This window comes from Triplophysa rosa, linkage group LG1, assembly GCF_024868665.1.
Source record: "Triplophysa rosa linkage group LG1, Trosa_1v2, whole genome shotgun sequence".
In the NCBI taxonomy this organism is placed as follows: domain Eukaryota; kingdom Metazoa; phylum Chordata; class Actinopteri; order Cypriniformes; family Nemacheilidae; genus Triplophysa; species Triplophysa rosa.
In genome coordinates, this window is record NC_079890.1 from 28,031,895 (window position 1) to 28,141,577 (window position 109,683).

The 109,683-nt window shown below is 38.8% G+C and overlaps 5 protein-coding genes across 8 annotated transcripts; 3 read left to right on the forward strand and 2 right to left on the reverse strand.

Annotated features, from left to right (window-relative positions):
- Positions 1 to 201: 201 nt before the first annotated feature.
- rbpms2b (RNA binding protein, mRNA processing factor 2b) lies at positions 202 to 7,077 on the reverse strand. 2 transcript variants are annotated; one of them, XM_057338514.1, is made up of 8 exons: positions 6,618 to 7,077; positions 5,171 to 5,248; positions 4,774 to 4,812; positions 4,158 to 4,220; positions 2,885 to 3,035; positions 2,305 to 2,444; positions 1,298 to 1,370; positions 202 to 1,208 (listed from the first exon to the last, which is right to left on the reverse strand). In XM_057338514.1, the coding sequence occupies exons 1-7, from the start codon at positions 6,669 to 6,671 to the stop codon at positions 1,305 to 1,307; spliced, it is 591 nt and encodes a 196-aa protein (XP_057194497.1). In that variant the 5' UTR covers positions 6,672 to 7,077; the 3' UTR covers positions 202 to 1,208; positions 1,298 to 1,304. The 2 variants fall into 2 exon arrangements, with proteins under 2 accessions (XP_057194497.1, XP_057194488.1); XM_057338505.1 differs by having other exon boundaries at positions 204 to 1,208; positions 2,305 to 2,456; positions 6,618 to 7,074.
- A 7,311-nt stretch (positions 7,078 to 14,388) lies between these two features.
- Positions 14,389 to 24,919, forward strand: slc25a44b (solute carrier family 25 member 44b). The gene is made up of 8 exons (XM_057338491.1): positions 14,389 to 14,580; positions 15,690 to 15,844; positions 15,983 to 16,155; positions 16,639 to 16,724; positions 17,510 to 18,694; positions 21,250 to 21,917; positions 22,086 to 22,213; positions 22,566 to 24,919. The coding sequence occupies exons 6-8, from the start codon at positions 21,290 to 21,292 to the stop codon at positions 22,755 to 22,757; spliced, it is 948 nt and encodes a 315-aa protein (XP_057194474.1). The 5' UTR covers positions 14,389 to 14,580; positions 15,690 to 15,844; positions 15,983 to 16,155; positions 16,639 to 16,724; positions 17,510 to 18,694; positions 21,250 to 21,289; the 3' UTR covers positions 22,758 to 24,919.
- A 2,771-nt stretch (positions 24,920 to 27,690) lies between these two features.
- On the forward strand, positions 27,691 to 35,142 carry crabp1b (cellular retinoic acid binding protein 1b). Its single transcript, XM_057340562.1, has 4 exons — positions 27,691 to 27,893; positions 29,230 to 29,408; positions 30,455 to 30,568; positions 34,821 to 35,142. The coding sequence occupies exons 1-4, from the start codon at positions 27,824 to 27,826 to the stop codon at positions 34,869 to 34,871; spliced, it is 414 nt and encodes a 137-aa protein (XP_057196545.1). The 5' UTR covers positions 27,691 to 27,823; the 3' UTR covers positions 34,872 to 35,142.
- An 845-nt stretch (positions 35,143 to 35,987) lies between these two features.
- On the reverse strand, positions 35,988 to 59,962 carry sin3ab (SIN3 transcription regulator family member Ab). 3 transcript variants are annotated; one of them, XM_057335612.1, is made up of 22 exons: positions 59,754 to 59,962; positions 57,757 to 57,963; positions 56,987 to 57,154; positions 56,780 to 56,886; positions 55,042 to 55,333; positions 54,702 to 54,953; positions 54,436 to 54,588; positions 54,176 to 54,331; positions 53,862 to 53,948; positions 53,640 to 53,758; positions 53,297 to 53,507; positions 53,091 to 53,207; positions 52,741 to 52,979; positions 52,196 to 52,379; positions 50,770 to 51,337; positions 49,827 to 49,996; positions 49,300 to 49,473; positions 42,853 to 42,945; positions 39,327 to 39,421; positions 37,409 to 37,610; positions 37,164 to 37,317; positions 35,988 to 36,948 (listed from the first exon to the last, which is right to left on the reverse strand). In XM_057335612.1, the coding sequence occupies exons 2-22, from the start codon at positions 57,931 to 57,933 to the stop codon at positions 36,914 to 36,916; spliced, it is 3,753 nt and encodes a 1,250-aa protein (XP_057191595.1). In that variant the 5' UTR covers positions 57,934 to 57,963; positions 59,754 to 59,962; the 3' UTR covers positions 35,988 to 36,913. The 3 variants fall into 3 exon arrangements, with proteins under 3 accessions (XP_057191595.1, XP_057191602.1, XP_057191586.1); XM_057335619.1 differs by having other exon boundaries at positions 35,988 to 37,317; positions 49,827 to 49,957; XM_057335603.1 differs by having other exon boundaries at positions 35,988 to 37,317.
- A 17,861-nt stretch (positions 59,963 to 77,823) lies between these two features.
- On the forward strand, positions 77,824 to 91,566 carry lingo1b (leucine rich repeat and Ig domain containing 1b). The gene is made up of 2 exons (XM_057348158.1): positions 77,824 to 78,192; positions 88,047 to 91,566. The coding sequence occupies exons 1-2, from the start codon at positions 78,181 to 78,183 to the stop codon at positions 89,565 to 89,567; spliced, it is 1,533 nt and encodes a 510-aa protein (XP_057204141.1). The 5' UTR covers positions 77,824 to 78,180; the 3' UTR covers positions 89,568 to 91,566.
- Positions 91,567 to 109,683: the final 18,117 nt, after the last annotated feature.

Genomic DNA, 109,683 nt, shown 5'->3' on the forward strand with positions numbered 1-109,683 from the left:
TACACAACTAATGTCAACAACAACAACTTTATTTTGCATCGTGATAGAGACCGAATCACGGTTTTGCTGCGTGTTCGAAACCAAATATTAAAGACTACTGAATAATTTCCTCCAGGGGGCAGCACTGATCTTGGGTTTTGCATTTGACTACTGCTTACGTGCCCAACTCCACGTTAGTGCAGGGAGTATGTTTTAAAGACATTACCTACACTGCAAGTAAAGGAGAACGAAAAAAAAAAAGTATATTTTATGTAGGCAGACAGAAAGACAAGACATTTTAATGCATTCCCATTTAATACCATGTCATACAATAGTATTTTTTTACACCAAACACTTTTTACAAATACATATCTATTGTCTGAATTAACAATTACTATACCCACATTAAAACCATGCACCATTGTATCATTATTTTCAGAGTATTACCTTGAAACAGCAATTTAATAGCAGCCAAATCTGCTGTTCATATTGTTAGTTTTGTGCCACACTGACAGTCAAACCAAAGAAAATTACTACATAATCTCTGAAACTGCTATAAAGGACATTGATACAAAAATCAGAAACACATAATACAAAGAAAGAGTTACAAATAACTTATACAGATTACTTATTTAATTGCACAAACTCTTCTCACCCCACATACTATATCGAGATTGTCTCGTCATATTTTGATACATTGTCAGACCCTCGGTGATGCGCTACAGTGGAAGTGGGGGGGCGTCTGCCTGGAGATTATAATACCCAGCGAAACACAAGTTGGCCACTGTTTTCACATAAGAAAATTCAAAGACCAAGCTACAAAAGACTAACAAGACAAAATAAGGTTACACCCAACAAGGCGGCAGGACATGTACTACGATGCACAGAGCTACACATCATGCCGAAACTGACATGCTCAATGTCTGCATGTCAGCTGATTGTCTTATATCCCTTAGACGCAATTAATGAATAAATGAACAAGGAGGTTTAACTGTCATAATTGAAAAACAAAAGAAATTGATCTAATAAGAATTACCAATGTCTGCTGTAATATCTATAAGTTTCTACTAATGTGTGCAGTTGGAAATGCAAATCAATTTCATCTCTTCATTGCATAATTCCAAAGGAGTAAAGACATCCAAAAACCAAAAGTTCAATTGAACTGTACTCTGTGCTTTTAAACAGAATCTAGAAAGCGCCATTTGAAAAGAGAAATGGTTATTGCACACCTGAAAGGGATAAAAGAAAACAAGTTATTGTAAAACAAACAAGCAAACTGTAATGGAGGAGTGAGCTAAAAACTTGTATAAAGCCTTACTGGAAATTTAGCAGAACTGTCGTGATTTCCATCCAGGTTGGGAAGACTCTGATGTCGAGGGATACCAACGCATCTAAAAAGAAATATATTTTGATTTGTGCTTCCAAAAGTCAAAAATCAACTAGTCTAAATTCAGACAACTAATTGGTTTAAGTCGCAAGACAAATATTTGTGTAACAGTACTTGTCCATTATATTCACCTGACAAATCTATCATCAGTTTGCAATCTAAAGGCCTGACCATAAAACTTCCTTTCAGGAAGGCATGTGACAGAACCAATTCACCAGCAGGAGACCCAAGCAGTCACAGCTGACAGTTTCTTTCTATGAATACTTCACGTTCCAGCATGTCTATTGTCTATTGTGCCAAGCCAATTAGGCATTAATCACTTCTTGCTTTGCTGGACAACTAAATAGTCGCTACTTGAAGATACTGCTTCCACGCCACAAACTTTTAAACTTGTAGTAGTGGATACATTTTGAGCTTTGCATGAAATCATAAAAACAAAGGAAAAAACCCCCACACACACGCATGTTTTTATTTAACCCAGTCAAATTCATCTTCGCGATTTAATTTCTTTTTTAGGCTGCCAACTAGACAAAGGCTAGTGCTTTGTTAGATGAGTTTTGTGCACATTTAGTATAAAATCCTTTTCATACCAAAAGTTGATTAATAGGGCTATTCTATATTTCAGTGATGTAGGATCATCTTGTTGCAATCATTGTGGGCATTCGAGATCAGGTCAACAGTCATTCACATTAGTCAACGCTGTACACTTTACTTTTAACATGTGACTGATTAAAAACTTTTGTTATTAATAACAGTAAAGTTTAAAAGATTTATACATTTTAATTTATTAGACTACCCCTCAGTAGAAAAGACAGAACACACTTATCCAGGAAACCCTGCTCACAGCTCATCAAATACTTTGCCACATTGTGAATCAAGTGCCGATTGAACAAAGAAAAATGCAACATCCTATTCATATTAGAGAAAACTGGTCTCACCTGTGCATGAAGTGCAGCAGCTGCAGCTGCGGCCGCAGCTGGGTATGTGAAAGCAGTGTGGGGCAGGCCGGGGCTGAGCTCCGGCGTGTAGAGAGGATAAGGAGACCAGGCCTCAGGAGATGCCGGGATCAACGCTGCCCCTGTCAAGTCATCTGAGGAGTTATACCAAACCATCACCTCAGTGCCACCTCACCATGTCAAACATACCTGAAATCAACACTTCAGATCGAAGAAACTCAAACACAGAGATAAATCGTTTCAATAAGCTTTTATACTCCTACAGGCTTAAATGGAAACAGGAGTGGCAAGAACAGCGAGTACTGGTACCTTTGTGGTTGCTGATCGTTTCTGTGACTTTTCTTGGAACAGAAGAGACGTTAAATGAGATGAAGTGCTAACGTTGAATTTTAGTGTAATAGAAATAAGAGAACAGAAAAGGCCGTTTGCTAATGATGCATGCATGTGGGGGTGGATTAGTTATTTTCTTGTGTTATCCTAAGTTCTACCTTAAATGCACAGCTACAGTCCGTGTGCGTGTCTGTCTCTGCTGTGTGTGAACTACTGTTGGCCGTAAACTTACATGGGTCCCGTGCTATGAAGTGAGCTCCTAGAGCTGGGTGGATATTTGTGGGATTTGGAGTGCCCATCAGCTTACTCTTTGCCATCTTCGTGTTGGCTTTAGCAAACTCTAACCGGAGGGTCTGCGGGTTTTCAGGGTCAAATCGAACCCCCTGGAGACAAAAGGGGGGAGGATGTAGCAATAGGGATGGGTTGTGCCTGCCTGTCAGACCCTGGTAAACTGTGCAGTGCGTCTTAAACTGGTGCACACATGCAGGTGAACGTTTCTACTAGTGACTGAACAGCAAAGCTAGTGGTTACTTACACTGTAAACCCGAATGTTCAAAGAAATTAAACAGTTTAAGTAGTGTAAACTTAATTTTATATAAATAAATTCCTAACTTAAATGTTTTGAGTTCCTGTAACTAATTCTTACTTTTGAGTTAGTTTAACTTAATTTCAACAAGTTAATTCAAGATGATTTGTTGAGAATGAAATTCAGTTCCCAGCATGCTTTGCGTGAGACTGCATTAGGAAAGTAAATTTTGAAATGAAGTGTTATTTTATGAGTTTTTAAAAAGGAAAAAGCCTTGTTAATGATGAATGTTCAATTATCTTGGATATTTAGAAGAGTTTGTTGTATTTTTGACTTTTGGGGTTACCATCGTTCAGAAGAGTGGTGCTTATGCTTAGGTTGTGGGAGGTGCAATAGCAGTCGTGTGTGCGTGCGCGCGCGTTGCATCACTCTCTGTTAAGGCTGTTTGTTAATTGTTGATGCAGCTGAACTGTTTAGGTTGTCTTAAGACCTTTCATTTATTTAGCTGTAAATAAAAAAAAAAAGTTACTTTGCTAAATGTTCAAAATTAAAAGGAGTCAACAACAGTACAACAAACTCAAAACTGACTAGTTTTGCTTACTTAAAATTGGGAAAACTTTTTTCCCTGGAGTTTTCCCAACTTATTCGGGTTTACAGTGTAGATGTAATAGATAATACACACAAAAGACAAGAGGAAAACACTATGGATAGTCTACTGTACAGTGAGCACTCTTACACATACTTGGACAACTCAGAATTACATTCTACATTTTGCTGAAACACACTCCATAGGCTCAAAATCACAGTCACTATAAATCAAATGGCTCAAAAAGATTACCATTTAAATAAATTTAGTTTTCCTGTACATTTGTGCTATACATATAGAATGCATTTAAAAATCAAATAGAAATTCAGCACAGCATCTCCTGGCAGATTTTCAATAATTCAAGCCATTGCTTACAGATGGCTGGATTCTTACGTTTAATGCGTTTTTTGCCGCTTCTGCGCCGGAACGACTATCAAAGGTTACAAACCCAACAGGCTGGAAAAGAGAAAAATCAATAGACATAAGCACAATAAAATTTTAGCTAAAAGCATCCAAATGTAAATCTTAAGACTGCCAGGGGGAAGAAAACATCTTTTGAAAAGGATTTTACCAAGATAACTGTGTGATTGACCAAAAAGGCTCAAAGGTATTTTGCATAACTAGGGTTCACACAATTATTGAAGAACATTATTTTTAAGCCATATCAGCACTAAAGGCTATTCATGGCAAACTTGGTCATGGTATCACACGGTATTACACCATAAAATCCCAAAAACGCTCATTTCAATTTTAAAATTAAAGATGAAACAGTGAAATAAATAACCTTTATAAACTTTTTCATTGTAATACTTAAAAAAGTCTAATTTAAATGTCCATTAAAGAAAGCTCAATAAAAATGCTGCATAATACTGTAAATTACTGAAGAACAAAAATGCATATAAATAGTCAATAGTGCCATGTTTCATATACTATGTTGCTCTTCAATTCTACAATGTACATGAAAATAAACTGTAAAACAAGCAGGCTGCAATGTCCAACAATGTCTCACCTGCTTTGATGTTAACTTGATTAGTGAACCCTCATAACCCTAAAAAAGGAAATAAATCCAATTAGCAGTCACAGTCACATGCTAGAAGAAATTCCTGCTCCACTCCCAACGAGACTCACACTGTCAGATAAGAGTTCATATTTACAAACGATGCGCTCTAACACACTGCTTTCCTGTGTGAAGTGAGCTGGACCTCTGCTAATAAACCTCCTTAGTTCTTCAATAAAATTGGTCAATATTATAAACCTGATCATTATCCACCTTAAACAGTAAGCAGTTTTTTAATGGTTAACCTACAATTTTGGCTTTAGGGAGCTTAAAAATAATAAATTAGGACCCAAATACTCAAGGTCAATGATGGCAAAGTTAACATTTTACAATTTTGCAATCAGTTTACCTTAAATGGACGAAAAAGCAGGTAGAGTTCCCGAGGTTTGATATCTGTTGGCAGACCACTGACAAACAGAGTTCGTACCTAAATTAAATAAACAACATTTAGTTAGAGGAAGGAAAGGAAGAAAAAAATTCAACACTAATAAATATTAGAGAAACAATATAAAACACTTGACCTCTAATGCAGGCTTTTGTCTGCTCGGATTTATTTATGTGTAGTCAGCTATTGAAAGACTAAGCTATGTTAAAACTTTGATCATAGAAAAGAACAAGAACAGTTTTCCATTTTGTACCACTATTGCTATAACTAAAATCTCACAATTTTTTGAATTTTGAAATCACATTGAATTTTTAATGTCAATTTTTTTCCTCAAACCAGAGATTTACAAAGATTCAAGACTAATTAAATGTTTCTGTATTAAACACATTTAATGGCTATAGAAAAACAAATGCGTGTCCAGTCAGTGTCCACTCGGTGGGAGGTTCAAAACCACAACAGATTGTCAGCGGAACAGCTACAAATAACATAACTGTACTTCCTTCCTCTGACCCACAACAACAGTATAACACAATTCCTTAGCCTTAAACTACAGCCCTTCAACTTATACCGCTTACTATATGGCAGGCATAATACAATATGCTTGATTTGCATATGATATTGAAAGGCTAAGCTTATATAAACAGTGATTTTTTATTGTTATCTGAAACCAATGCAAAGGGCCTAACAAATCCATTTCAATCTATCAATCTTTCTCGAGAGCCTGGCCATTTCCCATTAAAAATTATAAAATGAAAAGCAACAAAATATAACTTTTTACATATTTACATTTTAAAATACATTATAAACACCCTGACTCAAACTTTATTTCCGGTTCTCTGAATTAAGTAGGCCTAATACAAAAGTCATAAATTGACTTGACTTACACAAAATATATAGGCCCATTTCTTTTTTATATATGGAGGCAAAATTTAAAACAATTCCGAGGATTGATTTGCTGGATGTAGTGACATTTTCAGACAATACGTCTATGCGAAGATGCTTGCTACATCTTTTATTATTTTAACAACAGCATAATAATAATAATATTAATAATAACAATAATAATACAATAGTACGCCACCATAGCTAAAAAAAACAACAACATACTTCAAGTTAAATTGCAATATGTAGCAACACCACAATAAAAGGCGCATCACTAATTTTACGAATATAAAAACAGATCGAAGTATAGATAGGCTACGTTTAAATGAACACATTTTAACCCAATACAAAAAGCGAAATAGCCTACCCCTACAAGTAATTACTTTTTCGACAACAAAAACTGAGTTTAGGGAGAGACGCAGAGGCTCCCCCACAAACATTTTAAAAGTTTGTAACAAATTTACTTCGACATCGAAAACCAGACTTCTCTCCACAAATCATAGCTAAAAAAAGCCTTTAAAACTCGTACCTCCTCTTCAATAGAGACATTGTTGTTTGGCTCGGAGTCAGATTTGATACTCATCTTGTGGCTAAACTTGAGACACCCTGAAGGACCGGTAGAAGTTTCGTTTGTCGTGTCGATGTGCGTCCGAGAGTGCGACTGGATACCAGTGGCGATCCGGATGGACTCAACAAAACTTGTGCAAGAACACCAACGTCGTGTCAGAAGTGTCAGGTGAACTGAAGACGCGAAGGTGACTCGGTGAAAGAAGTGCAGCGTGCGGTGGGGGGAGAGAACATAAGAGCCAACGCTGCTCACATTTGCCTTCTTTTAAACATTAAATTTGGAAGAAAGTGGAGAACATGAGTGAAACCTGTTCCATAGTTGACCTGCTCGTCAATTAGGTCATCAAGAGAGATGAGGAAGGGTGAGAGTGGCGTTCGCGGCCAGGAAAGGTTGCAGCTGGTAGATTAGCCAACCCCCCCATTAGTGAATCATCGCCTTCATGGGAAAGTACGGACCAATTGGAACCGGTCCTTATATTATTGGAGACGTATCAACCGAGGGACTGATAGTAAATAAATAAATGTCCTCTTAATTTGTTTACCCAAGAGATATGAGAACTTTGTAAAACTCTCTTTAAAGTTTACTTTTCGAGGGCACCTGTGAAAGGGTCGTGATGGAGACATCATTTATTTGTTTGTTGAAAAACGGAGCTATTCTAAAAATAACCCTGACATTTGAGTGCATGTAATTATGAGAACATCTGTTTAAGAGGAAAGCTACTTGTCTTTTCCTTTGGAGCACTGCAAGACATACACAATACAATGAATAAAGAATTAGAAATACACACCTATACAGTATATGTAACACATTTTTGTGTTTGCACTGTAAATTGGTATTCTGTAGTTTCCTGGCATTGTATAGTAGCACAATCAAGCTCGGTGAAGCAAGCAGGGTGCGGTGGGGGTTAAAACGTGTCCTCTTATGTTCTTATTGACCCAGTGTTGTTTTATACAATCTGTCTAAATATAAACAATTCTTTCTTGCCAAGCTTTTCCGGTTCCATTGTATACTATGAACTGTGAACTATTTATAAATCCTACAGATGTGTATACGCGGACCTTTAGTTATGAGGCCTTGTCTTATAGTGCTTCATTCAGTAAACAAGCTTCTGAAATAAAAGTGTTTAAAGCTTTGAATGTACTTCAAATTGCTTGGCGTTCATATGAAAAGCATTTACCAATAAAAATAAAGATTGACTACGCAGTTCTGATGTCAGTTTTTCCATTAACGCACATTCTAATAGTAACCTATGGCTCTTGTCTTGATCTCAAGGGTTTAAAAATAAGTCAAACAGAGCACAGAGCCAAAGATGATTATACAGTAGACAGACTGATAGACATATCAGTGCCAGGCTCTTAAAGAATGACAAGTGTACAGATTGGCTGAGTGTAGTAGACATACCACAGTCAAAAGGGTGCTGGCATACGCATAACACATATGCTGCAAAATGACGATACAAACATATTTTTTTACTTCATAAAGCTCTTCCGAGCACTTATTGTTAGCATTTTAGGACTCATCATAGCGATATATTATATTGACAGCTATAGCTCATCGTGGGCAAAACCGATGTCCATTTCTCTGTGAATTGTTCGCCTGAGCCCCATTTCGGGTTGTGTGCTTGTTACTGGTGAAGTCCCTGACACAAAGGCTGTACAGTGGGGCCAAAATTCTGTGATGAGGCCTTCATGTTTTATTGGCAAAGAGCAGCCCCATTGTCCCAAAAGCCACCTCGATCCACACTCCTCCTCCTTATGCCTCGCTGGCCCAGTCCCATCACATCAGCGTCACAGAGAACCGCAGCACTTAGCTTGTGTTCCGTGTGTGCTCTGTGCCTCACTGCAGATCCACCATTTCTTCCAGCCTTCCGTCTTTCAGCTCAGAGGTGACTGATTAAACAAATCTCTTTATGGAAAGGTTTTATCACATTATTGATAAATAATTCGTTTTTAGATTACGATTGTAATTTTGAGATTGTTCTGTACATTACCACATTAATGGGCATAATGTGTACATTTCTTGGACAGGCTTCTCCACAGCAGTTTGATCTTCGGTCAGAAATATATCCCGTCTTAAACATCACTGAATCTGTCATCACTCAAAGACTAAATAGCCAGTAGACACAAACAGTGGTCACCAAGTCTCCTCTTTGTAACATTAGCTTAATGCCCAACTGGGATCTGAACAGTTCTCAGTCTCAGGAAACACTCTTTTTCTGCGTCGGAGGTGTTTGTTGTTGTTTCATCAGCCATAAAATGACAGTCACCACAATTCATTGCCTCATGGTCAGGGACATTTTCACCACTATGAAAAGAAACCATTGCCTAATCTCTGAAACACTAACAATAAGTAATGCAATAAGTAAAGCTCTTTTCCTGTTTACCTCTTGTGGCCTCTTTGGGTTCTTGAAGAAATGAGACCCTGTGGCCAAAGGATATTGGTATGTCCCCTTTAGTTTTCTCTCGTATGTGTATTCACTTGAACTGTCAAGACGATGTTGACAGAAAATCCAGTGTTAATCAATGATTTCCTCTATCATTTGTCATTATTAAATAAAACACTAGTGATTTTTAGTTTATGCATCCATATTCCTCACTTTGTTTTCTTTCTACACTCTTTACTGTTGATCGCATTTTAAAGGTCCAGTGTATGAACTTTAGCGAAATGTAGCGGTAAGGTAGCGAATTGCAACCAACGGCTCCCTCCCCCCCTCCCTCCTCCCCTTTGAAGCACTGACACAGTCGTCATGTTTTCGCTTCTTTGCCGAAGGAGATAACATATTTACGTAAGGCACTCTGTAGAGCAGTTTGTCTGTGTAGGGCTACTGTGGAAACAACATGGTGAATTCCATGTAAGGGGACCCGCTATTTCTATCTTTCTGCATGTAGATAGAAATAGCTCATTCTAAGGTAATAAAAACATAACACTTAATTATGTGAGGTCTTTATACATGTCTGAAGACATAGTTATTTATATTATATTGCATTTCTGTCAATAGATCCTCCAAAAAAATTACACATTGGACCTTTAAAAGTCAGATGTTTAATATCTCTATGAATTTAGAGCTAATTAATTGTGTGTCCTCCCTTATATTTTCACAAGTGATCCCTTGTTTCCTGTTTAAATGTGGAAAATGCACATGAAAGGTTATGCTGTTAAAACAAAGGCCAACACATTTCCAGAGAGACAAATTAGGATCTGAACTCTGTGGAGTTTTGACAATGTCTTACATAAACATTCCATGCGTTTAGGCAATAAAATCCCAGCCAAACTGTTGTCTCATAAAAATATAAGGAAAGTCCCATCAAGACCATGTATAGAGTAAAAAACAAGGACTGAAATAGCAAATACTCTGGAAACTGGATGGGAACATAACATTTTGGCTCTGTTCCTTGTGTCTTTACTGGCTGCCAAACAAGACAAATTACAACAAATTCCCAATGAGGCTCTACAACGCTCGATCTCATATAATTGGGCTTCACCCATACTGAAAGAAGACAACATGAGCTACTGATGATCTAAATAGAGACGAATATGAGAAACTTTGAGAAAACTTTAATACTAAACACTTAAATATTATTAATATCAAACAGTGCACCTTAAACTGTTTTGTACATTTTCGGCTCTTATATTACTTCATTAGTGTATGGTGTACAAAATGTTTTTAAAATCAAGCACAAACAGAGATTTTGAGACCTTCTGACGGCGCAATTTTAAACTTTTCGCAAAATAAAACTAAAGAAACACAGAAAAACCAGTCAAGGGGAACTGATCTCATCAAATTTTAAACACAAGTTGGGGGAGTGATTCGGTGATGCATTGGGCTGTTAAAGGGGTGTGGATGATGGAGCTTAAGTGGGCCAGCGTGTATGCATCAACACAATATTGTTGGTAGAAAGAGAAAAACATATTTCAATAAACATATCTGCTCTCCTCAGAATGTTTAACTTTTATCTTTTAATATTACTTATTGTACTGTGTTGTTAAAAAAATCTTTCATTTAAAATGCAACAGGAAGACATTGCATATTCCCTTGAAACTGATAGGATATCCTATCTTCGGCATCTCCTGAACTTTAGTCTATCTCTGTTTAAACAATGTTGTGGTAGATAGGAGACAATCACTTGGAGTCACTAGAAATGTAAATTCCAGTCTGGCAAGAGGACCCGAGCACTACACAGCTGTCCATCACATCTACTAAATTCTGTCTCTAAAACAGATGAATATTTCATAATGACCCTCCCTTTTGCATAGGGCTGTCAGTCCCTGTTTCTTTCCACAACTGCACAACGCTCTCTCTGGACTTTAGAGGACGGCACAGTTTGCATTATTCAGATGCACCATGCTGAGTATACTTTCTGCCACTTTAATAGAAATGAGGTCATATGGGATTATAAAGAAAGAAGCATAACCATACATGCACAAGACGAACAAATGTGATTATTGCTCCATTGTCTGTGCGTGTCTGAAACTGCACTTGTATGAAACTCCATGTTGATTCAGCCGTAGAGTGGGAAGCTGCGAGTGGTAAACTTTCTCAAACACAACCTCACTCACCCTTTGTTGTTTACATAATATGGGACACAGTTATGCCCAGAGAAGTGGACAGATTCAGATTAAGGAACAAAAGGCCTCCTGACATCAAACCTGCACCCAGGAAGACAGCTGCGTGCTCAGGTCATGCAGTAGAAATACAATTTTATTTATAATAATAATAAGTTATAAAATAATTTATAAGTGCACCAGACCAATGAAAATAAAAAATGATAAAAATGATGATAAATTGTAGTAGTGCTGTCCTTATACCACACTAGTATAAATGTTTGTTTCTAAATTGTTTATGGTGTATTATTAAAGGGGTCATATGGCGCGAATACGTGTTTTTCTGTGTCTTTGGTGTGTTATAAGTTGCCCATGCATGTATTAGACACGTAAGATTGCAAAATTAAAGTGTCGGAAACAAAAGACGCATTCTATCTAAAAGCGAATGCTCACCCAGACCTCCTTGAAACACCTCGTGTATCCACACCCTCACAGATATACATCAGTTCGTGGTATGATTTGACTAAGACCGCCCAAATGTATACCCAAGTAAGGTGGGCGTACCTCTCAGTACAATTGCTCTGGAACCTGATGTTCCAAATATGGTAAGAAGCGTTACATTTCTGTCACACGCTTGCAGTATTCGACCAATCACTACGCACTGGTTTACTGGCCAGTCATAGCACACCTTCTGAGCGATGAGCTTTGCAAAAACTCCACACATATCAGAGAGGTGGGGCAAAGAGGAGATATAAACATGCACGGTATGTGGAAAATACAGTGTTTTTGAACCTTAAATCGTATATACACATTGCATTACATCTAAAACAAACAATAATATTCGTTTTAGCCCTGTCATATGACTCCTTTAATACATTCTTCTGAATGCATTTCTAATAATTTGTGATCTTGTCGAAAAGTCTAAAAATCTTTTGATTTTTTGCACTTTTCCTAAATACATGTACAAATATTAGTGTTGTGTTGCTTAAAAGTGAATATGAACATTGAAATATTGTTTTCTTTATAGTATCTGAGGTCTACAGAGCAGAGCGTTTTTCCAGTTTTCATTTTCTGCAAATAAATGCAAATAAAAATCTTATTTTTATTTGAAATTTGGTAAAAATATTGTTAGTAGTTCACAGAAGGAAACACAATTTAAAATCTTACCTAAACACATATCTATAAATAGTACATTTTAAAATCAGAAAAACAGTGTCTGAAATGGTCTCGTAATTTTTTCCACGGCTGTGTAGTTTAGTGTGGCCTTCTAAACTTGTGTTTTACACAATGTTCAACATCACATTTGTGTTTACACTTACATGTTTAGGCAATAAAAAAAGCTGCTTTTGACACCAACACACAAAATCCATGAAGTTATAAATCCATACTCTTCCAAATTTTTGTTTAACTTGTCCTTTTCAAACAAGCCTAATGTATAGATATATACCCTTATCCTCTGCTCTGATCTTGCTCAGCTGGCAGTACATCCCAGTGTTTGGAGGGTAGTGGGGGTAGACGATGTCATCCGTGGGCTGATGTATACCACCTGCCTTGGCCTCAGCCTGACCCTCTGCCGCCCCCAAAGCATTCCACAACCTTCCAGAGTCATGTTTGTACTGAGGAAGATTAGACAACCCTCCCCTTAGACTCATCCGTGCAAATGACCAGCCTCCACTCCATGCCTCTTTATCTAATGAGGCAAAGTGAGGGAGGCCAGCCTGCACTACCAAGAGTCTCATCTCACTGCCACAGTAAGCAGCAGGGTCATGTTTTTCTGTTGAGTCATTTCTGAAGTTGTATCAAATCATTTTGATATATAAGGTTTTGCTCGAATGAAGTAATTTAATCACCAATTTAATGTGCTTATTTGTTTTCATTTCCACACATTTTTTGAGAGAATCCAGCTCCACTAAGCGAAAACGTCAAACTCTCTTCTTTTTCAAACCTGTCCGCTTCATTGCCTGCCCATCGCTAGTGCCATGCTCTAACCACTGAGCCACAGGAAAACACTTGTTTACTTGTTGAGCACTTCCATTTGGAAGATACATGAATTAACAAGGATTTGATTTAAGCAACATTATTATGAAAATAAATATGACGTTTACACCCTCAGAGCTAAGAAAAACACTTGTATTGGGTTGTATTTATGGGCAGTCGGTTCTATTTGAAGGCTATGTGTTGCAGCTGAGTTTGTCAAAATATATCCTTACAAATTATACAAAATTTTAAATACAAAAGTTCATAAAATACCATAAAAACATTTCATACATTTCTCATATATTTTATATGCACTTACTGATGTATCCAACACATTTTGTTTTGCATTGAGGTTTAGCTTCATAGTGAAAATAATTGTGTTGTTTTGGCATTGTAGTTTGAGTTGTTGACTTTAGTGTCTGTACTTGGCTTCTCTTATTTAAATATTAATTAATTGTTAAAATTGAAAGAGTTTCTTTGAAAAACAGATCATGTATTTTACTCAGTTAGCTGTTTTTAAGTTATTATTAGCCTAAAGCAAAACGACTCTGCAGTGATTGATAGGAATGCAAAATCAAAAACATGATTTTTGAAAATGTTAAGAAACTCTTAATTTGTTAAAATAAGGGTTATTTCATAAATATAGCCATTTTGAAGATGCTTTTATCGAAAGCGATGCACAGTGCATTCATATCAATTTGTGCACCCCAGGAATCAATGCCACAAACTTTGTGCTGCTATTGCAATGCCATACAAATTAAGCTTTAGCAACAAAACTTACAGTTAAATATATATAATGACTGTAAATTCATTTAAGACACATTTAAGATGTACGGAATGATACATTACAGATATTAGGAGTATAGCGCCATCTACTGCTGATTTTACGGATTGCCTCTCATTTGAAAGTTAATAGCAGCAAAGTTGTCATGTTTCACTTTATCGCTTATGAGTTTAATTCGTTGTACTTTTATTGAATCATGTGCAATAGCAATTATTCACATTTTAATCATTTCTTTTTTAAAGCAATCCTAGTGACTTAAGCAGATGTTAGTAATGAAGGAAAAGAGGATGATCAATTTTAATACCTTCCCTGTCTTAAGCCCATATTCTAGACTGGCAGTTTTTATTCAGTTGTTTTGAAAAGATTAGTATATTCCAATATTTAAGCGTTGATCCAGATCCAGTTACCTATCAGTAAACGGAAATGAGCACTCAGGCTGTAACTCACTGAAGTGATGAAAAGCCCATTGATTCATTTGAGCGGGCGTAGTCAAGAGGGACGCAGCCACGTTAACGTCTTTCTTTTATAACAGCGACTGGAACAAGCACGGCGCTAAAACATACTTACTTTAAAATCAACACATATATTGACAAGAAACATTATGATCAACACAGAAGCAAGGTGAGTAAACCCCGTAGCTATTGTTCTCCGGGTTAGGCGGCTGCGCTGTTTATTGCATTATATTTGACGTGCGTGGATCGAACATTCTGTTCTAGATAGATCTATAGGACTCGACTATTGACTAATGAGACTTAAAATAAATAAATACAATATTAATACAATATTACAATATAAAACAACACTGAATATTACGATATAATAGATATATGTGCATTAAATAGGTACCTATCCATGTTATATACACTATAATAACCTGTTCCATCTATCCATCAGATAGAGCAACTTCTGTATCTATCCAGCATCTTCCCAATGGTTCAAAACCGTGGAAGATCTTTATTTAGAGTCGTGAAGGTGTTTTTGTGCTAGCAGCTGAGCTGAACACTGTGTTCTTGTTGCACGTACATCACAATCACAGTTCACGCCCTTGACGGCAGATTTGTCCTAGCTGTTCATTTATCTATCATACGGGCTTCTGATCTAAGCATTCGTGATTTTTTTAAAACACAACCATAATTAGATTCAGCAGTGTCGAGCAATCACTCCTTGAGAGGGTATACGCAACGCTCACTGCGTGTCCAACCAAAGGACGAGTCGGAGCGTCTGTCGTGCAATGCAGAATTAAACGTTTTTCTTCTAGCTGGTTTAAAATAAAATGCTTTTATTAACGTGTTTTATACACTTGAAAAGAAAAAGAGAATTAATCTTAACCGAGGGTAATTAAATAATTAAAATTAATGAATCTGTTATTTACCTATTAAATGCATCATAATTATGTTTATAATGTATGTATATAACTGTTTGTAAAAATTACCTGGTGAAGATTATGCAATATGTACAGAAAAACTGTAGCTTATATGTAGACATATTTTAAATAGGCCTAACAGTACATCTGCGTTACATTTTTGCATTTGGCAGACACATACTGTACATAGGCATACATTAGTTTTCATGGGTTTAAGTCACTGGGACTTAAACCCACAACCTTTGTGCTAAATGTTTTTTGTGCTAAATCTTTTGTCAAATCTGCAACCCTATCTACAGTTCAGCAATACACGTTTCTTAGAAAATTGAGTGCTATTATAGCGGCTTGTTTACCTGTATCTCTGCAGTGCTGCACTTCTGGATTCAGCATGTGTGCTCAATTGGGTCAGGCAGGGGGCTCCAGGGCCTCTGTGGTGCTCCTGATACCCCTCGACCACAGAGGACGATCACATCTGGACAAGGGACAGGGAAGGAGGAGACTCAAGATGTAGTCCTTTACAAGGTAAAGCTGGAAAAGGATCACGATGATGATGCCTGCTTACTAGAAAACCCCATACAAGAATGTATTGTTTTGTGAGATTTATGTTGCAAAGATAAACATAGACTCATTTGAACAGTTTTGCTGTATTATTTTATGCAGGGTGGGAAGTTAACTGTGAAACAGGTGACCTCACTGGACAGCAGATCATCTATTCTGCACTTTCAGTATCAGCTAAACAATCAATTGTCATGGAGCATGCGGTCTGTACTCTCTGGCCACAGCCTTTTTGTTGGTATACCAGATGGAGAACTCCTTAAAGGCACCAAAGAAGGGTATGTGATTAATGTAAAATACACTCTTTACAGCACTATTCGATCTAAAGCCAGCGTTGAAGGTATACTGATAAAACATGCTCATGCATGGTAGAAAGTTGATAGACATTCTTTTCCTAAAATTATTTTGACCTGTTGAGTTATCAACAATTGTATCCATCTTACCAATGAGAAGTATTGGGCAAAAAGACCTGATGTTTTGTACAATATTAAATGTAGTTGAATACTATGAAAGTTGGACCAAAGCCGGCTTGAGTCTGCACTGGGTAATTGGATCACTGAGAGGCCCACTTGGGTCACATTACAATAAGTTATGAATGTTTCATAACTTCTCATCCCTGTCCAAAAAGTCTTGCATAACTACAGTTCTTCTCCGTTCTTACTCTTGTCTCAGGGGCAAATTCTTTATAGCCATACATTTTATTTACGGAGATACTGATGGTTTGTGTTCCTGTTTCATTGTGTCTTTTTCACCTACTGAAGACTCACCAGTGTCTTGGAGTTTGCAGAAGAGAAACTGAAGATCAATCACATCTTTGTGTTGTTTGTGAAGAGAAGGCCAGACGCATGTAAGGTCATAGGCACTGTTCAATAGAGCATGTTTAATTAGTTTGTTTGCTTTGATTTGGTATGTTTTGATTCAATTGAATATACACTACCCTTCCAAAAAAAGTCACCACCTGGATTTAACTAAGGAAATAGGTAAGAGCCTCCCATTGGATTGGAGGTCTAGGTTCAGCAACGCCCAAAGAATGAGGTCAGCTGACTACCAGGTTATTCCATTAATGAGTTTTTTCTTCCCTGATGGCACGGGCATATTCCAAGATAACAATGCCAGGATTCATAGGGCTCAAATTGTGAAAGAGTGGTTCAGGGAGCATGAGACATAATTTTCACACACGGATTGGCCACCACAGAGTCCACACCTTAACCCCATTGAGAATGTTTGGGATGTGCTGGAGAAGAATTTGCACAGCGGTCGGACTTTCCCATCATCAATACAAGATCTTGGCAAAAAATGAATGCAACTCTGGACGGGAAAAAAAATAACATTCTGGACATTTCAGAAGCTTATCGAAACGATGCCACAGCAAATGTGTGACGTAATCAAAGCTAAAGGTGGTCCAACGGAATATTAGATTGTGTGTCTTTTTTTGGACGGGCAGTGTATAAAACTCCAAGTTGTATTACTGTATAAAATGATTCACAATAAACATATTGACATTATTATGGTGGCATATTAGCACACAGTAGCATATAAACTTACCATCCTACAAAATGTGACATTTTTGCAGGTTGCCATTTCTTCCAATAACTGTTTTCTCTTCTCCTAACTTCTTTTTTTCTTTTCCAGTCCTCCTTACAAGAACATTCTTCTGTTTGGGATTTGAGCTTGTGAAACCAGATCATCTATTAGCATCCATGGCAGGAGATTTGCGTCTTATGGTCTACACAATACAACAAATTCACTCCTCAGAAGAATAACACACATTTCTATAGACTGTTGTAAAGTACACTTAAAATAAAACTGGCCAAACAGTGTCTTTATTGTGCCAAACTAACCTGCCACTAGAAACATTCAGGGTACAGCCATTTAGTAATAAAAAAACGGAGTCAAATTATAGGTTAATTAATTTAATTAGAACATCACACCCATAAAAACTGTCCATTTAAAACCATATTTTTATTTATGTATGAATTATTTTATAGCAATATAATTGGGTTGTTTATGTGGTATACTGTGGTATATTTCAAAATGTCCTGTCCAGCTACTAAAATTAACAGTCCAACATGACAAGTGATAGCTGACAGCAACACAAGACATATACCAAAATAAATAAAGAAACATACTGTATGGTCTCCCATGTTCACTGGATATGTAATAGAAAGAGCTGCTAGTGGTTTCTTTAAGGTGTTTGTAATGTTACTGTTGATATAACAACAGGAACAAACTGCGGAAAAGATCCTCATATGACAGACTTTTTGGAGCAACAATGAACTGCACTTACCTCTAGAAAATATAGAAATATAAAGTTAAATGAACACAATATTATTATTTGATCTTAAGCTCAGGCTTTGGATAAGTTTGTAATTAGGCTTTAATAATGATTTAGAACAAGTTTTAACATTATCTGTACGACATCTGACGAAATATGTTACACATTTGAAAGAAAGTGCCATGCTTTAAACTTTCTTGCTTTTGAGGTCATTTTATCCTCGTTTCTGGTAACAGCTTTAATTGTGTATTATATGCTAAACATTCAATTAGCAATTTTGGTAAGCTAAGATTCAATCATAAAAATTTAATAAATAACGCACGAAACGCGCCCGATAAACTTTGACCTTTGAAGTTATGTCAGATCAGAGAGCTGTGATTGGTCAGTTCACCAAGGGGACGCTGGTTGCGTCATCACCATCGCTACGATTCGCTACCCCAATGAACAGTAGTAGCTAGCTAATGCTACCATACTATTCTTTACTGGACACACACCAATGTCATCATGAATATGCAGTAAAACTGAAACATCTCTGCTGCACGGTAAGATATTTGTTGGTACTGTTCAAACGTAAGCAGACTGTCATAGACCGTAAAGCACTGCAAGAGTCCTCGTGTCCATTTGCCGTATGAGATCGATACTGTATGCTAGCTAGCCTACAGCATATCTTGCTATTACAGTGAGCAGATTAGACTATTAGATTATTACAGTGGTGTTTTTTAATAAGAGCTGAGGCTTGTTAAAGCGTCGATCTTCACTTTTTATCTGAACATTAGGTGAGAGAGAAGCTTTTGTACAGATGTGTCTGGTATTGACAAGTGGTGGGCAGAGCGAGGCTTCGTGAAACACTGAAACAGTTGAATCAAATGTGCCGTATCGTTTCGATGCTTCGAAACAATCTGACACCCGTCTCCACGGTGACACCTAGTGGTCATGTAGTCGTGTTGCCCTAAAACACCAATGTAACAACGATAGTTTTAGACAATCCTTGACGAATTACTATGGGCTATATGCATGCGTGACTTCCGCGTTTCAAGTTAAGAACCCTCGGTTAAGTTTACGGTTGGGGAGAATTAAAGCAGAGAGAAATGGAAGTCACGCATGCATAGAGCCCATTTGTAATTTCATGAGGGTGCTTGTTTGAATGTTTGAGTGGTTAGTGCTCTTAATGGCGTATTGTCGTCGGAGGTTCAAGTCTTGGTTGAAGCGTTCGTTTTCACGCCAGAGTCATTGAAAAATTAATATTTTTTTATTTTGAGTTTTTAATAGGCTATATGTCTGACAACTGCTTGAGCCTGGTTTTGTAAACTTTAGGCTCTTCATTGTGAATAATATAGGCTATTTTGGCAGTGAAAATTGAGATAAGCCTAAATCAAACCAGGTCTCAAATTTTTACATAAAAACATGTTTATTCAAAAATGTTATTTGCTCTGCTGTTGAAGGACTTAGCCTACTTATTTGTTTACATCAATTCACATATACCATAACCATGTACTTCAGTCATGCATTGTAGGAAATACTTTATGCTGGGTCTTTTTTTACAAATGCCCTGAAGCCCTCATTCTCCAACACTGAAAATGGCTGTAAATGTTTGATCATGTCCACTCAAGCCTCTTCTATGTCCTTTGCACTTAAATAAAAATGAATAATACATTCTGTGCAATTTTTTAGTGTGCTACATAGCTTTTTATACGATTTGAGTGCTTACAATTTCTTACATTTAATTACTGGGCATGAGATGCCCAGATTTTTGTGATTATTCACTATGAAACACATACATACCTTAGGAACACCAGATGTTTTGGCTACACCTATGCCCATCCAATAAATGAATGTGGAGTGCGGTATTTCAACATTGATAAGGTGTTCGTAGTTATGATTTGCCATCAAACACCTTACAAGGCTGTTCTCAAAATGGTCCCATAGGCTACAATTGACCTTTGACTTTTTACTGCACTCACCTTATATATAATGTATGTCAAATACCAAAGTATCCAACATATATCAATAACACAACATATGGCTCTGTTTGTTTAGTAAAATTTGACTATTTCACGTTAAGTGATACTTATCCCGAGATGATCAGTGTCCATAGATCACTACAAACATGATTATTTTTTTATTTCTTGATTTACAGTTAAATCAGTTATAGACACTGGTTTATGAGTTTACTTTCAGATCAACACCCCTAGTGGCGAAATGTCATCGAGTTTTGAAACGTTTCGAAACAGGAATGACATAACGAAGCCTCGTTTGCTAAAAATCACGTGACTTAGCCAGTTTGATATGCGCTTCGAAGCACTGATTCGATTAAAAGATTCCATACAGGTTTCGAAGCTTCATGAAGCCTGTTTCGAATTCGAAAGCGCCCATCAATATTATTGACTCCAGTGTGAGTGTGAACCAGCGTCTAGTAACAAGTTTATGTACATAGAAGTTGTAAAAACACTATTATTTCGTAATAAAAGGCAGTTATTCTTACCTTACTTCTTGACTGACTCTCAAATGATTCGTTCTACTATTCATCTGTCTAATCCCCTCCTTTCCGCTAGCCTAGTCTGACTTGATTGGTCAGATGGTCTAGTCTGCTGTGATTGGTCTACCGCGATTGAGGCTCATGAGCTAGTGTTTGGGGGAGAAGAGTGAAGTTTTCGTGGGCAGTCCTAGCAAAACGTAGGCAGGGACTATATGTAGTGACGAAAATCTGCAGCGGTTTGCAAATCGGTTAGGGACGACTCGTTTGCGTGATTCAGAGTCGACTCTTTTTTTCCCAAGCCAATGACTTTGTTATTCATTCACCTTCGGATTTACAACTTGAAAGACTGCTTACTTTCAAACACGGCAACATTACACACGGCATGAAATATAATTTCCGTGATCTCATGTTATGTACTCTTTAATAAAAAACTGCATTGTACATTCTATTTTCACCTTTTATGTTCATACATTGTTACCATGTGTATTCATATACATGTGCATTGAGCTAGTCTTTTTACATTTGCACTTTGTGTATTATTTGCGGCTGCTATTTCTACTTCTGTCTGAATGCTAACTTGCCCAATGACAATAAAATTGAATCCATTTTCTCATTTCCCAGGGAGCCCTTGGATTGATGCGGGGCACTGCAGGTGGGAAGCATGCAGCAGAAGCGGAACATTCAGATCATAGAATGGGAGGACTTGGACAAACGCAAGTTCTACTCATTTGGGTTATTCATGACCATGGCCATCCGTGCCACAGTCTACCCGGCCACACTCATCCGCACCAGACTGCAGGTTCAGAAAGGGAAATCTCTCTACACTGGGACCTACGATGCCTTCTGTAAGATTCTCAGATCTGAAGGTTTGAGAGGACTCTACAGAGGCTTCATGGTGAACACGTTCACGCTTATATCAGGCCAGGCGTACATAACCACTTACGAACTGGTAAGGAAGTACGTCTCCAACTATTCTAAAGACAATACGCTAAAGTCATTAGTTGCAGGAGGGTCAGCGTCACTGGTGGCCCAGAGCATTACTGTTCCCATAGATGTAATATCACAGCAACTCATGATGCAGGGCCAAGGGGAGCATCTCACCCGCTTTAAAGTTAAACCCAAATCATCAGGAGCAAAACCCTCAATATCTTTTGGCCAGACGAGAGACATTATCGCACAGATATTTGCTGCAGATGGCATCCGTGGGTTCTATCGCGGTTATGTGGCGTCCCTCCTGACCTACATCCCTAATAGTGCGGTGTGGTGGCCATTTTACCACTTTTATGCAGGTAAGAGGTGTAATGCTTTGATTAAGCATTGACATGGTTAATAAGTCACACTGGTTTCATTTACTTGAATTTGAATCCTTAGAATTAGTCTTTACTTATTTATAAAGGGACTGATAAAAAAGTCATACTTTGGTTATCAAACTTGATTTGTTCTTATATGTTCCACAGAACAGTTGTCTAAGATGGCTCCCAGTGACTGCCCTCATCTACTACTGCAGGCTATGGCTGGACCTCTAGCAGCTGCTACTGCTTCCACTGTCACCAACCCTATGGATGTCGTGAGGGCCAGGGTTCAGGTAATGCCTATGCACACACTCTATATGGAAAGACAATAGGCTGGTGTGTAAAAGGCGTACAGGTGTGTCCCAGAGTGCATTTACATGTACTTATTTACATGCAAGTCATTTAGGAGTCAACACAAGAGAATTGCAGTTGTGTCTTTAATAAGCCAGGGCAGCAATAAGGGTGTCTTGAACTGGTTTGTGAGCGATTAAATATCCCTACTCATTGACTTATTAAAGCATGTAACCTAATTTTTCTCAATTTTGGAATTTTTCTCAATATTTTGGAATAGTAATGTTATTTTAAAACAAACATACAAATAAAACTAGATATAGTGACTTATATTCTGACTGTTTGCTTGGGCAGGTGGAAGGACAGACGTCAGTCATTGAGACATTTAACCAGTTGATCAGAGAGGAAGGATTCTGGGGGATGACCAAGGGCCTTTCTGCTCGCATCATCTCCTCCACGCCAACGGCAATAGTCATGGTGGTTGGTTATGAAACTCTTAAAAAACTCAGTCTACGACCAGAGCTGGTTGACTCCCGGCACTGGTAAAGAAAAAAACCTCCATTTGACCCTTTCACTCCATATTATTTTAGCCTTTAAAATGTCCTTCCTTTTTATGATTCAGTGTGACATGGAAGATTTATTTTTTGGTGGTCATGAAAATAATGTTTTAGCTAATGTAACAGTCGGCTTTTAAAGCGGCAACGAGTAACTTTTTGACCTTAAAATAATGTCTCTAAAATTATTTTAGTGGTAGGACAACTTTTAACTGGACGAATTTTACTGTGGTTACTACCCAAGCAGCCTCCTATCGGCTGAAATTGCACTTGTAACTTTGGTGTTCGGGCCGGTACAAGCCCCGCCTATCCCCTGCTTTACGGCATACGTCACGTTTTAGTCGTAGCCTGGGAGAAGTTGGCCAACAGCAGAGCTAACAGTAAGATAAAACTATCCAAAACATCACCATGGCAGAGCCAGCCAAAAAACCAAAGAGGGTTTTGTCGGAGGAAGCAATGAAAAGAAAGCGAGAGAGTGATCGGACACGAGGCCGGTCACGAATCAATATCGGACAGGCTTACACTCGGTGGCGCGAGCAGCAACAGTAAGCAAAAGTTACTCGTTGCCGCACTTTATTCAGTAGGAAACACTGCTCAGGTTTTCAAGTAAAAGTGTAACAGCACAATTATTTTTCTGACACTTTAAAATTATGTGATTGAAAAGATTGAATGTTTAAGAGTATTTTGTGTATAATTTATTCAGAATCATTGTTTAAGCAGTATTTTAAATGTCTTAATTGTGTCACTGTGTTATTTTTTTAAAATACAGATACAGAACATTATTTTTAAATAGATTTCATAAATAACATGCAGTTGTCCCCACAATGTTCTTTTGTCATGAGTCATAATAGTACAGTAAATCAAAATCCACAAGGTGTTGTGTACAAGAAATTCTCATGTGCATCATATTGTTCCCTGTATGTGCTTCTCGTTCTGCTGTGGGGTGTTGATATGTTTAGAGTTGCCAAAGCTAAGCAGATATTCAAGAAGATTGGTGCATTTGTTGTTTAATGATTCAAATTCACTCTAAATATACCAAGTTGTATAAAGTAGGTGTCCTTGAGTTTGATTTTTAAGGTTTTAAGAGACAATGTGAAAGGAAAATTGAGTGAGTGCAAACAAAATTCAGATGTTCCTTACATGTTTTGCTTTTGTAAAACTGAAAGCGTTTTAACCCCATAGATGATGCATTGAAAAAGCAAGCCTATCCAGTCTGTCCTGATGTGAAGGATATGTACAGGCTTGGCACATAGATTTTGTGCTGTGTTATCTATTTGTTTACCACTAGGGGGCAGGCACTTACAAAGGGTTGCCAGACGCCGTACACTAGTTTGGAAAACCCTGTGTTCCTGAATTTACGGATATTTCATTTTGTTTAATTTTAGCCAGTCCAGGGCCACTTTAGAATGACAATACCACACCAGTAAACTAGTAAAATGTAATCAGTGTTTAGCTTTGAGTAAATTAGACTGTACTAGATTATCTGTATGGTCTGTGTGGTTTCTGGACAGTAACCACAACTAGCACTTTATAATGCAGAAAAAGAAAGTATACTCCTTTTAAGCAGTTTACCTTGTTGATACTAAGTAGTTCTGCTGTAATAAAACGATTTTTGATATCCTTTTTACCAATGTCAAGCTGCGTGGGAGAGTGTGTACTGTGCAGTATTATATTTGCAGAGATCACAATTGGCTGTAAATCCACAATAAAGTCAGGCAAGAGCATGATTCACTTTGGTATGTTATAATGTCTTTAAACTTGAAGAAATCAGAGATGAACCAACCTGACTGTGTATGAGAAGGGAAATTTCATTAGTTCAATTTCAGGGCAAGTGCACTGCCCCCTACAGTGTGTTTGTCTTTGGGCTGTACAGTTTCTTTCTTCCCTGATTTAATGATTAGTGCCACAGCAGTGCTTCTGTAAAGCCTGGGGTCGGTGATGAAACACATGTTTCACTGTAGCTATATTTATGTGACTGTTGCTTGAAATCAAACTCAGGGGAAGGGAGGATATTACATGATCAGACGCTTACATTTTCAAGTTGAAATCTCAATGATGTATGATTGCATCAATAAAACATGAGTACTTCTGTGGAAAGATTTAAAAAGTTGATGAATCGGCTCCAGTGTAAGCTGATCTAAATGAAAAAAAAAAACGCACCCAGCAGAAGAATAAATGAGGTTACTGTATGTTCAAAGTTTATCACGCACTACATTGGGATGATTTTTATCATGTGGTGCATAATAGAACAAAACAAGGCCAAAGTAGTAAAAGACCATTAATGTAAAGAAATGACTGGAGCAATATACTAATACTTTACTCATACACATAGATTATGCCATTTCATCAGTTTCATCACCCAAATGCTTATTGTGAATTATGCATCTGTTATACGAGAGAACAATGGCCTGTTATGTGAGTGTTTGTGGCAATATTTTGTAATGGGGTGTAATGTGCAGCTGCGATTAACTGGTGCTGTAATAGGTCCTCAGCCCTTCGGCAAGGAAAGGGCTGCCAATGATCCACGTCTCGGCCAGAATACAATGACACAGACTCCATCACTGGGGCCAAAACCACTATCTTACAGCCTGCAACCGCTATGCGATCCTAAAAAGAGCACCACTGTCCTTCCCACGAAACTCCAGTTCATGAACTGACATAATTAATTTGGGTTTTTGTTACTTATTTGGATTGCGTTTCTTGGGTTTTTTGTGAGACTATATATGAGTAATCCCAAAAGGTTTATTGTGCCCTTAAAATAAATGATGCCAGAAGAACCATTTTGGCTTTATGGTGCCATAAACAACATTTAACAACATTTCTTTTACAAAAAAAGAGTTCTTAAACTATTAAAAGGCAAGTAAGAAATAGTTCTTATATTTTGACTGAATGGTTCTTTGATGGCATCACTATGAGGAGTTTTTTGTAGCACTTTTATTTTTAAGAGTGTTTGTTGTTTAACTTCCTTAAAAGATTCACACAAAAATGAAAATTCTTTCATCATTTACTCACTCTCATGTCATTCAATACCTGTATGACTTTTCTGCAACAACAGAAGGTATTTTGAAGCATGTTTGTTACCCAACAACATTGGCCTGGGTGGGAGCATTTATAATACGTCCGTCTAAGCGGCAAACGCGTCCGTTACGGCCCCATACGTTAGCTGGCCAACGCGTCCGTTCGGGCTCCATACGTTAGCGGCCCACCGGGAAAACACCCGTACGCCAGATGGCCAGTCCGCCCCTGTATGGACACAAAACCTTTGAGAACCTTCTCAAAATATCATACAGGTTTTAAAGGTTGACAGAACTATCACTTTAAGTTTAATTAAAAGAAAAGTTAACTTCCAGACGTCTAAAAAATCATTCAATGATGAGCGTAGGCGATGGGAACCTTGAAATCTGAGGTCTGGTTACTCAATCAGTGATTAGTTTAAGGTCAGCACAGATAAATGATCAAGCGAAGATCAAATGGACTGGAGTATGAAGTACTGGTCCTCACCAAATTAACCCATATAGACAATCTGGAGCAAATAGTCAAAACCTCAGGGCCTTGGGCAGTCCCATTGGGAATAACTTCCATTAGGTACGTTTCACGAATGAAAAATGACATGGAGCATAATAGATGTCCTAACTAGTCTGAGGGTCTTTATATCCGTGATATCAGGGGACAGGGTGTCGTCACACGGGGCCGTGTCTCTTTTGCAGAGCTGAACGTTGATGAATGTCCTCCATTAGTGTACGTCGATTGGTCATTTGTGATTTAATCTGGTATGACCTCAGAACAGTTCCATCTGAGCCCAAGGTATGCAATAAAAAAGCTTTTAAAATCTGCTTGCATGCATTGAAGTACAGAGAATGACAAAGAAGGTATACACATATGAACATAAAATTACTTCAAAGCAACGTTCCATAACGTCGTAACGTAACCCTTAGACATTTTGGAAACTCAAACGAGGCCCGTCCCGTCATGGTCTTGGCATCGAGCGGTCTATTTCTAAAACCTGACATTAGCATATTCACCATGGGCTTATAAAAACAAAGGAGAGACGCACACACTCAACCACAGCAACATCTGAAGGCCCATACCAAATCAATTGATTGATGGGACAAACGGTGGCTGATGAAGGTCTGCAAGGGACTGGATGGGTCCTTTCCTTCTTCTGGACACTTCCTGGAGAAATGACAAAGCGCTCTCTGCCCTCTCTCTACATTAATTATCAACTGCTGTCTCAAAGGCACTTTATCAAAGAGATAAATGAAACAACATCAGGACAGGAACAAATCAGACTGCAGAAGAGGGGAGGGAGGGAGTTCAGCCTGGGGCCCCTCTTTCTCTCCTGGGGCTCCTGTCCTTCTCCTCTTGGGAGGCAGAACCCGGGATGAATGAATGGGTGTTCATGGGAAATCTGATGAGGACATGTTCAGGGGCTTTTTTGTAGAGTGGCAGGTTGTTTAAAAGGAGGAACAATTTGAATTGAGCTTAATCTGTTTTAGGTTCCGAGTGTGTATACGCTCCCAGTTTCATCAACGAAATATATCTTTTAAAGTAACTTTATATTGGGTATGACAGTGGCACTGTTGAATATTTTTCAAAAGTGCGTAGGAAGAAAGAGAAAATCTTTCAACTGATTTTATTTTATTTATTTTATTCATGACCTAACGAAATGCAATAACTCCGAGGAGCAGAAAGTAAAAACTGACTACTTAAGTTCTCCAGAAGCTTCATATGAAAATAAATGTGACGGCTGGGATGTTATTAAAGTGACGAAGAGTGTTAGATGAATGAGAAGCATTAGAGAATGGGTGCTCCTGTAAGCCATTAGATCCATCTGGGGAAAGAGGGAGGGATTTCTGACATACGTCACAGATGCTTGCTATCAATAGTGGTCCAGCAAGCTTAACAGAGAAACAGAAAGAAAGAGAAGGTGACAGTGTGGACAAGTGAGGCTGAGAAAGAAAGGAATCAGATAGGAGTAAATACGTGTTGTTTCTAAATTAAAAGTAAAGCCATTTTTCTTATCAAAGTGCAAGGGTGATAAAAAGGTCCTAGGTAAAGATGCCCAATTTTGCAGGAAACTGGAAGATGAAGAGCAGTGAAAATTTTGAAGAACTTCTCAAAGCGCTTGGTAAGCGATCCTCTCCGTTTGATTATTTTTACCTCCTCAAGTGAGAAGTGGATATGCTTTGTGATCACTAGACTATTTCATCCTGTTGTCTAGGCCACATGAGGGCTGCTCTCTTTTTTCTGCTGTTTCCTCTTCAATAGCATATTCATGGATTAACTAGTGTGAAAAGTAAATCACTATTATTTTCGGGCTGTTAGGCTGCTTATTCAGTCTCTTTTGTTTCTTTGGCAGCATGTGTTGCTGGATTCTTATTTAAATTCTTGAAGCCACAGACAGTGTTTTTGGAAAAGGTTACAAAAATCCACCCACTCTTTGAATATTTTATTTTTTATTCATTTTATTTTAATTTCAAATATTGTTTCTATTTGCAGAAAATGAAAATTGGAGAAACAGGTCACAATAACAAAAAACAAATAAAAAAAAGTTTATATTCACCTTTAAGCAATATAACAGTATTTAAGCAATGTAATATTTGTACAATATTTTGGTATTATAAAATATACATATATATCAGTAGCCAATAAAAGAAGAGTACAGATCCATAGAAAACTGCTCTGCCTTTTCCAGGAATAGAGAGCATTTTTGGGAAATGAGAATTAAATGGATTTATAAAACTGATGAAACATTTACTGACTAATGCAGTAGTTTACAGTCCTGTGCTATAAAGTCCAATACGTTTGTAATTAGCGTTGACCAGCTCTGTGTGTCCAAAAGCCATGAAATTCCTTCCAGTCAACAGCTTGTCATTGTAACTCCTTATTAGTAACATCTGCTGATAGCAATCTGTACTGACTATTTATGACAGAAAATGGCATACCATAGCATTATGAATGCTTGCTTTGCCCCAGTTGTGGCTTGGAGAAAAATGAATGTCTATAATCATTTATTTTTTTAAAGCACACAAATGCAATTAAAATATTTCCTTAGCTCTATTGCAGCAGATGCAAATATGTGATGCAAGTATGGCAGTCTTTGGGAAATTAGAGCATGCTAGAGGATCATTATAGCACAGAAGAACACTTAAGAGATTTCTCGTCATATTATTAAGAACTTGAAATGAACGTTGAGTAAATGTTACAAAGACATAAATACCCACTTGTAGCCTTTATTTTCCCTAATGCTCCTTTTTATTCTGTCATGAGGCAAAGCAACAGTCCATTCAAAGGTATGTTAATCTGTTTGTGCATTCCCTGGGAATTGAACCCATGACCTTGGCGTTGCTTGTGCCGTGCACTACTAATTGAGCTATAAGAGCATAGACTGAATGGCACCGAATACTTCTGCAAAAAATTGAATTGTATTATTTTATGATGAGTTCATGCTTTGTGCAATGTAGGGGTGAATGCTATGTTGAGAAAGGTGGCCTGTGCAGCCGCTTCCAAACCCCACGTGGAGATTTGTCAGAATGGTGAACAGTTCTACATCAAAACATCTACTACTGTGAGGACCACCGAAATCAACTTCCAGATAGGACAGGAGTTCAACGAAGAGACCGTCGATGGCCGAAAATGCAAGGTACAGTCAGACATGAATTTGGTATTTTCTTTTTCATTCATTTCTTAATAACTGAGTAAAACAAAATTACATTTTAATGTTTTGTATAGACAAAAAGTATAATACAATCTACATTGTACTGAGAATTGTCTTTAACACTTGTTATTGGTTGAAGAATAACACAAAAGCAACAGACAGTATGTGATTGTGCAAATCTGACACTTCTCAGCCATGTCGCAGACAGTTTGCTAAATTAGATTATATGTCACCCGAAGCCGTCAAAGCAATACAGCAGGCTTATCTGGACTAGCTAAAGTCAACCTTATGTCTTCCACCTTTAATCTCCTGGATTTGAATGGATCTGAAGGGATTCTGACTCAAACATTTGCACCCATCAGATTTCCAGCACAGGGAAAGATAATGTTTGCATACTAAAGAGTTGACAAGCACTGATATGAGAGGATGTGTTTCATAAGAGCGTAGAGTTTTTATTCTGGGAGCGTCGAGAAGATGCCAACAGGGCAGACCAAATCGTCATGTGACGGAAAGCTGTTTTTACAAGCTGACCTTTATGACCGCTGCCTTTTTATGAGCAAATAAAAAGGTCTGACACAAAAATCTGTTTTTGACTAAATGAACACCGGACTTTTTAGGTATTTTGCTTTTGTCTCAAATACAGAATGAAGGGTATATTTAGTCATTCAATTATACACAGCACAGTTAAGGAGAAGGATGTTAGTCTACATACGGTGAAGAATCTTAGAGGGTCTAGTCAGAGAGGTTATACAGAAGGATAAAATATGACTGTGACTCATCGACATGACCGAGCAGGTCACTCGTGGTGGTCCTCTCTCATCATTACTCTTATGATTCACTCTTTTCAAAGAGCTTTTGATGTGCCAATGAAATGCATTCGGAGACATCGATCTAAATCATTGCTTCTAAACACAGATGGTAACAAAACAATTTCTCTCAGGAAGATTTTTCAACCGCTGAAAGAATCACAAAGTACATACAATTACCATTTATCTTCAAAGGCTTTTTGTGTGCCATTGGTTTGTTCACAGAGCTTGGCCACATGGGAAACAGTTAATAAGATAACCTGCAGACAAACCATGGTGGATGGCAATGGCCCGAAGACCTACTGGACACGAGAACTGATAGGGAACGAACTCATCCTGGTGAGGACTTTCCCATCATTTCATTACTATCATTAATACATCTTTCTTTCTTTCTTTCTTTCTTTCTTTCTTTCTTTCTTTCTTTCTTTCTTTCTTTCTTTCTTTCTTTCTTTCTTTCTTTCTTTCTTTCTTTCTTTCTTTCTTTCTTTCTTTCTTTCTTTCTTTCTTTCTTTGTGAATGTGAATGTGAATGTGTTGAGCACTCACATCCGTCTGGTATCAAAAAGAAACAATAAAGCATTTGTTAAGTTTTTGTATTGGTTTGGGATTCTTACAAATATGCAGCATGGACAAACATCTGGCCTGTTCTGCTTTACAGGCCAGATGGACAACAGTACACCGGCCTTATAACTAAGAAGCTTTATTACTGGCTTTATTCACTGGCCTCTGTTGTAAAAACTTTAAAGCAGATTTTTGAAAGACTTGTAGTGGCCGAAATGCTCATGCTGTGAAATGTTTTTTCACCATTTTACAAATGTGTCACTGAAAATATGTGCTGTAAACAGCACAGCACAAAGGTAACTTGTGTCGAAAAAGTAAACAAGACTTAGACCATGAACAAACTGGTACAACACTAATTTCTAGATTAAATCTTCTGCAACACCTGTAAAATGTTTGAGTTGATCATATTTATAATTTGACTAATTTGTATAAGCTTATAAAGCTTTGGGTGAAAGCTAAAGGGATAGTTAACCCAAATATTATGTCATCATTTACTCACCCTCAAGTTGTTTTAAAACTGTATTAAAATCTGTTCGGTTGACCACAAAAGAAGATATTTTGAAGAATGCGGGAAACTAAACAGTTCTGGGGCACCCTGAACTACCCCCAGATTTGTTTGGTTATTCTTCCAAATATCTGTACTTTTTGTTCAGCAGAAAATTTACACAGGTCTGAAACAACATGAGGGTGACTAAATGATGACAGAATTTTAATTTTCGGGTGAACTGTTCCTATAAGTACACTTTTGAAACGATGGGTTATTTTCAACCCAGCGTTGGGTTGTGTTTAACTTAAAGGGATAGTTCACCCAAAAATTTAAATTCTGTCATCATTTACTCACCTTCGAGTTGTTTCAAATCTGTATAAATGTATTTGTTCTGATGAACACAGGGAAAGATATTTGGAAGAATGCTTAAAGCGTCTGCTAAATGACAAAATGTAAATGTAAATAACCAAACAATTCTTAGACCCCATTGACGACAGGAAAAATTAAGATATTTTGAAGGACGTATAGGACAGCAAACAGTACTGGGGCACTTTTGACTACCATTGCATTTTTTCCTACTATGGTAGTCAATGGACCTTTACCACGGAGGAATTGAACACCGGAAGTGCTCGTCAAAGCAGAGTATCGATTTTTCCAGTTATGTTTATTACAATAGGCTGCAATCGCCTATTTGACTAAATGCCTCTTATAATGAGTGTCCGCAAAATGATTTCAAAATCCAGACATTTTTAGAGACAGGAGACGAGATATTCTGATGATTACTGTGAACAGATTTTTACAAACTCAACCAAATTTTAAGTTTGAATCCAGCAAAGCCTATCTGTGAATGCAGTCATATCGTGTATTTCATCACATGGTGTCAGTCAGTGCTCCAAATTAGTGACCAGTGTGCTGTCTGATGAATAAGATTAGAATGTGCATTTATTTATATTAAATATTTTTTATCCCCTTTTGTGTGTAATTTTTCATTGACAGTCATTTTACTGCATGTAATTCACAAATACGCCAAAATTAATTAATATTCAATGTAGCCGAGCTGTCATCGCGTTACTCTTTTAAGGTTAATTAAGTGTTTAACATCATTACATTTCTTTTAGGCAGTTACAATGCATTCAGCTATTTTAAGGACTAACAACGCACGTAAGGAATACTGCTCTTAAGAAAAATGACCAAGCTCTATAAAATACCATTGGTTTTACTACAAATATATACTACACTTCCACTATAATAAAACACAAAAAAATGTGTAATTTCCATGATGGGTGTTTATCAGTGATGAAAAATGAAATATGACCAGAGAAAACATATGTTAGGAAATAAATATATTTATTATTTAGAATGTGCATTTGGATGGGAAATATATTTATAGGAACATTTCAGCAAGTTAAAGAGATAAACATCCTCAGTTTCGAAGCGCATACTGCACACAAACATACTTCCGCATGTTATTTTAAAAGAAAGGCACTTCATTTCGCAGTATCAATCTCACGCATGCTTTCCTCAATTATTTTGTGTCAAGAAATTGTGAAAACGGAGGTAAGGAGGTGGATGTTCAGCTTTAAAGCAGCCGGGTGCTGCAGTAACACCGCTGGTTAGCAGATTCAGCCATTGGTTTTAACTGTGTTGCTTTACCGGAAAAAGCGACACACTGCTTCGCTGGAATTGTGATAAAGGTCCATGGGGTCCAAGAACTGTTTGGTTCAGTAGCGAACCCTCAGGGCCCTCTGTGATGACCTAAACTATCGTGAAAAATAATATTTCAAAACTTTAAAATATTATTTTCAATAAAAGTCGGCCGATTTTCCTTATATGTATATTGACTTCCTGGATTGATACAGACTCTATCCACGTGAGATTTCCAAGTCTCACGAGAGTAATTCTAGATCACTCAAATCACGTGCGCAGAGGGCCAAGGCTCAAACGTCACGGTTTGCTACTGTTTTGGTTACAAGCATTCATCCAAATATCTTTCTCTGTTCATCCAAACAAAAAAATTTAAACAGGTTTAGAACAACTAGAGAGTGAACAAATAATGACAATTTTTCATTTTTGGGTGAACTATCCCTTTAATGTTGATTCAAATATAAAAAAAAGTCTGGGTTTATTGATTTGTCCCTTTTTGACCCAATTCTAAATTCTTAAAGTGACACAGCATTTGTTAAGTGTACCCTTTTATAAATTTGAAGAATTTATACAACAAAAAACACAACCCCCAATGTAAAAACAAAGGTCCAGTTTGGGTTCTCTCTAAATTTCTATAGCTTTTATTGCTATAAATGACGTCAGCGGGGATTTATACTGTAGCATTAACAATGTTCCACTACATTAATGTGTTCATGGATCTCAACACAGCTGGTGACATGCAAGAAGCAAGACACACTAGAGTCCCATCTGCAACTTATTAACCATAGCAGAAAATGTGATCACAGCACAATGGTGATGCATCTGGCTCACATCAAAGCTCCTCTTAGCTTATGAGGAGGAATATCTTCTGAATATGTGGCGATGGTAATAAATGATGTAAGTCTTTCCCATTCAAGACCAGCTGTTTTGTCATTAGCCAAACAATCACCCCAAAGCATCGGCTAATTCTAAATGATCCCTCTTCACATAATGAATATTAACAACCTTTGTTGTTTGTAGTACTTTTTGTGTAATGAAAATAACGTTTCATTGCATAGTTTAAATAAATATTTTCCAAGCATTTAACATCAGAGCGCTTTTCATCCATTTACATCAACTTTACATCATCCTAACCTGTTTATTTCAGCACATGTGGGACTCCTGGTAAAATGACCACATTACCATGAAGCTGCAGGCATCATACAGCAAGGTTGCTGGCACTGACCCACTGCAGACTGTGCAAATGGGTCTAATTGATCATGTTACATAGGAATGTTGGCAGTGTGTAGGGGCCTGACACTCTTCTCTCTAATGTCTCCTAGGACATTGCTGCACACAGCAGATGGCCCAACACCATTTTTTTTAAAAGTGTACGTGCAGCGGTCCTTCAGTTTTCCCGCTCGGCAGCCCAGATGGCGAGTGGTGTTGTCAGATGCCTCAGTTTTGCTGTGACGTACAAACTTCAGTAAATATTGAAGTCTAGCACAGAGCTGTCAGAAAGGATGAGTTTTTTCCTCTTCCTGACACGAGAGCTTGTCACTCTCAGCATGGGATGTCAAACCTGAAAGCAGAGCTGTCAGAGTCCTTCAGGTCTGCAGGGGCCAGCTACTGATCGATACAATAACAATTCAGTGATGCACATTTCCAACCAACTACATCGTTAGAAAAAAATACACACATATATATATATATATATATATATATATGTTTTACAGAATTTTCAGATGTTTACAGTATGGTAAAAATGCATATATTATGGTAAACATGGTTTCTAGTTAAGTGTCACATGCTGTTTATTTAAGGACACCACAGAATCATACCACGCAAAACAAACTGTTAATGATTCTGTAAAAATAACGGAGTTAATGACATTCTTCTCTTTTTTATTTGTATTGTATAGACCTTTGGAGCAGCCGATGTGGTGTGCACGAGGATTTATGTCCGAGAATGAGAGCAGAGGCAACCGATGGAGTTACAGTCCGGCATATTTCATGATTAACTTGCACTATAGTGTGTTAGTCGATACTTTCTTTTAAAGAACTTGATTGTTTGTCATTGTACATTACAGTACATTAGACATGTTAAAACAGTGCTAGTTCTATTAATGTTTTTATCTGGTAAACAATTTTAGAGCAGTTACAATAGTTGACTGCAGTTCTTCAGTCTAAGTACATTCTTTTAATCTTTATTTTTGTATTTGTTTATCATGAAATAAAAACAAATCCACCTCCAAGTATTACAGATGTGATTGTAAACATTACCGCCAATAAAGTTGACCAGCATCGTTTATTAAAGGTATGAAGCCAAGTGCTGAAGGTGTAGCCTATGACCTTCAAAATCACAATTTAAATCATCTAATTATTCGAGATATTAACACATTCCCAAAAAACAACAACAAAAGGGAACAGCTTGTCTAAACGCCACAAACTTGGCACGGCCCGCAGCTTGCGTGCGGGGTCAAAAGAAAGCTTTGGCATCTGTGAGAAAAGCCCTCATTGGTTTTTATATTTTATGCTTTGCAAGTTATGGCACTGGAGTGCCTTTATGACCCATTTCTCTAGAGAGTGTTTAACTGTACTATGGGGCCAAATCTTAATTAAATCACGGCCCACATCTAACGAGTTAAACACGACTGTGGAGTTTTTATTGCCCTCATTGGTCCTAAACTCAACTGGGCTTATTTTGCAGGAAACTATAAAGGTGTCTTGAGTCTTATTTTACACATATGTAAATAAATAAAAGGAAGCAATAAGTGTTAACTGCATTTCCTAATAGAAAACTGACTCCAGTGAAGTATGAGAACTTGCAGCTTTCGAATAAATAACTACATGCCATGGGATAATATGAACTTGTGTAATGTTTTGTTAAGTCTAAAATCACATTTCTGTAATTAATCACACCTCCCCGAGACATTAACCAAACGCTCCCCCTACTGTCAGTGTGCGAAACTACAGAGCGTGTTGTTCCAGTGCACAATACTTATTCACTCCCATCAAAGTAATTCAGTGTGTGAGAGAGATCCATGCATTATTGTATCATTTCAGCTGGACACACAGCAGGGTGATCTACTACAATTCTGTTTTATTTCAATCTTTAAAACAATAATGAATAATATAAAAGGGCTGTACATGAGAACATAGAAACATGCCATCATTTCCTTCTTTAAATATGTTTGTTTTACATATTTGTCAGCATAAACACCAGCCTTAAGAGCGCACACAGATGCACCCCAAGGCACATATCCAGACTTCTCATGATAAAAGGTCTTCTAAATTCTACTCAGAACACAGGCAGTGATATCACAAATTTGAATAGAGAGCGAGACTTTAAACAAGAACTCCTATCGGTATGAAAAGTGTTTTCTTAAAGATATCAGAATTAGACTCTTTTGCTGATAGCTGATATGGAAGTCTAATAGCTGAACTACGTAACAGTGAAGGTTCTCCGAATATAAACAGTCTGGCATATATACATTGTATTTACATTACAAGAGGTTTTGTGACTTATTCTGATGTTCCTGATTGACACTTTGTGGCTGGTATCTTAGATGTGTATTAAGGAACAGGAATACCTTCATTAATGGTGCTGTACTTAACCTGTGAAGAGATTTTTGTAATAGACCTTAATTACAATGTGAAGACTGTGAACACTATGGAAATTCACATCATAATTCCTGGTTTTATTAAACTGATCAGAAATATTCTGTCATCGGCTGACATTCGTTCTCATTTTTGAGCATACGTGTGGTTAAAATGAACCACAAGAGACATATTGCTAATAAACTACTTCACCTTGAAGAGATGAAAAAATCTAAACATTTACAAATGGGCATAGACTTGACCTGTATTTGTAAACCATCCTGTTCATTAAAAGCCTCACGTCAGACAAAAGGAAATCTTTGTCTTGAGAATCAAAACGAAAGTCAGCTGCAGCATTTGCAAGATTCCTTGAGGATGTTCTTGCCTTCATCATCGAAGGAAACTAACCAACTGGTTATAAAGTCCAGGGGAACAAAAAGAGACACCAATCTAAAAAATTAAAAAAGGTAGAATTAAAAAAAGAAAGTGAGCGATCTCCAAAGAACTTAATGGTCGGGAGATTTTAATATCAGTGTTACTTCAGTCATCGTAAAAACAACGTAAAATGGGGGGAAAATCATCCCCGTCTAGAAAACTTTACAACGTAGTGCTGTAGGAGACTTTATATTTGTTGATGTTCTGGTAGTGAACGATCTTGGGCTCACAGGTGGTTCTGCAGGGCAGCATGCCGTCGTGGCCCTCTCCCATCAGCCACTTGTTAGTGGCGGCAGCCATGTCACTGGTCACGTGATCTTTCCGCCACCTGTCCAGCCACAGCTGAAAGCGCTGGTGCAGACGAGTGCTTACTCGCTGGTGAGACTAAAAATAATCAAAACAGAAAAATCAATCAATCATGCAGCATTGTGAACTAGATCATCTCTGTGGGAACCGGCAACCGATGTCAACATACCTGATGCGCTCTCAGTTGTGCGCTACGCCGGTACATGTAGTCCTCCGACTTGAAGACGTAAACCATCTTGTAAGAGTTGAGCTTAAACATGCACTTCATCTTTGAGTCCTCACCCGCCTCGGAGGATTTCTTGGCGGTTTCTTTGGCGTCTCTCATCTGGACCTCCTGGCCCCTCTGGCACTTTCGGATTCGCCTGAGGTTCCTTCAAAAGAAAACCGTAGCCTTTTAATAATTCGTCTGACACCTGCGTTTCTCAAATTTAGTACAAATGTTTTCAAGTTAAGCATCTGACGGCATAAAGAGAGGAAGACCCCAATCAAAAGAAGATTATGCCCCAATGCAACTGTGTACAGTGCACCTTGGTCTCAATATATATGGTACGACATTGAATCACTCACCATTGAAAACTCATATCCATGGCAATACCATTTTGATCAAGTGTCAAAATCCAGATTATGGGGAAAACAAGGGACAGTAAATTTTCCTGCTTCAATTAAAGACTAAAATTAGAAGTGTACTTACCAAAGGTAACAGATGGGTATAGAAACCATGACTCTTATTTTGAATTCAGGACCTCACTTAAAGAAACTAGCCAATCGTCACAAAAAAAGAAACCAGGTAGGGAATAAGGTTAAATGGCCAGGATATGGGTTAACATTGTGCATTAGGCATTGCATTAGGACCATGCACTACAAATGTTCGCTGCATTACGTTCCTTAGCATAAATAATGGAGCAAAGATAGCGACTTAACCTCACACTGCACATGAAACAAAAAAAGCGAATTATCCATCTCAAATAAATGAACTAATTAAAGCGTGCTTCTCAGTATATGAACATAAAGACATCAGAGGATCTCTTAACCACTGCACATAAAACATGCATGAAAGAAAATGGACACAAGCCAAAAAAATCAAACATCCTCCCATGCTAGAGCTCAAACACCTTTTTGGAAAGAAAAACACGCACATTTGAGGATAAAATTCAGACCAGAATTTTATTGACAAGGCCCTCTCTGAAATACAGCCGTCTGTGTGTCAGACCACGATGAGTTTCAAATAAGTCACAACACCACTTTTAGAACTGACAACCCCGATCAAACTGAAGAAAGAATCAGCAATGGGAGGACAAAGCATCTCTGAGATCTCGGCATACAAGGTCTGCTCAGAAAGTCCTAACACTCATATCTTACAGACTATAAAACACATTTATACACATTGATGAAATCAAGTCACATACAGAAATATATCTGTGAATAGAATTACACAAACAGACCACAACACACTTTGAGAGAGAAAGCAAACAAGTATTTTCTTTTGAAACTCAAGTGTGGACTATTTTAAAAAGATTATGAAAACGTATCATAGGAAAGTACAGATCTGCTTTTTTTGGTGAACAGGCCCATATTATCTAAATGCGCAGATGTCTTCAGCCTCTTCAGTAAGATTCCCTTCAAAAGAACATGATTACCCAACCAGACCCTTTTAAGAGCAGGCACATAAAAACATCTTCATATTCTCAGATATGAGAATGAAAACAAATATTAAAATGAAATGCATTTTCCATCTCATCTCAAAGACAATTTTGCAAAAAATCGGTGCACATAATTCTTTCATTCCCCCAAAACACACCATACTTACAATTCATAAATAAAAGGTAAAATAACCAATAGAACTGTACTGTGGCCACATCTGAGAAGACATAAACAGCTTTCAACAGGTTTCGTTAAATAAAGTCTCAGTAAAGTGCGAATACAAGCAGGCAGACAGCTTGTGTGTGTTCGGGTGATTACAAACAGGCAGTGCTTGTACAGAATGACTCCCGAACGCTTACAAAGACTACCGTAAGCATTCCTGTGATGTTCCTGTCTCGATGGTACATGGGAAGGGGGCAAATTTAAAGGACTTGGCTGAGCCTCACCTGGGCAGAAACACAGGCATCTGAGAGAGGTGCTCACGCAGTTCTGGAGAGGCAGAGTTGGCATTCAGATATCGCTCCACGTAGTCAGGCCAGCGCTGTAAAGCACACAGAGACATTTAAGGTTATAAGAGAAAGAGTCCCCGTCTAAAGGCATTATCGTCTCAAACGGTTTTGCATGACTAATATCGCCGGGATAGGTTCTGCGTGCCAGTTTAACGCGTTGTTCCACGTGACTCATTTCTATTTATGAATCTCATTTATTACGCAAACACTTGCTTTTGAGCTTATGCTTCAAATAAGCTGTTTTTCCAAGAAGTAAAATACACAAACAGTTTTCTGCAAAGATCAGAAAATTAAAATCTAAAGCAAAGTACTACAAGTGAACGTGAAACTAAAATATATTGCAAAGTGACAAGAAGCACATTTGCATAAACAATTTGAAGTACATAAACCCGCAGGGTCAACCATAACTTTTTTAATAACCGAGCATTTGAATAATTTATAACAACATTATTAATTTATACTAAGCATGGTTATAATGTAAATTACAGAAAGTGAAAAGTAAATTGCTTACATCAAACCCATTACATTTTACAATATGTATAATCCTTGCACAGGTCAAACACTACAATTCATTTACTATTCGCCACAGAAGTCACACACTGTTCCTCTGGTGGTTTAGGCTGCACCTTTCCCTGCCAGTACACTGACTGATGTGCTAGAGAATATAGACAGCTCCAGAAAGAACCGGAGGGAACTGATGCAGAAGCACCAGAGCGCTTTGGGAGCTCATGTCTGCCAGCTCCATGATGAGTGTCTCCTAAAATGATGTATGGGTCACGATGGCACTGACTGGAGAGAGTCACAATCTCAGATATCTCTGAAGAGTGCTGGGCTGGTGTAGAATGTGTCAACTAAAAGCTTGCAGTCAGTATCCAACAACTTTTTATCCAAGTGGCAGGAATGACAATTATCTGTATTGAAAGTGGCATACTCTCACAAATAAACACATCCCAAATGCAGACGCAGAGAGAATCTGCCAGGATGTTTGTGGCCACATTTGTGGGTTTATTCTGTCATATGAACTGTTCCCTCTGATGCCTTTTTTCTTTCAAAAACAGTAAGAAATTGAATAAGGAAGTCTTGCAGGCATCTGTAATTTCCTGTTATAGTGGCAAAAACTTCACCTGTGCATGAAGAGTCAGCCTACAAATTGCATGGTACGTCACTTCCAGACACTCGAGTTTAGCGGAGGGTCATATAAGGCTGTTCTGACAAGTCTGAATCCTGTGGTGTTTGAACATCTGGTTCACCTCCATCACGTGACCTCTTTTCTCAGGTACAACCAGACAAGAGCAGTAAGAGACTGACTTCTTTTTGCATCCTGCCTGCACCTCACACAGCAACAGGTTGAATAAGGCAATGCATCTGAACAACAGGCTGTGTGTCAGCTGTAAGCCTGTTACAGTGAACTTGATACACTTGATAAGTAAATAAGATATCTTAAACATCTGTATGCATGCTAATGTTAGATTTACCCACCTCTAAGAGAGCTTTTCCACCTTCGCGCCGAATTGTTCTAAGCACAGTCTGAAACGGTTACAGTTATGTTTCCACGTGAGCCTGGTTCGACACGACACGATTACAAACTGTTCTCAGCTCCGGAATTTTCAGCACTGCTCTATAACCGTGCTGAATCGTGCTGATGAATGCGCGCAGAGCCGTTATAGCTCAGTCTCTTGTGTTTACCAAGGCAGCGCGTGACGCGTTTGTGTTTACATTCTAAACATTTCCGTTATCAGCCCTGCGGTGGAAAATGAAACCATTTACGGTACGTACGGCTGACGGCTGGCATGGATCGGCACGGAGTGGAATGATTAAGCAACGAGAACGTTTCGGCGCGATGGTGGAAAAGTGCTCTAAATGTCACAATAAAAGGAACTAACTGTGATCGGGCACTTTACATCAGTCCGATAACTCTTTGGTGTCACCGTGGGTTCTTGGCATGAGAAAAGATGGTGTGAATGTACAGCCCAATGCCACCAGAGCAGTGCAAGTTAACAGCTTAAAGAGAGTTTACCCCCCCCAAAAATGCACATTTTCATCCTGATGTCATTTAAAACCTGTATGACTTTTGTTCTGCTATGGAACACAAAAGAAGATATTTGAAGAAATGTCGCAGTAGTTTTCTGTCCATACAATGGCATCGGTGTGGTCCAGTGTTGTTTGATTAGAAACAGTCTTTGAAATATCTTTTGTGTTCTGCAGAAGATAGTCAGACAGGTTTGGAATAACAGGGTGAGAAAACTGAAAGAATTTTCATTTTGGGGTGAACTATCCCTTTAAGGCAGGGGTCGGGAACCTTTTTTAACCAAAGAGACATTTTTCTAGTTCTGTTAATTCATTTTTGCAAAAGAGCCATTGCAGAAACTACTATTACGCATGCGCACACACATGTATATATTTCGATGACTTCAATACTAATAACTTGATTTATGTTCACAGATCAGTCTCTCTTATGGTCCCTGTGGGGATCAATTGTTCTTTTCCTTCGATAAAATAACATGTCCACAGACAACGAAACAGTGCATACATCTGGGACTTCAAAAAATGATTTCCATTACTTATAAACAACTAACAGGCCTCCATTCAATTAAACTTCATTATATCCAACATATAACAATTTTAAAAAGTGCACGTTCCTATAGTACTGTTACTCACAAGACTGCATATGTGTCTTCTGACTTTGCATTAGGTATGTTTGACTTCTTGAAATGCTGCAGACCGATCGGCGAATGTCTGACATCAGAGTAACGCGAGAACGTTTCGAAAGCACATTGAGCTCTGCTCTCGCGGCACTTTGAAGTCATACGCTGAACGGTCTGTGCAACACCTCATGAAAGCGAACATAACTAGCGTCTTGCTAATAGCTTTGTAATTCAGTTCATACGTGGTCAAGATATTTACATACCGGCATTGAAACTCCTCTGTCAACCTTGACAGCTGTATGTATGGACTCCATATGGTTCATGTGCGAGAAACGGATATGAGCGCATCCATACTGACGCGTCTCATTTTGCTTCCATCTGCTCACCAGATACTTTGCTGCATGGTGTGTTTTTAAAACTTTTTACATGTGATTATAGCGAGGCAATGATTTCTGTATCATACGCCACAGATAGCCGTAACTTTCAATAAAAGCATGACGCTCGCTCTTCTAAACTCCTCGCGCTCTAGTTAGCTTGAATCTGGGCTGCGGGCTCGAGAGGTTACCATAGAAACGTTTTTTTTGCCATTGATTAGTGTCGTGTCGTTTGTGCATAGCACTGCATGTGGGTATTGGCCAGGACAACCCGAAATATTCATATATTATGATGTTTTTAACAATCAAATGATGGTGAAGGGTAAGACACCTGGCGAGCCACATGATTTTTGAAAAGAGCCACGTGTGGCTCACGAGCCAAAGGTTCCCGACCACTGCTTTAAGGCATAAACACAATGGAGTTTTCAGTTCTCGGTCATGTACCTCAGCTTCAACAGTTTCATCAGAGTTCTCTTCCTCTGTTTCCAACAGCTCCACAGCCAGCTGCACAGTCCCCTTAGACTTCTGGAACAGTAACTGGAAAAAAAATAAAAGTTTAAATACATGCAATGGGTAGAACACAAGAAATACCTTAGGGAAATGCTGCTGTGCAGCACATGAAATACCTTTGGGTTTTACTGTGGTTGTGTGGCAGGCAATACCCACTCTAAAACTATTTTCAACACTTCAATTTTTAATAAAGTCTTGTATAATTATCATGCACACCGTATTTATGAACTGCTACTAACTGAACCTATGGAATGATTCTGCGGACTATATTAAAAAGGAATTGCAAACTGCATTTGCAAATACGTTTTCTATTTGTTCGTGTCAAAATTGTGACATAATTCAAACGCAATTGCAAACCGTTTGCATTTGCATTTACGCGAACGTACGATGTCTGCCAATTTTCAAAAGGAAAAGCAAAGTCTATTTGCAAATGAATTACCTGTGTCTTAAGAGTTATGACCCTGCCAAATTTAAATCGCAATAGCAATTCCCCATATGCTATTTCACTTCCTCTGGCGTCGCGTATTAAGCCTGCCAAAACTCAAATGAAATCGCAAATTCCTTTGCATTTGCATTTCCTCTGACTTGTACAGAAACCTGTCAATCAATGGCAGGGGTGGGCTTATTCAACGGGGTGTGTTTGTATCGGGAAGTGACATCATTCACCGTCGACTAGAACTTAAGTAGATACATACATGTGATACAGCTAAACACATTAGGAGTGAAGTTACAACTGCACTCACAATCGGCGTTGAAAACAGCAGTTTTCCGTTTTTTTTTTTGTTTGGAAATAACTCGCGCTGGAAGTCTGGGCTCAGAGCGGCATCACTTAGCATGTGAAACTTCGATGCGGGATGGGTAATCATCACCTTCTGCAATATTCCTCTAAACATGTTTGTTTATGATATTCGTTTTCACAGTACTCCGAGGACATGACATTTCTTGACAACACTGTGACCGTATTTTGCATCATGATTAATACGTGTTGTAAACCATAACAAAACATGTTCACTTTGTATGAATAAACAGCATCCTGCATTATCATTGTTGTTCATTATGCATATAACAAGTTAATAATAAATTACAAAAGTACGTGAATTCTACATCTCTTTATTTGTGTATACATAGTGAGACAAAGACAAACTTGTGCTCCAGTGTTTTAGTGAGTTTGCTGGACACAGAAGTAGCTGTCATCTACAAATTACTGGATGGAGTTGTTGCTGTATTTAAAATTTAATTTCCAAACAGCCTTTTCAACAACATGTGCTGTAAATGAGCCCATCAGCTGATGCCCCAACCTGAGAAATTCATGTAATTATGATGAATCCACACTGCTTCAATATGACTTTTATTGGTAGCTCATTGAGATCACCAGACCACTGTTTGTGTTCATCTGTTTATCGAGCCCGTTGAATTTCTTTAAATTATACTTGTTAAATTGTGATTCATAGTAAAGATTTTCTCTATATGAAACTTTGCATCTGATCCTCATTTGTTCCATTATTGTTATTTTGGCTTTTAGCTGTAGCTGAATCCCTTTTAGCCACAACCGGTGTCGCCCTGACGGTGTCACCTTAGTGTTGGACTGACTGCCACCACTGCGACGGTGAATGACGTCACTTCCCGATACAAACACGCCCCATTGAATAAGCCCACCCCCACCATTGATTGACAGGTTTCTGTACAAGTCAGAGGAAACGCAAATGCAAAGGGATTTGCGATTTCATTTGAGTTTTGGCAGGCTTAATATGCGACGCCAGAGGAAGTGAAATGGCATATGGGGAATTGCTATTGCGATTTAAATATGGCAGGGTCGTAACTCGTAAGACACAGGTAATTCATTTGCAAATAGACTTTGCTTTTCCTTTTGAAATTTGGCAGACATTGTACGTTCGCGTAAATGCAAATGAAAACGGTTTGCATTTGCGTTTGAATTATGTCACAATTTTGACACGACAAATAGAAAACGTATTTGCAAATGCAGTTTGCAATTCCTTTTTAATATAGTCCGCAGAATAACTCCATATGAACCCATGAAATGTTTGTACTGTAAAAATTCACAGAATGTTGCTAAGAACATCATTTCTGCTTTAGTGAAAAAAGATAACATGGTCGATGTCACATATCTGTAGATAAAACAGGATGACATTAAAACAACAGTTCATTAAAACAAAGTAATCTTGGCTGATAAATTGACAGATGGTCAACTGGTCGATTGAAAAATAGACAAAGATGTCTTATCAGCATTTTCTCTAAAACTGCCAGTAAAATTCATAATACCTCTAGTCACTATCCCCCTATCCTCATGATACCATTTCAACTGTGATTTACAATAAACAAACAGTTATGTCTTAAAGAGTACATAACATAAGATCATGAAAATTACATTTCATGCAGTGTGTAATGTTGCCGTGTTTGAAAGTAAGCAGTCTGCCAAGTAGGGCTGTCATGATTATTAAATAATCGTCTCATCGCGATTGTTTGGCCTCATCGCTATGGTTTCAGATCATCGCAATTATTGCACATCTCTATAGAAGACACTAGGGGGCGCTGTAGTGCATCTGCATATTACATATTTTAGTGTATTTATTGTAACTAAAGCATGGTAATACTTGTAAAATGTACCACAACTAGGGCTGTGCGATTTGGGGAAAATATCTAATTGCGATATTTTTGACAGACATTGCGATTGCGATTTGATTTGCGATTTTAACTTTTCTAATTCAAGCTTCAATTCAATATTGTTGTGTGGAGCACAGTATGGGTATAGTTACCCTGAAAGAAAACAACAAAAATAAAAACATTTAATTGTTTCCATTAAAACCATTACAAAATTAATTTTTGTAGTGTGCTTTGGGCATTATTCAAATAGGGCTTACTGTTGTTCAATTGGTTCCCAACTTCCAGATTACATCACACCAATAGAATCCAAAATACCAGTGTACACTATTATAGTTTCCATTAAAACAAATACAACTCCCATTGTAACCCTTAAATCCATAACATTTTCTATTGTGTTAGTGAATTATTAAAATAGTTCATAGTTTACATAGGCTGATTAATTATAGTTTAAGTATGTGGGATTTTTTAAAACAAGTAAAAAATGTGCTGAATGTTTAATTTCATCCAAGTGAAATTAGCAAAACAGTTAGATAGAATTTACATTTGTTTGAAACGCGGAGCTAGGCGTGAGTTTACACAGGGTGCGCGCGTGCGTCAAGCCTCGTCCATATTGCCAGATGCCAGAGCCGGACTCAAGTACTATAAACGTCATTACGAAACAGGCTGTGTATGCGCGTCAAGTTTAAACGGCTCGTCCGCGAGACGCGCAACGCGGGGCAGAGACGTGCGAGTATGACAGGCTGTGTGTGCGCGTCAAGTTTAAACGGCTCGTCCGCGAGACTCACAACGCGGGGAAGAGTCGCGCGAGTATGACAGGCTGTGTGTGCGGTCTTCTGAATTGGACGGTTCTTTAGTATTTATTTGCCTAATGATCGACCTGACTCTGCAGATGCCATAATAACACACACACTCTCTCTCCTGCCTTCTGTATGTTTGTTTTTTTAATGACGGACGTTTACGCAGTTGGCTGGGGCAGTGCTGATTAGGCATAACGGAGGTGTGCTCACTCAGTTGGTTAGCAAGAATGCCACTCAAAGCGGGCTTGGAACAGACGCGTTTCCTATTTTTCACATCGCTTCCACATCGCAGCCTCTTGCGATTAGCAAATCGCAACATCTCACATCGCGATTGCGATTCGATTTCGATTAATCGTTCAGCCCTAACCACAACACAATAAAAACTAAAGCATTTACCATAAAAATAACCTGCAGTACAATTTAATATTATTTAAGCTAATCTCAGTGTGAAAACCAGTCTACCAACATTTCATTAACATAGAAGTAAACTTTTATTGTAGTCTTGTAAGTGAGAAAAAAACAGACTAGAAGCTTTTCAATGACTGATAGTATTTTAATGGTGGCTTCACTCCTGATCAATTTACAAGTATTTGGCGGTTGTATTATTGACAGGTAAAAGCCTAAACCTTAAATATATGATACACCAATATTTTCCTATGTATTTCCAAGAAAAAAAACATATTTTTTATATTCAGAACAATATGGTCATTTCAAAGCTGAATCAAAAATGTATGAGAATTAAATGTCAAAGCTTTAAAACAGACAATTAATCGCCAAAATCGCAATGATTTACTAGACAATAAATCGTCAGCCAAATTTCATAACCGTGACAGCCCTACTGCCAAGTTTTTAATCCGAAGGTGAATGAATAACAAAGTTATTGGCTTGGAAAAAAGGGAGTCGACTCTGAATCACGCAAACGAGTCATCCCTAACCGATTCGCGAACCGCTGTGGATTTACGTCACTACATATACACTGCGTTCCAAATTATTATGCAAATGATATCTTTCTCTGGTTTTCCTAATTTGTCGATGCAAATGACAGTCAGTATAATTTTCAAGTAAGCAACAGTTAGGGTACATTTGGAATTTTATTGAACAAACCTCCCACTGACAACAGTATTTATTTAAAAAATGAAAAACTCAAAATGCACTGTTCCAAATTATTATGCACAACAGAGTTTGAAAACATTTCATAGGTTGTAAAAAACTGAAAATGGTCATTTGTTGAATTTGCAGCATTAGGAGGTCATATTTACTGAAATCAAAAGCTATTTCAATCAAAAACATCCTAACAGGGCAAGTTACATGTTAACATAGGACCCCTTCTTTGATATCACCTTCACAATTCTTGCATCCATTGAACTTGTGAGTTTTTGGATAGTTTCTGATTGAATTTCTTTGCAGGATGTCAGAATAGCCTCCCAGAGCTGCTGTTTTGATGCTAACTGCCTCCCACCATCATAGATCTTTCGCTTGAGGATGCTCCAAAGGTTCTCAATAGGGTTGAGGTCAGGGGAGGATGGTGGCCACACCATGAGTTTCTCTCCTTTTATGCCCATAGCAGCCAATGACACAGAGGTATTCTTTGCAGCATGAGATGGTGCATTGTCATGCATGAAGATGATTTTGCTACGGAAGGCATGGTTCTTCTTTTTGTACCATGGAAGAAAGTGCTCAGTCAGAAACTCTACATACCTTGCAGAGTTCATTTTCACACCTTCAGGGACCCTAAAGGGGCCCACCAGCTGTCTCCCCATGATTCCAGCCCAAAACATGACTCCGCCACCTCCTTGCTGACGTCGCAGCCTTGTTGGGACATGGTGGCCATCCACCAACCATCCACTACTCCATCCATCTGGACCATCCAGGGTTGCACGGCACTCATCAGTAAACAAGACTGTTTGAAAATTAGTCTTCATGTATGTGTGGGCCCACTGCAACCGTTTCTGCTTGTGAGCATTGGTTAGGGGTGGCCGAATAGTAGGTTTATGCACAACTGCAAGCATCTGGAGGATCCTACACCTTGAGGTTTTCGGGACTCCCGAGGCACCAGCAGCTTCAAATACCTGTTTGCTGCTTTGCAATGGCATTTTTGCAGCTGCTCTCTTAATCCGATGAATTTGTCTGGAAGAAACCTTCCTCATTCTGCCTTTATCTGCACGAACCCTTCTGTGCTCTGAATCAGCCACAAATCTCTTCACAGTACGATGATCTCGCTTAAGTTTTCGTGAAATATCTAATGTTTTCATACCTTGTCCAAGACATTGCACTATTTGACGCTTTTCGGCAGCAGACAGATCCTTTTTCTTTCCCATATTGCTTGAAACCTGTGGCCTGCTTAATAATGTGGAACGTCCTTCTTAAGTAGTTTTCCTTTAATTGGGCTCACCTGGCAAACTACTTATCACAGGTGTCTGAGATTGATTTCAGTGATCCAAAGAGCACTGAGACACAATACCATCCATAAGTTTAATTGAACAATATAAAATTAAATGTTTACGACACTTAAATCCAATTTGCATAATAATTTGGAACGCAGTGTAGTCCTCGCCTACGTTTTGCTAGGACTGCCCGCGAAAACTTCACTCTTCTCCCCCAAACACTGTAGCTCGTGAGCCTCAATCGCGATTGACCAATCACATCAGATTAGACCATCTGACCAATCACATCAGACTAGGCTAGCGGAAAGGAGGGAATTTAACAAATGAATCGCGGAACGAATCATTTGAGAGTCAGTCAAGAAGTAAGGTAAGAATAACTGCCTATTATTACGAAATAATAGTGTTCTTACACCTATGTACATAAACTTGTTTTTGGACACTCCATAAACCAAAGTTGGACCTTAAAAATCCCTAGTTATGTACTCTTTAAATCACATCTACATTGTGACATCAACCCAGACTGATTCCTGTAAATTCTTATAAAAAAAAGAACTTTGTATGTTTGTCTCGTATCGTACCTTAAAGCAGTTCTCATCAGACATCAGCTGCTCGGCTTTGCGCTGGTAGGCCGTCTCGGCACCGGCTCTGGATGCCTGGGTGGACTGGGAGCCACTGGTGGCATTGTTGGCACACTCGCTAAGATAAAGATCAGTCACCTGTACACAGATCTCATCACTGACAATATGCTGCAGCTGTGGGAAAGAGAAACAGAAAGAAAAGGGTAAAATAGTAAAACAGGTTTCTGCATCACTGACAAAACTTATAGAGAAGTAGTCTGTATGCAAATATCCTCAGGCTAAGTCCACAACATAATTCCAAAGGATAACAAGCAAACATTCACACAAACACTGTTGACCCAAAATTTGAAGAAATAGCTAATAACAAAATTATTATCTGAATGTGGAACATCTTCAAAATGTGTTGGCATGCTAAAAATCTAAATAACCCAACAATCTTACAATGCTCTTACGCAAGGTTCTCAGTGCAACATTTGATCACTTCAGATTAGGGTTTACAACAGAATACCATTTCTGAAGTAACTAACCTGTCTGACTATACTCTGAATGAGTTTGTCCATGGTGAAGGCAATGTATGCATGAATGGTAAACATTTCCCTCAGCTGGTCCTCGTATTGAGACGTCTCCATGTTGCCGTCCAGAAGGTTTCGCACCATCTCTAAAAATGCAGAGTAGTAGTCTTCAACATCAATGTCCACTGATAAAAGAGAGAAGACATTTTAATTCATTACGCTTTAGCGACATCATTATAGTCTTAATCTAAGAATCTTCTCTTAATTGTCTAAGCAGTTTCCATGGTGACAGGAGCCCTGTGGTTTGCAAGCAAATCTGACAGAAAGATAATTAGCTCACACATGTGTTAAATCTCCTAAGAGATCCTTGATAAAACATTCACCTGTCTTCACAAATTTAAATGAATAGTTAACCTAAAAATGAAAATTCTGTCATCATTTATTAAGATTTGGAACAACTTGAGGGTGAGTACATTTCTTTGTTCTTATGAACACAGAGAGATATTTGTAAGAATGCTTGTAACCAAACAGTTCTTGGCCACCATTGACTACCATAGTAGGAAAATGTCTCTGTACATTTTTTTGTTCTGTTGAACACAAAAGAAGATATTTTGAAGAATGTAGGAAAGCAAAGAGTTCTGGGGCACTTTTGACTACCATTGTCATTTTTCCTACTATGGTAGTCCATGGTGGCAACTGGCCAAGAACTGTTCGGTAACAAGCATTTTTCCAAATATCATCAGAAGAACAAAGAAATTTACACAAATTTGGAACAACTGGAGGGTGAGTAAATGATGACACAAATTTTTTTTTAATGGGTTTATGGTGTCCCTTTAAGACACCATAAACAAGTTTTCGACCTTCCATCTCAACTACGCCAACACATTGCATGAAAAGGAAGGACAAACAATGACTCGCTGCTAACAGCTGTGTTCTGCTGCATTGAGGCCAGACTTACTTGGTTCTTTTAATCTCAGTTGGATGGCCGGGTTGTCATTCTTCACTCTTTTCAGACCGAGGACGTTTCTTTCCCACTCTCTCTCTCTGCCATCTTCCTCTATCTGTTTTTCTGCCTGTCCGTAGATCCGCAACAGTCGGGAGCACAGGACCTGGTGCAGCCTCAGGAAGATGTACCAGTTATTGTTGACATAGAAGAGGTTGTAGGCATCATCGCAGTTGCTGAGCTTCTGCTGGGAAGCAGCTGTATGGCTGAAGAGGAGCTTAGACTTCGTTGACGTCGTCCCGTTGTGCTTTTTAGTCCCATCTTCATCCGGTTCGGTCTCTTCCTCTTCTTCCTCCTCCACGTCGGAAAGCTCGCCACGTCTGGCAAACACCATGTCGGGGATGAAGTGGTAGATGATCTGTTTGATTTTGTACTTCTCGTCTTTGTGGATGCCAGACTGCCTCTTGACGTGATGGATGATGAGAGCGGCCGCATCCTCTAGTATTTGGCTGTCCTCGTACGTGAGGGTCATGTGGGGGCCTGAGAGCGGGGCGGCATTGTCTTCTGAAGCCTGCTCCTGTCGCTAAGTGGGTGACAAGTTGTTGGTTGTTATAGCAACTGTGATAATGTTCAAGAAAATGTCTTTTGTTTATAGATAAACACACTGACAGAACAAAGTACAGGGACTTTACGTGAACACTGAACAGAGTACAAAATAGGGCCTGGAACAAGTTGGGATGGAAAGAAATAGAAATGAGGAAAAAATACTTGTTTGAACATTTTATATAGCAATGACTTTAAGACCCAGAATAACAAACACGGTCAATATTACAATTATTCCAAATTATGTTACTGCTTGAGAGTCACAATTAAAGAACATATGAAAGTTAAAGGTCCAGTGTAAAAATGATCGGCATCTAGTGGTGAGATTGTGAATTGCAATCAACAGCTAAGTCCAAGTAAGTAGTTGATAGAGAACTGAGTCGTCATGTTTTTTTGCTGAAGGAGGTAACGTGCTTACGAACACCGTTTAGAGCTACTGTAGAAACAACATGGCGAATTCCATGCAAGGGGACCCGCGGTGTATGTAGATAGAAATAGCTCATTCTAAGGTAATAAAAACATAACGCTTCATTATGTAATATTCTTTATACACCTCTGAAGACATAGTTATGTATATTATACTGCACTTCTGTCAATATATCCTCCAAAAAACTACACACTTGACCTTTAAAAATGACTGAATATTAATTTAATGGTTGTATACAGCTAAAATGGCATTTTACGCAATATACATTTTTTGATGCTTTAAACTTGCTAGCTTTTCACGCTAGCTTAATCTTAGACTTCCTCACAGTTAAATCTAACAAGTCTAACAGAAGTCGCAACAAAATCACAGGATTTGAGCCTCTAATGTCCCTACTGTTTGCTTTTTTCTTACCTCATCATACAGAGTCTCGATTTCATTGAGCAGCGTCTTGGAGCGAAACACCTTTGTGTCGTTCTGTTTGAAGTTAATACCCTGGTGATCTAAAGACTTGAGGTAATACTTCTCGTTCTGCTCCCTCCAGATTTTATTGAAGCCACGTTGAGCCTCCCGCCACTCCTCTTCTTTAATTTTCAGCCTGAAAAGGAAAACAAATAATGAATTCTGTGATGAAAACCTGAAACGGTAAATGACAAAGCCCTCTCTTGCTGTCAGCTCTTGAGGGGATTTTTTTATTATTTGAGAACACTGTATTCCAAAAGTACAAAGTCCTCCACGACAAAATCAGAATAATTAATATTACATTATAGTACCACAATAGCATTTCATAAAAACCATGGTGATGCTATTGTACTTTCTAGTTTTGGAAGTTTAAAATACAATCTGTCAAACTCCGACCCCTTTAATAGCTTTTACTGCCCACAATGCGTGACATTTTATAGTTTTATGAATCTGCGACAAAGGATCCAGCTTCAAACTATAAAATGTATGCTGCTGACCTTTTGAGTACAATAGGTACAGAGACCACAGGATTCGTCTTCAGCCCATCTATGATGTCTGGGGCTTTGTCGCCGTATATCCTCTGGATAGCTTTACGATGAACGACCTCGGAGGAGCCCCCGATGGTGTTGTCCAGCCTGAACTTGGCTTGTTCTTCAGCGGACATACGCGAGAGCCTCTTTTGAACAGCCTCCAGGACGCGGATAGTGGCGAGGTTTGTCTCCAAAACCACATCGAGCTGAGTTGCACAAAACATGCTTGATCAAACACTGACCCAAATATCCAGTAACATGCACACGTGGCTAAGTTGCGTTGCTAAGTATGATAACGGAAAAAAGTCTTTCCTCACCTCAAAGCGTTCATCTTCACATCTATATATATGTTCTTCATACTGAGTCTTTTTGGAGCTGACAAAGGTAGAATCCTCAGACCACGATGGAAATGACACCCAAGTATCATTAAGTACCTGTAAAATAAATTTTATCGATTAGTTTATCAGGATAAAGAGCTAATAGATGGAAACAAACTGACATAGCTTTCTAACAGTACACACACCTCTTTGCAGAGCGGGGTCCTGCCCGTGCACCTGGGCTGTTGGAAGCTTTTGGGCAGGGCCCGGTAACTGGAGCCCAGTCTCTTGCAGGACGCATAGTCAATCTCCATAGCAATGCCCTCAGTGGCCCTTTCTTTGGGAAAGCTTTCAATCTGGACACATTCTCTGTAGCCAAGAAAGTTCTTGAACCAGGTAAAAAGCTCAGGGAATTTCCTGGAAAGCAGACAAAGAGAATAACAACAACATTAAATACTGTTTATAACTAAGATAATAGCAATTGTCAAATGCAAGGTAGGTATACACAAGATGCCACATGTCTCAGAGAGGTCATTGAGTTTCACCGACCCTAAAAAGGGTAAGACCAGCTGCACAAGCTCAGCACGTGAGATCACTTCTTGATTGAAGATGACCAGACAGCGCAGAAAATTGTCATACGCCTCTGAACTCCGCAGTGCCTTCCTCACCTGAGAACAGAACATACAGGTCAAATAACTCATTTTATACAATTACAGAATAAACACAATGCAGCTCTTGTCATTGCAGCAACACAATATTAAAAGCTCTTACCTTTTCAAAAAAGAGAGACTCTGCACCAATTCCAAGTTTGCTGGCTTCAGCCATTGGATGGTCTTTTCCCATAAACTTTGGCTTCTTCTGTTAAAAGAAAACCAAATGATAATCAATATTAATACTTATAATATTTTGTAATAAAACAACCATGACGTTACAGACCATTTTGCAATATGTAACAACTTTGGTCAAGAAGCACTTCCTGTTTCAGTTTTTTTTAACACTACACAAGTGTTAAATAAATAAATGTGCTTCAGGAACAGTGTTGTTCACATCTTTCAAAATGGTTTCTATAAAACTCAAAAGTTCACCTTAACAGAGGGTGTAGTGGGGGGTCCCGCGTGTCTGCGGATCTGACAGCCATTCTGGTTGAACCTCTGCTTGTTATTCAGCTGAGGTCTCTTCACTGTGCCTCCATGATCAATTCGTACAGACTCTGCCTTCTCGGCTACGGTCTTGCTCAATAACTGCATAAAAAAAGAAAAGGCTTATAAAAAGGTAAACCTAGTTTAGCTTAAACATTATGAAATGCATGATTACAGGTCATTAAGGTCTTTTTTTTAACAATTACCACTGAATTGTTAGCATCTGGAAGGAACTGGCCAAATTCAGAAAGAAGGTCCTCCTGGTTTTTGAAGAGCTGGGCCACCTGGGCATACACCTCCTGTTCGGTCAGAGCAGGTGTGTAGTTTCCCCCTGCCTCCTTAGCATTACGCTGTTCCTTCTGTTCGATGAACAAACAAATGAATGTGATATTTTTTATTACTGCTGAATAAAATACTCCACAAGCTGTAAAACCGCATCCTGACATTGACAGAATTTTATTGACACTCTCACCTGGTATGTGTGCAGGATCTCCAAGAAGGATTTGTAGACCTCTGGCTGGCCCTGAAAGCGGTTCTTGATTTTGTTCACATAGTTGATGGCGTGGTTGAACTCCACAGGCTGGTTGTTCTGCAGCGGGGTGGTACCGGCAGTACTGCTGCTGATGGGGGTGTGAGACTGGGCCGAGGGCGAGCGAGGAGAGGCGTATGAGGGAATGGACGGATTGGGCTGGCTGGTTGGGGTCAGTGCAGGAGACTGCATTGGCTGAGAAATATAAAAGAGCATGGTATAGAAAAGTTGTAAATGTGCATCCTGTAACCATTAGAATCACGATGCATTACTTGCGTCATACCTTGCTGATCTTGGCAGCGGTTGGCTGGCTGGGGATGACCAATGCAGCGGTGCTGGTGGGGGCTGCTGGTTGGGGCTGTTGCTGCGCTGAATGGGTTATGGGGAGGTTCTGGACAGAGATACCGTGTGGGGTAATGTGGTGGATCTGGCCGGGTGTGGTCACGTTGACCAGGTCATTGGTCTGAACCTCAATTTTGTAACCGGGTGGCAGGAAGGTGTTGAAGCCCATGATGAGATCAGGATGACCTTTGAAAAGCTGAGAGACTCGGCTAATCACACCTGGTGTATCAATGCTGAGGATACAAAAAGAGAACATTAATGGTAAAGTATGAGTGGACAATCTGATGATTTTCAGCGTTTCCCATACAATGCATTTACTTGGGCGGTCCGCCGATATATTAATGGCCCCCCAATTATATTTGGTGGCATTCAGTTGTAAAATACAGTATAATGTGACAGATCAGAAAGTAAAAGATAAACAGATATCAAGTGCTAACACTAACACAACACAAATACGACGTGATGAGGTCACAAATATGCTAATTAGTTTGTGACGTCACCAGCGCCATAAGTCTGTCAAAATCCTGTGTGAAACACTGATTTTGTACTGTGATCTACTTAACAAGCAAAAGTTAGAGATTGCGATCTCTACAATACAGCAGAACAAAATCATTTTACCTTAAAACTGCCCCAAAAAGTACAGAAACAAGTCAGCATATGGTTGTTTACATTGTTTGACATGTTCTTGTTGAAAGAAGCAAGCGTATCTACATTCTTGGGTTAAAGTCAGCTACTCATTCTATTAAAGGGACAGTTCACCCAAAAATAAAACATTTGTCATCATTTACTCACTCTCAGGTTTCTGTTCTGCTGAACACACAAGAAGATATTTGGAAGAATGTCAGCAACCAAACAGATCTCATCCCCCATTTACTGCCATAGTAGGGACAATAAATACTATGCGAGTCAATGAGGGATGAGATCTGTTTGGTTACTGACATTCTTCCAAATATCTTCCTTTGCGTTAAGCAGAACAGAGACATTTTTACAGGTTTGGAACAATCTGAGAATAAGTAAATGATGACAGAATTTTCATTTTTGGGTGAACTATCCCTTTAACAATAAGGCCGGAGAAATATTTAAAAAATCGCTGACACTTTAAAATCTGTTATCCAATAATGATATTATCTGTTAAAAATATATAGCTACATTAACACTGCTGATAAAAAAGGATGCCGAGTGGCACAGCAACTCTGACAGCATTCATTTACCCAGAACGCAACATCTTAAACTTAAGTTTGCCTTAAACTTTAATCCTATTCTTGTGTTATCTTGCAAACACTGCTCTTTCCTTAAGGCAATGCTATTGTTGTATACCTTAAGTAATTACCCAACAGAACATATGGAACCATTATAATTATGCATAATAATGAATTATCCACCGATTACAAAATGAGTATTAGAAGATAATAATGAACATAACACTTCACAGAGGAATGATCATTGGTTTTGCTAAATGAAACAACAATTAGTCTCTTCACTACTTCGCTAATTAGACCAAATAATTCCTCTCATCAGCTAAAAGGACAACAAGAGGAGGTCAGAGCACAAGAGCTACCAGAAAGACAGGTTAAGTGTTTTGCTTAGCCACAGATAAAGCCCTCAGGCTTTCTCAGAAACAAAATCACGCCATGTTTGGTTTGGAACACAACAACCCCAAAGAAAAAAATTCAACTGACCTTTGAGACTTGAACTCCTTCATGATATCCAGAAAGTCATTGTAGACCTGCGGCTGATTGCCAAACTGAAGCTTAACTTGATCCAAATACGAAAGTGCATCTTCAACCTGAAATTACAAACATCTCAGATCACACATATCAATGCTCTCAAGCTCTCTCAGCAACACTTTAATAACTCTTCTAGTATGTTTTCAATGGCTTTCCTACCTTGAGTCTCTGGAACTGCTGTTGGCCCAGTGTTGGGGCCGAAGCCGGAGTAGCATGAGAGTGACCCTGTGCCACAGACTGGACAGCTGGTCCATGGTGATGAGGCCCACTGTGCACAGCTGAATTGCTGGTGTGTCCATGTCCCACAGAGCCTTGGGCCATCGACAACTGTTAGGGTAAAAGCATGAACTGTCAATCATCACTGCTGTTTGTGAGTGAAATGAGTGAGGCATCTATATTTGACACTTGAGCAGGCTATTGTTATACAGTTCTGCTGATGAGTGTACATGCAAATCTTGCAGATTCTATTTTTGTTTTTTGTTTTTATCATTCCTGGTTTGTTTTGTTTGACAGAAAATCTACAGGTAGTGTAGTGCTTTAGTTTTTCTAGTAAGCTTTGAGCTCTCCCCCACAATGGGTCAATCATGTTGAGAGTCACAACGATAAAGGCAGCTAGCAGTTATTGAAGCTCAAGGATGCAATACATGATGTTCAGGACTAAGGGTATATAAACTTAAACTGCACTTAAGTTTGTGTTTTGCAGATGTTTCTGAGTAACCCTATAATAAAAAAAATTGTAAACTTTTTAGAAAGTTTTGAGCATGTTATGTGTATAAACAATATTTATATATGGTAATAAATAAATGAGATGTAAATGGAATTAAACATAGTATAAACGTTGCATTTATTAACATTTACTTAAGTGTTTTCACACACGTAATGAGAAAAGTTTGCGATTTCTTTAAAGTATCCTGATGTATTTTTGGTACCTGGAAGGTCTGAGAAACCGAGTACTGCATGCTGGATGATGGCTGCATGTTATCTGGTGCAGTCTCGAACAGGGAGGAGGAAGAGTTAAGGACGCGGTGCTGAAAGCTGTCCGCACCCCCAGGGAGCCGCCGCTGAGAGCCGATCACTGTTTCCTGATCCTCCAAGCGCCGCTTCATTATGTACTCATGCTCTTCACTGCGGTGGATCTACAACCAAACATCACACTGCCATCAGTCATAAAAGTTTGGACACACTTGAATGAAAGTGTTATTTCAACCACTTAAGAATACAGTTTCTTCTTATTCTTTAATGCTTCACATTAGTTGTACTTGTGATTTTTTATTTGTTTATTTGGATGCATTACACTGGACAGCCAAGGACAAGAAGGCAGCAAGTGCCCAGAAAACATGGGAACTATTTCAAACCTTTTTAAAGTATCATACTGTTAACTGAGAAAATCTGAAGCGTGTAGTGCTGTCATTTAGACAAAGAATGGCTTTTTAAAGATAGAAAAACTTTGTTTAATATTTATCTGCACCACTATTCCCAGTCTTATTTCATGGTTTTAATAATAAACAATGAGTCGGTGTGTCCAAAAAGTAACTTGAAACTTTATAACTAAAGTATAAGTCCAACAATAATAATTAAATGTTTAATAAGGAGTAATAATAATGAGTCTGGTTAAATATATTTAACACAGTTTTAATGTAAAAGCCGAAGGCTTTAAATGAAAACGCTTTCGCCACATTGTCTTGAAAAACGCAACGTGTCAGCAGGCTCCTCTGAGGGTCTCAACTTTACGGCTCGGTATAAAACTGTAAAGATTTTGTCACCTGTCAAATTTACTTAAGTCCCAAATGGCGTTTACTCGATCGCGCTAGCAGTAAAACTACCTCAGTTTACCGCAGTTATGAACTTTTGCCTTAACTGACACAAACACTACCACAAAGGTTAGACGATTAAACTGCGGTACAGCTTCCTATAAAATTAGATGATGGATTTACACAGTGGAAGCAGATGGTGATGTGAAAAGAGGTATGCTAGAGGGAAACGTGCTAGGGCATGTGTGCTGTCCAACTTTTCTTAGAATGGCTAAACTCCCGTTTCACCCATTCGGACAGTTTCTCCTCCTCCGAGTTTTTGTCAGGCCTTGAGAACCACGCAGCAGGCACACACACACACACACACACACACACACACACGCACAAGATGACCTACACACATGCATACTATGTGGACGGTACAACGTAATAGGATACCCATTGTGTAGGTATGCGTGTTTACTACTGCGTTGGTAATGTAAACATGCTCAAGTCAATAAAGCTTCAACGTCTATGAGGCGTTACAGCAGCAGTAACCGCCTCTATCCGATGAGCAAATCCCAACAGAACTCGGAGCTAGACAAATGGATAACTCCATAATAAAAACAATGCGATCATTTTCGCCACCCCAATCGATCGATTAAATCGCCAAGAAAAGGCGAAAAGGAAGCCTGGTTGGCAGTCGATGTTAGCAACTGTTTCTAGCTACAATCAGGAAGTCCTGCCTGATGAATGATCCCTACCGGTGAGAACACAACTGTTCCGAGATCAAACCCGCACCGTTATACAGTAGACCATAACACATTCATACACAATCACCGATAACTGGCAAGTCAAAGGCGGCGAATGATAGCCCGACATTCATGTTGAGCAGCTGACCAACACTATAGAACTTAAAAACCTTATCTAGCCATCCAAGCTAAGCGCGGCTAGCTATAGCGTCTTGATAAATAATCTTATATAATCACAGTTATTGTATGCATCACTACAAAAAAACTTGGTGTAACGTTGCTATCTCACACGTTTTTAGTTTACTGGCCATTTGATTGAGAGCGTGGTAAGTGTCAATAAGTATGAGAGTTAACGTTAGCTGCTCGTCGCCTGGATGAAGCAGTGAGACGAAGACAGCTAGCGAAACTTAGCAAGCGTCCGCTAGCTCACAACAGTCAACTCACCCCGCAACAAACTCTCCGGATCACTTCAGTCTGCTCCGCCGAAAAATCAAAAGCAATGAAGCTCAGTTACAACGCTAAAAAACTGAATCATGTAACGTTAAGGTTAAATGAACAAATTAAAACACACGTAACCATTCAGTCAAGGCGCCAGACCTCAAATTGCATGCTAGGTTGCTAATTGGCTAACATGGGAAAACAACCTCAGCAGGAGGATCCTCGTTCGGGGGCGTGGCTTTGGACAGGGCGGTCTCAGCAAACTCCCACCGAGAAATACGATTGGTGAAAATTCGAACAAATCAGATTTCTACTGGCTTTAGCCGCCTCTTTTGAATAGGGAGGTTATCAACATTGCTGAAATACTACATCTCGCCGGTTCAGTTCAGAATGTTAGCAAAAAACTTTAGAATGTTAGCAGTAAATACGACTTTCTCACTTGAAATTTTGAGGCGAATTAATGGCACGGTATGAATTGTGGCACTAACGTTACACCAGTCTGCGAACTTTATGTTGTAAAGGAAAATGATGCTTCAACCTACATAAATAGGTAAATATTTGTACTGTCTTTATGCGATGCTAACCTTTTTTTGTGTCCGGTGTGTAACACACAGTATGTTACGCATAAGTAGTGTTGTAGTCGAGACCACCAAGACCGAGACCAGAGGGTGTTGAGACCAAGACAAGACCAAGGCAGGCCAAGACCAAGACCAGCACTCCCAAAATTCATTCAAAAGATCCACAAAACACAAGTCATAATAAAATAATAATAGAAGTAACTTGGGTGATTTAATGTGCAGAAATTTATGTGTAGGTCTGTAGGATATTTTATCTTCCATGTTTTATCACCCACCTACTGTAACATATTACAAATTTTGTGCAGGTAAAAATTCCAAAACTAAACATAAAAAAGGTAAATACCCAAGATAAATTTAAGTCTGTGACCTTCAACAAAACAAAACATTCAGTGACTTAATTAGTTTCATTGCTTTTTTATCTAATCAATAGCAAAATAGCTGTGTGTTGCTCAGAAATGCACAAAAATTCAGATTTGCTCTAGATTTGTTTGGGATTAGCCAAAATAGAACAAAAACTTGTTTAATTGTGTCTAAAACTTAAGTCACTTATTAACTCAAGGTTTATTGAATAATTATACAAAATCAATATCACGTCAGATGTTATAAAAAAAAAGATCTCATACAAGTACCTTTTTTGCAATCACATCTCGGATATTGTGGGCATTTGTGTGTATTCATTTTGTTGACAGATTTCTTTAAGACAATCCCCCATTCTTCTCTTACCGGCAGTAAGAGTAACAAAGGTAACAGAAGAATCAAATAAGTAACAAGTGGTGAATGCTTTTAAAGCCAGAAGTTTTACATCCAATCACAGATTCGCTTAATAGGACTAGTTGTTACAATCCCACTATTTCAGCACGGTTGAATTACCCAACAGGACATTTCCCAAGCCTTATGCAGGGGGGGAGCAGTCAAGAATATGAATAGAGGAAAGGAGGTCTGAGGTTTCACTGGTTCGTCGGGAAGGCATCCTCTGTGTTTGGGGGATAAATGATTATAGAAATACATAGCATACTTAACTTTCCTTGCCATTATCAGAGAGACATCTCATGAGTTGTGTGTCCCAATTTCATCACATTATCCTGAGTGAAAGATGCCTTTTGGTGAGGTGCTGCTGATAATGCCCTTTGTATGGTTCCCATCAATGGCGACACATCGTCAGTTGTGCACCTCAGCCTCAATTGGTGTTTCGGCCCTTTATCACAAGACACCCTCAGCCACCGCAGGTTGATCAGACCTGGGTGTGTGTCGCATTGTTACAAGGTCATCTGGCAGAAATAGTGGGCAGCTATCACTGCAGCTCAAAGGCACAACAGTCGTTACCCGCCGGCCCTGAGAATCGAACCGGCAACCTTCTGGTCACGAGTCCGACTCTCTAACCATTAGGTCACAACTACCCAAACCGTCTATGCGTGCTCAGTGCCCCCGGTCCCGTATGGCATACCATTACAACACATTACCAAAATCAACGCAACCATACGCGCCAACATGTTGGCTAAGGCTGTTATAGCCCCACTGGCTCCGTTAATGCAAGCTCAGTGCCCCCGGTCCCGTATGGCATAACAATACAACACCATTTTATTACGTGGTCACTTGGCAGCCCATATTGCGTCCTTCCGTTTCAACCACAGCCAGTGGCTGCTTCTCTAAGCGACAGTGGCAAGTTCTTTGACTACCGTCTGTTGGGCCTGTCCTCTGATCTCCACTTTCTTAAGCAGCCTTGTACTCTGAGACCAAGACAAGGCCGAGACCAAAGACAGTTGAGACCGAGACAAGACCATCAAAAAATGGTCTTGAGACCAGTCTCGAGTACTACAACACTATGCATAAGGCCGCTGCTTGTGTTCTGTAATATATTTAAAGTTAATTAGTGTATGAAATGAAATCCTACGTCAACAAATAGTTTTCTAAAACTAATAATTTTTCAGTTTCACTTTAAAAACTGTCATGATCAACAGGCATGCATGCAGTTCATAAATCAACGTTTAGTATTTTTGTGTGTGTACGTGTTTGTCATGGTTATGTATCTCCATCAGAGTCAACAGTGAAATACTCTTATTATATTGTAGTATATTTATTGACTATTTAATTTGACTAGATATGAGTTTTTCAATTTAGCCTTCTTTTAAATCGCCCACCTTCACTGCTTGATCTGTTTTCTCAGCTTTCTGTCCTTGTGGGGATCGCTTTTAACGTGATTTGTGTGCTTTATTGTAAGTCGCTTTGGTGGGCAACCTGTCTGCTAAGATGATAAATGAGAATGCATTATTGAATTTTTACTGAGCTCTCAAGCTGTGCGGTTTTAAGTTGCTTTTGTTCAATAAAATTCTTCTGTGCAGTGTCTGGTTTGTTGAATGTTGTGAAAGACAGTATTTGTATAGAGGGGTCCATAACAGCAGAGGGAGACAGAGTAATTTCTGTATGGTTGATCTCCCTCCCTTTAAAGCACATTGTAAATAAAATTAGCCTGTTGTTGAATTATGAATAACGGTGGTAGATATGTCCTTTCAATTTTTGAAAAGTGGGCATTTTAACCTAGTTAAATTTTGTATATGTTTAGCACAGAATTTCTAACTATGAAACTTGTAATGTAAACCTTCTTTCCAGGCTTTAGAAGAATCACAGAAAGACGTACTTTGTAATATTTGTAACAATATTTGAATGTACTTTGTTATCCAAGGGGTCATATGGTGCGAATATGTGTTTTTCTGTGTCTTTGGCGTGTTATAAGTTGCCCATGCATGTATTAGACACGTAAAATTGCAAATATTACAGTGTCGGAACAAAAGATGCCTTCTATCTAAAAGCGAATGCTCACCCAGACCTGCCTGAAACGCCTCGTGTAACCACACCCCCACAAATCTACGTCAGTTTGTGGTATGATTTGACTGAGACCACCCAAGTGTATACGCAAGTAAGGTGGGCGTACCTGTCAGTACAATTGCTTTGGAACCTGATGTTCCAAATATGGTAAGAGGCGTTACATTTCTGTCACACGCTTGCAGTATTCGACCAATCACTATGCACTGGTTAACTGGCCAATCATAGCACACCTTGCTTTTCAGAGCGATGAGCTTTGAATAAAATCTGCGTGTTTCGGAGAGGCGGGGTTAAAGAGGAGATACAAACATGCACGGTATGTGGAAAATACAGCGTTCGTTTTTCGTATTCGTTTTAGCCATGTCATATGACCCCTTTAAAATCTGCTTGGGAATTGAACCCATAACCTGTTATTGCAAGCATCAGACTACCAACTGAGCTACAGGAACACATGCTTTATAATACTGACATTTCTAACTGATACTGTCAAGAGGGTGTGTACATAAATGTTATGCCACTGTTCTCCCATTAAATGAGTCATCCACAATTTAGCCTTTCACAGTTACTGCATTGGTCTATGTAAAAATAAATCACCAAGTTTGCTGAATTAGATGATTAAGGAGAACAATGTAAGAGCGACGATCAATGCAGTCTTCAAATGAATCAACAAGACGCTGGATTCCAAACTGAACAATGGATGATTATTATAACCACGTGGCAAACATTGTCCTAATTTCTAAATGTATGTTTTCTAAATGTAATTTTTTAGTTATTACAATATAAAATAACTTGAAATATTGGGTAACACCTTTAGTGTTGGTGTATGTATTGTTAGTATTTAATTTCTATAATGATAACATTAACTACAAGCTACTTCACAAAATAGTTACACAAAAAACACGGCGATATAATTTGTGATCATCCAATATTGTTTTTGTGGAAAAAAACAAATGGGAAGAATACCGGACACCACAGATGTTATACAATAAAACTGCTACTTTGAAAGCTATAAATGGTACTTTTATTTGAAAATTATTTATCTTGTTGCACCCACACATGCATTTATTATGCCCTGTGTATTTTCCTCTTGAGGGTTTATGTAAATGTCTGTTATGTATGTTGTTTCATTAGTTATAAACCCACTGCCACTTATTAAATATTGGTATTAGTCACCATATTATATCTGCTTTTGTTATTTTGCCCAGTGCTTTGTTTTAGGGATACACCGATATGTAAATTTTGGCCGATAACCGATAATTCTTTAACATTGGAAGCCCATAACTGATATGTTGGCCGACAAACAGTAAATATTACTATAAAATTCCCTAAGACTGAAACAAAAGGCAAAAAGTGGACACCTGCTTTTATTCTCTTTTCCCCATGAAAATCATGTACCAAGCCTACTTTACATTATTTAACGATTCTTTAACCTTCAAACTGTTCTGGTATATTTTTTATTTAATGAACAAATTATAGATGTTCTTCCAGAGCAACCCAGAAAAGTGTTCTTAATAGCCACATGTCTAACAGGTCTCAAGACAGAAAGTGTTCAGACAGCAGTCTGATTCAAACAATATGCTTTTGTTCCTATAATTTACACATTCATAAATATCTACATATTGTAACCAGAGGTGGGTAGAGTAGCCAAAATCTTTACTCAAGTAAAAGTACAAGTAACTAGAGAAATTGTTACTCAAGTAAAAGTAAAAGTCACTATTTTAAAAATTACTTGAGTAAAAGTAAAAAAGTATGCAATGAAAAAACTACTCAAGTAGCTAGTTACTTAGTTACTTTGTATCTGATTATATAGGCCTACTACATTAAATTAATATTAACGCCAATATTTTAATATTAAATTTTAATCAATATTTTTAATTATCATAAGCAGATATCTTTGCAATATATAGAGAGACTAAAGAATAGCCAAACACAGAAGAGACAAGCATTTCTGTAAATTTCATCTAGTCCTGATGTCAATGTAGTTTACACAACTTATTTAGAATAACAGACCATGTCAAACTAAAGCATGAACTAAACTCAGAGCATTTCCTAAGATGATCTAGAGCATCTGCAGTGCTCTCTTAAATGAAATACACACTTTTGAACAAAGCTCATGTTTTCTCGGGTTGTGTCACGTGTGTGTTGTGAAACGCTCTTACCTGTAAACAAACAGTAAACAGTTAACGTACAGTGTTAACGTACGGTGTCTGACGAACAGGTCGCGCGGGTGCGCGCAAATGGCAGTCATTTATCATCGCTGGCAAACAATATGACACATTTGCAGTTTTGATTGTATAGATATAGATTAATAGCCACTTCATCCAACGCTCTTTGTGTTCTGCGTGTTTTTAAGTTTAGCGCTACGAGGAGTGAGTAATCCTGCTTCAGATGATTCAGATCGTGCTGCGAACTGAACAAATCATTTGAACTGATTCATTAGCCTATTCAAATGGTTTTGCCCATTGTTCAATTAATGCTTTCAAAAGAATCGACTCAAAAGAATCGATCACTCGGGAATGCCCGTAAAAAGAGACGACAGCCTTGAAATAAACAACGCATTTTATAATGCATATTTTAAAATGAAGGAACGAAGGAACGTCACGCAATGTAAGTTATATAACTAAGTAAAGTACAGATTTTCTATTAGAAATTTACTCAAGTAAGAGTAAAAGTACACACTTTTAATTTTACTTAAAAAGTACATATTCTCCAAAATGTTACTCAAGTAAATGTAACGAAGTAAATGTAGCGCGTTACTACCCACCTCTGATTGTAACGTAACATCAACAATGTTTTACTAATAGCAGTAAGTGAATGAACCTGACAGAAAGATAGTACTGTACTGTATTTTAACTGTGAGCAGCATGCAGCTGAAGAAGTTTAACCAGAGGAAATTATTTATGATTTACGGCAGTTCGTGGCATAGACACAAAATTTGGAATCTATTAATGTGTGTTCATTGACACGAGTATCCCTATTTTTTCGTGTCAGTGAGCACAACCTTTTTTTAATGTCACTCAGCATGACTCAATACACACACTGCATGTGTATTAATATTCATATATTTATAACCTGATATCAAAACAATTCATACATATCACCCCAAACCCTAAAATCACACCAGCAAAGGCTAATTTTGCAAAAAATGCGAGTTTCAAAAAGTCTTGCTGACTGACACGAAAAAGGGGGAAATTCGTGTCAGTAAACACGAATTAATAGATTACAGTTCGTGACAATGTCACGAATTCCCGTGAGACTGTGTTGAATATATCGGCCTAAATTTTATTATTGGCCGATACCGATAACATTAAAATTTACCATTTATCTGCCGATACCGATATGGCCGATAATTTATCATGCATCTGTCATGGTCCTGCCTTCTTGTTCAGGATTTTCTAGTCTTGTGGCAGGATCGTGACAGATCCCTTATGTTTAGTGTGAGAAAGCCATGGGGTGTTTTCTTGTGTCTCGTCATTGGCCCCGCCCCTCTTGTTTCCTGTATTGCTTCCCTGCCGTGTCTTATGTTCCTCACCTGCCCCTCGTTATCTTCCTTTGTTTGTCTCCCTTTAAAATGCCCTCATGTTTCATTGTCCTGTGCTATTGCGTTGTACTGTGTACCCTGTACCCATGCCGTGTACTTGTATAAGTGAAGTCTCCGTGTTTACCCGTGTTCGCGCTTCCCTGCCTTGTCTGTGGATTGTGAGTTTTTGTGTATTACCTTGCCCTGCCTTTGTTTCCCTTCCGTGTTTTTTAAGATGTTGTGTCGTTGTTTTCTAGTTAGGTTTTAGTTGTTCCTGTCTTTACGTTTTTCCCCCACGTGGGAAGTCTTTTGTTTGTATTCTTAGTTTTGTTATCCCCATCGTGGGTGTTTTGTTTTGTACTTTTTGTTCAATAAATCCTCTTGTTAACCCCTTCACCTCTGGCTGCCTGCATTTGGGTTCTCCGCCACGCAGATCGTGACAGCATCCCTACTTTGTTTTATTGGCCTTTCATCTTGCTGTCTTTAAATTTAGAGAACACAAAACAAAATGTAAAGATTCTCAAAATGCAGAGACATATCCAGCCACAGTGCCATAATTATGTCCCAGCTGTTTCTAGACAGCAGCACCAGGCCAGTAGTTTGAGAATGGAAGTGGATTGAAAGCAGAATTTATTTTAATTTGCCTTACACTACTTTTGGCAGTCTGTCTCATCATGGCATGCTATTTTATTTTCACTAATTTTTTAATTACTGTCTAATATATCTTTAAGATATTATTTTAAGATATATTTATAAGGTATTATCTTACCATTGAAGCACATTTATTATTTTACAATTCTATATGCAATCATTTATGTTATGCTATTTTTAGCTTTTTGACAAGGTATCTCATGCTAAAGGTTATAAATAGTACTATCAAATTGTAAAAAAAAGTGCAGTATCAATTAGAAATAATGATAGCAAAGAAAAGTATTTAACATATTCAAATGCCGGAGGCAGATTTAGAAATGACATAATATTCATTATGGATATCAGTTGAAGCGGTTGATACAGTGTTTTTCTCAGATTGAAGGGATACTTCCTCCAAAAAAAAAAAGTGTCATCATTTACTCACCCGCTTGTCATTTTAAACCTATATGACTTTCTTCTGCAGAACACAAAAGAAGATATTTTGAAGAATGCTGGAAATTGAAAACAACGGTGGTACCCATTCATGTCTATTGAACAGACACAAAACCATGCAAGTCAATGGATACAGGTACCGTATACCAAGTCAATGGTATTCGGTTACCAGCATTCTTCAAAATATTTTCTTTTGTGTTCTGCAGAAGAAAGGAAGTCATGACAAGTCTTATAACAACATGAAGTAACAATGAAATAACAAGTCTTGAATATAGTATTGAAATAATTGATGGCTTATTTGTTGTCAGTCATTGAATGATTTGTCAGAGAAGCACACAACATACTGCATTTCTGATGTGTCTTATTGATATAAGAAATATGAGGGTCTTACCAAAGCAAACACGAATCAACTGAATGGTAACTTCACAGAAAACGATTATTCACAACAAAACAACATTAATAATACTAAATACAACTTAAATCTCTTTATACATCTTATTAACAGCTATACATAAATGCCCCACAAGTGCTAATTATAAAAAAAGCATGAATAATCAAACTTTTCAGGTGCAAGGGCTTATGGGTATTCCTCACAGCATTTCTACTGATAATACGTCTGATATATACTACTGATAAGTTCATTGCACTGGAAATGTATGTTATGTTTACTTAATTTTAACTGTAGTTTGCACAACTCAGTTTTTTCTATTCACTTTATACATATTCCTGAGCTTTTCTTGTAATTTATATTTTTGTGTTGCACGAACAAAGGATTTTAAGTTAAGCTAAAAATGTTATAAATAAATTTGTATATTTTTAAGGAGAAGCTACTTAACATAATAAAATATGGTTGTTGAGTGTCCCTTTAAAGCTCCAGTGTGTATATGACCATTTAAAGTGTAACATACGTAAAATGCCTCATTAAGGCATTAGAAAGAGTTCCTGGGCGGCATATCAAACCCAAGGGTCTATCAAGACAGTGCATCCCTTTATGACCTTTTACCTTCTTGGATGAAGTATTTGGCAAATTGTAGTGATACATGGCACATATTTTTGGGGAGCCAAGTCCCTATCCATTATTCTGAGGTTAGTAATGCATGTTTTCATGTTGGAAACAACAAATGAATATTTCTATCTTGGTTATCTGGAGTTATTAAATAGAGCCACAGACTCAACCCTTATTATTGTGTTGCAGACTGCAACTATAATTGAAGAGTTACAGGTTCTTGTGATACTAACTTCATCTGAGAAAGAATTAGTTTTTATTTATTATATTTGACACAAAAAACAACAATGTATGTAACAGTTGTAAGCATTAAACTGCTCTATTGTGTATACAGTTTCAGCATACTGCCAGTGTGATATTGACCAATGTATTGATTGTGGCGTCTTCCTTTTGCTTTCAGAATTTGTTTAGAAGGAGTCGATCATAAAACAAACGTCTATAGCAATAAGCAAACCAAAAAAATAAAAATAAATTAAAATTCCACAGACTATTTTCTTTATTGCCTTTCATGTAGACTCTAGATAGATCTTAAAGTAGGCATGTACACTCCATAAAAATGAAGCATGATAAGGTGCTGGCTTTGAAATTCTTTTGTGACTGCTACATATCAACAGACACAGAGGTGTGTATTGACATCTACACATCGCGGTGTTGATTGACATCTATACATCACAGTTTAGTTCAGGTGCAGACACAAGTGTTACATGTGAAAACCGTATTGATGTAAGGCAGTTCGAAAAGGCACTAATGAGTAAAAATCAATCAAATGCACAAATGAAAAATAAATATGGCAGCATAGATTTACTAGATGATGCATAAATTATGTATGGCCACACAACAGATGGTTTGCAACAGCTCTGTAATTCTAGTCCTCATAGTCATATTTGCCAATGTTGTGACCTCTTTCTTGTAGCACAGAATCTATTTCGCGATTATTCAGTCTTTATTTACAGCAAAATGTAACTGACACATCCACACGACATGATGACAACAGCTTTGAAGTATCTTTGAAGTATTTATTCAATTTCCCTGTTAATGCTGCAATATGAAGGCAATATTCTACATATGGTAATGTGATTTCAGCAGCTCATGCGTTTCTCTGTCTCATTGCGACTTTACCCTCAGCGTGACATCTGCCTGTGGGGGCATCTGAAATTGCAAAATGATCAGAAACGACAGATTAATGCAAATTCGAGTAGTCCTCCCGCTAAATATCCATTTAGAGTCGACACCAAATCGGTGGAGGTCAAATAAGCCCTCAACTGTGCCGATGACCCGTACGTATGCTGTCACATCTTGATCTGCTTTCCAGACTCCTCCAAGACATCTTCGGAAGCTCCATTAACAATCTTGAAAGCTGAGAATTACAAGAAGAAAATGTGAAGCAAAGAAAATTCTGATGCTATCAGAAGTCTGTAATCCTTTAAAAGAAAGATTGAGACTTGTATCGATTTTGATGAGGCAGGAAAAGAAAATAAGCTATCATTAAAGTCGGCAATTAACCAGGAGAACACTTTGTGAGATCAGTTTCAAATTTCCATAAAAAATCGCCAGGACAAGGGCTCCTCAAATTGTTATGGTGTCTCATGGTTGCGACTTGCAATATGTTCAAAGGTGGGAAATTGGTTGGAGGAGATTTTAATTTATTTTGCCCTTTCAATGACAGTCTGTGCCTCGTTCTCCTTTCAAGCTGAGGCTTCCTGTGGTGATTTCCGGCTGCTCCTGTCCACCTGACAAATCAGACTCCCCTTGTGATGTGTCTGTTTTTCACAAAAAAATCTGTTCGATCGGTCATTCGCATAAGAATTCATAACTATTTAAAATTTTTGCAATTTCACATGAATTCGAACTTGATTTTTCCCAAAACATAAGATTTGTACATCGAACGTAACCATAAAGCATACCGAAGATCGTATTCATAACAATTCCCCCCATTTTGCCAAATTGTAATCCATTTGTTCCCGATTTTTGCAAAAGTGTTTTGAATGGCACAGCAAAAATGAGACACTAGTCCAACTAAACAGCAACGGCTTTAAGAAAGCGTCATATCCATGCCCATAACACATGCTTGGCAGGTTATACAGTCCGAGGCCTTTCACCATCATGTCTACTTGAGTCCAAGCATGATACCTCCATTATTATCTCTGGTAATCAGATTTCTGCAGCATCACAGGATTTGACAAATGGTCCTGTACATCAGGCCCGACTCCCCCATTTCCTCTTCTTCAGGCTCTTCCTGTAAATGTGCCCATTCTAAGTGTGATGTATAATGGTTCCCAGCCCTGTCAGACAGCTCTGAATGAGATTGTTGTTGTTTGCTCTATTGTTCCACTGCCTCTGCTGAGGCAGTCAAATCTGGGCATGTACACATCTATTTAGATGCCTAAACAAGCAGAATCTCCTGGAGAACAATCGTTTTGTGGCGGTAGTGTTATAGGCACAAAAAATGATCAGAATTTTCCACAGAAGTACTAATAGATTGTCTGTATGGTTTCAAGCATATGTGATTGTCAGTGGTTTTGTCTTCATAGTGTTAGAAGTAATGTAAAGGTTCATTGAGTTGGTGCACTTCACGTATATTTTACATGTTTTAATAAATAAATAGGTTTGTGTAAAAACAGAAGATTGGTGTAGTAAAGCATGAAAAGAAATGCAACAGGAATATAATAAAACTAATGCAGATGGTATAAATATTCCTAATTTCAAATGTGTTGATTACTAATACACTAATGTCAATTACAGTATCATGAATCTGCAAAAATCCATATCTAGATATTTTCAGACAGAAAGTTTGACATTTACTCACCCTCTTGTCATTTCAAACCTGTATGACTTTCATCTGCAGAACACACAAGAAGATATTTTGAAGAATGTTGGTAACCGATCAACGGGGGTACCCATTTACTTGCATTGGTTTTGTGTCCATACAATAGAAGTGATTGGGTACCACCGTTGTTCGGTTACCAACATTGTTCAAAATATCTTCTTTTGTGTTCTGCAGAAGAAAGAAAGTGATACAGGTTTGAAATGACGTGAGGGTGAGTAAATTGACAGAATGTTCATTTTTGGGTCAACTATGCATTAAATTTTTTTTGTGGACATTTAATACTGAACATAAAGAAACCTGAATTCAATAAAATTAAATTTTCTAAATGCTAATTAACAGTTATATCTAGTATGTCAAATACCGTCAATGCTTCTAAATGAAACTTGTTTTCAGTAAAACAAGGAGGATTAGAGTCGCAATGAACCTCTCATTACAGCCCCAAAACACAAAAGAAAAGAATCCCATTACAGATGGCTATATCTGAATTGTCTGGGTTTATCTTCAGCCTTACATGGTGTCCTAGAATGAAGCACCTCATTTGTTTTGAGTCACTATGCACTGTCTTCCAGCTTGCCATGCTATTTGGCATCATGCTGCGAACTTCTGGAGGAGGGTATGGGTGAGTGGCTGCTACTGCTTGACACATATTAGTCCTTTCCTCCTGAGGTTTACATTGTGATTTGAAGGCTTGCTGTTTTCTCTCGCAGTTTGCAGTGATATAAAATACAAGAGTCAACCAGAGGGTTTAAAGTTGAGCATTTTGCAGTCTAGTGTGGGTCACAATAAATGGCACCCAGCATTTTCTCCAGTTAATCGTGAGAACTTTGTTAGTCAGGCTTTACCTTGTCATGGACCTTATCCATCATGACTGGGGTTAATTTTGTTGCAACTCAGTCAATAAAGTGAAGAAATTTAATTTAGGGGTGAATTTGATTCAGTACTTGAGAAGTCGTATAGAGGGCATTAGTTGTAAATTGCACAGCTCAGTCTATATGGCTAAATGAGGTGAACTGAAATGGATCTGAACTTAACCCTGAACCATAAACCAATAACAAAGCAAAGCATTTCCTTGCCATATAGAGTAGGCAATTATAACAGCCAAATGCTAGTGGATAACGTGTCTGCACTTTAACATAGAAAATATGCAGGCAATACACCATTAAATATTATTTATCCTTCCATCTACGAGAATCTATTCACTCACAGGTTTAATAGTGCCCTAAACACACAACATCTGTTGCAACAGAACTCTTGTTTTTATGTGCCTCTTGGGTCTCACACAAAGCTGCAAACCATCTAGATTCAAAGCATACCAATTGGCCAGTCTTTTCTTTTTTGGCCTGCATTGTGCCCTGACATAAGGCATTTTTTCCTCTATTGATATTGGGCTTAATATCAACATGTCTTACCTAAATATTTTTAGAGTGCTTAAAATGAAAAGTAAGAAAATGACAGTATTGCCTGCGGTAACCCATGTAACATTTAGTATCCAGGCATTATGTGAATATCTTAAAGACAAATATTGCTGATTGCTTTCCTAAATTCTTCAAAACAACTACTTTTGTGTTCAACAGAACAAAAAACATTATACAGTAATTTATCCTACAATGGTGCCCCAGATCTCTCAGTTGCTAACATTCTTCCAAATATCTTTCTTTGTGTTCAGTAGAACAAAGAAATTTATACAGATTTGGAACAACTTGAGTCAATGAAGACAGAATTTTCATTTGAGTATTCCTTAAAAACCTGTATGTTTCTCAAACCCCCATAGTGCATTTAAACATTTAATTGATATTTTTTACATGTTTCTTAACATTTAGCAGTCACCCTGTAGGCTTCTGGGCTTTTGGGGTGCTGTTGGTTTGAAGGGCAGTTGGATGTGGGCCAGAGGAAAACAGTGATATCTAGCAACATTTCATTGAAATGTAAATTTTGCCCATTTAAATGTCCTGTGCTACATTTCCGGCAACAAAAGAGATTTTTAAAATCAAAATAGCCAGAAGCTCCACTTACCTGTATCATCCATAAATTACCTGTGATGTAAGATGTTGGAGGCAACCTTTGTTTGGAGATACTGATATTGCAGTCTGTGTGTAATGAGGTCATTCATCGTCCTTTGATGCAGGAGAGCAGGGCGGTCTGGTAACAAAAGGTGGCTGGCGGCAAACCTGACTCATAATGACAGAACATACTGAGTCGTCTCGGCTAATGGCAGCCTGTCATGAGTATGATGATTTCTACAGCTTTCACCGGTTTTGTCCCTGAGCATTTTGTCTGAATGATGCAGTACTGAATGAATTTCTGATAGATCGAATGTTGTTGTTGTTGTTATTTTTTAGCAACATAATGTGAATTCCATAATTATGTGGAATGCACAAACGTGTTTCGATAAAGTTTTCCATTGAAACCGCTCAACAGGGACTCTTAAAAAGCTCAGTTGAAAGAATGTGCATTGTGGAAAGGGCTATAACAATAAAGTTGACTTGATATTTTGTTCAAAATACAGAATTGAAATGCTTGTTAAAAGGAAAGTTAATCTGAAAGGTTCCTGGCAGTATTAGTACATGGTTTAATTCATAACTATGTTTTGCATTGATTTTCATTTGTTCATATGAAAAATCTAATTCAACCACACAACAAATCAATACCAAAATAATAATAGAACTTGATAAACTTGATGAAAGACAGCCACATGAGATGAATAAATCGAACAAAAAAACTATTTTTAGATAGCTGTTGGGATAATTCCCATCAATGCAAACATCAATAAATCAATACAAGTCTATAAAAACATTTTACCAATAAAGGTGCCCCATTTAAAATAAGGTATGATAATTATTGTTCTCATATAAATTAATCTCATATCAAGTAATTTTGATCAATCTTACCTATGCATCTACCCATGCATTACCCAAGCTATTTCCAGAAGATAATGGGCTATATGCACACGTTACTTCAGCATTTCACGGTCATGTTAAATTTAAATAGTTAAATTTAGCAGATGCTGTACATTGCGGCACACCACAGTGGCATATAGAAGTGGCGTTCTACCGTATTCTAATATTATAACGACATGTAAACATATGAAAGTATCATTTCAAATACGGTAGCACAGCACTTCTACAGTATATACCACTGCGGTGTGCCGCAATGTACAGCATCTGCTAAATTTAACTATTTTCTCAGTTTCACATTTCTCTCTGCTTTAAGTCTCCCCAACTGGAAACTGCCTAGGGTTCTTCCCGTGAAATGCGTAAGTAACACGTGCATATAGCCCATTTTATAGCCTTTTATCTATTTGCATCATTGGATATGTTGACTGCTCACATAAGTGATTTTTGCAATATAAGCAAGCAGAAAGTAGAAACTTTAAATTTCACTTTGACTATTACAAAGTTTGTTTAGATAAAATGAATGATAGTGTGATTGAATGATTAATGGATTGAAAGATTTTTTTTAGTAAAAAGCTATTTCCCATATAAAGCATACATAATCTGTTTTCAATTCAGGCTGTTGAGCAGTAAAACTACCAGCTGGCTCAAAGATCATGCTCGCAGCCCTTCGCAAACTGTCAGGCATATGCTTCACTGACCTAGGACTCAATTGGGTATAACAACTGTTGTCGTGTTTGTCCAGCGGGATATGACGCCTTCACAGAACAGCCCTGTACTGCATACAGCTTCATTATGGTCATAAATGAAGCCTGAAGAACAGTTCCTGTGACTCTCGGACAGTTGGACAAAGGAACAGAATTTGCTGCAGGTGGTGTTTAATAATTCATGTACTTGTGAAACTCACTACACATTGGGAGTGATTTCGCTGCGTGGTAAAATCCATCTGTTTTCATAACCACTCACCATGCCAGGGTGTTAAAACACTAAACACATTGTGCAGAGGCAAACTGTGGGTACAGTATGTGATCTGGCGAAATGTCTAATTTTTTAAATTTCTTTAGAGCTCTTAGATTTTCAGGGCTTTATATCAAACTCCCACATGACATGTTCCATTTGAAAAAAACAGAAGGGAAAAACACTTTATTTACACACTCATTTAGTTGACATGCACTGGAAGGATGTGAGCTTATCTGCCTCAGGTATTGATGTCAAATATACAGATTTGTGTAAGTTATGGGGCTACTGGATGCTTGTTGATAAATCACGGCCTAAAACATGTCTGCATTGTACGGGGTATTGTGTATTCCCTGTTTCTGAACTGTGAAGAGCCAAATATAGGCAAGGTAATGTTTTTATACTTGTCATTTCCTGATGCCGCAGTAGAGTAGAATTGTTTCGTGATGGCGCTGACTATTACATAGAGTGCAAGTGTTATTTTTCAAAATTAGATTGTCGAGAAAAAAACGCACAGAAAATAAGAATTGTTAGGCGCACAAACAACACAGAACCAATACGACCAAAATGAACCCGAAAACATCATAAAATATTTCTAGGAGACTTCAAGAACGGGAGGAATTGATTTCCTTTTCCTCAGCCAAGACTCATTAAAATAAATGGCAGGATCAAAAAGGCAAGTTTGATTAAAGCCACACTTTGAAGTAGTCATTTGCCACCTGTGGTTGTGTGTCCCTACATGAGAGGTTCAGGAGACAATTGAGAGAGAGGCAAGGAAGATGGCTTTTCTCTTTGAAGCACATCTGTACCAACCCCATCCCAAAAGTAAGCCTATTTTCTTCCCTCACTTTCACACAGTCATTGTTAGGAGTGAAGAATGCTTCAGGACAGTTTCATCTGCAGGATTTCTTTGTTCTTATTACCTACTTGTATGGTTTACAGCATTCCAGAAGCTCTCAGGAGAATGAGATTATTACTTAAATGTCAGAAAGTCCTATGTCAAAATGCCCTCTGCTCCACTACAGACGTCCATAGTGCCATTCGTCTGATTTATGTCCAAGATACTATTTAAAAGGTATATTCTTGGAATGCTGCAAACACAGACAAGCAGAAGAATCCAGACATTAAAAATTCATATCACCGAACAGCACCTATCTATCTATCTATCTATCTATCTATCTATCTATCTATCTATCTATCTATCTATCTATCTATCTATCTATCTATCTATCTATCTATCTATCTATCTACCTACCTACCTACCTACCTACCTACCTACCTACCTACCTACCTACCTACCTATCTATCTATCTATCTATCTATCTATCTATCTATCTATCTATCTATCTATCTATCTATCATAACATTTATAGCATTAATTAAATCACAAAAAATCTTGACTTGGTGCCATATACCACCCAACAGCTCATAATAAGTCACACCATTGCCAGCTCTGCGTTGGTGTTGCATGGGAAGATTAGACTGTTAACAAAAAACGTCTAGGACAGATCCACAATGGTTCTCACGCACTTCATCTCCCACATCATGACTTGATCTGGTTTCACTGTGAAGAGATAAGTCCCTCACACACGTAAGGTCGCCTGCACCTCTCTCTTCCTCACCCTCAGAAGAATATCGAGGCGCCTCTTCATTCTGTTTGTGCTGCTTAACACCCCTGTGTCTTATGCTCCACATCACCCTTCCCCTCCATCCTCCATCAAATCTGCATTTGATTATCCCCCTCCGGTAATCTCGCTCCTCTCTCTACCTGCTGCGCACTGCTTCCCGTTTATTGTTTAGTATAATGGTGTGGGGACTTACAAGGATTTACACCTGATTATATCCCACAGGGCGAATCCCCCATAGACTGACCTTGCAGTTCACTACCGCTATTGGCTAAGCAGACTCAGCCAAAATCCTCTCTGTCCTCTCTCTCTCTCTCACTCCCTCTCAATTGGTTGTTGTTTATCCACCCTGCCTGTTTACCTCCATGAGTCATCTGTTTGTCACATTGCAGCTCCTGGTTGCTTTTGACGAAGGCTGCATTTAGCATAAAAGCCTGGCATTAATCACCACGTCCTGACAGAATGACAGCGAGGTGGAGAGAGGTCTCGCAAATGTATACTCAAATTTCTCAAACCTCCGTCACCCCCACGAGTACTGCATGCGAGAACCCCCTGTCCCCTTCTCTTATTCCTCACTGCAGTCACTCTGATGAACAGCAGAATTTCATTTCATTAGTTACATTATCCCTGTTTTGAGCTTTGTGCTGCTCCAATCCCCCTCCCCTCATCGCACCTCCACCGCCCTCCTTATCCCTCTTTGCTGCCTGCCAGTCTTGAGCTTTTTCTCTCTCTGCCTCAGCCTACTCCATCTCTCCATCTCAATGCGCCACAGCTCCTCCCTCCACCTTGCACAGCGCCGACTCCTCCCTCTCCGTCTTTCTTTTGCGCGCTCGCGTTCGCGCTCTGCTGGGTATGGCATGTACGCGAGCGGGTGCGCTCCTGTTTACATGCATGCCTGCATCTGGGACAGACTCTCTTATTTGAGGACCGTAGCCGTTTCTGCTCAATCCTGAGAATTTTCGGGACATCTTGCTCTTGCGATTTGAGGAATTGCGTGCTGTTTTTTTTTTTTTAAATTTAATTTACTCGTTAAATTCTTTAAGGGCCTCCGTTGTGCCACTCTGGAGCGCTTTGGATGTAAACTGCACTCTGGCAGAATGGGATCGCCAAATTTAGACTCCACTGCATGACGTTTCTGGTAAGGGCTGTATGCTTTTTGTGCTAGATGAGAGAACTCTGAGGTGTTGGGAAGGAAGATAATACTTGCGTTTTTGAAGAGGAATGTATTTTGTTAGGAAATGGGACACGCTCGTGCGAGAAAGATGCTGAATAATGGTTCTGGTTACCGGACATTAGATGTGAAATGGCTGTGGACTGTCATTGAACAGGGAGGGGGTCATTCGATATAAATGAACATTTGCCAGTGTGAGGGTTCATACATATTTTTACCTGTATTCTATTCTTAAAAAATCTCACTCACACCATCTCTAGAATACATGTTGTCTAAATTGCAGGCGTGAATGTATGATGTACAAACTGTAGTGTATGGAGTGTCTCATCTTTATTTGTGTCAGGGGTACAAACACAACACAAACAACATTCTGAGTATATTTCTGTCTTTCCATTATGTTGTCGTGGATTATTGCTAAAATTAGGCATCTTCATTTTGTAAAATGCATGAAAGTAACGTATCGCGTTTAGTGCTTTTGAGTGCATTTTTTTTTGTTCACAGCCCTCATTATAGAGCCGGCTGCATTATACTCCCTTCATTTTCTCTGTTCCTCTCACTCATTTTCTATCTCGTTTCTCCCTGTTTGAAAGCTTAGGACAAGCAACTTCCTGCTCCGGTAAAGTGGCATTTAAAGGAATAAAATTACACTTTATTTCTTAATCCTGGCAGACTGCCAGAAATGCATTAAGAGTCTTACTGGATACATCAATGATTCATGCTTTCTCAATGCCCTCATTGGTACATCTTTTACAACTGTCAGATCCATCTATGCATAGCTGTTTATGTAAAGGTGCATTGTCAGTGCGTTTCCATAAAAACCCAAAATCCCTTTTCTAGCCTCTATCATGCAGACCGTTAATGTTCAAAGTACCCTGCTGATGTGCGAACAAATGTCTAGTGGTATTGAGCACATTCTCAGTTTCAAATCCAAGACATAGTGTGCTCTGGTTTTACAGAGCACAGTGTGTCTTTAAAGATAGATTTAAAACAGAGAAGGCGCTCAAACCTGCTTCGGCTGTTTTTTTTCCCCTCTGAACACACAGGGCTATCCATCCAAATGTAATGCATCTGCAATATGCATATAGGTATGTATTGGGTAGGAACGTAAATCAACTGCATGGCAACAGTATCCTAGCCACATCCCGGAGATGCTGTAACTTGGCAGAAGAGAAATCCAGGCCAAAACATAAAGCAGTGACTGACAATCCAACAGTCACTATTACAAATTAGACTCTAGTCTATAGCTACAATGAAATATGTTTTCAATAAGCTGACAATTGTGTTAACAGACAATATCCCCATTGAGCAAATTCTCTGTTGGTGGTAATAGCCATTATGATAATGCTGCCGTCTGATAACAAACACCAGATGAAACAAGATAAGGCAGTGCAACGGGAGAACTGCATCACCTCGCTCATGTGCTGTGTGTTCACACATAAATTAGCGCCTGTGCCTTTCAGCCCTGATGTTTTCACAGCATTTGTGAACGATGCAGCCCAGGCATAAAAAAGGGCCAAATCCCAGAAATCATTACAATACAGATCTTTGCCGATTGCGACCTGTGAATCCTGAGCCCCCCTGCAGCCCTCGCTTTTCCACCTTCCCTGCTCGCTCCCCTATTCATTAACCCCGTCATCTTTTCGACACGCTTTTTTAAGCACTCAGTGAGGGCCTGCTTTCAGCCGCGTTGGCACAGATAGAGAGATGGGGCATGCGTTTGTCCTCATTATGGAGAGATGCAAGAATCAGACGGCATCAGCGAAGTGCCTCTTTTCTGTCACACAAAATGAGGGACTATTAAAATGGGCCGTACATAGCGAGAGAGCCAGCGAGGGGCTGCTGTGAGAGGCGACCGAGTGGCATATCAGACAGCGAGCGCTCACTCCAGCCTCCCACAAATGTATTCAGAAGGTCACAGAGTCGCTTCACTGCAGTAGACTCTCCCATTAAAATTTCATCATAACAGCTTTATGTAAAAAAAAAAACCAGACGGGCATGTGGGAGGGGGACGGGGCCCCATTTTCCATCCCATTTGAGGGGTTATGTGTGAATGAAATTCTGTTTGCATGTCTGCAGCAATGCTATCAATCATTTCAAAGAAGTCGCCACCGTATCTCAAGCGGCCGCGTTGTCTGGACCGCTGTCAATAGGCATGTTTGGGCCCTGTTAAAGCGGGGGAAGATATCGTTGATTGTATCAGTCAGAGTAATAAAAATATTATTATTAGCCTCGGATGGAGTGTTGGTCAGAGGAACAATGCTGGCATAATTCAGAAAGCTTGAGAGTGATTGTTCCGTGGCTAATTTCCTGAGATAAGCTCCTTCCTAATAGTAGCATTGATAAAGAACTCCAAGGAGCTCGGTTTGAGCTAGATTGCTTTCGGGATTACGATCGTCCTATATTCTCTCCACAATTTCTCTCTCCTTTTGTTTCAATTAAACCCAAAACAAAGAGTCCTGTGTTTAAAAGAGAGCGAGCGCTTGGAGTAATTACCAGCTTTGCCTGCTGGTAGCTGTGAATTTAAAGTGAATCTCAAGAGCTTTAATGAGGAAAGAAAAACACTTTATGGAATTATTATTAACCATTGCCAGAAAGTTGAGGGCAGGATTGACATGGAGCCGGGCCCAATTATACTTTGCGCGATGACAAGGAACCTGACAGCATCTCGGGCTTCGCAAATTTAGCCCGACCGTGTGCCGAAATAACCTATAATGTTTCAGCAGGTGGCTGGGTGGGCACATTCTTGATGTCGTTCACAAGGGATGGATGCATTTCATTGTCAAGATTAAGAGAGCAGTGCGAGACGGTGCAGAAATGCGCTACATCTGTTCCATTCGCACCCCTTGATGGATGCTTATTTAAACTGCAACCGTTGCTCCACAGGCAGTTAGTCAGAAGACCAATATTCGTGCGACAGGTCGTAACTAATTTCAATCTCAACCACGCTTGGAGTTAAAACATTCGTGTCATTTACTCAATTTATGAAAGCATGAAACTTCCAGGCCACCATCAGACACAGAGTAGGTTGGTGCATGTGGTCAGAAGAACCTTTTTGATGTAATTTTCCAGTTTCTTGGATTTAGGTGCTGTTTAAGTGTATATATTCCTGTTTACAACTGGGTAGTTGACAAATATGCTGTACATGTGTGGTGGTACAAAGCAAAAATTTAGAAAACAAACTATTAATAATATATTATTTTACATTATCAATATTTATAAGAGAGATTTATCTTCATTCGTTTTGCTGTCACACCATAGGACACATTTAAGGTTTATTTGTCAACAATTCTTACTATTATATAGTTTCTATCTGTATATTATTCTTCTCAAATGCAATAACCTTGTTTTAGTCATATCTTTTGTTTGAAGAGTGAAAAAAATGTTATCGCAGTGCTTGACATTTTTGCATCGATAAGTCTTGAGTTCCAGGTGTTTCGACATCACGGTTCATGTTAGTTTTTTCTTTAGTGGAATGTAGCTTTCCAAACCTTGGGCTTTGATCTAAATCTCACTGTCATCAAAAAACAAGATCAAAAGAGTAAAAAGGAAGCAAACAGTTGGAAGATATGTCTTTGCTTTGAATGCCGCATCCGTAGGCTTAAAACCCGAGCTGATTTGGTATACAAAGTTGTTTGTGCGAGGTAGGAAGAAGACAAATGTATGGGGCAAGCAGGGCTGATTATTGATTTGGCTCAGGTCTTCTGTGATTAAGTGCTGTTGTAAATACAGATAAAGACACCTGCTTATGTCGTGATGAATGGCAGCAACTTGATTTGCCACTCTTAACTCGGGCAGGTATAACACTAATGTAAATGACCTCTCATCCAGAATTATTGGTAAACAAAATTTCGCTATCTCACTGTGCCTTTGCTATTATTTATAAGCCAGTCCGTTTTGGTAGAGGAGCGACACACATGCAGACCAAAACAGTTTCTCTCATGACTGCACAGTAATAATTCAACTGATTTGAGTGATTTGGTTTTAGTCCTAAACAGTTATTGAACTGTATCAATAAAACATTTCTTTGCATACATTTTTCAGGTTATCAGGGTAAAAGTAATCTTGATATTGCATACACAGAGCTATAAGAGAGGAAATGGGGTCACCGGTGCCATTTCACCACTGTAATGCTGCATGAAAACAGACAAACGATTACCACCAATTTAGCAAATAGCTATTTATGCGTTGGGTTTATTTATATAGCTATTGATTGCTTATTCGAGTCCATTGTTTCACCATTCGTGTCAAACTCTGAAATGTGTGCAATGTGATCAGAGCTGCGAAATGAAAGAGAGGGAGAATAGGAGAGAGAGAGGCAGAGAAAGAGAGTGAAGATGGTGAATAAATAGATTGGCAGAAGAAACAGGATGAACCCCCTCAGGCCAGTATAGCCGATTAGTTACAGCATTATATATTTTATATACTTTGAACTCAAAGTAGCTTTCTATTACACTGTTGTACTATTATGAAACATTATGCTTAGTTCTATCATTTGCCAGCTCAAATGAATCATTATTTAATTTTCCTCTAAATGAATCTAATGTAAATCAAAACAAAACGAAACATTTCCCAAATTGTTTCTACTTGTGCCTCACTTTAGAACACCCTGAAGCCAATTCTCCATCGATTCGCTTCTGTTTCTTCTAACATTTGAATTGATGCATAAAAATAACCCCTAAGTTTTTATCTATTTTTTTGTTGTTGTTAAAAATGAGTGTATTGTTTCAAGCCTGAACCCACCCGGACTGTAGCACGTATTTCTTTATGAGGAGTTAGTTTAATATTGGGCACTTAAAAATCAAATCAGAACGCTTTGTCATATGACCTTATACACATGTGTAATGTTGGGTGAAATTTGTAATGTATGTTTTACAAAAACACATTATTCAACTGCACAGGTGCAAAGCAAATACACTGTCTGTGTCAGAGCACACAGTATAGACGGTTTCAAAGCAACAACGTAAACAAACGTTACTGCGCATGCACGCTTTTGTGGCCCAAACTTAACTTCGGGTACACATCCGCAAAGAATACTACAGTCCCTGTAGATGAGTTCTGAAAACAAGCAAAAGAGTAAATTGAATTAGCTAGCAAGTTAAAATATGTCTAGCCAGTGTTATTTTGGGTTGCCAGTAGAAGAACTGTTACTTGGCCAAACCCATTCAACAACTTGACCAATTTTAGTTTATTTAATAAAATTAATATACAATGAAATTCAACAAATAGTTTATTTAATACAACTATTTTACAATGAAAAAATTAAATAACATATAAATTGTTATATTATTAGCCACTAGCCAGATTGATCAACAAACATAGACCCCAGGGCAACTTCAGGCCAGGCACGTGCGTCCGATGAAAGTGAAACCGTCTATACCTAATTCATAATAACAATTCAACACAACACACTACTAATTTGAAAACAGAAAAACTTTGAAAAAAGTCTTAGCTAAACTGTTATTTTTATGGCCCAATTCACAAGTACTGCAATTTAATGTGTTTCTTGTTGTTTATTTCACACTGTGCAAAAGACCTCTGGGTTACACTATAAAACCCAAATAAACAGGATTGAAGGAATCTGCAAGTGGGTTTCTCCTTTGCTTTGCTTATTTGCCTTGCTTAGTCCAGCTGAGGCTCTCCGGCAAGGTCAGGACTAGGATGGTGAACAGGGAGAGAAAAATAGATGTGATATTTTTCTCAAGGTTATCACCAAGATGAAACAGAGGACAGAGGAGAGAGGGAGCAGGAAGATGGACCTTTGGGTTAAATTACATTTGTACATGAGTGGGTGAGACAGAATATCATCCAGTGAGCATTAAAACACACGAGCAGTGTAACGTGAAAATATAAAATCAATTCAACTGATAGCCGCTCTCTGTGGTCTCCTATGACAATGAATTTGGATATCGCTCTGAAGGGTGTGTTTGGTTTTGTCTGCATAATTCGTCTTAGAACTAAACATCCACGAGAAACAGTGTTTCGTCGGCAAAGTTAAATCCTCATATTTGTTAAGTGCTTCAACCTCACACATTTATTTTCTCTCTTAGTTATTGAAGGTCTCTACCTTAAACAGATAAATAGCTTGGGTTTCCAAAGTTGGAGGCAGAATTGATTTTGCCCTCTGGCTTGACAGATGGCCCTGAAAGTAACAAATAGCGAAGAAGAGGACAAATCTCTGAAGCGCAACACTTATTAACTTCATGAGTGTTGGGAAGGTGCAGTAATCTAAGAGATCTAGTCCTCCATTAGCACAGGAAGGAGGCATCGGTCGGCAGACGCTGCGAAAACGAAGCCTCCCTCATTCCTCCCATCTGCCGACAACAGATAATTGAAAACCAAAGCTACAGATATGTCAGTTAATTTGCTTATAACTTCATTGAGCTGGACCGATCGACAATCCTTTAAACTACTTTATCATATATGGCCCGTTCGTACCCCTGCAAGTTAATGTGAGAGCTTAATTGAGTTACTGTAGCCTGTCGAGTTACAGTTAATGTTGCAATGTGGCAAAATAACACATCACATGTGAGATCGGAGACTACCGAGGGTCCCTCTCTCTCAGAGGAGCGCTATGTTAAAATAAACTTGGTCGACACTTTATTTCTTCCGTGGAAGCCAGCGGGCAGGGCTGAATGGGTATGACCTTCCCATGTTACTCAGGGAACAGAATACAGGGAAGAATGTCATTTCCACCACAGAGGTCTTAGTAGAGCAACTTGCTTTAAACAACATGAGGTCTGTCATGCGTGTAAGAGGCTGAAGTGATGCTTGGTGCGAATGTTGGCTAGTAATTATTAAATACAGAGAACGTTTAGTGCTGTGCTAAAATAGGAAAGTCTGCCCTTTTGATGTTGACGCAGGCAGAACATAGCATGCTCTAATCTGTGTTTAGCGTAAACAGTTACATTTCATTTGTTTTGTATTGCACCTTTATGTATATGACAGCAGAGCTTCCCTTGGTGCTAACTGCTTTGGACTTGTTACGGTGCAGGTTCAACTGGCCAGACTCTAAAGATTTTTAGAATAACTCACATTGACTACTGTGTATTTCTTAAAATCAATCAGGCTAAAGGAGCACGTTTCTGTCTCGATGTATTCCGGTACGGCTGGTTAGACTTAAGTGCCCTGAAGATATGCCTTTAAAGACACAATTCTCTACATGGAAACTCATGCGCGGGGGTGTTGACTAATAAGATGAGCTGTTGACCATGTGAGTGAGTTCACTATATTGAGAATTACTCTGTCAATGCAATATTCTGGCAGCGCAACAGTGAGAAGCATTTTTCCTCTACATGCATTATTCATGGTTGCCTGACAGACTTTGATTTGTATGTTTACAGAATAGTGGCTTCCTGAACGATGATTTAATCTTTTAATTGGATAATAAATCCAACACTTTGTGTAGTGGCTTTTCAATTGCCGTCAGTTGACCACCAAGGCTAAATTAGTTTTAAGGCATTTGCATACCTTAGCCTTTGGGCTAAAAGAAAGGTTAGAGTTATTATGAAGCTTACTGAATAAAGATGAATGGTTGTGTGTGGGGGTGTGTTATTGAAACGTAAAACATTTGTCTAATTTTTATTTTTAGTTAAACTACTATAGTTTTCACTTCACCCATTGGCAAGCGATCACAAATTATTGGCCAAGAAATACCAAGACAATTGTTTACAGTTAGCTTTTTATCAGTGTTAAAGCAGGTACACTTTTTCTGTGTATAAGCACAGCTATTATTTCCTACGGGAGTGCAATGTGATACCATAACACACATTTTGAGTTTGGATGCGATGGTCTTGTTTAATTAAGAAAACTGTGATCACACCAAAGAGACCTTCTGTAATTCTATCATGATTTTCCATCTGCTTTTGTTCGTCTGTTGAAAATAACCTGGCGAATTTGTCCATAACCTTAATGAGGCAGCACCTTTGACCTCCCCTCTCCACAGAAAAATCTCCCCAATTATAGTTAAAGGTTAAAGGCGGATGTTTGGCACATATTTGGGAGACATGCAAATTATTGCGATATTTACATAACAGGCGATGTCACGTGTAATAGCTTTAGCAGTTAAAAAATTCTTGTTGTGTCTCTAGAGGCCGGCACCATGATGCCCGCTAAGCCCGGGAAGATCGGTGAAAGATTCCCCATTATTAAAACATCTCAGTCTTGGCAGCTCTGTTTACGTCATGACCTTCACCCTCACACCTCCTTATGCCACACGAGTCTTTTAATCGATGTTGTAATTCTCTCACAGTAGCCGGATCTCTCTCCTTCCCGCCTGCATGCAGATCACACTCGATAGATGAACGAGGGATAAGCACTCTTGACAACAACGGCCCTTTTGATCTATCTGAGGAGCACTAATATGAAATTGTTATCGTTGGAACTACTCACCTCATTTCACGCCGGAACTCGGAGGGGTTTCGCTCGTCTCCGACGCACCTGAAAACACTCGGAAATGAAATCTGCGCATCTCTGCAGTGACGCTGCATTAAGCAGATGGCTGCATGTAGGCTTTTTCTATCACGCTCTTTTTACAGACTGTTTCAGGTGATCAAAACATTTTCTTGCCATTCTCTCGGGTGTGCTTTATTCAGATAATGCACTCTTTCTGCATCTTGTATAGGTTTCTCGAGGGTAAATAATAGAATGAATTTAAACGTCATTAGAAGCCGTGATAATATCTCCCCTGTGAATGTAAATACAAGTTAATATTTGCTATTCATTTATGCAGAAATACTCTGTGGCGTTGAGTAGACACAATGTTATAAGGCCTTTAACTGTTATTCTAAGGTTTTGCCAAAATTAAAGTCTATCCACTGAATTTGCATAGATGTGTTTCAATTAACTGCCACAACGAGTAGTTAATTTCGTATCCCATTCGCTTGCTTTACAAATGGAAGCTACTTAAGGTTTACCTAATCAATTATTAAACTGGCCTGCCTACTTAACATGATTTGTATTTGACTAGTCCAATTAGCAATCCCATGTCTCATGGAATGCAGCTCATGTGTCTTTATGGGCAGTTGCGTGTGCCTTGTGTTCCTTCATGTCAATGCTTCACAAGGCTCCTGAAGGGCCGTGAACCGAGATCTCCATCATTCTAAAGTACATAGTTGAGAGAAGCTATTAGATCGGAATTGAGCTAGCTCGATCAATTTGCAGAGGAAGCAGAGGTGAAAGCCTGAGAAGGCTAAAGCACACTAAAATACAGGCGAGACCAAGTTGAATTAGTTTTGATAACCTCTTGATTTCTCCCTGTTTCAATTCTTCATGCCATGTTTTTATGCAATCTCAAGGTTGCATTCACATTGCAACACTAAGGATGTGTTCAATTTTCTCACTTCTATAATGTTTTACACCCGAAATCATTCATCTGTTTCAGTGGTCCAAGCCATTAGTCATGATGAATTGTATGCTTTAAATGTAAAAGAGATAAAAGCCTCAATTTCTGTTTGCTAGCTGATATTAAAACAATATATGATATGTAATTAAATAGAATACAATTTAAACACGCACTTTGTCTGCGGCTATACTTGTTTATGGCCAGCGTCGTTTATTTCTGTTTTCTATTTCTTATACGGCTTCATCCTTTTATTTTTAATGTCTCTGTTCTATCATAAATCAAAGCTGTGTGTTGCCTTTACGCAGCATGTTCCTGTGCAGTAGTCTGTTCCATTTTTTTTAACATCAGCATTTTCTCTAACGCCATCTTTTGCTATTTTAAGAACTTGAAGATAGTCTCTCAGATGTTGTGCCTTTCTTGTCTTATACTGTGAATTCCGTGTATATGAATTCTGACCTAATTTCTCTCCTCTCTTTCTCAGCAGGTTACCATCAAAATGGTGGCTGGAGAGGCAAATGGGCACAGCTACCTTATGGCATGCTGGCAGCCCATTCTCATCCTGATGCTGGGTACCGTCCTGTCAGGTTCCGCCACCGGCTGCCCCTCTCGCTGCGAATGCAGCGCCCAAGAGCGCTCGGTCGTGTGCCACCGGCGGAAGCTGATCGCCCTCCCCGAGGGAATTCCCATTGAGACGCGGCTGCTGGATCTCAGCAAGAACCGCCTGAAAGCCATGAACCCCGAGGAGTTTCTCAACTACCCACACCTGGAGGAGCTACAGCTTAATGAGAACATCATTGCGGTCATCGAACCGGGGGCTTTCAGCAACCTCCTTGGCTTAAGAACGCTGGGACTGCGCAACAACAAGCTTAAGTTGATCCAGCTGGGTGTTTTCACTGGCCTCAGTAACCTCACTAAGTTAGATATTAGTGAGAATAAGATTGTCATTTTGTTGGACTATATGTTTCAAGACCTTTACAACCTGAAGGAGCTAGAGGTGGGGGATAATGACCTGGTGTTTATCTCTCACCGAGCTTTTCACGGTCTCAGTAGCCTAGAGCAGCTCACAATGGAAAGATGCAACCTGACCTCTGTGCCAACAGAGGCCTTCAGTCATCTTCACAACCTGCTGTCCCTCAGGCTGCGCCATCTCAACATCAACATCATTCGAGACTATTCCTTCAGGAGGCTCTATCGACTCAAAGTCTTAGAGATAGCAAACTGGCCTCTTTTAGAGACCTTGACTGCCAGGTCCCTCCACGGGCTTAACATCACAACCCTGAGTATCACGAACTGCAATCTTACTGCTGTCCCTTACGTGGCCATTCAACACCTGGTTTACCTTCGCTTTTTCAACCTGTCCTTCAATCCGATTGAGGTCGTGGAGGGCAACAAAATGCACAATTTGCTGAGGCTCCAGGCGTTTCACTTGGTAGGGGGACGGCTAGCGAGCATCGAGCCTTATTCTTTCAGAGGACTCAACTACCTTCGGGTTCTCAATGTATCCAGCAATAGTCTAAGCACTTTAGAGGAGTCTGCGTTTCACTCGGTCGGCAACCTGGAGATGCTGGCTCTCCACGACAACCCCCTGGCGTGTGACTGTCGTCTGCTCTGGGTCTTTCGCCGTCGATGGAGACTCAATTTCAACCGCCAGCAGCCATCTTGTGAGACGCCAGAGTTTTTGCAGGGTAAAGAGTTTAAAGACTTCCCGGACGTTCTCCCGGCCAACTATTTCACCTGTGAAAAATCAAAGATACGAGATCACAAAGCCCTTCATCGATACGTGGATGAGGGCACCACAGTTCAATTCCCTTGCCAGGCAGATGGAGACCCAGCACCTGTGATTATGTGGCAGTCTCCCAAAAAGCAATTTATTACTACAAAAAGCATCGGCCGGCTGTCGGTGTCTCCAGACGGCACCCTGGAGGTTAGATACGCCCAAATACAAGACAATGGCACGTACACGTGTTTTGCCGTCAACGCGGGGGGAAACGACACCCGTTAGGCCCACCTGCACGTTCATAGCTATTCTCCTAATTGGCCCCATCAGCCCAATAAGACCTTTGCCTTCATCTCAAACCAGCCCAATGATGGTGGTGCAAATGGGACTGGTGTTACAGATCCCTTTCCCTTTGATATGAAGACTCTCATTATCGCTACAACTATGGGGTTTATCTCGTTCCTTGGAGTGGTGCTGTTCTGTCTGGTGCTCCTGTTCCTCTGGAGTCGAGGAAAAGGCAATGCCAAGCCAAACATCGAGATTGAGTACGTGCCACGAAAAGTAGATGGAGACAGCAGCCCGACGGAGGGATCGCACAAGATCAGTATGAAGATGATTTAACGGACTAATCGCCATTGTGTGTGCATTACGTGAGGTATAGGTGTTCTTGACTTACCTTGATGAATGAGGGCGTGGTTACTTTTGCACCCATTATAGAGATGTGAAAAGAACATTATTCTAACAAAAGCCTTTTGCATTTTTTTTTACAAACTGTATAGAACAATCTCACTTGGATTGTGTCTTCAAAGGGAAAGCAGGCAGGTTTCAAATATCTGTGTATTTGTTTGGGTAAGTGTTGAAATATATAGTCCTTTGTTCAGAAGCCAGAATCCAGAGCACCGGTATGTTTATACCTGTCCTCTTATGTTTTTTCCTGTACATAATTATGTCAATGTACATTGGGCAATACAGTGGTTAAATGCAACTGGGTTGTTGAGCCTACTGGAGTGCATGTGCCATATAGATACATGCAAAGTGTATAGGTCTAATGAAATCACTGTAAATGTCCATTACCAACTCTTTATAAGAGATAAATTTGTTTTAAAAATGATTTATTGATTAGGCTTGACAATCATAATATGTCAAAAGTCAAGTATTAATCATAAAGTATTTTTTGATTTGACGGTGCAATTTCAATGTTGACACTGTACATAGTATCCTAAGCCCGATGTAGCTTTGAATTTAAAGCCATTTTCTCTGAATGAAAATGTGACAAACCTATTGGACCTGTGGTTGTATTCACACTAAACTACTGTATCATCTGACAGATCTTCACGGTTTTATTTACCTACCGATGAGAAGTTTACAGTTTTATTGATTTAGTCATCCAGATGGCATTAATTTGCCATGCTGTAATGCCATTTTCTATCACTCTCATGAGGCAGCAGTTGTTCGGTAGGTAAATGTGTTCTTCAAACCCTTAAAACACTTGATTGACAACACAGTGCTGATTTTGGGACAATGGATGACTGTAAAGCATATTAAAATTACAAGCTTTTGTACGCCAGCGTCTTTGCTCATTTCTGTGGCTCTGTGAATGAAGCGGGTAGATTATTATAGTGACAGTTCACCCCAAAATAAAAATTCTGTCATCATTCACTCACCTTCGAGTACTTCCAAATCTGTACACATGTCTTTGTTCTGATAAACACAGAGAAAGATATTTGGAAGAATGCTTGTAACCAAACAGTTCTTGGACCCCATTGACTATGAAAAATTTATTATAGATTTTTTTGTTCTGTTGAACACAAAACAAGATATTTTGAAGAATGTAGTAATTTCTCTTTTGACCACCATTGTAATTTTTCCTACTATGGTAGTCAGTGGAGTCCAAGATTTTTTGGTTACAAGCATTTGTCCAAATATCTTTCTCTGTGTTCATCAGAACAAAGAAATTACACAGGTTTGAAACTACTAAAAAAGTGAGCAATTCATGACAGAATTTTCATTTTTGGGTGAACTACCCCGTTAAGAAGGTGCTCTAATGTACTGTCCCCCCACCTCTTTTTTACAACTCAACATGTGCTGAAAATGTATTTTTTCTGCAAACAAAAAATATATTTTTGTTCTAGTGGTGAACGCATCATAATGTTAATGAGAATGGATTTGAAGTATTACATCAACCAAGGATTATAGCTTGGAGTTCAGACCCTTCCTGATTCTGCCTAATTGGATTAACTTGAAATGTATCAATTTTGACCCTAATTAAAAAAACGAATTCTCACTTTTTGACAATGTATGATATGTTAGACTTTAAGGATAGACAATGTTTTGTCTATTCAGTCTTTTTAATAAATGTGACTCACAGTCTGTCATTTCCTCTCCAAAACAATCCATGTACCACACTCCCAAATATTCAGAGATGCTGTGGTTTTTGAATGCACATGCTTAGACAAGCTATGAGGCACAAAGTCACTGCACATGTCAGCATAGGACCGACCTGACAAGCCATCATCTCCCACAGCCGTGTAATGAGGAATGCGTCATCTGGGTCTAGGCACAGAGGCCTCATGTTTAAATGGGAAGCGGTGGTTTTGTAAAATCGCCTTTCTGCCTTTTTTTCAGCAAGCTGACTCACAAACAGTTGGCCAACCCGCGCAGTGCTTTAATACTGAGCAAATACAACAGCGAGGTGGGGTGGGTGACATTAATGAGAGAGGAAGTGGAGCATCCATTCGCAAAAGAAAGAATACTGATGTGATTAATATTTAGTGAAGTAAGACCTCTAAGAAGAAAAACAATATCTGGTAATGAAGTCTGTGTTAATCAAAAATGATTTATTCGGGTTAATGCAAAGTTTACACAAATACATTGGAACTGTGAGTAAATATAATCCGTTTCAGTTTTAAAGATGAAGAGGCATCAACTGATTTCCTTTGGAACTGGGGTTTTCATTCGGTTCTGCATCTGGCGTCAATGTCTCAAAGGGTTCACATTCTTTAATGAGGTGGTGTCACATTTGTAATTACTTGCCCATTTGTTTTGAACACCAACATACGTATTTTTCAACAAATTTGCATGTTTGACTCTAGCACATCAAAATGAATCACTCTCTGTAGTTTGTAGATTACTCTTAAGCATCTTTGCAAGGGCTCTTCAGCACCCAAACACAAAACCGTGCCACAGTTTAGCGCTTTGGTAATCCTACAGGCTGTAGAGGATATAATCCAACATTGATTAGCTGTGACATCTGTAAAGTAAGTGTTTCTGCGATATAGAGAATATTTTTTTTGAATGTGACAGATTATGCCACTTCATATATTTGGTGGATTATATGTACCCTGCTTCTTACAAAAACAGAGGATTATGGTTAATTTTGGATCAGTGAAAAACATTGCAATTTTCAAAACATTATGATGTGATTTTATTTTAAAGAGAAACGAGAGCTAGAGACAAGCATTGAGCCTACAGGTATGTATTCTGCAAATCACCTTTCAGTGAAATACAAATAATTGATTGAATTGCTCTTTTCTAGTTGCTTTGAATAAAACACCTGCTAAATGAATAAATCTAAATGTTAATAGCGGGGAAAACACTATGTGGCCCATTCTCAGCAAACTGTGACATTTAAAATCCCGTGACTTACTATACTAACAGTATTGAATTTAACATTATTTGATTCACTCAATGGAACTTTATGGAATTTAATTTATTCAAGTATATGAATATTAAAGAATTTATGACAAGTATTGTAGTACTTTGGAGTTAAGGTTAATGGTAAATTACCATTGGCCCTTTCTAGAAAGATATTTAGTTTCATATTTTGCAGTAACTTTTTTAAATAAAATAATGAAGTATTTTTATGAAAAACTTGAAGTGCCACTTCCTGAGAATGGACAGTTATCATGGTTTAGGTCTGTTTGTGTTCTATTTTAGTTCATGCGTTTCTGTTCTTTTCATTGTTTCATGTGATTCATTCATTATCAGTTCTTCTCATTAGGTTAATTATCAATTATCAGTTCTCATTCTAATTAGCCCCGCCTCTGTTGCCTTGGTCTCTGGTTCCTTCCTGTTTTCTGTGTATTCATACGTCAGTTCTCATTTCTTCCTGTTTGATGGGTTGCACCGATTACTGTTAAGTGGATTTTGGAGTTGAGTGTTTCTTCCTCATGTTGTTGTGTTACATGTGGAAGTTTTTGTCTAGATGTTTCTGTATTATCAGCTGTACAGGCAAAATTTATTTCTTAACTATTTGATACTGAGAGATTCAAGCTGACTTGTAGAAAAATAGACAGAAGATTATGCTATAGTTTTTGTGGAGTTGTGTTTGCTGGTTCTTGGGCAAAATAAACTGCAATGCAGACTGGACCACATGTTATAAGTCAAAGGTCTGGCCAAGCGAGACTACAGTAAATCCGAAGTTAACTTAAAATATGTTGGTCCTGAAAACTAAATGGTCATTTTTTTCTTCGTTGCAGGCTATCGGCAATACGCATTTATCACAGATAGAGGTGTTTGGTCAAGATCGTTTTGAATTATTCGAAAGGCATTTCTTATTTTCCACTCTGCTGAAGTTTAACCGTCGAATTGCAGGCACCCAGCAACAATGCCATAAAACATTGTGGGCTTCCATTAAGTGTTTACTATATCTCAAGAAGTGAGAATGAAATATAGAAGGGATTCTGAGGAACAGCCTTACATCGAACCATTACAATGGCATAATATCAGTTAAAACATATCGATAAGAGACCGTCATCGCAATTTGCTGTCAGTATTCACGTCTCCAAAGAAGCTAACAGAATGATTTAAACTTGCAGAAGTGGACGGATGGGGAGTAAATTATTTTTACATTGTGGTGCTCTTTATGCATAAAGTAGAACGGCTCAGTCGCAAAATGGTTTCATTGTAAAACAGCCGCTCTGGTGGGATCAAGTGGAGCAATTTGTATGTTCACAAACAGCCAGGAGCCGAGTGAGATAAAGGGACAACAGTGTCAAACTTCTTGAGGCCGTAATACCATATAATGGACGCATCTCTGTTTGGCGTCTTTTACAACCGAGCCTCTAGTACAATTTCTCTATGGCTGCTGTGCACTAAAGTGCTGTCTGATCATTTCTTTTCAATTAACTCGGCCGATCAAACTTAGCTCTCAGTTTCGTAATCTGTTAGCCAAGGTGAGGCAGGAAGATGCCCTGCAGCAAAGGGGAGTAATTACAGGCAGATTGGCTACTGCTGAGAGCCAATGTCACAAAGCATCTGTGTGATGAGCTGTATGCAGGACAATGATACTCATCAGGGTCTCGCCACATGAACTCACCATATTCTCTTTACGTAATGCTTTGAAGGCAGGTAAACCCAAGAGTTAGAAGCAGTGGAGTCTTGTTCTTTATTTCTGGTGGGATGAAGTTGAATAGCTGAATCCAATAGAAATGCATTGTTTGATCATTTCATATCGATCAAACATCCATTAAAACGTACATATTAATAAGACCACATCTCATACAACATGAAAAATCAACTAAATATATTGAATATTTTGACATCACAAATAATCAAAGCAATGTTCTATCGTTCATTGAAATGTACAGTATACATTAAAAAATAAAATCTTTGACTGATTGACCGTAATGACACCAGTCTTCTTGCTTCTTCCTCATTTTGAATCTCAAAAGTCAAAGTGTTTTAATTATGATTAAAGTAAAGTTTAACTCAAATTAAAAACAGTATTAGTAGGACAATATTAAGTAATCAAATCTACAGTAAGTTACTGGCAAACCTGCTCACAGCAAAGTTTTACATTGTGCCTCATATTTGATCATTGTCATCCACTCATTTTATATAACAGATTTCTTTCTTTTACAAACATTGAACAAAATCATTATAACTCAGTATACAAACAAACATGAGTCAGTCTCATATTAATTTAATGGCCTATTTACCAATTCAGCCTTCATACTCGTCTGCAATAATTGAGGACGTGAATGAGACTACATCTTTTCATTAAAGAACTAAAATGCATGCTTAATAACAGGCAAGAGGGAGCAGAAGGAAATACTGGATGTCTTTGTTTATGCAAATGTTTACTCATAAATGATGTTCACCGTGTGTTAATATCTAATTTAAAATGTAGACTTTGGGATAGTTCACCCAAAAAGGAAAATTCTGTCACCATTTACTCGTGGTACCCATTGACTTGCACTGGTCTTGTGTCTGTACAATAGAAGTTAATGGGTACCGCCATCGTTCAGTTACCAACATTTTTCAAAATATCTCCTTTTGTGTTCTCTGGAAGAATGTCATGCAGGTTTGAAATGACAAGATGGTGAATAAAGGATGACAGAATTTTCAACACTAGATTAAAATACTGTTGGCATGTGTAAAAAATGTGAAACACATAGTTTAATAAAATGTATTTTAAGAGAATTGATGATCATGTAATGCCCCTAACATAAACAACCCTGATTATATGTTTTAAAATAAAGGTTCTTAAAAACTTTTTTTTACTTTTTATAGAATGAAAAAAAATTGTTTTCCAGTACAAAGGTTCTGTGGATACTAAAGGTTCTTTATGGAACCATACATCTGGAATATTTTTAAGATTATATATAGAACAGTTGTTATTACCCTTTCACAATCACAAACAATCCAACCTCATTCCCCAGCAATGCGTTGAAAGGAATTGCCATTATATGCAATTTCACTGTGCTTATGTTCTTGAGTGCAGAGGCCGTTTTCACCCCCATTGACCAGTCGAGACAGTTGGCACATTGGCTCTTACATTAGATTACAGGGTGAGATACTGGCAACCGCCAACATGCTGAAGTGGCGTTTAACCATTGCAGACTACTAAGTGAGGAGGTGAAATATGAATTTATGGAACCTCTCCTATGTGGTTAACAGCAGAAGTAATAATGTAATTCATATGCTTTTCCTCTCTGATAGGTGCCACCAGCTGTGTCTGTGCTGCTTACAGAGATGACAGCCGTCGGATGCCAGTTTGTGTATGATAAGCAGCACTACCATACCAAAATGCCAGCTGCTGTGACCTTCTACAGGAGCAATCACAAACTCTATTGTTGGGATTGTCTGTGAACGTGCCAAAAAGCAATAGTTAAGTTGATTCATTGCAAATAGGTTGAGTCTGGATATCAGTTTTAAACTGTACAGAATAAAATATTTATTGAACCCAATGATTTGGAACAAGCAAGTATGATCAAATGGTTTTAAGGGATTGACGGCCTTATGTCAAAATGAAAGTACGGAAAAGGAAATGGGTGGGAGGAACAAAATGAATGTTTTTGTGTTTAATTAGGAAATTATGATTCACTGTATTGTAATTAAAGCAGTGTGGGTGCTGGAGATCCTCTCAACTGGAAGTTAAAAAGAACTAAAACACACAATTACAAGAAAGCCACTCACTGTAATTTCCAAAGGGAATATCGAAAACTACTCACAGCTCAGAAGCTTTTTGTGGACCTCCTTTTGGGCAGAAAACTACTCCACTATTGTTATCATAGGCTTGCTTTTGTCATATTCGACATATAGGCTTGATTGCTAATACCTGCATCTTGGTACGCATGAAACAAAAGCCGGTGAAGGCTGTGAACAAACAATCACTTGCTTTGGTAGATCCTGCATCCTGGTCGACTGAGTCAGCCAGAACGGTTGCAGTTTCTTTGTAGATTTACGGCTGAAGCATTACGTTTTCTGCTGACAAAAAACAAGGAGCATTCCCTCAAAATGTTTGTGGATCTGCCATGAAACGAGTGGTGGGAGGATTTAAAACACAAATATGCTATTAATCCTTTGAAGCGCTTGCTTTCAGAAGCTGAAGCAAGGGCTTTTTCACTTATACTCTTTTGAAGTGAATTTCCATATAAATATAACTCTCGTTGCAGAAGTAACTGTATACTGTATATATTTATACCTACGTGTTCCATATATCCACAACATTAAAACATTGTGATACAATATTTTTTTAGGTTACATTAAAGCTTTGACAAAATTCAGTTCTATAAAATCAAACAAAAGAGGTGACTAAAAGAGTCTGATTTCATTGAATGAATGTTTAACAGTTTATTGTGTTTTAATGCAAATGGGGCATGAGGTGATTGCAGAAGATTAGTATAGGCTACTCCCCCCACACACCTCTTAAAATGGACAATATAAGAAAATTGAATACATTAACCTTTCATGTCTTTGTTTTTATTCTACTGCTTGATACTTCAAAATCAGGCAAAAGTGGTCAGCTATACAGTCTAGCAGCCATGGGGCCAATGGGACTTGATGTCTAAATAAATAAAATACTCTCTTTAAAAAAATACACTCAAAGTAGCAATAAAATACACTCTGACAAAGGGAATGGATTGTGAAAGTAGCTGTTTTATCAGCAAAGGCACATCCCAGCTTACGACAAAGAGCTTCTGTAGTCATCATGGAGTAATAAAGGGTCACCACCAGTGCTTTTCAGGAGGTTAAAACCACCCAGAATTTCATCAGCCATTTCAAATAGCCTCACAATAGCATACAGTGCAGTGTTAGAAGTGCCTTCTACAGTGAGAAAGATTGGTTTTTCTTTCTCTTTTTTGATACGCTACATTGTATATAGTCTGTATCACTCATTATGAACATCTTGCATCGAAATCATCCTGGGTGTCACAAGAGAAACTCTTGGAAATACCGTGCAACAAATCCGAGTCTCCAGCTCTCATAAATGATTTATTCTCAATGAAGCAGGATGAAAACAAAACTCCCAGATGCAAGCGCAACTGAAGCAACAGCCATTTCAGAGTCAAGACGATAGCAGTGAACTATTGAATTATCACAGAACATGTCAAATGTGTAATTCAATATGCACTCACAATCGTCTATGAAAAATGTTGACTTTAAAGATAACAATAACCAAAATGGACAAATGCAATAACGCCTATTTACATTTTTATCTTAATGTTGAATGCACACTTAAAAACACAACTTTTTTGAAAGACAAATACTTTTTTAAATGTTGACTGAAGAATCTAATGTAGAAAAACATCAATGTTATAAATAAAAACTGTATACAGTCAGCAAGGCTTTTTGAGCACAAGCACATTTAATATAAATAAAACTGAGACATTACAATTCCCGAGTCTTATTTACTGTGACAGGAAATATCTACTTTACCATTAAACAGTATGTTCTATAGTATGTGAGTAATTGACAAATATAACCTACATGTGTCCTATGGCAGTAGTTCTCAAACTTTTTCGTTGTAAGGCCCCCTTTGAGTAGAGTGCATGCTTTGCGCCTCACCCCCAAATAAAGGCCTATAATCTTAAACTTAGAATTTTATTTAAACCAAAAACATATTCAGTTATGCAATGTTGGAACATAAATTATTTTTGTTGGTGGTCTTATTTTTTTGGTGTTTGCGTAAAAATTATGACAAATTTCTATATTTCATAAAAGGTCACAAAATCTGTGCCCCCCTGGATCCATCTTGCGGCCCCCAATTTGAGAAGCACTGTCCTATGGTATGACATAGCAAAATTCAGAAAACTAACTGTTAATAATATTTGTATTATTAATATATGTAATATAAAATAGCATAAGAGAGATTTATCTTCTTTGTTCGTTTTTTTTCTCAATTTTTGCTGTCACACCAGGACACATTTGAACATACCCATGCGTGGGTGCCATATGCATATTTAGGACATACTGTAATGTGATCTGTATGTTCGTTCATCTATATTGTACCAACAATGACTATGAAAACAATAGAGTTTCAAACAAATGAAATTTAACCACAAGTAATGCATATTTTGGTATAAATCACATACACTAGAAAATAGCCACCTGGCTCACTTTTTCTGCTACTGCTGTATATTTTTAACATCATGAATTTGGTGAGGCCTCAGCTCCCATGTCATAGAAAAATGTCCATTCAACGCATACTGAAAAATATAGCATTGTGTGTTTTGCATACTGAAATGTCAGTCATACTTCACATATCGCATTTTCACATACCACATGGATTTCAACTGCTGGGAATGTTAAGTATAGTTGTGAGGGTAGTACGGCTGTTGAGCTGTCTTGCAGTTTTTCCAAGCACTAATTTCATGTTGTTGCATCTGCTTCTGAGCCTTGTGGCTGGGGGAATACCCATAAACACTTGACAACATTCACATCTCATCAGCGCTGCCCCGACCATTTTCCCTGTGCATGCTGGTGTCCTCACAGCTCCAAGAAGAAGCCAGCAGACACGGTTCCTGGAAATTGTGATTGTATAGTGATTGTGATTGTATATTTAATTCCCTTTTCAACGTTTGCTTATCTAACGTAAAGAAATGCCTAAAGCCATAGATATTTAATGACTTAACCTAGAAGCCTGTGGAATTAGCCTTGATATATTCTACTTAATATCCCAAAAAGAGACTGCATATGTTAAAAAATGCACTCCTTCATTGACTGCAATACAAAAATCTCAGGGATACTAGAAGACTATAAAGGTCCTTTTAAAACATGCCAAGAGTTGGGCTTGAAACATGGTTGCCAAGAGCAAATATTGATTTTCCTCTCTTCACACTGTGGGCTGCTCCTGCACAATGACAAGTTCAGGCCTCACCCACGCTATGTAAAAACCACTGTGTGGGATTTAAGTGAATCAGCCGCATGTCCTCTTCAAAAAATGTCCTCCCCAGACCTTTTTTTCTCGCACGCTCATAAGCAACTCTATCAGCGCATCCCTCATGGGATGTCCGTCTCCTTTAATTTAGATCTCAATCCAGCCTCCCTCATCCCCCTGTGACTCCAGCGTTTCCATGCATGTTGTTTTATTTTCATTAGTCTTGTCGCCTCCATTCACATATTTAGTGAAAGCACCCAGATGCTGAGACTGTGCGGGCTCAACGAAGCAGTGACAGCCACATCTTAGTAATGCCTAGCTTCATTCTGCTTCCTTCAAATGAAGTTTTCTCCTGCTAATAATATGTTGGCAAGAGGAAGCATCTCTTCTTCAAGGGAGATTACATGCTCCAGAGAGGGGTATGCCTTGGTAAGTGGTGTCATCCAGAGATTATGCCATTACATGTGCGTGTCAGTTGATAAATGAAGTAGCTCATCTGTGCATGCCGGATAAAACATCCAATTAAAACGAACCATAGGCCATAAAACTAAATTTACTGTCGCTACAATGTAGAAACATCGTGGAGCGATGGAGCAACCTGTAAAACAGTAAGTTACTATAAGAATTGTATTGTGCCATAAAGGTTATTAAAACTGAGCTGCAATGAGATTAAGTCATTTTGTATGAAAAGTTGTCATGGTCCTGCCCTCTTGTTTCTGAATTTCTAATCGTGTGGCAGGATCGGGACAGAGCCCTTAGGTTTTATGTGAGAAAGCCATGAGTTGTTTATGTTTTGACATCTCAAGTGCTTTCTCGTGTCTTGTCATTGGCCACGCCCCTCTCGTTTCATGTATTGCTTCACTGCCGTGTCTGATGTTTCCCACCTGCCCTGTGTCATTATCCCTCGTTTGTCTTGCCTTTAAAATGTCCTCATGTTTCTTTGTCGTGTGCTCGTGTATTGTATATGGTCAACGTTCCCTGTCTTGTCACGAGTTTCTCGTGTTGTTTCTGCCGTGTTATGCCTGTTAGTTTGTTTATTATTTAGTTCTCGTTTTTGCCCCCTTGAGGGAAGTTGTTGTGTTTATCCTTTTATATATATATTCTTAGTTCTATTTTCCCCATCGTGGGTGTTTTTGTTTCTTTATTTTAAATAAATTCTCTGTTAACCCCTTCACCTCTGCCTGCCTGCAACTGGGTTCTTCCTCCACCACACATTCCTGACAGAATACACGAGCCCGAACTGAACCCAGCAGGCAGCATGTCCACCCAACGATCCCGCCAGACTCACCTCCTCTGCAGCCACTGTCAGGGAGATGCCAGTTTCATGGATTATGTTGACCGCTTCCTGAAGGCTGCAGAGGAGGCAGTTTATACAGAGCAGGTGGTTTTTGGGGAGGCGGAACTCGCGGTCCTGTTCAACGGTGACCTCAGGGACCCTCTGTCGCGGGCGGAGATGAGGATGCTGAGACCACTGGAATTCGAGTGCACGGTGAGATATGCCATGAACCGCCCGGAGTCCAGGGTCTCAGCCCAGCCCTGCTATCCATCTCCCCTGCCCGCAATCCCAGAGGATCGCGTCATGCAGATCGGGGTCATCGGCTTGACCGCACCGTCCGCCTCTCCCCCGGCAGCTCCTCCACCGCCCATCAGCATCCGTGGCCGGCGGAAACATAGGGAGTCGTGGGACTCCCTGTCAGACTCCTCTGGTCCGGAGCTAACCGGGCTCCCCCTCGCTTCTCAGCGACCAACCACACAGCCGGTGGAACGGACCAAGAAGAAGAAGCCGAGGAGGGGGTTGCTGAGTCCTGCCCAGCCGCCAGTGAGCGCTGCCCAGCCAGCGTCCCAGCCGGAGCAACCGGCCTTCCAGCCGGTGCAGCAGCCGGCCTTCCAGCCGGGCCACAGCCTTGTCCCGCCGACGCTCAAGTCGGCGGTCTCCCCCAGGACTTCCCCCACAAAATCCCCCAGGACTCTGCGCCCTCGAGCGCAGCCGGGGATTAAAACTGTTCCCCCCATGAACCTTGTTGTTCCCCCCTCCCCTCCCTTGTTTATTATTTTTGTTATCCCACCCTAGTCCTGTGGTTATCCTGTCTTGTTTGCCCCTGATATTATTTGCCATGTTTTGCCTTGTCTTGTCTGTCACCCAGTCGGTCTTGTCTTGTTAGTCGACCCCTTGGTGAACACCTGGGGGTGTTCATTTCTGCCCTCTTGTTTGTGAATTTCTAGTCGTGTGGCAGGATCGGGACAGAGGCCTTAGGTTTTATTTGAGAAAGCCATGAGTTGTTTGTTTTGACATCTCATGTGCTTTCTCGTGTCTTGTCATTGGCCCCGCCCCTCTCGTTTCATGTATTGCTTCCCTGCCGTGTCTGATGTTTCCCACCTGCCCTGTGTCATTATCCCTCATTTGTCTTGCCTTTAAAATGTCCTCATGTTTCTTTGTCCTGTGCTGGTGTATTGTATATGGTCAACGTTCCCTGTCTTGCTGCACTGTGAGTTTCTCGTGTTGTTTCTTCCGTGTTATGCCTGTTAGTTTGTTTATTGTTTAGTTCTCGTTTTTGCCCCCTTGAGGGAAGTTGTTGTGTTTATCCTTTTATATATATATTCTTAGTTCTATTTTCCCCATCGTGGGTGCTTTTGTTTCTTTATTTTAAATAAATTCTCTGTTAACCCCTTCACCTCTGCCTGCCTGCAACTGGGTTCTTCCTCCACCCCACATTCCTGACAGAAAGTATCTAAGCCTGTGAAAGCAGAATGTATTTTATGATTTAATGCATGTTTTGTTCTGCCTGGTATTTCAATGTTTGCTAAAGACTCATTTGTTAGCTTCCTATGTGCATGTTTTCAGGTTCACAACATGTTTGTGAATAGTCAGTGACAGACTTTCTTTATGTAATAAACTCTCTTATAGAAAGGTGCTTAAAGTGGCAATCCGTAAGTTTTTATTTTTTATTTTTATTAAAAATGAACTAAAACAAATTATTGAGCTTTACATGAAAGAACGGCATTTAAAACTGTGTCATTACTCTTGCTGGATTCACCACGGAAAGCTTGTAATAATGGTTTGTAATTTTCCTTGTCGGGTAGTGTTTCTCAGGAAATCCTTGTCTTTCGTCTATGCGTCATTTCGTCACATCCGTGAACAGAACGAACAGAATCCGGCTGCTAGCCCGCGTGTGGATGCTGCGGTTGACGGGTATCATTGTACACTGAATTTATTTGTTGGAAACTTTTACAATTATTTATGGCGGCGTTTAGTACTTTTACTTTTAAATACCAAGCAGCGCTGACATCTGGGGATTCATCAGTTGTGAAAACCAAGAAAGTAACAACGTTCTTTGCGTTTACAAAGAAAAAGGAAATGTGATAGGACTCGTGTGAAAACAAGAATTAATATTGGCAAGGCATTTCAAAGGTGGTGCGAACTCCGTGATGCAGAAAACGGATGCAGACATGCCTTTATTTCTTCTCAACAGAACAGGTAATACATGTCAATATTCAATAGATAACACAAAACCCGTTGTAAACTTGTTGTGTTAATACAGACGGGTACAGTTTCATTGGTTGTTCTTTCTCTCTTTGTAATGTTCATTATGATAAATGTAACATAAGCCCTATTTGCATGGGATAAGTATTATCTGGGGACCTCGTGTGATTTAGAAATGACCTCCCCTCATTTGTATTTCATGTGGTGCACTCGCAAGGGATAAGTGAAGCCTGTGATTTTACTCACAATTACGGACTTCTTTTCTGGGAAATGATGGAAAGGCTTTGCTTATAGTTTATGTATAGTTGTATTGCATATAATGATACAGTATATGACTGTACCTGTTAGCATTTGAGACCCGCGATCGCGGATCTTCTGTCCGGTGCGCGTTACGGGAGACTCCCAGCCAAAACGGCAGTGTTGGCAGGTTTGGATATGACCCAGCACCCAAAATAATATCAAAAGACTTCAACACAGCCTCCATTTGTGCTATTTGGGTCTGTTTATGTTCTTATTTGTTTCGTGTTATATCATCTCCCATGTTATCTGTTATGTTTATTATGCGCTACTGATGTACAGTGAAGTGCCGAATTAAGAAAAATACCTCCGCACATCACTTGCAGTAGCAATTACAAACTGAGATGGCGACAAAGAGGCCATTCTTACGGACTGCCACTTTAAAAGATTCTTCACAGCGATGCCATAGAAGAAAAAATGTTGGTTCTACAAAGAACATTCAGTCAAAGTTTCTTTAAAGAACCATCTCTTTCTTAGCTTTTCATAATCTGAAGAATCTTTCTTCACCACAAAGAACCTTTCATGCACATAAAGGTTATTTGCATGTTATGGAACCATTTCGACAAAAAAAGGTTCTTCTACGTCATCGTAAAGCACCTTCATTTCTGAGAGCGTAACCTGACAAGATTTTATTTAGATTAATTCACTGCTGCATAAAGATGGAGTGAATATAAACTGATGCATGAGAGTCCATGTAATAAGGTCATTGATTTGAGCTCCTGATCTTGTAAGTTTTACTGTTCATTCATTTTAGAGATTTTTTAGAGGTTCCATTAGACAGGTTTCTTCCTAGACCTTAAAGTAATAACTGCAAAACAGGAAAATATAATTTTACCCACCCTCATCTTGTTCTAATTCTGTATGTCTATAGGTCAGAACATAAACAGAGCAATATAGACACAGATTTAGTGTCTGCTCTCCATCAGTGTCTGCACAAAATTAACAAACATCTTTTTTTCTTTTATAAATCAATGGTTTTTGTCTCTGCTTTATCTTGTCATGGATCTCTTGGTCTTGTGGCAGAGTCGTGGCAAAGCCTTATGTTTAGTGTGAGAAGCCATGGGGTGTTTACCTTGTTGACATTCCATGTGCTTTCTCGTGTCTTGTCATTGGCCCTGCCCCTCTCATTTCATGTATTGCTTCCCTGCCGTGTCTAATGTTTCCCACCTGCCCTGTGTCATTATCCCTCTTTTGTGTTCCCTACTTAATGGCCTCTTGTTTCATTGTCCTGTGCTCGGTCATTGTATGTGGATGGATGTTCCTGTACACTGTGCTTGTTTGCGTGTTGGTATTGCGCCAGAGTGTGTGCTTCGTGTTTTACCTCATCGTGGATACCCTTGTCACGCCTTGCCTACCCTTTCCTTACTTGTTTAAGACATTGTGTCGCAGTTTGTTTTGTTATTTTCTAGTTTTGCTTTGTTATTTTCTAGTTTTGCCCCATCGAGGGAAGTCTTTTGTTTGAATTCTTGTTTTGTTATCGTGTCCGTTTTTTCCCTATTGTGGGTTTTTGGTTTCCTGTTATCGTGTTTATTGATTAATAAAAGTATTTGTTACCCCTGCATTCCCGTTGCCTGCACTTGGGTTCTCCTCACGTTTCCTGTCAGGTTTTGGTTTTATAATCATGTTTTTGATATAATTACAGCTGACTTTGTAGAAGATTTTATACACCAAAATAATCGCATATATGTATAAACTTATTCTACCATTATGTATTTGACGTATTCCATGGAATGTATTTGAATTATTCTGGGGGCTGCATACACGGACGGTGAGAGAGGACTGCTCCCTCACATATGAGAGAGGGGTCACTCGCTCCGCTCACATGTGTTTTTGATGTAATGAGGCCCAGGTTAGTCTCTGGGAGAAGAGGCCACCTGTTCCTATGATAATAAATAATATGTGTGTGAGAAGATGTGTATTTAAGCTAGCTGAAAGGGAGAGAAGTCAGTTGCTTTGCAAACCAACTCTGCTTTGTGTGTCTCTGACAATAAAGCCTATCTTTTCGCATCAACCTGAGACTGAAGAGTGTTTTCTACAAAATAAGTAGCATAAACACATAGTGCACTTGTCATGTAATTATCTATTTTCTCTGACGGTTTATTTAAAAATACTGAAAAAACTACAAATACGTTTTGTTCCTGCAAGACTAATCACATTTACAGTAAACTATAATGACCTGTACCTAAAGGCCCCACAAAAGTACGCATTATGAATCTCTCTCACTTATCTAATTTGCAACCTTACTTAGAGTTTGACAACTTGAAAAAGAACAACTTTTATACATTGTTATATAAACAAAATTCTTGTTTAGACCCAATAGCCTCTTGGGCTGTGCTCTGACATGTTGTAGATAGGCACTTTGGAGGACCCAAGTTCAAATCCCAAATCATGTACCTCTCCTAATGTATATAATTTTCTGTTACATTGCTGCCTCTCTTTTTAATAAAGGCCAAAAGCATAACTCATGATAACAATTCTCACTGTATAGTGGCCAGCATTGAATACAAAATACTGGAGTAAAATTGCAGTTCTGAGGAAATGGTGAAATAGAAGACAACTTCAAACAAATTACAATGCATGGTTAAAGGTCAGAGGAGATGAGTAAAATTACATTACAGAAGCTCTGCTCCACCAGAATTCTGTTAATGAATGTTTTAAATAATAAGACATGGTAGAATGTGTTATGCTTGAAGGGCTGAAGTCCAACTGTGTAGCAGTGTGCTAGATGTGTTTCATAAGTCATGTAATGGATAATGATCGGCCTGCATTGTGGGAGATCCAACAGTCTCGTGGAAACAGCCAAGAACTGACAAGAGTTGTTTGTCATGGTACTTCTTTTTGCGGTGTTTTCACAAGGGATTTGACTGCACCGGGCTGATTTGCATGAATCTCATCCCTACATATTCTCAGGTGATTTCATGTATGAAACTCTGAACTTCGATGTGTCATTAATAGAGAAAATGATAGAAAAGTCTAGAAATTACAGATCTGGGTTGCCTGTTGAAAACAGATCGTACACTCTGCTGGCTCATTCCCATTAGCCAGCATCTGCAGGGTTACTGACATCAAAATCTGTCTTCGCCATCAATATGTTCTTGAGAAAAGAACTTATGTCCGTAGAGACTGTCCCTGCAATGAATCTAGTGTAAGTTGCATTGAAAAAAGTGGCAGCTGAATTATGACATTTTGCATTACCGATGGTGAGGCAAACGGGAAAGCTCAGATTTGACAAGGTGAAACATCTGATGTTTGGCAGGTTGTAAAAGTATAGGCACTAGTGGAGTAGTATAAATACACCCTGTTGTTTTAGAAGCATAGAGTAAAAGAAGAAAAAAGAGGCTTCAGTCTAATCAAAAAGTTAACTGAGCCAAAAGTCATACAGTCACACAACAAGTTTAATGATTTAAAGGTGCAATGTGTGATATTTAGGAGGATCTATCGACAATAATGCAGTATAATATACATAACTATGTCTTCAGAGGTGTATTCAGCCCTTACGTAATGAAGCGTCATGTTTTTATTACCTCAGAAGGAGCTATTTTTTATCTACATACACCGCGGGTCCCCAAACATGGAATTCGCCATGATGTTATAGCCGGCAAAAAACGAAATAGCGAAAACGTGATGACATCTTTGTCCTGTGTCGTAGTACTTTGAAAGGAAGGGGGCTCAAGTGGACTGAGCTGTTGGTTGCAATTAGCAACCTCGCCGCTAGATGTCGCTACATTTTATAGACAGGACCTTTAAGTGATTACACTATTCAATACAGATATTGACCTTAGCATTTAAATGACTACATAATAAAGTTAGGCTTTTTAGGAATAAACTAGTTAATTTATCAATATATATATTTTTTTGTAAACCAGAAAATAGGACTATTTGGATTACAATGGAGAATATCCATTAAAATTTCAATATGCAATGTAGTTAAACAAAATCAACTTCAGATATCCCAATGTACATCTTTAGTGTTTTATTTACATGTGGATCGCATCAAATCCTACATATTCAAACAATTATCACTTGAGTTATGCATGAAAGAATTGGCTTTGCCAACCCTATGCAGTCGCAAAACAGTTTCCTTCCCAGATATAATATTAAAGGCCTTATCTATTATTCACTCATCTATTTAAGATAAGCGTTTGTTTATCTGGGTTCTGCATCACTACCAGAAATAAACAGCCAGTTTCATGCACTTTGCAAATTCACTCCATGTAATGCATGTACCTTGTCATCAAATGTCACTCCGCAGGAAAAAAGCATTAACTCTGGAATGGGGTAAACAGCTGTCGGGAGTATTACTCTCTACTCGTGCCAAACTGTGTTTGTCAGAGGTCAGCCTGAGGGAGTGGCTCACCCTGGTTAAGGTTTTAAACAGTCCACAGAAAGATGACAGACGTAATTACCACTGCTAAGTTTTGAGGGTCCCGTGTTTATGCTCACAAACCAACAGCAATTGCAAGGTCTTTGACTTGTCTGTCAGGCATCACCATTGTTTTTTAACTCTGCCCTGAAGCAACAGAGCCGAGCAGTGCATCACAGATGACACGGCCTCCTTTCTGAGCGGCTGCTGAGGGAGAGCAAAGGGAAGGGGAAGAAAAAGCGGTGGTCTCCATAGCCAGTACACAGCCTCCGGGCATAGCGGCAGTATGGTGTCTGTAATGAGAGTCCTCCAGCAAAGCGGGCACCAGCCACTCTGCTTTTTCCACCGCAGCAGATGTCACCACAGGGTCGGTTGAGCTGGAAAGACACATGAGCCAAAGTCCTTCCCTGAGCTGTGATACAGATGCTGAAAGAAGGGTTTCGAGCGCTGTTTAATTATGGTGTAAATGCTTGTGTGTTGTTAGCAGGCTTGGAGAGAAAGGTTACAGGCTATTCTGAAATGGAGCACAGCGCTTCAACCCAACGGCGCTGGAGAGTCCAGGGGACACGTTCATCACTCACGCCGGTCTGTGGGTGGTGATGAGAGAAATGGATCTGAGTCCGGATTGAAATCACAAGAGAAGGGGTCACCACAGACCCGAAAAAATGAAATAGCAGTGTTGTTGGTATTATTAAATTGCCTTTCACCGAAATGACCTAACAAATGTTTCATGGTGAAACTGAGTTATTTACTCCAAAAATTGTGCCCCGGATTTGCTTTGTTAGGGATTGTAACCCAACATAGAATTGTTGAGCAAAACACATCCATTTTAGAAATGTATCCATGTCTTGCAGCTGCCCTTCGGCTGTGTTGAGCATGTAGATAAAAAACTGTTACCTTTACCTGACCCTGGTTGTTAATAATAACTTATATTTATATTAATAATTTAAGCTGTCATGTCGAAATCCACAGTAAGCCTACTTCTCACCCTTATAAAAAAGAAACCATGGTTTTATTACAGTTAAAACAAACAAAAAAACATGGTTACTGTAGTGAAACCATGGTTTTGCCGATGGTAATCATTGTACCAAAAATCATGGTTACTACACTTTTAGCAAAAAAACATGGTTAATTTTTGTAAGGTCATGGAAAGATAAGTATTTGTGTTTTAAATAGAGATGTCGATAGGGAAGCAAAAGTTACAGACTGCCGTTTTAATATTTAAAGAAAACTTTACATGAAATAAAAAAAGTATTTTTTTTAAATACAATCCCTGCATAATATCATGCCTCTCAATAGTTAAGCCTTTTAATAAACGCTGGTGATCCCAGGCCACTGGGAATATCTTCCACTCATTATCCGTGACATGACGTGTGACATGTCAGTGGGAAGTTCCTACTGGCTTATAGAATTTGGTGTCTGTCCACTGAAAATTGCACAATCCTGCTTCAGTTTTCTGTGGACTGTTGACGTGTTCATCTGCTCTGCTTTAGCATATCTCACAATGAATCTTTCAGGATGAGCCTCATAACTGTCCCCTTACTACCCACTGAACACCACATATCATGGTTTCAACTAACAGTGCAGTCTTTGTCGTGTTTACTCTGGGGTTTCCTTTCCTCCATTGATCTGTCATTTCCTACATTTAGGAATTTAG

Excerpts from the sequence above, each read along its gene's own strand:
- rbpms2b (XM_057338505.1), bottom strand. The coding sequence starts at position 6,671 with ATGAGTATCAAATCTGACTCCGAGCCAAACAACAATGTCTCTATTGAA. Across the intron at positions 5,249-6,617 it reads ATGTCTCTATTGAAGAGGAG|GTACGAACTCTGTTTGTCAG; the intron begins GTACGAGTTTTA and ends TATTTAATTTAG. Across the intron at positions 4,813-5,170 it reads TGCTTTTTCGTCCATTTAAG|GGTTATGAGGGTTCACTAAT; the intron begins GTAAACTGATTG and ends TTCCTTTTTTAG.
- slc25a44b (XM_057338491.1), top strand. The coding sequence starts at position 21,290 with ATGCAGCAGAAGCGGAACATTCAGATCATAGAATGGGAGGACTTGGAC. Across the intron at positions 21,918-22,085 it reads ATTTTACCACTTTTATGCAG|AACAGTTGTCTAAGATGGCT; the intron begins GTAAGAGGTGTA and ends TATGTTCCACAG. Across the intron at positions 22,214-22,565 it reads TCGTGAGGGCCAGGGTTCAG|GTGGAAGGACAGACGTCAGT; the intron begins GTAATGCCTATG and ends TTGCTTGGGCAG.
- crabp1b (XM_057340562.1), top strand. The coding sequence starts at position 27,824 with ATGCCCAATTTTGCAGGAAACTGGAAGATGAAGAGCAGTGAAAATTTT. Across the intron at positions 27,894-29,229 it reads AGAACTTCTCAAAGCGCTTG|GGGTGAATGCTATGTTGAGA; the intron begins GTAAGCGATCCT and ends TGTGCAATGTAG. Across the intron at positions 29,409-30,454 it reads TCGATGGCCGAAAATGCAAG|AGCTTGGCCACATGGGAAAC; the intron begins GTACAGTCAGAC and ends GTTTGTTCACAG.
- sin3ab (XM_057335603.1), bottom strand. The coding sequence starts at position 57,933 with ATGAAGCGGCGCTTGGAGGATCAGGAAACAGTGATCGGCTCTCAGCGG. Across the intron at positions 51,338-52,195 it reads TCGAGACTCTGTATGATGAG|CGACAGGAGCAGGCTTCAGA; the intron begins GTAAGAAAAAAG and ends TCACCCACTTAG. Across the intron at positions 37,318-37,408 it reads CACAACTGAGAGCGCATCAG|TCTCACCAGCGAGTAAGCAC; the intron begins GTATGTTGACAT and ends GATTATTTTTAG.